Source organism: Cucurbita pepo, chromosome LG07, assembly GCF_002806865.2.
Source record: "Cucurbita pepo subsp. pepo cultivar mu-cu-16 chromosome LG07, ASM280686v2, whole genome shotgun sequence".
Lineage (NCBI taxonomy): Eukaryota > Viridiplantae > Streptophyta > Magnoliopsida > Cucurbitales > Cucurbitaceae > Cucurbita > Cucurbita pepo.
Genome location: NC_036644.1, coordinates 6,271,938 through 6,413,372, shown reverse-complemented (window position 1 = coordinate 6,413,372; position 141,435 = coordinate 6,271,938). Strand labels below are relative to the sequence as shown.

The 141,435-nt window shown below is 35.4% G+C and overlaps 9 protein-coding genes and 1 non-coding gene across 16 annotated transcripts; 5 read left to right on the top strand and 5 right to left on the bottom strand.

The window, feature by feature from the left end:
* Positions 1-22,261: 22,261 nt before the first annotated feature.
* LOC111798837 (lysine--tRNA ligase, cytoplasmic-like) lies at positions 22,262-34,625 on the bottom strand. 6 transcript variants are annotated; one of them, XM_023682180.1, is made up of 19 exons: positions 34,523-34,625; positions 32,436-32,535; positions 32,131-32,212; positions 31,814-31,870; positions 31,548-31,713; positions 31,365-31,458; positions 30,641-30,726; positions 29,770-29,888; positions 29,638-29,700; positions 28,939-29,064; positions 28,562-28,844; positions 28,234-28,330; positions 27,979-28,135; positions 27,672-27,815; positions 27,490-27,558; positions 27,231-27,374; positions 27,093-27,147; positions 26,693-26,737; positions 22,262-22,628 (listed from the first exon to the last, which is right to left on the bottom strand). In XM_023682180.1, the coding sequence occupies exons 2-18, from the start codon at positions 32,528-32,530 to the stop codon at positions 26,721-26,723; spliced, it is 1,854 nt and encodes a 617-aa protein (XP_023537948.1). In that variant the 5' UTR covers positions 32,531-32,535; positions 34,523-34,625; the 3' UTR covers positions 22,262-22,628; positions 26,693-26,720. The 6 variants fall into 6 exon arrangements, with proteins under 6 accessions (XP_023537948.1, XP_023537946.1, XP_023537947.1 ...); XM_023682178.1 differs by lacking the exon at positions 34,523-34,625 and adding an exon at positions 33,498-33,674; XM_023682179.1 differs by lacking the exons at positions 22,262-22,628; positions 34,523-34,625 and adding exons at positions 26,081-26,360; positions 33,498-33,674.
* A 1,348-nt stretch (positions 34,626-35,973) lies between these two features.
* Positions 35,974-51,091, bottom strand: LOC111798810 (homogentisate phytyltransferase 1, chloroplastic-like). The gene is made up of 13 exons (XM_023682144.1): positions 50,910-51,091; positions 50,576-50,629; positions 46,199-46,452; positions 46,010-46,093; positions 45,854-45,928; positions 45,324-45,407; positions 44,038-44,127; positions 41,849-41,950; positions 41,375-41,470; positions 41,071-41,142; positions 40,870-40,965; positions 38,060-38,164; positions 35,974-36,334 (listed from the first exon to the last, which is right to left on the bottom strand). Exons 1-13 carry the CDS (start codon positions 50,959-50,961, stop codon positions 36,293-36,295), a joined length of 1,206 nt encoding a protein of 401 aa, XP_023537912.1. The 5' UTR covers positions 50,962-51,091; the 3' UTR covers positions 35,974-36,292.
* Positions 51,092-57,834: 6,743 nt separating this feature from the next.
* On the top strand, positions 57,835-60,786 carry LOC111799257 (pentatricopeptide repeat-containing protein At2g18940, chloroplastic-like). Its single transcript, XM_023682730.1, has one exon. It carries the CDS (start codon positions 58,007-58,009, stop codon positions 60,515-60,517), a length of 2,511 nt encoding a protein of 836 aa, XP_023538498.1. The 5' UTR covers positions 57,835-58,006; the 3' UTR covers positions 60,518-60,786.
* Positions 60,787-63,567: 2,781 nt separating this feature from the next.
* On the top strand, positions 63,568-71,284 carry LOC111798513 (adagio protein 1). Its single transcript, XM_023681714.1, has 2 exons — positions 63,568-64,092; positions 69,012-71,284. Exons 1-2 carry the CDS (start codon positions 63,866-63,868, stop codon positions 70,618-70,620), a joined length of 1,836 nt encoding a protein of 611 aa, XP_023537482.1. The 5' UTR covers positions 63,568-63,865; the 3' UTR covers positions 70,621-71,284.
* Positions 71,285-72,731: 1,447 nt separating this feature from the next.
* LOC111799232 (40S ribosomal protein S8-like) lies at positions 72,732-75,589 on the bottom strand. The gene is made up of 6 exons (XM_023682692.1): positions 75,543-75,589; positions 74,530-74,590; positions 74,367-74,439; positions 73,454-73,784; positions 73,169-73,338; positions 72,732-73,040 (listed from the first exon to the last, which is right to left on the bottom strand). The coding sequence occupies exons 2-6, from the start codon at positions 74,531-74,533 to the stop codon at positions 72,959-72,961; spliced, it is 660 nt and encodes a 219-aa protein (XP_023538460.1). The 5' UTR covers positions 74,534-74,590; positions 75,543-75,589; the 3' UTR covers positions 72,732-72,958.
* Positions 75,590-76,485: 896 nt separating this feature from the next.
* TRNAA-CGC lies at positions 76,486-76,558 on the top strand. Its single transcript has one exon. It is a non-coding gene; the product is annotated as a tRNA-Ala (tRNA).
* Positions 76,559-77,747: 1,189 nt separating this feature from the next.
* LOC111799125 (transcription initiation factor TFIID subunit 4b-like) lies at positions 77,748-93,038 on the bottom strand. The gene is made up of 15 exons (XM_023682533.1): positions 92,967-93,038; positions 91,700-91,869; positions 91,492-91,600; positions 90,343-90,863; positions 89,869-89,964; positions 88,866-89,741; positions 88,352-88,473; positions 88,138-88,225; positions 87,922-88,054; positions 80,940-80,995; positions 80,808-80,864; positions 80,550-80,690; positions 80,057-80,122; positions 79,749-79,974; positions 77,748-78,103 (listed from the first exon to the last, which is right to left on the bottom strand). The coding sequence occupies exons 2-15, from the start codon at positions 91,736-91,738 to the stop codon at positions 77,931-77,933; spliced, it is 2,703 nt and encodes a 900-aa protein (XP_023538301.1). The 5' UTR covers positions 91,739-91,869; positions 92,967-93,038; the 3' UTR covers positions 77,748-77,930.
* A 3,924-nt stretch (positions 93,039-96,962) lies between these two features.
* On the bottom strand, positions 96,963-104,777 carry LOC111799132 (afadin- and alpha-actinin-binding protein). 2 transcript variants are annotated; one of them, XM_023682543.1, is made up of 17 exons: positions 104,566-104,777; positions 104,419-104,447; positions 104,138-104,249; positions 103,931-104,028; positions 103,254-103,350; positions 103,086-103,175; positions 102,928-102,990; positions 102,765-102,839; positions 102,621-102,686; positions 102,452-102,529; positions 101,366-101,476; positions 101,214-101,291; positions 101,016-101,135; positions 100,117-100,160; positions 99,987-100,044; positions 98,282-98,355; positions 96,963-97,209 (listed from the first exon to the last, which is right to left on the bottom strand). In XM_023682543.1, the coding sequence occupies exons 1-16, from the start codon at positions 104,596-104,598 to the stop codon at positions 98,323-98,325; spliced, it is 1,185 nt and encodes a 394-aa protein (XP_023538311.1). In that variant the 5' UTR covers positions 104,599-104,777; the 3' UTR covers positions 96,963-97,209; positions 98,282-98,322. The 2 variants fall into 2 exon arrangements, with proteins under 2 accessions (XP_023538311.1, XP_023538310.1); XM_023682542.1 differs by lacking the exon at positions 96,963-97,209 and having other exon boundaries at positions 98,042-98,355.
* Positions 104,778-110,425: 5,648 nt separating this feature from the next.
* Positions 110,426-118,281, top strand: LOC111799127 (NADPH--cytochrome P450 reductase-like). Its single transcript, XM_023682534.1, has 18 exons — positions 110,426-110,982; positions 111,104-111,163; positions 111,284-111,360; positions 111,474-111,531; positions 111,661-111,744; positions 111,830-111,866; positions 113,803-113,872; positions 113,984-114,178; positions 114,250-114,342; positions 114,516-114,741; positions 114,839-114,922; positions 115,011-115,162; positions 116,006-116,102; positions 116,371-116,520; positions 116,615-116,692; positions 116,807-116,929; positions 117,018-117,131; positions 118,121-118,281. The coding sequence occupies exons 1-18, from the start codon at positions 110,635-110,637 to the stop codon at positions 118,199-118,201; spliced, it is 2,127 nt and encodes a 708-aa protein (XP_023538302.1). The 5' UTR covers positions 110,426-110,634; the 3' UTR covers positions 118,202-118,281.
* A 9,564-nt stretch (positions 118,282-127,845) lies between these two features.
* LOC111799136 (auxin-responsive protein IAA33) lies at positions 127,846-129,784 on the top strand. Its single transcript, XM_023682550.1, has 2 exons — positions 127,846-128,269; positions 129,679-129,784. The coding sequence occupies exons 1-2, from the start codon at positions 127,863-127,865 to the stop codon at positions 129,755-129,757; spliced, it is 486 nt and encodes a 161-aa protein (XP_023538318.1). The 5' UTR covers positions 127,846-127,862; the 3' UTR covers positions 129,758-129,784.
* The last annotated feature ends 11,651 nt before the right edge of the window (positions 129,785-141,435 follow it).

The window sequence follows — 141,435 nt, the reverse complement described above, 5'->3', positions numbered from 1 at the left end:
ATTCATATTTTTATAATTAATTAATTAATTAATTAATTGTTTTAATTAGGTAACTTATGACATTATTGAGAAAGATAATTTTTATTTATTTATTTATTTATTTATTCCTTTAAAATTATTCTAAAAGGAATTAGTCTTAAGTTGGCTAAATGCAATTTAGGGTCTCCTTAATTAAACCTTATTTGTAACGTTTTCATGTTTCCATTAAAAAAAAAAAAAAAAACGTTTATTTTTTATATAAATATATATATATATTTGTCTTTTTCAAGAAATAATAATAATAATAATAATTTATTGGAAATATGGAAAAATATTTTTTTAAATTACTTTTTTTTTCCAACGGTAATAATTAAATTAATAGGTAAAGAATGAAGGGTAAGAGGGGAATTTTGATTTTGATTTTATTTTTTATTATTAAATTTTAAATTTTAACGTTGACTCTATTGTATTATAGTAACATATTATTTTAATTAAAAATTAAAACTATGAAAAATGTCGAGTTTGGAAACATGTTGTCACGGTTTATTTTTTAAAAAGAATGTGATGTAATATAAAGTTGACATTAATTATATATTAAAAAATTTCAAAATTTCAAAACTAACCCCAACAATTTGAAATTAATGTTGCTATATTTATATTATTATATGGTCGTTTTGATTAAATTATTATTTCATATTTTAAAGTTTTAAATGCTATAATAAGGTTTCCAAATATATTAATTTGACAGTGAAGCATATTCTTCTCTGCTGCATAATTTTGCATATAATATATGATAAATATAGTTATATTTGTTTGGTAATGTTAAGTGTACCTTGTAATTATTTCCTTTATTTTGAGTGTGACATTCAAAATAATGCCACTTTGGACTTGATTTAATGGTATGATATTAGCTTGGAGTAATTTTTTTATGATTTAATGGATTTTCCTTCTTTTTTTTTTTTTTTCTAAAATTAAATGAATATTTAATTGTTGATGGAACTGTAGTACGTTGTTATTTAAGTATATTAGGTCTCTAAATGTGACAGGTGATTGCCCGAACATTTTCGTGCAATGTTATCTATTTCTGTTGAAGTGGTTTCTAAGAGTGAAGACTATACCTACATGACCAACAGGGGTTGTAATAGCCCATGCACAATGCTAGAAATTTATTGTCTGTTTTGGTCTGTTACGTATCGTCGTCGGAATCATGGTTTTGAAATGTGTCTGTTAAGGAGAGGTTTCCATACCCTTTATAAGGAATGTTTTGTTTCCCTCTCCAACTAATGTGGGATCTCATAATCCACCTCCATTTGGGACATATTGTCCGCTTTGGTCTATTACGTATGACCGTCGGGCTCACGGTTTTAAAATGTGTCTCCTAGGGAGAGGTTTCCACACCCTTTATAAGAAATTTTTTGTTTCCCTCTCCGACTAATGTGGGATTTCACAATCCACCTCGATTCGGGCCCAGCGTCCTCACTAGCACACCGCCTAGTGTCTGACTCTGATATCATTTGAAACAGTTCAAGCCCACCAATAGCAAATACTGTCCGCTTTGGCCCGTTACATATCGTCGTCGATCTCACGGTTTTCAAACGTGTCTGCTAGGGAGAAGTTTTCACACCCTTGTAAGAAATATTTTGTTCTCCTCTCCAACCGATATGGGATGTCACCGAGTCTTATTTGAAAATGTCACTCAAATATGTTGGGATTTATATCCAAATAAAGAAGATTCTTATAATTATGGAAGTTGAAATTCCATTATGTAATGTTTGTAAATGCAATAACAAAGATTAAAGTTGTCTTGTAAAGGCTAATTAAGTATTAAAAAACTTCTATCAAAGTGTTTTTTATTTCTTTATTTATTAAATCATTTTGACACAAAAGTGTGCTTTGATTTCCATGCTTGGGAGGATGTTTATTATCATTATTGTTTTGTTATTTTTAAGGATGATGTTTTTTTTCATAATTTTTTTTTGGTCTTTTTTTCTTTTTTTCTTTTGTTGAGAAGAAAATCTCAAATAAATAGTTCGAGAAATCCTTTCGAGAGAACATGCCATGAACAAGGCGAAAAATGAAGGAGAGAGCGAAGAAAAATTTCTCTTCGTTAGCTAAACAGAATCCAGTATAGAAATTATATCCTCCGTCCCTATCGATGCCCCCGCTACTATATATATATATAACTTATTATATATTTATATTACGAGGGAGTAAAGAAAATTTTCTCCTCATTATCTTAACGGGATTAGGTACGATGGTTATATCTTCTGTCTCTATCCCTACTCACACAGCTATATATATAAAACAAAAAACAGTACGAACGAAGTTTTTTCGTCCCTGCCTTGTCCTATGGACGTAGAATTTATAACCAAACCACATTACTCTTCTAGAATGTTTTAAAAATCTAATAATAAAAGATAAACTTAAAAATCTAATCTATTAACTATTCTTGTTGAGCTTTGATCGATAAGTGTTTTCTTCCGTAATACTTAAAAATGAATTTCACGACCAATTTCTTATTACACCATTCTCGACCATAGAATTAGACTTGAGGGGTCAACTTGGTGGCTTCTATGAGGAAGGTGACGCAGATGAAGTATGAAGGCTCGTTAAGGAAGGCAATAATCGTTCATGTAGAGACATGTGAGTGGAGTGATAATAAGTTTGTACAAGACTCGACCACAAAATATATAATCTATTTTTATAAATCTATTACTTAATTTCTTAGAACGATCATATACGACATGATATTAATCTTGAGTGAGTTATGACTCCTACCCGTGAGTACTTGAACAAATATTTAAATTCCAACGTAAAAATATTCATAAAAAAGACCGTACCTTTAAGCAATACAACTATCATAATACATGAAGCAGTTGAACGAGCAATAGCTATTCGATCACTATATTCTTACGATAGCGAATGCATGGTTGAGACACTAAGAGAATGTCAATGCAAAGGTTCATATCGAAGATCTTCACGAGACGACGTATGAATCTCGTAAACTACAAAAGGTGGGATAATCGTCCACGTGTCTTATTATGAAATAAAAAAGCTACCCCGCCACAGCAAGCAGGTTGATTCGAATAGTTTTCACAAGCTTAATTTTCTAACGGGCAAACTTTCAGTTCAAATAAAACTTCACCAACCGAGCCAAGTACAGTTCGATCTTGTAGCGTGTTCGTCTGTAGTGAGTAGTACAACGGGTATCTTCGAAAATTTAAAACCCGAACAAAACAAATTATAAAGATAAATATATTGAGTTGAAAGTATGCATGTGGGATTGGTCAGCATATTCCCATGAAAAGTCTAAAAAACCCAACAATGATGTTTAACGACAATTAGGAAAAGGTTGAGATCTCAAAAAGCTTCACAAAAATTACTTCTTTTTTAATATTCAAAAATTACATTAAAAAATAAAATTAAAATTAAAAAAAATATATATATATAAATAAAAAGAGTAAAGACAAAATAGGTTAGGTATGGATAAAAAGAGAATAAAAAGAGGTAGGTAAGTCGTTGTGTTCAAAGTTTACACTGAAATTTAAAAAATAGGGGTATTTTCGTACTTAATAAGTACTCGTTTGTGTTCTTTCTCTTATCTTATATGAAAACGACGGGTTACCGAGCTGAAAAATGCCTGTTCTTTCGCTTGGTACATTTGGAGCGTTTTTCTAAATGTTAGATCGAAAGTACATACGTGTTTGCCGATAATTTGCTTCGTTATTCAGTTTTATATTTGGAGGTAGTATTTTTTTTTTTTTTTATATCTAATTTCATGTAACGATTTGTGCTCAAGATAGCATTCGTATCGAGATTTGAAACATATATTTGACACCTGATGACTCGTCATTCTCCTGCATCCTTAAAACATTGTCACGTAATTTACTCTTCACTTCTAATAAAGAATATTATCCCCCACGGACTAAAATGACGAAAATAAGATTCCCCACTGACCAACATAAGTACTTTCAGTGTGTTTTGTCTTCACTTACATACTCAAGAGGTCACCGAACATAGAATTACTCTAAACAGAGCATGACTTATTTTTGGTATAGATAGTAATTTTCAATTTTTGTAGTCATCTTTTACTCAGAATCGCTCTTATTAAAAAAAACGTTCTAAATACTTTGAACATGTTTTTCATTAAATAGTGCAAAACCGAGGTACAATCAATGTTTTTCAATTTTGGAGGGAAAATATATTAAAAACTGATGGGCTAGACGTATCTTTCCGTAAAAAAAAATTCGGAACATTCTTGAGTCAAATTCATTGAACTTCAATTTCCGTAATGGAAAATGATAAATTTTGACCGAAGTCAGTTTTGAACGTACGTGAGTCGAGGCAGGTCCTCGTGGACCCGTTATAAAAGAAAACGGTAAAAATTAATCTAGAAAGTAAAAAAAAAAAAAAAAAAAAAANGATGAAATCTTTTTGGCTTTGTACGAATTGTCCTTTGGAATTTGTTGTTGGTCAACTTAGTTGAACATTCAAAACGCCTAAATGGATCATCAATAGGACAACTAAGATTGCCTAGTAAATTGAGTCTTCTCTCTTGACTATAAAATTCAAACAAAAACACGAGCTTCATCGTCACAATTATTTATCGGTTTGAGTAGAAAAATTTTCCTTAAAGTTGAGATCGTTCCGTCCCACTTGTATTTTGAAAATGAAATCAGCGTTGCAGATCGAAAATGTGAAAGTATCGAACAATTTGGTTCTATAAACCAAATGGAAAACTTGTAAGTCAGTTCAATTTGAATTTATTTTTTCAGTTACCTATTTTGTTGACATTTGTTCGTCTCCAACGTTCTTGGCTTGATTTGTGATCAAATTTCTCTAAGATTTTGGCGAAAAGAAACAAATTTCTCAAAATCCACCCATCTCGGGAATCCAAGGTCTTCGATGACACATTGTCCAGTGTTTAGCTCTTATACCATTTGTAACAGTCAAAGCCCACCGCTAACACATATTGTTCCGTGTCTACTAGGGAGAGGTTTTCACACCCTTATAAATAATGTTTCGTTTCCCTCTCCGATTGACGTCGGGTCTCACAAAAATCCTATAAAAGTTGTGTCGATGTTTAACCTAAAAAATGTCAAAAAGTTTGAAAGGCAAAGCATATAAAAAGGTGAAAAAGGGAGTATTTTTTTCCACTTTATATCCAATATCTTTGATATTTTGGTTCCTTTCATATTCTTTTGAATAATATAGAAAATATTAAATTCTATCATTTTCCTTTTTACCTATTTAATGTTTTTTTTTTTTTTTTTTTTTTTTTTTTTTTTTTTTTTTTTTTTTTTTTTTTTNAAATTTAATATCGAGATACATCGAAAAAGTCGAACCTTTTAGGTGCGCGACATAAAAAGACTTTCTTTCTATTGGTTTCATGATCGAGGTATATTAGAGGTCGGCTATCTCTAACCAATTAGTTTCTTCCTTATTACATTTTTTTCGGTATAAATAAAAAGACTTTCTTGCACGTCATTGTTATTAATCATTACGAGGTTGATGACTATACGTAACAGGCCAAAACGAACAATATTGGCTAGTAGTGGACATGGACTATAACAAACGGTATTAGATCCCGTCACTAGGCAGTGTGCCAGTGAGAACGCTGGCTCCCAAAGGGGAGGAGGCGGATTGTGAGATCTCACATTGGTTGAAAAGGGGAATAAAGCATTCCTTATGAGACTGACGGCGATACGTAACGGGTCAAAGAAGACAATATCTGTTAGTGGTAGGCTTGGGCTATTACGAAACGTACGTATTGGGTCGAAGCTCTCCCCAATAGAAGCATTTTAAGACTATGAGGCTGACGACGACACGTAATGGGCCAAAGCGAACAATATCTGCTAGTGGCTGGCTTGGGCTGTTACAGATCGTACATATTGGGTCGGGTACTTGATGGTCCAGGCATCCGGGCATTTCCCTACAACCGTTACAACATGGTCACGTCATATCTGCTAGCGGTGGACTTAGGTTGTTATAAATCATATATATTGGGTCGAATACTTGATGGTTCTAACATTCCCCTACAATCGCTACGACATGGTCCGTCATTTACTTCTTGCTTCTAAGAGTGAAGATTATCCCTATAGACCAATAGGAATCCTTTCTGCATGTTTTGTTCTCAATCACATGCTTTATAGGAAAATTCTTCCGAGGTTACCCAACCTAGAATTGCTCCAAGCAAAACACATTAACTTTTAAGTTTCTACGATCGAGCCACTGAAAAAGAATGTGCACTTTATTGAGTCACGGCTCTCACTTCGTGAATTCATCTGATCATGAAAGTACACTACGTGAATTCATTTCATAACATCATATCATCGAAGAACAATGAGGACTACGTCACGACACTCACTTTCATTAATTAGTTGCATTTCAAACAATTTGACAACACGAACTCAATGTATCAAATGAGATTAACATTTGATATGTCAATGACAAATAACGAACAATTAGATGACGACAAACAAGTGGTACTAATAAGCCAAACATTTGTACAACCTTAACTTCTTCGAACAATTTGGCTTTTGCAATTTTATGTTTAATGCATAATAAATGAAAACTATTAATCGAGCTACAACAACAACTATTAATCGCTACGATATAGATCGGGGCAGTTTAAGAACTATTAGCAAAACCTTTGTTAAGGGAGATTCAATATCACTTTGAAAAATGATGCTATAACCTATGATAGGAACCACAAAATTCTAGGCATATTAATGATAATTAAGGTTACTTTTCTTGGTGTAAAGAAAAAAAAAAATCAATGCAAGCATGCTTGTTCATTAGCGATTAATCAATTACTATGTGACACTCGAGTAAAGGAAGGTACATGAATGAACTTTGAACACATCTAAATTAGAGCGATCTCGAGGATAGGATGACTCAAAAATAATTAAAAGAATTGAAAGCTATTACTGATACCAACAAGTTGCCTCGTGTTGGTCTGTGTGAATAGTCTATACTTCTAGAAGCGAAAAGTAAGTAATGTGATCATATTGTAGAGAAATGTCAGAATAGCGATCTATGCCCGATAGCCCCGGCATTCCCTATGGTATGGTCACGCTACCAACTCCTTTGTCATCACTTACATGCATCCTAGAAAAATTATAAGAGGTCACCTAACATAGAATTGTTCTAAGTAAAGCACGTTTAACCATAGAGTTCCTATGATTGAGTCATCGAAAAGAAAGGTGCACATTGTTAGTATAATAGTGACTTTCAATACTTTTAAACATTTCTTATTCATTCTATACTCAAATACTCTGATTCAAATGTAGCATCGATTTATTTATGTACCTCTTATTTATTCTCGTGTTACAGCTAGGACACACAGGTGCAGAATTTGAATTCCAAAATTTGGGAATGAAGCTATGAGATCTCACATCGGTTGGGGGAAGATAATGAAACACCCTTTATAAGGGTGTGGAAACTTCTCCCAAGCAAACGCGTTCTAAAAAGGGAATGCCCGAAAGAGGACAATATCTGCTAGCGGTGGGCTTGAGCTATTACAAATGGTATCAAAGCCAGACACCGGACGATGTGCCAGTAAGGACACTGGACCTCGAAGGGATGTGGATTTGGTGGGGGTCTCACATCGATTGGAGAAAGGAATGAGTGCCAGCGAGGACTCTAGGTTTCAAAGGGGGGCGGATTGTGAGATCCCACATCAGTTGTGAAGAAGAATGAAACACACCTTCTATAAGGATTTGGAAATCTCTCCCTAACATACCCGTTTTAAAACACACATTGATTTGGAAACCTCTCCCTAACATAACTGTTTTAAAACACACCCTATAAGGATTTGGACCCTAACAGACACTTCTTAAAAATCTTGAGGAAAAACCAATTAGAAGCCTCTTCCTAACAGACGCGCTTTAAAAACCTTGAGAAAAATAACGACAACATATGTTAAGCGGTGGGTCTGGGAACGATAATATCTGTTAAGCGATGGGTCTGGGAACGATAATATATGCTAAGCGGTGGGTTTGGAAACAACAATATCTGTTAAGCGATGGGTCTCGGATGCTACATAAGCGTTACATACGCTCTAAAAATTTATCATAATGAGATTAGGTCTTAGATTAGGATATTTTAAAGCTAATAATAAACCAAACAAAAACAATAATATCATTACTTAGAAATTAAACAATCCCTTGAAAAACCATATTTTATGAACATATTTTATATGTAATAATCATAAAAACATGAATCTCAAGAGTGCTTAAAATGGAAGGCAACAATAATAATAATAATAATAAATAAATAAATAATTAATTAAAGTAATTATTAAAATTTGACACATTTTCCAATATGGTAGGTTTTTTTGGTCAAACAAATGTAGCTTCTTGACTAACATGTGAAAAGGGGACAGTTTTTTCCTTATAAACTGCTAATCATAATTCCACATTTTGGGATTGCCTTTAAATAAATTATTACATAATTGAAATTTATTTATTTTTTTTCTATTTTATCTAGAAAGTTTCGAGTCGTTTACGTGCATACTCCGTCTAATTTCATGAAATATAATATTTTTACAAGATATACTCATAAAATTTTAATATTACAGGTAGTCACGGATGCGTTTTTCTAATTTTTATTTTGTTCGTTGATTTAGTTTCGATAATTATAATGACGGTGAAAGGGAAAATCAATTTTTTATTTTTGTTACAGGGTTTAACGTACTTTTTATAATTAATATTGCAGGGGGTACTTGAACGAACTGAAATTACGTCCGAATGAGAGCGACACCAACAATGCACACTTTCCTTTTCCGTGGTTCAACCATAGAAATTTCATAGTTAAACGTGTTTTACTTTGAATAAATTTACTTTGAACAAATATATGAATGAGGACAAAATATGTCGGAAGAGATCGAACGATATTACCTGAACGATATTAATAATTTATTTAAGAAGTAGCATGAACGATGACGATACGATATAATATATCATGAATAAATAAGAATAATAGGCCAAAAATTGATGAAAGCATGATATGTTTAAAGTAATATTTTTATTTTATCTAGTAGACTCTTATTATTATTATTATCATTATTGTCACGCTTGAGGAAAATAAAATTTAATGGTCAATTAACATGACATGTCAATATTTATATAACGTTACTAATTAAGCTGGTTGGATTATCGGGTCATATGAACACTCGTAACAAATTTAATATGACCCGATAATCCAACCAGCTTGATTTTTTTTTAAAAAAAAAAAATTGGGCAGAGTTTAGAAAGCCAAAAATTTTGGTCAGTTTTCTCGTTGACATTTTTTTTAGTTGGATGAATCCCACGGATCCGAAAATCAGGTTACAACTTAATCCAGACGTTTCCGTTAAAATTTACGTCCTTTAAACTTTATACGTCAACTATTATTTCAAGAATAAAATTAAGATTTTAAGATTTATTTAAAAATCATTTTCTTTCGAGGTTAGTCAGCTTAATAGACCTTTATATAATATAAATTAGAATATAATAACATGAATATAATGGGTTATTATAAACTTTTTCTTTTATTTTTTCGGAAAGTCAAATTTTAACCCGACAACATTTTTTTGAGCTAAGAATATAAAAATAAAATTTTGTTAGCATTCTACGTCATCTATACTTTAAAAATATAGTTAATTCGATCATCTTATACTTGTCTAGTATAGTGTTTATATTATGGTGGGTCGATGTTTACTGATAGAAGCAAGGACCTAAACTTTAACTCGTGTTTAATAAATTTTTAACTATTAGGTTTAAAAAAATTGAGTATCTACACAATATTTATAGTTTACGCTCTATTATACAATTTTTTTAAAACAAGACAGGTAAATATATTAAACATAAAATTTAAATTTTAAAAATTTATTAAACGTTTCAAAGTTTAAGATGTTTAATCATCAATCTTAGGCATAGTAATCCTTATCCATTTTGCTTTATTTAGACCGATATCTATTAAGCATAATATTTTTTGATTGAGTTTAATTGGAGGTCGGAAGATTTAAATATCTAATTGTTTTGTGAGATTCTACATCGATTGTAGAGGAGAATAATTCATTTTTTTTATAAAGGTGTGGAAACCTCTCTCTAGCAGACGTGTAATAGGGAATAATGATAGTATCTAGATGCGTACTGGTTCGGTTCCACTACGTAACTCTGAAAGACGCGTTTTAAAATCGTGGGGTTGACGACTGTGATGTCCTACATTGGTTGGGAAGGAGAACAAATCACCATTTATAAGGGGGTGGAAACCTTCCCCTAGCAGACGCGTTTTAAAGCCTTGAAGGGAAGTCCAAAGAGGACAATATCTGCTAGCGGTGGATCTGGGTCATTACAAATGGGTATCAGAGCCAGACACTGGAAGCCTTCTTGCTGTTCCCCGAAGGGGGTAGACACGAGATGGTGTGCCAGTAAGGACGCTGGGTCCTAAAGGGGGTGAATTTGGGGGCGGTCCCACATCGATTGGAGGAAGGAAAGAGTACCAGCAAGGACGCTGGCCGGCCCCGAAGGGGGGGGTATTGTGATGTCCCACGTTAGTTGAGGAGGAGAACAAACCACCATTTATAAAGGTGTGGAAATCAGGGAAAGCCCAAAGAGGACAATATCTGCTAGCGGTGGATCTGGGCCATTACAAATGGGTATCAGAGCCAGACACTGGAAGCCTTCTTGCTGTTCCCGAAGGGGGTAGACACGAGATGGTGTGCCAGTAAAGACGCTGGGTCCTAAAGGGGGTGAATTTGGGGGCGGTCCCACATCGATTGGAGGGAGGAAAGAGTACTAGCAAGGATGCTGGCCGGTCCCGAAGGGGGGTGTATTGTGATGTCCCACGTTAGTTGAGAAGGAGAACAAACCACCATTTATAAAGGTGTGAAAACCAGGAAAAGTCCAAAGAGGACAATATCTGCTAGCGGTGGATCTGGGCGGTTACAACGACCTTACATAACGGGTATAATAAAATTGTGTTGGGTATTAAAATGTTAAATTTTGATCATAGAGGCGCGTGCCAAGTGGATTGTCAGTGACAGAGCCACGCTAGGAATCCCTCATTAACCGGCCAAGGGACCCCTAATCTCCGTACCGTACACGCGTTTTTCAAACACACACCGCTCTTTCCTAACCTCCCTGTGACAGTTTCCAAATATCTTCCCCTAACCTTATCACATTCCGCCACGTGTCCTCTCTTACCACACAGTCGGTTCCTCTTGCCCTTCACGCTTCAATCCCCCATTTATTCTTTTAATAAAATAAAAAATCCATTTAATTTAATATTCTTTTTTACATTATTCTAATTCCTAATAAAAAGTCCACTCTCTCATCCCCAACTTGTAATTTTCATTTAATTAAAATATTTCCACTTTTAATTTTATTACTATTTAAATCCATTTTTTTAAGCTTTTAAACCAAATTAACTTCCAATAATTGCATAGATTAACGTAAATATATTATATATACATAAAATATTATTGCTTTAACCTATTTAAAAATTTAAATTAAATTATAATAAAAAATTGAAGTTAAATTAAATAAATAAATTTCAATTTTAAATTTTGTATATATATATATATAGGAGAGAATATATTATGCATAAGACCAAAGTAAAATTACCAAAAATATATTATAATAAAGAATAAAATAAACTTTTAGTGACCATATATATATATATATATATATGAAGAATAATACCTAATTTATTCTTTTTGTACTAAGCAAGAGAAAAATGAATAATATATTTATTTTGTTAATGATGATAATAATAATAATAATAATAATAATAAATAGATTTCTATATTTAAGCTTTTTTAATAAATATTCTTTCCATAAAAGCACAATAGAAAACCTAACAATTATGGACAATTTACCATCTAAACTAATGTTTTGCTTTTGAAATTTATGTTCAATTTTTATATGGTCAACCACTTAAATTAGTTTTAATGTTAAATTATAAGAGCGGGGTTTAATGGGTTCTTAAAAATTTGATTTTGTCGAGAACTTGATTTGAAATTCTTGGTTATCATTGAATCCTCAGCGACATGATCGTGTTACCCATTCTGTCTTGATATGCTTCTAACCGTGAAAAATATCACAATAGACTCGTATAGTGGTCATTTTAGCATATTTCTTAAGAAAATTCTCGAGCGGTTGCATAACACAAGATTTCTCCAAGCTAGTGCACATTGTTGGTATTTGTAGTAGCTATCCATCGTATAACCCTTCATTTAATCGGATGTTACAGTGATCTATCAGTTATTAAACTATACGATTAAAACCCATCTCCCATTATACACGTTATAATGGTTAAAGGACCTGTTCGATACAATTTTGAAAGTTTGAAGGGCTAAACTTGTAATTTGACCTAGTTTAAACTATATACTGCGCATACTCAGTTGTTGGATGACGACAACAATTCATAACTCGAGAATTACATACCTAAGTTGGATCGGGATGACCATACTAAGGGGTAAGAGGTAAGATATTGAAAGGAGGAGAGAAAGATAATGATATATGAGCCATCCAAATTGTCAATAGTGTAAAGGGTAAGGAAGGAGAGTGATAGTGAAATAGTTGATAAGGGTCATTTTCGTCATTGCAATTTGACCCTTCAAAACAAGCTTAAAGCCAATTTGCTAATGAACCCTTTAATTGTGGGCTTTTTGTCTTTCTATTTATTAATTATCTTTTTGTCTTCCAATCAGAATCTTTTTTCTTTCCTTTTTTATTAGTCTACTAATTTATTATTATTATTAAAAGAAAATAGATGAGAAAGTTAAAGATAAAAGTTGAAATTATTGTTCGTTTTGGCTCGTTACTGTAATATTCCACATTGGTTCGGGAGAAGAACGAAATACCCTTTATAAGGGTGTGGAAACATTTCCCTGGTAGACACATTTTAAAATCTTAAGGGGAAGCCCGAGTGGGAAAACCCAAAGAGAACAATATCTGCTAACGGTGGGTGTGGGCCGTTACAGTTACATATAGTCGTCAGCCTCACGGTTTTAAAACGAGTCTATTAGAAAGAGTTTTCACAACCTTATAAGGAATGCTTCGTGCCCCCTCCAACCGATGTAGGATCTCACATATATATTTTATAACAGCCCAAACCCACCACTAACAGATATTGTCCAATTTGTTCTGTTACGTATGACCGTCAGACTCACGGTTTTAAAACGTGTCTATTAGAAAGAGATTTCCACAACACTTTGTAAGGAATGCTTCGTTCTCCTCTCCAACCGATGTGAGATCTCACATACACACACACACATATATATATATATATATATAAAGATACTACGTGCAACCTTTTGTGTTGTCATAACCTAACTTTCTTCTTCTTTTTATTTCTTTTTTTTTCCTCCTTTTTAATTGGGATGATGACCGAGCAAAAACCAAATTGAGAGTATGAGTGAAGTCACCTCCTCTTTGTTCGTATAAACCATTAAAATATAGTCAACAGATTCTTCGTAATCAGTTCACCGATATCTTCATAAATGAATCGAAAAAATGTTTTGTTCTTACCTTTTTTTTAAAACCGATCATGATACTTTTGAACTATGTTCTTTATGAACGAGATTGGGATGTCCTTTTTGAACCGACTTCCTTACGTCGTGTATAAATAAGGGTACCCTTTAATCACGAAAGAGAAAAAGGAAAAAGATAGTGAGGTTAAAGTTGGAAGATTTTTATTTATTTTATTATTATTATTATTTTTGGAGGAAAGCCATTTTGATGGAAGCATATATATTATTTGAATAGCAACTTTCCTTTAATAATTTGGACATTGTCTTTATAGCTACCTTTATTAATATTTCTATAATTCTAGTGAAATTACCATTATACCCTTGCTTATTCTCTCACCTTCTCTCTCTCTTTCTACTTTATTTGAGTTAGAAAGAGAAAAAGAGGAACATTTTTTGGAGGGTAAAATTGAGAAGAATATTATTGAGAGATGTGGTTGAAATTGGCTTTAGAATATAGTCAATAGCCCATTTGTGGCCATCCAATAAAATTCTTGGTTTTATTTCAATGGCAACAAATTTTCCTTTTTTTTTTTTTTTTTTTTTTTTTTTTTTTNTTTTTTTTTTTTTTTTACTTTTTAAATCATATTTATTTATTTATTTATATAATTTTACTCTAAAAGAATATATTTTTCAATTAGAAAATAAAAGAACGGAGCTTTATGTCTATTTCAGCGTAAATTGACCATTCCAAAAACGTACAAATATATTCTCCATTCAAGCATGCATACAACTTCGCTAAAGTTCACGTTTGATTCCTCAGAAGAAAACTCCAATAAGAAAGTGTTTGGTTTATGAACGAGACGTTTATGGAATTTGGAACATAAAAGTCGAGTCGAGTCTAAATTTGTTAAGTATATGGATTTCTCGAATCTGTAAACGAAACAAAACCTATCAGCCCGAGTTGGAAATGAGAAAGCTCTCTCCTGAAATAACTAAACCCTAGACATTAAAGACATTTTTTAACGACTATCCAGAGCTCTCAGAATTTAGGGTTTTCACTGTTTTTACGTTAACTACAGATATTCAAATTTACAAACTTTGAACTTCTCGAACTTTTGGATCATAGCGTCAAAATTCGTGAGACGGGAGACGGGTCATCGTTCTTGAAATGGGGTTGGCTAAATAATGGTCCTAACTCTTTGTAGAAAGAGGAGAAGGCAAATCCAAACAAAACCTATCCACCCGAGTTGGATACGAAAAACCTATCATCCTAAATAACTAAACCCTAGACACTAAAAACATTATTTAACGACTATCCAAAGCTCCCAGAATTTAGGGTTTTCATTGTTTTTACGACAGAAATTCAAGTTTACAAACTTCAAACTTTTCGAACTTTTAGATCATAGTGTCAAAATTCGTGAGACGGGAGACGGGCCATTGTTTTCGAAATGGGGTTGGCTAAATAATGGTCCTAACTCTTTGTAGAAAGAGAAGGTAAATCCAAACAAAACCTATCAACCCGAGTTGGATACGAAAAACCTCTCATCCTAAATCACTAAACCCTAGACATTAGAAACATTCTGTAACGACCATCCAGAGCTCCCAACAAATAAGGGTTTTCATTGTTTTCGAAATGGGGTTGGCTAAATAATGGTCCTAACGCTTTGTAGAAAGAGGAGAAGGCAAATCGAACCTCTCATCCTAAATAACTAAACCCTAGACATTAAAAACATTATGTAACAACCATTCAGAGCTCCCAGAATTTAGGGTTTTCATTGTTTTTACGTTAACTATAGAAATTCAAGTTTACAAACTTCGAACTTCTTGAACTTTTGGATCATAGTGTCAAAATTCGTGAGACGAGAGACGGGAGACGAGCCATCGTTTTCGAAATGGAGTTGGCCCGAATAATGGTCCTAACTCTTTGTAAAAAGAGGTGAAGGCAAATCCAAGCAAATTGTACGTTGTCCTACAATCACAATCTTTCTTTTAGGTTATTGGACCATTGGAGCATCCACTATTGAGTACGTTTGCACTTGGAACCATCCATTTCATAATATGTTCCTTTGCCCTTTAATTTCTTCTCACTCTAAACCTAAACACTCTCTAAAAAACACAACAAAGCAAATTATTCCCACTAAAGAATCCAGCTTCTCCACCTCCTTTTGTCCACAATTTCCCTCTTTTGCTCCCCTAATAATGGAGATTCTTAGCTTTGATTGTTTGAAGATAATATGACACCCAAATCCAAAACCGACCCCGTAACTATCTCTTGCTCACACAAGAGTGTCGATATCATTTGTCGTAGAAGGAAAACCGTCCTTCTGAAACGAGCCACGAAAAAACACGATATCAATGAATTTGGTTTGAATTAAAATGAAAAAGTATGTGTAACAGCTCAAGCTCACTGTAGATATTGTCCTCTTTGAATTTTTTCTTTCTAGGCTTCCCCTCAATGTTTTAAAACACGTCGGGTAGAGAGAGAGATTTCCACACTCTTATAAAGAAAGCTCCGTTCTTCTCCCCAACCGATGTGGGATCTCACAATTAATGACGCTAGTTGTGAGATCTCATGGGGCCACTTACTAAGTATTCTTCGAAACACTCATGCCGTGTGCTACATCATTTTTCAGGTAAAGGCAAGGCGCACTTGTACGGAGGACAGCAACATCACGAGCAGAGACTGTGACACGTAGATTCATATTTAAATTTCTAGGTTATTAGAATAGGTTGTTATGTTTTTCATTGTTTTAAATTATTTTGTATTGCTTTTATTTTCTCTTTTAGTAATTTGTATTTAAACATGTAAGACCATAACTGTGTTTTCTAGAGAATAAATTCCTTTAAGCGTTTTTCGAAGTTTACGCTAGATGTTCATGTAAGAGTTATATTTCTGCATTATAGATGAGCACGAGACATTAGTAGCGACTCTAAGTACGTGGAAATCTAGAGTTGTTACAGTTGCTCAATTGTGAGATCCCACATTGGTTGGGGAAGAAAACGAACATTCTTTATAAGGGTATGGAAACCTCTCTCTAGTAAACGCGTTTTAAAAACCTTGAGGGAAGTCCGAAAAGGAAAGCCCAAAAAAGATAATATCTGCTAGCGATGAGCTTGAGCTGTTACAGTATGAAACTTGTTAAACTAGTCTCAAATCAACAGTGCTTACGTTCGTATTGTCAACATCTCTCATCAGTATTCATTACCGAACACTTTTGCAACATGAAATCAAAAAGATAATCGATGTTTGCCCAGAAAATCGTCATGTCGAACCGTGTAGGGTTAGCAATGTTAGCTTTGTTGGGTACTTTGGATGAGATGGAGAGGTTGAAGTGTAGAGGAATAATATGGAAGGTACATAAGTTCCACTAACAAAGGTTGGCCTTTCGGCTCTTTTGGTTTTTGCCTTTCTTTTTCACAAAAAGTCCTCTTGCGTGGCCACACAAAGTGAACCATGCACCAAGCTTTTCAATGGCCATCATCAATGGAGATTTTTATTTATTTATTTATTTTTGTTATTTAGTGTCTCAACATTTTTTGTAATTGCACTTTATTCTTTCTCCTAACCCATTTTGAATGTTCTTCAATTATTTGCCATGAATTTGGTTTTTAATTCTATTAGGTTGTTGTTTTGAAAGACGGATATCTAATTCTTGGAACATGTTTGTTGGACGGTTTTTAAGAATTGATTGTGAAAGCGACCCAATGAACAACGGATTAAAGCATCTCTAGTGACATGATCACATTGCTCACTTCTAACTTTTAAGAGTGAAGATTATCCCCACAGATCAACACGAGTCCTTTCTCGCTTCTAAGAGTGAAGATTATCCCCACTGATCAACACGAGTCCTTTCAGGATGCTTTCTCCTCACTCACATATATACTAGGAAAATTCCGAGGTTACTCAACATAAAATTACTCAAAGCAAACCACGTTTAACTGTAAAGTTTTTATGATTGAGTCACTGAAGAGAAATGTGTATCTTATTGGTATAGGTGGTGACTTTCAATTATTTTAAGCCTTTATTAGTCATCCTATCCTCGGAGCCGCTCTAGGTTCATTCATGTTTTTTACTCAAGTGCCGCACTTGGAACCCGAGTAATTTAATTTGTTAAGATATACGTATTTTAAAACTAATATTGAAATTTTGTAATAAGCACCGGCATGGGAATATTGACACAAAAGCATGTGAAGAAGTTTGTTCTTCATTTTGCATTGATTTCAAACACACCCAACACACTCCACCACTTTGAGTTGGCAATCTTCAATTATTAACACACTTTTTTTCTTTATTTTTAAATATAATAACTAAATGCTTCGCTCAATAATATGCCTACCCTTTTAATAAATAAATGCATCTTTGACTCAAAAAAAAAAAAAAAAAAAAAAAGTCTCGAGCCCGCTGCTAGCAGATATTGTCTTCTTTGGGCTTTCCCGAGCTTCTACTCAAGGTTTTTAAAACGAGCCTTCTAGAAAAAGGTTTCCACACCTTATAAAGGGTGTTTTGTTCTTCTCTCCAACCAATGTGAGATTCTCACAATCCACCTCGCTTCGAGACCCAACGTCCTCACTAGAACTCGTTACTTTCTTCTATCAATGTGGGTCCCCCACCCAATCTACCCCTTTCGGGACGTTACAAATTTAAACCTTAAACTTTCATAAGTATATAACTTTACATCTCTTGTTAGATTCTATTTGAAAAACGTTAATTTACAGGTATGTGAATAAACCGAACCCACATTCGAACAAGAGCAATCTTGAAGATAGGATGACTAAGAAAAGTTTAAAAGAATTGAAAGTCTCTACCTATACCAACAATGTGCACTTTCCTTTTCGATGACTCAATCATAAGAACTACATGGTTAAGCACGTTCTGCTTTGAGCAATTCTACATTGGGTGATAACAAAACATGTTGGAAGAACTCGTGTTGGTTTGTAGAGATAAAACTCTCACTCTTACAAACAAGAAGTAACGTAACTATGTCGCAGGAAATGTCACGAGAATGTCGGGAATATCAGGTGCCAAATCCTTATCCGTTCATCATTTATATATATATATAAAGAAATTGGGGCAATATTGACTAGGATGGTAGAGAGGATCATCATAATGATTATCAAAGGCATGTGATAAGATTTCCCACTTCACCACTTCCAGCTTGGAAGCATTCAATGGGATGTGCAAAAGTCATTACTACCCTTTCAAACATAAATTCACAATTTATTTTATTTTATTTATTTAATACAACAATTAATTAATTAATTACTCGTCATTTACAATATTTATTTTTATATTTATTTAATTACTTAAAATTGTCGGTGCTATAATTGAATATATAATTGACTGATGAAATAATTATTAATAATAAAAATTATAAATTCTTTTTAAACATAATTCTTTTATGATTTATCTAATTTATTTTTATCTTTACAATATTAAAAGGTAAGATAATTAAAAATAAGTTTTTACATATTTGCCCTTTTTTAAATATATACTAATAATAATAATTTATAAGTTTTTTTTTTTTTTTTTTCAAATGGGTGAAAAGTATTAATAAAACAAAATATAAAATCTTTACGAAATAAAGTATTAGAATTTAAAAAAACACGTGAAAACGAATCACGTTCCCTTTGTAACATAAACCCAGATCTATTTGATTTTCCACCTAACAGAAGCGAAAAAAGAAAACACGAGATGAAATTAGGTGCAAAAATTAGGTCGATTTTATTCATTAATAATTCGTATTTAAATATGAAGACACATCACGTATACTCGGGTAAAGGTCTAATTGAGGAAAACAACGAATTGAGAGATGATGCAATATAGGAAGTGAATAAAGCGTCTACGGCAAAGCCATGAGATTCATTTGGGCAAAAAAAACAAACATATGGTGACCTAATCAATACCTTAAATTCATTACTTTAATGATATAACAATTTGAATAAGGCAAAAAAAAAGGAGAGGAACATAAACAAATGCGACAATGTGCAAAGAAATTGATACCAAAAGGGTTGAAGATCGTCATGTTTGGAAGTCATTGGTGGAATTCAAGTTCGATTTTGATTTGCTTTTGATAAATGGGTAAGTGGGTTAACAAAATTGACTGATCCGTTACTCATCTAACAACTCAAACCTATCATTAAGAGATATTGTTCGTCTGGGCCTCTTTCGTATCACTGTCAATCTCACGATTTTAAAACGCGTATGTTAAGAAAAGATTCTACACTCTTATAAAAAAATGTTTCGTTTCCCTCTCCAACCAATGCGGGATCTCACAATCTGAATTCACCTTTCTTGGGAGCCAACGTCCTTGTTGGCACTACGTCCAGTGATCCTGTTAGATCCCACATTGGTTGGGGCATGGAAACATTTCCCTAGTAGACACGTTTTAACAACCTTGAGGGGAAGCCCGAAAGGGAAAGCCCAAAGAGGACAATATTTGCTAGCAGTGGGCCTGAGTCGTTACAAATGGTATTAGAGTCAAAACACCGGGTGATGTGACAGTGAGGAGGTTGTTCCCTGAAGGGGGTAGATATGAGGCGACATGCCAGTAAGGACGTTGGGCTCCGAAGGGAGGTGGAATTGGTAGGGGTCCCACATTGATTGGAGAAAGGAACGAGTGCTAAGAAAGATGCTAGGCCTTGAAGGGGGTGGATTGTTGAACACTCTTTACATGGGTGTGGAAATATTTCCCTAGTAGACGGGTTTTAAAAACCTTGAGGAGAAGCCTGAAACGGAAAGCCTAAAAAAGACAATATCTACAAGCGGTGGGTCGGAGCAGATCCAGATGTAAAGGAGCCATTCTTATAAGTTAATAACCTCATTTTTGCAATGGAGTAAAGTACCCACTTTCTCAACCTCAGACAATTTTTCTTTTCTTTTCTTTTTTAATTTGAAATTTACTTCCATTGAGAGTTGCTTTTGTTGAAATTTGAGTGTTATTTTGTCTTATGACTTAGCTCCTTTTGACCTTTGACTTTTGTTTTATGTTTTATGTTTTTTTTTTTTTTGGATAACATTAAAAAATGTGAAAAAAAAAAAAAAAATCATTTGTAGTGAAGTTTGCTCGTAAAAATTTTCATGCGTATATCTTTGCTCTCGTCTCATACGACCCAGTCCCGATATCCAAATTTCCTTTAATCAATAGGTCATCGAACATATCATATGGAACTAATATAGAAAAAAAAAAAGTAAAAAGAAAAGGGTACACCTTTATAAATGATACGAGCGTTTTGATATTAACGTAGACTATTATTAATTTAGAGTTCTATTTGTGATTGACTTCTTATCTTACTCGAACATTATTTTATAATTTTAATTATTATAACTAACCAAAAATAAAAAATAAAAAAAATTAATTGTAATTCCTCTCCTACTTGCACAAGAAAATAGAACAATGATTTATTAATTACCATATGAAAAATTGATAAATAATTAAGAAACATGGCGTCAACAGAAACCAAAATCAAATTGATTTCTTTCTTCTATTTTTTAAATAATTTTTTTAAAATCATTAAAATAAAATATGTTAGTTAAATAATAATATTATATTAATTAAAATAGATAAAAGAAAAAAAGAAAAAAGAAAAAAATGGTTTAACACGTGTGAGAGATTTGTTTTTATCTTTTAGAACATTTACCTTTCCTTTTCTAGCTTAAGATTCACGGGAACGAAAACCTTGTAGGTATTAATTGTAAACCATTCGAGCTTCTCATTTTTTTTTTCAAATTTGTATCTATTTAGTTCTCGAACTTTGAGGAGTCTAATAAGTTCTTAGGCGACTTTTTGTGTTCTAATAGCTCACTGTAAAAATATTTTTCGGACAGATTCTTGATATCGTGTCAAGTAGGTTGGTAATTTCGAAAAATGTTGAACGAGTCACTGGTAAAATTAAAAGTTTAGGGTCCGAACAAATAGTTTTGTGAATGGGAATCTAATTGAATTTGAGTGGGATTTTGACTTATATAATGTCATTATTCAAGATTCCTTGCTACATGTTTTGTAGGGTGGAAAAGCTCATTAGGGTGTAGTAGTGGGAAGGGCATCCAAAGAGGGTGGAGGGTCCCATTTGAGGTGGGAGATTCTATTTATGCCTATCAATCACACTATGACCTTCATATATACATAATTTGAAATTGAAATGAGGCCTTCTTACAAAATGGGTGTGCCCATTCCCTTTCAAAAATCAATGCTTTGTGGCTTACAATGGTTCTCTTCCCAATAAGTAAGATGAAAGGTTACTTTTAGAAACTCGTTCTCTAGCTTCTTCAGGTTCTGTAGTGAAAATGGGTCGATGATTTATATTTTGAAAGATAATCGGAGGAGAAACAACCACTTAATCATTTGTTCTCTCGTCTTTATCGATCTTCCTTTGACTTTGCTTATATAGCCTCTATTCTCGGTTCTTCTAAGTTTCCTTACCATTTCAGTTTTGCTAGAAGTTTGTTGAAATCTCTTGTTTTTTCTTCTCGTTAACTTTACCCTCATCTTAGGTCCCTTTAGGACTTGTTTCTATACTTCCTTTTATCTTCCAAATGGTTTTCTGTGATACCAGAGTAAAAGATGAGAATATAAATGAACTGAGACCACGTCCGTAAGAGAACGATCCTGAGAATATGATGGCTAAGAAATGCCTAAAACTATACTTTGCTTTTGGCAGTTCTATGTTGGGTGACCTCCTAAAAATTTTTGTACGATGCATGTGAGAGAGGACGAAACATGCTAGAAGAACTCGTGTTAGTCTATAGAGACAGTCTTCACTCTTAGAAGTGAGCAAGTAATGTGACAATCAAAAGGGATGCAAGAGAATGTTAGCGTCATCAAGTGTTGAATCCTGAGTAAGAGTCATTACATTTTCATTCCATCAACCCCACTTTACTCACATCACTTCCATTTACGAAAATCTCTCAAATAGTCAAATATTTCACATGGCATGTCTATCACGAGAGAACGAACACTATTGACATTACTTAAAGATTGTGTTCTATTGACAACACTATCCTGAGTAGCGTATGCAAGAGCATTTAAGAGAACTTGGTGCTAATGTGTTGAATGAAAAATTTCTCGTCTTTAACTCATTCTCTTATGGCTAGATATTTGATGTCCATATGCTTGCTTCAACTATCACTCTTATTATTCATGCTAACTTGGGCCTTGTGTACTAACCTTAGAGTCGAGCCATCTGAATGAGGCTGAAATAAGACACAAGAACGTGAGCTGTGAGGAACAATAGAGCAATAAAAAACGCGACCAAAACAAACTGGAATAGCCATGAGGAATGAATGAGCGACAAAGCTATAAGCCATGAAGATCAAACAGCAGCACAACAATGAGCCGAAAGAAATAGAAGTTTTATAAGAACAATACTATTTGGTTATAGAGATAGTGCATCTAAAAACTCAAATCTTATTTTGTCTATTTTGTTTTCAGATTTTACTTTAGTTGTTATATATGTGTCTTGTCAAATTAAAGGTTGGATTTTTTATTTTATTTAGTTTTATGTTTATACATCTTATCCAGGCCATTGCCCAAAGATATTGATATTGTTTTATTTGAGTTTTTCCTTTTGGGCTTCCCCTCAAGGTTTTAAAGCGTGTCTGCTAGTGAGAGATTTCCACACTTTTATAAGGTCGGTGTGGGATTTCACAATCCACCCCCTGGGAGCCAGCGTTCTTGCAAGCACACCATTCGGTGTTTGACTCTGATACCGTTTGTAATAGCTCAAGTCCACCGCTAGCAGATATTGTCCTCTTTGGGCTTTCCCTTTCGAGTTTTCCCTCAAGGTTTTTAAAACGTGTCTGCTAGTGAAAGGTTTTCACACATTTATAAGGCCGAAATGGGATCTTACAATCCACCCCTATTGGGTTTAAAATGTGTATGTTACGGAGAGGTTTCCACACCTTTATAATGAATACTTTCTTCCCCTCTCCAACCGAAGTGGGACTTTACGATCCACCCTCCTGGGGGCCAGCGTTCTCACTAGCACACCATTCGGTGTCTGGCTCTGATACCATTTGTAATAGTCCAAGCCCACGGCTAGCAGATATTGTCCTCTTTGGGCTTTCCCATTCAGGCTTCCCCTCAAGGTTTTTAAAACATGTTGACTAAAGAGAGGTTTTCCACACCCCTATAAGAAATATTTCGTTCCCCTTTCCAACCATTGTAAAATCTCACAGTAACTTTGTTTCGTTTATTTGAATTTCAAGATTAAATCTAAAATAAAAAAACTTCGTGAAAATTTCAAGCTAAGGTAAGAAATCTTAAAATATATATATATATATATATATATATAGATATATATAGTACTTTCATAGATAAGATATCAAACTAAGAAACTAACCTAAAAACTTGTAGAAATCAGCATGCGACCACGCAGTAGAGGGAGAGAAAGGCAGGGGAAGCGAGGTAGGCTTCCAAGGGCTAGGACAAACCCAACAGTCGAGGCTCCATCCCAGGATCAACCTGCTAGCCTGAATCCAAACCCAGCAGTGGGGGCTCCATCTTAGGAGCAGCCTGCCAAAATGAACCCAGACATCTCGAGGATGACGATTATAGAAGCTTTGCAATTTCTAGTGCATGTAGCTATTGTTGGGCTGGTAGCCTAAACCCAAGATACAGGGGCACAACTTAGGAGGGGAGGTAGCTGAGATACTTTAAGGGGTGTGACCTCAAACTGAAGGGTTATCTCGAGACTCGGTAGTAGTTTAATTATGGTTGTTTGCGACGTAGAAAAAATTCCGCCGTAAAGGACCATCAAGTAGGATGTGCAACCTTTATGTTACGTGAGGATGAACGACTTTGGTGGCAGTTTTGCTCAAGGTCTATTAATGTCTATAACGGGTCAATCACTTGGACATAGTTTAAGAAAACATTTCTCAAGAATACATTACACCGATGGCGTAGTTTATGAGACAGTTAAAGTTTCTGCAACTCCGACAGGAGAACAGGATTGTCAATGAGTACGAGAGAGTTTGTCTCAATTTAGCATAGAACTAGTAGATACAGTGGCAAAGAAAGTCAAACGATTTGTTATGGGCTTGAAAGCTGACATTCGAGGGTTTGTAGTAGCACATATGCCTAAGAGCAATGTCCTTTTCCTTTAGTTGGCAAAGTTGATCAATGATAGAGCACAAGAAGATTTGAGGGAGTTTGTGAATGGAGGTGATCCTTAGAGAGCGATATGTCAAGTTTAACACTAAGCTTGAGCTAGGGACAACCTATCTTTAGGGATCTATACAAGTGGTCTCAATAGAACTCAAAGAGTTGAAATTGCATATTCAAAAACTCTTACATAAGGGCTTCATACGCCCAAGTGTTCTATTTGTAAAGAGGAATGATGAGTCTATATGCCTGTGCATAGACTACCAGAAACAAAATACAATGACTATAGAAAACAAATACTCTTTGTTGCAAATTGATGACTTGTTTAATGAGGAAGTTATGTTCTAAGATCAACCTTCGGTTAGACTATTATTAATTGATGATAAGGGAGCGCAACATTCCTTAAAACAAATTTTTAAATTTGGGCATTACCAGTTTAGAGTAACATTTTTTGGACAGACTAATGCTTTAGTCTTTATGGATTTGATGAGTAAAGTGCTCAAAGAGTTCTAAAAACGTTTACAATTGTGTTCATCGACGATATTTTAGTTTACTCATGTATCTTAAGAAGGTTGTTGACAACTCTAAGAGCCAATAAGTTGTATGTTAAGTTCTTCAAATGTGAGTCCTGGCCACATTTGAAATGAGATAAGATCACAAAAAAGATATATATCTGGAAGTGAGATAAGATCACAAAAGAATTGAAATGAAAAAAGATAAATTCAAAATATGTGAACAAGATTCGAGGGTTGAAATTTAGGGTGTGGTTGAGGATTTCAGGGGTAAATATGGAAAAAATATAGGCAAAGCCACTCCTAATTTCATAGTGGCTAAATTTCAGATTTTCTCTTGACCATTTTTTTAGAATGGAATTTGTATTGCTATCTACACCATATTTGATGGACTAGTCTGGGCCAACTCAAATCTTGCATGAGCTTGATGATCCAAACTTTGATCCAATGGGCTTGACCTAAGCCCAAATAATATCTTGGGCATACTAGCTTGGGTCATGATCAAAACTCGACCTGTACTCTGAGGGCCGAAATGAGAGGGTAAAATGAGGGATGAGGGAGTGATGGGAGGGACATTAGATTGGTGAGCTATGAAGCTTGGACGCTGGATTCTGTTAGCTGTGAGGAACAATGAGCAACACGTATGACCAAGACAAACTACAATAGCCATGAGGAATGAAAAAGCGACGAAGTTTCTTAAGAGGGAGATGATGAGATGTCTAATCAGGGGAAGAAAGAAGTGGGCATTATTCCACCTACTCCATTCATTTTGTTGCCTGAGAAAGAATCGATGAACTTACTATTTCATCGATTTAAATCTAAAACTTGAAAAAGTATATCGAATTACACCCACAGTTAAGTTTATGTTGCAATCACCATGAGTAAGATATTCCACACGTGTCCAAGCCACGTGTTATTTCTCAATAAAGAAACAAACCGAGATGGTCAATGTTTCGGGAATAACCGAACCAACCCAGTTGATTCAGTTTGTTCCAACTCACCATTTTTTTAGAACCCTTAATTTCACCCTCTTTGAGATAGCAACCATTCTCCTTTCCATTCTTGTGAAATATTGAACTACAGAACTAGGAGATTTTCAGTGTTGTAGAATGACTGAACTGGACTAATTTACATGGTTAATATCTGGTGTTCATTAAATTTTTTATGACTACTTCTAAATAGAAAAACCACTCGGCCTTATCAGGGTGAATTCTGTCCATACATGAGTGAGTTATTACTGTGCATGCATGTTGAGAAGATCTTGGAGATAATGTTCAGTTCAGAGCCTTCCACCATGAGTTAAAGAGAATTCTGATCCAAATCGTATGAAAGAAGAATATAATCAGCCCAGATTTCTCAAATGAGTTCAGAAATTCAGCCCAATATCTCACTTCATTCGCAACGTTTCTACTTCCATTCTTCTAAGTTGGATTGCATAGTAAGAAAGCTAATAAGAGTAATGTACATAGATGAATATTTTGAAAGAACTTGGGACGTAAAATTAGACACTTATGCATTCACAATCAGTTTATAAAAGATAACCATATAAGCTCCAAAAAAAAAAATGCTTCGACACGGGGGAGCTGAAAAATGTGGACCAAAATTTTTAACATAATAAAATAAATGCATGATGGCAAACGCACCTCTTGGTTTTCCCTCATGTTGTAATCCCTATACTCCTGCAGATGCTGAAAAAGGGAGGAAAATAAATGGAAGGCATTACCATCAAAAGCTCTCGTAAGAAAGCGCAAAAAGAGGGATTAAGATCCTCTTCTTCAGGCTTTGGTGCAAATGCAGTCTAGTACTCGAAAAACAAACAATAAGTTCATTTTGAACAACTTTAGGATTAGCAAACCATCCATTTTCCCCCTGAAAATCTAAATAAAAGTTGCGCCTGAGCACTATGAAAATCAAGAAACAAAAATGGGGTGTTTTCGAAATAACAAAATTAAACAGGTTCTGTTTCTAAATAGGTAAGGCATTGTCAGTAATGACACCCAAAATAAGTTAATAGCTAGAGACAAGGAATTATATAGTATGCACCTTTGGGAGCTGGTGGTTCATCTTGAGGCTTCATGGCTGGGAAGAGAAGAACCTCCTGTTTTCACAAAAAGAACAGCATGAGAAAAAAAGATTTCACGAGTATGCATCACCAGAAGAAAACAGGGGTGAAACACAAACCTTGATGTTCTGCGAATCCGTTAACAACATAGCTAGCCGGTCAATGCCCATTCCCCAGCCACCAGTAGGAGGCAATCCATAATCAAGAGACGTACAAAATGTTTCATCCAAAGCCATTGCTTCATCATCACCCGACTGTCGATCCTGTTAAAGAAATCAAGTAATATAAAACCCAACAAATCATCAATCCATTCCACAAATCATCATTTATGTTTTAGGGTTTTAACTCTACTGTATTTGTGTATTTACTACAGGATACCTTGAGTTGTTCAGCAAACCGCTGACGTTGTACAACAGGATCATTCAATTCAGTGTACGCATTACATACCTGAATAGCCATTAAATGTTAACAGCAGAAGCACAAAGGCATGCACACATACAGACACATGTCTGATCAAGTAAGAACAGAAAACTAATTATTGTTGAGTTTTGGTAGCTTACTTCATGTTTGTTGATGAACAATTCAAAGCGTTCAGTTAGACTAGGTCTTGCTCTATGCCACTTTGCCAAAGGACTCATAATCTCGGGATGATTGATGATAAAAGCAGGATTCACGCACGTTTCTTCTAGGAAATGTCCCACAAGCTGCCAAAAAATTTACTTTAATACTGTTGTAAAAGATGTATTAGTGTAAATTTTCCAGAAGTAAGATTCTCTTCTCGTATATTTCCTGTTCCTCATGTCATATGATATCTTATCTAAACAAGATTAGTTTCTAAAGATAAGATAATATGATTAAGAGAATTACTTTATCCAGCAAGCGAGCAGTTGTTTCAGGTGGAGGACATTTGATTTCAAACTTCAGGCATGCCTCTCTAAGATATTTATTAGCTTCATCACTGGCCAAGTTCTTGGGTATATTAAGATTTGCCATTTTTTCTAATTCCTCTATCATGTCAATCCTCCTGCAGTACATTAAACATATTCAAGATAATCCCAAATAAGATTCTGGTCAGCACAGTTCAATTCATACATGGGCTAAACAAAATTATTGCAAACAGACCTGAAAGGGGGAGTGAAGTCAATCTCAATCGGATCATTGTCAAGCCCATTTGAATGATATTTTACTTTATAGCCACCTGTAAGCTCCTTCACCATTCCTATTTCAGTCGCAACCGTGTCAGAGTAGAGATACAAGTTGATAAAGATGGAAACTGGGAAAGGCGATGATGGAGAATTCAAAGGAGTTAACATGCAACATCCGTAGTTTTAACACTTCTTATGATACACCAACTTTCATTGAGAAGAAATGAAAAGATACAATTAAAAGAAACTCACAGCAGAGGAGTCAAACTACAAAAAGGGGCTCAAGTCCGAAGTTTTAGCATTACCACTTAGCATTTTCTCAGTGAGTTCCATCAAATCATAGTAGTCTGCAAATGCCATGTAGAACTCGCAGGTGGTGAACTCGGGATTATGAGTCAAATCGATACCCTCATTTCTAAATTGTTTCCCTATCTCATATACACGGTCCAATCCACCAACAACTAACTGCTTAAGATAAAGTTCAGGTGCAATGCGCATAAACAATTTCATGTTGAGATCATTGTGGAAGGTCACAAATGGACGGGCAGCTGCTCCTCCAGCAATCATGTTCATCATTGGTGTCTCAACCTAAGGGTTAAGACATTAAGAAAAAGATAGAGAAATAAATTACAGGTGCATTCCATCCAAAATCATAAATTGCAATGATCAATAGTATACATACCTCCAAGAAGTCAAGATCGTCAAGAAACTTCCTAACATATTGGATTACTTTAGCTCTGGTTTTGAATATTTGCCTCACTTCCAAATTTAACATCAAATCCAGATATCGTTGACGATAACGAGTTTCCTGGAATAAGGAAATTGAGCATATTATACCATAATATTTCCAAGAGTAAGTCTTGGAATGATAATCAGAGATGAAAATTCAACAAACCAAGGAACACAGATAGAGTCAAACAGCTATTGGTCTTAGTTCAGGAGATAATACATGAATCAGGAAGATCAAGATGTTCTTTGACTAATACAAGTTGAACACAAACAATGCATTTTAATGGAACCTCTTGAAGTAAGGGTATTTTGTTATTAACATATAAACTTGATTAACGATGTACAAAGAATATAGAAAAAAAGACACCATGTGCTAGACACACATCGCAAACAACCTAAAGCTCAAATTCCGCTTGTAGTTTACTCTATTTCTTAGAATGAAGTTTTCTATCTTTACTTCAACTGATATGCCAATATTTTTCTTTTGTCCATAGATACAGCAATTACTAGTGGGCATAATAACTAACCTAGCATGTGCATACTTTCTAGCAACCAATTGGTGAGGTTTTTTGTAGCCCTTTAGACAAGAAAGTGAAACAGATAATCCGGTGAGTATACAAAAGAAAGTGAGAGGCACAAAAGGAATAGATACCTGATCCTTTAAAATATAGGTTTCAGGATTCCTGGTACAACCTGGGGCCCATGCGTCATTTTTCTGCAGATATATGAGAACATAATGAGGGCTCATCTAAACAACCTTGATAGAGAAACTAGTTTTATTTACCTTCAAATTTGCATTCTCAGAACCAGAAGCCGCCTTCTGCTTTGGCATCATATGCAGACAGTGAGATAGGACAATGAATGATTTTGGAAAAATACTGAGTTCTCCCCTTTTTGTTTTTCCTGCAAAAATGGAACATGTTGATAAATGTCATGTAACAGAAACACAAAAGAGCTCAAGGAAGAAAATGCAAAGTCATGGGTTTTTCAGCGGCATTGAATTATAAAAGGCTTGCTATTAGGATTTCTCGCAGGGGATGTGACGGACAACAGTTTTAACATGCACACCCACTACAACTGAAACAATGTTAGATAAAAGCCTACAATTTTCCTTTATTTAGGTTATTCACATTTTCCTTAAAATTAGTTAGTTGATTCTTGTTTTTAGTCAATCTGAATTGACGCACACACGTACAATGGGATTGCATATTTTTAGCTGGCCATGTTTACAGGAAAGTGGCGCAGGTTTAGTTGGCCACTTGGGCCATTTTTAGCGTAGATTTGTTATTTAAATATGCCTCTAATGAGAAACCAATCCCCGGTCTTCAGTAGAATCTCAATACGTCTTCTCTCTCTTGTGTTTTTCTGTTATTTTCTTCTTCCAACATTTTTCTTCGGCTTTTTTCCTCCGTCAAGGATTTCCTCCAATTTGCTCGGTCAAAAGACATCAAACAAAACTGAATAAAAACTCAATGTTGCAAATTCCTCTCTCTTTCCTTAACTATGCAAGGAATATATCAAGCCATGATAACACACAGAAGGGACCAGAAAGGGAAAAGGACAATTGTGGAACAAACACCATAGACTAGACTTCTGAAAAATAAAGAGAAAATACTAGTAAATGGAAAGAGCCTAGGCAATTCTTGCAGCCCAACCTGGAAACCCAGTGACGCCAACAATATCCCCACGCTTCACACTGGCATGTAACCTTGCAAATTCAGCTTCATCGAGCTCTGAGACACTGCATCATTAAAATGGAAATGTTATAGCCTTTGCATAGAATTGAAAAACAAAATAGGAACCAAGTCTCAATGGAATAAAACACAAAATAAGACATGACAACAGCTTTGATGCATATGCACTTCAAGACACATAAATGATAGGGTATAATAGGTGGTTTTGCCAGGATCTACGTAATTCCAAATTCTCCAACAAAATTCTTATATGAGCCTTAAATCATTAATGCAAAAGCACGAGGTTATTACCATCTATGATTCTTATGGAGATTGATGGAAAATGAAAACAGAAGTGAGATAAATGAAGCAAAATTGTGCAGGTAAGAACTGACAGCATAAAAAAAATAACGTATACGTGAAAGTGGAAAAATGGAAATTCTCTCAGAGAAAGAAAAGTGAGACATGAAAAGACGCGTAGCTTATATGATGAAACAGTTTGTTTTTAAGAAAAAATAAAAGTTACTATGAAGTTCATTAAGAAAAAAGGATCAGAAATTAAAAAAGAACGTTGAAAATTTTCTTTTAACATAAATAAAAATGTAGCCATTAATTGGAGTTCAAGTACAGTGGCCAAAGTACCATAAAGTATAATATTCACAATTAGAACTAAAATAGTGCAGACAGATACAGAATAGTTCCATACCGTGCATCAGCCATAACTTGGATTTTAGCTCCAGAACCATGAAGATCATAAAATAACAACTTCGAGGAGGAGGATCGTTTGCTCATTATCCTCCCTTGAATGGGACAAAAAAAAAAAGATCAAAAAAAGATATTTGGAAATCAACAAAAAAAGAATCATGAAAATGGTTTTTGGTTCAAGTACCAGCAAGAGATTCCGAGACTTCCTCAAGGTGATCACCATTGTTTAAAATTCCATATTTCTCAATATACTCGAGGAGAGACATCGAAACCTGAAACTTGTGAGGATATGGATTTTTACCATCTGCCTTCTGAGATGCAAGATATTTCAGCCTATTTTCAAAATATTGCTGCGAAAAACAAGACAATTGAGGCAGATAAATCAGTTTCACAACCGTTCTTAAAGGTCTTAAACAGAACTTGTCAAAATAAAAAGCATTATAGTTGTACCGTGGGATCCATTTCTTCATCATCAACTGCTACAGATTTCTTACTCTGGGATGCTTCCTGGTACATCATAAGTACATTTCAGTCACAAATAACTTTCGGTCGTGGCAGTTAAAAATATAGCAAGATATCTAACCATCTCACAACTCATTTCTTTTCAGATAAACATTGTCGTTAAACAGATTGCCAACGGGAAATATCATATTTGGTTATCTCAATCGACATGGATTTCTATTTCCTGTGAATAATTATTTCACCATGCTCTGTTCTTAATTAATGCATTAAACACACGCTCAAATCTTTAGGTGGACATCTAGTACCTGTTTGGCTTTCTCCTTGAGTTCCTCCTTACGCCTCCTTTCCTCTTCCTTCTGCTTCAGCTTTAATTCCTTCTTGCGTGCACTGAAAACATTTCAAAGTTCAACCCCAAGACTCCAGAAGTCATCATTCCGACGAAAAACTATCCAACTAGCAATAGAATTTCAAACGAAAATAGAAAAACAATCAAATTGAACCCCAGAAAAACTCTACTTATTAAGACTAAACTTAGCCTTAAATAAGTTTACATCCATTTCCACACAAAAGCTTAAAACATAACAATGTAAAAAATTCACCGAATGCTTACTTCTTGCTAATAGTTTCTTCAGAACCTGGAGCAGAATCGGCTACTGCATCCACAGTTGCAGAAGCAGAACCCAACCCTTCAGTTGAACCCGCCATTCGACCTAAAGTGAAAGAGTAAACGTCAATTACAATTTTCAAACAATCAAAATCTCTAAAATCTCTAAAATGTATATGTCGTTACTACATGAATCTTTTTTGTTTTTAGTTCAACAATGTTGGAGATGGAGGATTCAAACCTCTGACCTTTTGTGGTACACGTCAATTAGCGTTGAGTTATACTCACTTTCAAAATTACTATTGAATCATATTGACGTTGGTAGTTTAAACCTCCACTTTCATCTAGTGTTACGTACATTATTGAATTTTTAAATATATATATATATATATATATATATATATATATATATATATATATATATATATNAAGACAAAAAAATAAAAATAAAATTTTTATTTCACAATTCATAAGGCTCCAAACTATAAGACTTCAAACTTTTGATTTTGAATCTAAAAAATCCTTCCTCTCGAGTGAATCTCTTGAATTTTGTCTATACTACACTCATGTTGGCCTATCTATAACTTTTAAATGAATAACATGAAATACAAAGCATATAAACCATTCTCATTTTTATAAATTCAATGTATCATTGGTTAAGGTTATTAAACTGATTAATTTGAAGGATAGAATTTCAGTTTTCAAAAAACTCATTGTCTTCTCCCATTTATAATCCACAAATATCCAATACAAATACGGTTCAATTTTCAATTCATGGTCGCAGAAACAGTGGAAACTTTCAGCAGAGACGAGACGAACAATAATGCAACAATTAAAAGAAAATGGCGGTACAGCCAACACAAACTGAGTCGCAATTTGCCAGCCGTTTCTTTTGTTATTATTATTGTATTTGCGTTGCATTTCAGCTGTTGTTATTCAGACGAACAAAAAAATCAAACAACGTATTCAATATACAAATCCTAATTTGTTTTTAAATGAGAAGAAAGCCACAGATGGAGATTGGTAGAACAATAGCAATACCGAGAGAGTAGAAAACCAGTGCAATACCGTTGGACGGAGGCCGCGGCGGCACGAGCGGAAGAAAGAAGACGGCGGCGGTAGCGCTGGACGGGAGAGATGAGGCGGGCACACTCAGCTGCTGAAACGGAGAACACGACGGCGCGAAGAAGAAAAAAAAGGTGGCGTTGCGCACGTGAGAGGGAAAGGAAAATGAAAGATCGTTAGGTTTTCCTCTTTATTTTATTTATTTCAATTTTATTTTGTTTTGTTTTGTTTTGTCTAAAAAAATATATCTTTAATTTAAAAAAAAAAATACTTTTAAATTTTAAAAGGTTCAAAAAAAAAATAGTAATGAAACCGATAATATTTGATTGGCTAAATTAATAAAAATATACCATTTAACTTTTTAAAAAAAATCTTTAAAAAATAGCTTTTATACTTTCAAAGAAGTTAAAATATATTTTACTATTGGAGAACTGTGAAACCGTCAATATTTTATTTTAAAAATATTTGAAAAGTACAGTTGAATTTGAAAAATTTCATTAATAATACTAATATTTTTACCGTAAATACCATGTTTCTTTACTCAAATTTTTCGAAAAAAAAAATTGAAAAAAGTTCAGTACAAGAATATTTAGCAAGTGAACTCGAATTGAAAAATGCATATACATGCAAACATGACTATCATGGCCTAAAACCTCGTTTTGGATTGCAATTCCTTTTTTATACCTGAGATATGTATCACTTTCATACAACATCGTTAGTACACATCATTTTCATACACACTGACCCTGTATGTATCACGTTCATGCATTTAGGACCCTTTAACGAGCATAAAATCAAAGAAAAAGCATATAGATGTTTCATGATTATAATGATCACACACATGCATGAAGTCCAACATCTCGAAAACATTAGTTCTTAAACATTATGCAACACAAAAAATTCATGTATAAAACGTTCTCATCAACAATCATATCATAGCTTATCGTTTCAGGAAAGCACATAATTTAACATGTATCAATCAATCATCTAAACTAACCTTAAAGCATTCAAACAATAAAATTACTTACCCTATATTTTCCCGTCTCTTCTTCTCTCCCTCTAATCTTCTCGCTTGCAACTTCTTTTAGCATTCAAAATCAAAAATTAAAATATATAAATAAAATAATTCACGTTTAAAAGAATAAGTTTAACTTTGGAGACATTATGATTGAGAAATATATATATATATATATATATATATATATATATATATATATATATATATATATTTTAATTATACTTTAGAATTTTTGTTTTGAAGAATATGGATATTATCTTTTTTTTAAAAGAAAAAGACAAAGGGAAAAGGAAAGGAAATACAATGTTTATGCTAAGCAAAAATGGGTTGAGTAAAGGTGCCTTTGGCATCTAGTTCCCAACATCTTTTTTCAAAAGTATTTTATTCAATTCTTTTCATTAAAGTTATTTTAATTTATATATTTTATGTACGTGTTCGGGTCAGCTTACACGTACCTCTACTTTTCAAATGAAACAACGGTATGACATTACTATATTTAGTTGCAAAATAACTAATAGAATATTAAATCTTAGGTATGTGACCCTCGTAACTTTAACTTACCCCTTTAAGCATTTTATTATTTACCTGACTCTTGTGGATAAGTACGTCAACCCATGGTAAGTGATTTTAACTTAAGGATGTGTATTTGGTTACATGTTTGTTAAAAATAGATCTATTATGTTTAACTTTTGAAGTATTTATGTTATAGTCGAATTGAAAAAGAAGAATCTTTAGTTAGCTTTCTCGGCTCGATTGGCTCAACTCGACATTTTTTAGCCATTTTGGAAGCATTTTTTTTACCCAATTTAGGCCCGAAAATGGTTAATATAGCAATTGTTTGGACAATTTAGAATGTTTCGTACAGTTTAAAATTGATTTTAAGTACAGTTTAAAATTGATTTTAAGATAATTAAGTGACGTGGGCTTAAAGATAGGCTCTAAGTTTAATTTTAGGAGTCCAAAGTTAAACCTAAAATTGCAAGTGAACTTAATGTTGGAATAACACTTAACATACCGTCTTTCTACGTGTTATTATTTATGACATGATATTCTAGTGAATTATTGTGATGGATGTACTTCCTATTTGTTGATCGGTACGTTAATACAATTACCTTATACCCCAAGAGACATTATGATGCACCATGCATGATAGATAAAAATGAATATCACAAATATATATGTACATCTCGTAGGAAATTGATGTCATGATAAGTAAGGAAGCATTACGTGCATCATTAAACCATGATTCTTAATATGAGACCTCATGCATCTTGAATGTAACACAGACATATATTACTTCTCCAATATGTTATATACAAACGTGTAGACCACAACATTATACATGCCCATGCCCATGCCCATGCCCATTTCTATTTCATGAGTTTTTGTGAGCATGCATTAGTCCATAATTAAGCCTAGAAGTATGTTAACGAGCCTGTCAAGTAGGTTCACGCATGCATGTGTGAATTGTGTGTAGAAAATATTATACATCAAACTCTACTCAAAAATGAAAAGTAGAGCTCAAACTATAGCCATGAAAAATGTCTCATTAGTCATGAAACATGTTGCATATGGTTGACTTTCTCGACCATATTAGTACGTCACTATCTATCATATTTCTAGGTAAAGCTAGCGCAAGCTAAAGTAAACAAAGGAAATGAATTTGAGAGAAGAATATTTCAGCACAAAACTAATAATACAAATCCATCTATAATTTTGTACAACGCTACTTCCATCATATACTCCGACTCTCTAACTAATCACATTTTTCTTCATCCACTCACCTCACAAACGGTATCAGCAAATACTCCGCATAAAACAGCTGCAAATCAGAACCAAATTATCCACAGTCAAAAAGAGGGAGATGTTTTAGATGTCCTTTAGAACAAAACTAAAAGAAAGGACTAAATTTGAAACACCTTCGACATAGATGCCCGAAGAGAGTCATCTTTTAAGACAAAGAACACTATAGTTAACTTGAGTATAGCTCAATTGACTAAGATATATACACTCGATCAAAATGTCAAAAATTCGAATCTACGCCTCTATACATTGTGGAACTAAAAAAAGAACCATAGCTTGCTACTAACTAAGTCATGAATTCACCATACAAATAAAATACCAAATTGGTGCTAATGATAAACTATGCCATATGTTCTATACTTTCTTAATCCACATTTTAATAGTTTGCTTTGGAGAATTGAAGATTAAATTCTATTGATTGTGTAGATTTCTTGGAGGATGAAAATCTAATTTCTACAATAATATTCTCTTCCCCCAACCCATAAAGGTCGGTTTGGAATAACTTTTTAAGTGCTTGAAAACACTCTTTTTAGACTTCAAAATTTTTCATGCACTTAAAATATCATTCCAACAAACTCTAACAAACTCTAAGTCACAATCGTGGCCCAAGTGAACCAAACTTCATCTAACTATGCCTGTTTCGACTATCCATCCAGTTTTATCTCATCCTAACAAGTGAAATGCTATAATATAAATACCTTAAAGATGATAATGGTACCTGAAGAATCGCTACGTGTAGGAAAGAAAGCTATTAGGTATAAATGAATGCTTTGACTGTTCTAATATTTTGTATCCTAATGCTATATTGTTGCTAAAAGGGTGGAATGGGGCAGCTTCTCATCTTACAAAAGAAGGAAAAAAAATAAATAAATAAACTTGCCCGGCAGGATTAAACATTGAAGTGTTTAAACTTAAAAAGTCTAAAAGGAACCTAAACTTTCAATTTTGCGAATAATAGGTTCTTAAACTGTAAAAATGTCTGATAGGTCCCCGAACTTTAAATTTTGTATCTAATCGATCCTTAACATCTTCTTAAACTGTAAAAAGTGTCTGACAGGTTCTCGAACTTTTAATTTTGTATCTAATCACCTAACATCTTTAAAAAATTTAAATACCTATTAGACACTTTTTAATATTTCCAATGTTCAAAAGTTTATGAGGTTGGGACCTAGTGTAAGGTTGTATTAAACACTTCCAAAAACTTACAAATTTAAAACACTAGTACACACTTTTTTAGATTTAAAGACAAATTAGACCTATGCCTAAAAGTTATTAAGAATTACACTTGCCCACTAACGATTTTCTTTATTTTGTTACCTACTTTCTATCCAGAAACTAAAAACTAGTCACCAAAAATTGTTTAGTGTTCTAAAACGGCCACAGTTTCAAAATCAATTTTGAAAGCTAAACAAAGAAGGTTCCTAATCACTGACAAAAAGTTAAAAATAGAAAACTAAAAATAAACAAGTACGCTTTTTTTTTTAAAGAATTTTGTATAGGTCAACTGGTAAAGGCACTGAATTCTAAGGGAAAGTCATGAGTTCATTAGAGACCCTGATTTTAAAATATTGTAAGCATCTGACATCTTTAATCTCAAACATGGAGGTTGACCAATTCATGGGACTCTCGGGTTAAAAGTGGACAACTATTAGAAATTAAACTTGAAATTAATAACATATTGAAATATTGAAAGTAAAGTTGCAACTATTTTATGGCAGCTTTACCATAAACTCCTAAAGCATACCTTCCATATAAACATGTAGAAGGATGTTATGGCAGCTTTGCTCTTCAGATCAACTGATTTGGCACGAATCCACAGAATTGAAGCCAAAATGACGTGTCCCAAAACCTAAAGAATGTATACAGATCATAGGTTAATTAATTTGATACTTCTTACTCTTTCTTTGACAGCAAACAAAAACTAAATTAATAGGAGACAGTTGAAGAAAGGTGGAAGATTAGAGATCACCAAATCTAAGCCAGGGTTAAGAAAATCCAATTAGTATCAGAAAAAATGGTTACAGGAGGAGAGTAATTAGTGAAACCATGAACTAGGGATGCGATGTCCCACATTGGTTGGGGAGGAGAACAAATCACCCTTTATAAGGGTGTGGAAACCTTCCCCTAGTAGACGCGTTTTAAAGCCTTGAGGGGAAGCCCGAAAGGGAAAGCCCAAAGAGGACAATATCTGCTAGCGGTGGATCTGGGTCGTTACAAATGGTATCAGAGCCAGTTACCGGACGATGTGCCGGCCTTCTCGCTCTTCCCCGAAGGGGGGTAGACACGAGGCGGTGTGCCAGTAAGGACGCTGGGCCCCGAAGGGGGGTGGATTGTGATGTCCCACATTGGTTGGGTAGGAGAACAAATCACCCTTTATAAGGGTGTGGAAACCTTCCCCTAGCAGACGCGTTTTAAAGCCTTGAAGGGAAGCCCGAAAGGGAAAGCCCAAAGAGGACAATATCTGCTAGCGGTGGATCTGGGTCGTTACAAGGGACTTCCAATTTGAAGCAACGAAAGTACATGGATCAATTAGCTCAACAATTTGCATATTCATGTCTTAAAAAATTAAATTCTTTATTCGATCCTTGGATTTGGAAGGAGTAACACTTCATAGAAAGCTCAATTCAAATATCCTTCATTGGTGCTTCGACCAAGCCCCTATGTGAGATCCCATATCGATTCGAGAGGAGAACGAAACACTTTTTATAAGGATGTGGAAACCTCTCCCTAGCAAACACGTTTAAGAACCTTGAAGGGAAGCCCAAAAATGAAAGCCCATTGAGGACAATATCTGCTAATGGTGAGCTTAGGCTGTTACAAATGGTATTAGTGGCAAACACCAGGCTATGTGCCAGTAAGGAGACTGAGCCCCAAGAGGGGTGGACACGAGACGGTGTACCAGCAAAGACGCTGGGCCCCGATGGGGGGTGGATTGAGGGGTCCCACATCGGTTGGAGAAGGGAACGAGTGCCTGGGAGGACGGTAGGCCCTGAAGGGGGGTGGATTGTGAGATCCCACATCGGTTGGAGAGGAAAACGAAGCACTCTTTATAAGGGTGTGGAAACCTCTCTCTAGCCGACGCGTTTTAAAAACCTTGAGGGGAAGCCCGAAAGGGAAAGCCCAAAGAGGACAATATCTGCTAGCGGTGCGCTTGGGCTTGGGCTTGGGCTGTTACACCCTATTTCCTATGCAAAAGCAACTCAATAATCAACAGACCACCTTTTCTTTTCCTATCCTTTAACTTAGGGACTGTGGAGGAAGCTTCTTTAGTAGTTAGGCTGGTACCTTGAGCTGCTTATCTTGTCAAAGGTTGTCTTGTCCTGTTTTTCTGTGGCTTAAGGGCAGAACCCTTTTGTGGAAAGTGTGAACAATATATGTCGATAGGGCATGGGACAAAATTGCCTTTACAAATTTGTTGGATTTCGATAATCAGCCAGGGAAATCCCTTCTTCTCGGTCAGAGGAAATCTTCGACAAGAGGTTGTTGGAAGAAAAATAAAATGCAAAAATAACAAAGAGAGAGAAAGGCTGAAATTTTGACTGCACTTAAAATCAGGTTGTTTGATATTCTAAACAGATTTCCTATTTAAATATAAATTATCCTAAGAATGGCTGGAGAGTGGCCAACTAAATCTGTGCCACTCCCTACAAAATTGCCGTCTAAAACTTTGGTGATCCATTCGTGTGTTTGTCAAATGGTCAAGTATTCTGAAAATCGTGTGAATCTAAATAAGGAGGTATTTCAGAATACCTCCGTTTGACCATTTGACAAACACGTCGAATGGATCACCAAAGTTTTAGACGGCAATTTTGTAGGGAGTGACACAGATTTAGTTGGCTACTCTCCCGCCATTTTTAGGATAATTTATATTTAAATAGGAAATCTGTTTAGAATATCAAACAACCCAGTCAAAGTTTCAATCTTTCTCTCTCTTGGTTATTTTTACTCATTTTATTTTTCTTCCAACAACCTCTTGTCGAAGATTTCCTCTCACCGAGAAGAAGGGATTTTCCCCCTGGCTGATTATCGAAATCCAACAAAATTTGGAGCTCCAAACGTAGTCCATTTAGCAACTTAGAGGGATTTTACTAACTGCTCTGGCTTTCGATAGTGTTCACTGTTCACCTAAATATTACATCCTTTCAATTAAACATCCTTTTTATTTAAGGAAAAAATTGAAGAGATTTATTTGGTGACTTGGATAGTTTATGAATTAGTTAACACCAACCGTGGCACGATATAAACGAACTACGTAATTTAAAAAAGATAACACACATTAACTAGGACTGTCTTGCGTTTTTTATACCTCAAGAAAAAGAAAATTTGACACTCTCCAACTTACACAGCATCAATGAACTAAAGCACTGCAATGTTTGTACTTATTAATATCTCTGATTTCCATTTTCCATTTCTAAGTATATCAAATTGAAAATAGCAGAAATTCAAGGTAGGTTTGGACTCATGCAGACTAGTTTTAAGAACTGTTTCCTTTTTCTTTTAATAGAACTATGATTATGCAGTCAGAGTATGCGTTTCAAGGAACCAAAGATTTACCGTTAGCAACTTGCTCCACGGGGAGGAAGATGCAACTCCCACCAAAACGGCAACACCATATGCTACTTCAAGCAATGAAATACAACCCCAGAACACCTGCAGAATTGTAATCCTCATGTTAGGGTATATGATTTATACACGTTTGTGTCAAAATGGAAGGTTCTTTACACAAAAAAATAAATTGAATTACTCAACACTAACCCGCTCTTGTCCTAGACGTACTGTAAAAGAACGGATGCCAAATATCTTATCTCCTTCAATATCTGGAATATCCTAGAAACTCAAGTAAATTAACAAGTTATAAAAACGAGCAAGATGCAGTGTAAAGATATTTTTTTGAGTTGAACAAAATGTAGGAATACAAATTTGAATCTCTAATTGTTTGATCGAGAATATGTCTTAATTGAATATGTCTTAACCAATTAAGTTCTATTCAGGTATGAATCGAGAACAAACAAACTTTTGAAAGTCACTACATATTTTGTAATGGAAAGCGAAATTTTACCTTAAATAATGCTATAACCACTGAGAAGAAACTCATAAATGCAGTTGCAAATATCAAGGATCGTGAAAATACGGGAGGTCTTTGGAATACGTGAGTCTGGAAAACATCGATACATATTAGTCAACCCTGAGCATGTTAGTGCACCAAACAAAGAATATATGGAACATCTTTCAACCCTAAGCATGTAAGTTCATCGCATGTAAGTGCACCAAACAAAAAATATATGGAACATCTTTTAGTCAACCCTGGTTTTTATCGAAGTGTGAACATGATTTTGTGTCTTCACTGTGTCCATCTTATTTATATATCTACATATGTATTCACCCACGTCTATGCCCTCATCAGTGGCCCAGTTTCCAATCTAGAAAAATCAATAATTGTTGCTGTGCAAAGAAACACACCTAACGAGTCACAACATGACTAGAGCATGGATTGTAGGATTCATTATTTACTTAAAACAAGAGATACTTTTACCTGCATGTGCAGAAAAAAAGCAAGTTGCACAATCACTGCTCGAACAGCTAGAATGCACATAGCAGCTACCACAGCAAATCTCTTCCATCTCAATAGTGGCAGCTGAAGTAACAGAAAAGTTAAAAACCATCAAGGGTTCAATCTCTTCACTAAAATCAAATTTTCATTCAATTATAAAGCTATGCACGCAATTATATTAGTTTTCATCAATATGAATCAATGGACAATTAAGGAGGAAGAAATTTTAGAATGATGAACAAGAAAAATATACTATTGCTTAAATTGAAAGAGCTCTAATAGATCCCTTTTTATCGAGAATCTGAAGGATCGTCCAGTTCAGATAATTAAGAAATGATTATCTTGTCATTTGAGGCCAACATGCAATGAACATTTTTTAAAAAGGGTTAGACTATAAATTTTGTCTCCAAATTTTCAAGTTTGTGTCTATTTAGTCCTCATACTTAAAGAAGTTCCAAATATGTCCTTTAACTTGTTAAGTAAAGCCTGTTTAGTCCTCATAATTTCAATAATTTCTAACAAATCCTCAAACTTTCAATTTTATGTAATTCTTTTAATACTTGCATAACTTGCTAATAGTTCAAGAATTATGTAGCAAAGTTTCTCCAAGCATAATTCTTCAATATGTTCTACATGCCACATAAGTTGAACTAAATGTTAATGGCCAAAGCGTATCAAACACAAAATTGAAAATTCAGAACCCTCATAAACTTCTAAAGCCTAAGTAAACACAACTACAAACTTTAGGCATCATTTGATAACCATTTTGTTTTTAAAAATTATGTCTGTGATGCTACAATTCTTTAGTAAGTTTTCACCTTCCTAGAAACATATTGAATTTTAAACCAAATTTAAAAAACAAAATCAAATTTTTAAAAACTACTTTCTTTTAGTTTTCAAAAGTTGACATAATTTCAGAAAACATTTCTAAAAATAGGTAACAAAGCAAGAAAACCATAAATGAAAGTAGTTTTTATAAGCTTAATTTTCAAAAATAAAAAACCAAAAACAAAGTGATTAACAAATGATGCCTTAGAGATCTATAACAAACTCTTTGAAACGAATGAAATCATGGACCAAACTTATTAACCAAAACAAATTTAATTGACCAACGAAATTTTAAAGGGAATGTTTATAAAAGTTGGTTTTGTAAGTCTTGGACGAGAGATTGGAAAAAAGTACTACGTAAATGCACTTTGGAAGTTGAAGGCCTTGATGAGGAGAAGTTCCATTGAATTGTGTGAAGAAGGATTTATTGCACTTTCCGAAAATGGTTTTTGGAGGTTATTTTCTTTCGGACAGCAGCTTGGTCAGCTTCGTGGGAGTAGTTTTTGATAGATTTTTCAAGGAGCATGGTATTCATCAACAATAGACTTCAAATGAATACTCGACAAAATAGTAGCTAAGAGAAAGAACAGAACAATCATGGAGATGACTAGATGTATGTTAAAAGCCAAAAAGATGCCAAATGAGTTTTGGGGAGAAGCTGTTGTTTCACCTATAAATTCATACCAGAAGGTGATGGTAGAAGGCATCACTTTTTTTTTAAACACAAACAAACTTTTCGTTGATAGATAAGATAGAAAATGTTTACAAACTCTCAAAGAGTGAAAAGAAAACTAAACAACAAAAGAAAAAGAGGATATGTTCAAATATTACAAGAGCCAAAAACAAAATATTGAAGAACAAAACTAATTCCCCGAAAAATTATTGAAGACGAACAAGAAGGGTAGGAAGATGGGACCTTGAGAAACCTTTTGAAGTATTTCACATAATAAATGATAATCCATTTGGGCTCTGGACGATAATTATTATTGTTTTCTCACAAGAAAATCTCTTTCAAATATAAGCTTAACATAATGCAACCAGGCTTATACCTGCATGTGAAGATTAGTTTACAAAAATGTTGAACTAAGCAAGAATGTATGTAAGCATAAAACTTCAGCCAAATGTGGCATAAGAGACACGAAGATGTATATGCAAAGTTGGAGGTTTACCTCTTTTCCTGGTTAAACTTTCCCATTAGGAGCATAAGATAATACATCAAATCAAGATTTCAGCAGGTAGAAACTATAGCCAGTTCAGACAAAATAAACATGCTTGATTTGGTTTTATTGTAGATAAGATTCAAAAAGCTGGAAATAACTAATAAGTTAAAGGAACCCACTCACATCAATGGAATAAGCAGTTCCAAGAATAAAGCTGACGAAAAGAGCCCAAAACAATGGCCATGAACGAACAACCCATCCCAGCCAAAAACTCTGTACAGAACAAAAGCATTGGAAGAGTAAAGTAGTTCAGAATGGAATCTTGGCGCCAATTAATTGTATTTCAAATACACAAAAGAAATTAACCATAAGAAGTATATTTACTACAAGCTTATAATAGAAGTTATGTGCATCTCAAGATATAATTTATATCATAATTAATGAGGTGAAAATTTTAAAAGTCTCCAGTCGTGTAAAGATATTTTGGATATTTAAGCATCACAGATGTGTATATGAAAAGACAAGATATAATACTATACGAAAGATGTGCAAACAAATTTATAAATTTTTTAGTTTAATTTTTAATGATAATTAGAACGAAATTTTAAATATAGCTAATGAAATGCAATTTTCAAATCCATTAAAAAAAATGTGAAGGTCACAAATGTTTGAAAGATGATAAAATTTATAGTTATACTAAAATTATATAATAATTCAAAACCATATCAATCATAACGAATGGTCTTTTAATTTAGCAATTAATAATTAGTTTAAGATTATAACTAAATTTTATTAAGATTACCGATGTGTATTAATTATACTTTCAAAATCTATTAAGACATAATATTACAATTAATGAATTACAATTCTCAAAGTAATATAGAAACCAGTAAGCAATTTCGAAATGTGTAAAAGATTTTATAGGTCTTTGCAAAGGCATAAATATAGTTATAAATAGTTAGTTTCAAATTGTAAATTAATTATAAATATTGAAAATTGAATTTTTAAAAAGTTCAAAACAATTGAAGAAAATCAACCTAAATTAATTATAAGAGTAAAACATACAAGACAAAATTCACAACTGAACTTTGACTGATTATTTAATGAAATTATTCTTTTATGTGATGTTATTAATAATCTAAATTTGAAATATACTCTTAGCGTTTCAGATTAATCATTTTATTATTTAATTCCTAATTCTAATAATTTATTATTAAAAAATAATTTCATCAAATAATAAAATATTTTATTTTTAAAAATTAAATTATTACCATTTTAAAAACATATTTACAATAATATTAGACCATGATTATTAAAAAAAAAAAAAAAAAGCACCCACTTGTTGTACTAAAAAAACCTAGTATATACATTTCTATTTATTAAAATGCTTCAAATAAAATCCAGAAATATATATAAAACAAAAATTCAACAGGGATCTTGCAAATGATGTGATACATAATAAGTAATACCAGAATGGAAAATGTGGAGACAATCGCAACGCCTGTGCCAAAAGAATATTCTCCTGACGCCAATGGAAGATATGGCTTGTTAATCTGCAATTAAGAAACATTCAGGAACGGTTAAGCTGGAAGTCTTCTTTGATGCCTATTAGGAAGAATATAGCGAGCTTCGCTTTTATTATTATTCAAACATTATCCAGTAAATATCATATGATAGCTTGGCCTGCACAGTCATGGCACTTCCACAGATACGTCAAGGATACATGTTAAAGAAAATATATCCTTGAAATGCTCACACTAGTAAATTAAAAGGATTATGGTAATGTGTCCAATAAGGAGATCACCACACAAAATCATATGGGCATTATACTCTACCAGAAGCATTTTCAATGTAAAAAAAGGTCCAAAACCTTGCCTGCGAATATGTTCTGATAGAAATTTACCCATAGGATACTCTCTCAAGTTCCTGGAGCTAAAAATAATAAAGCTTTGCGGACCTAGTTTACTAAAATATTATAAAATAAATACTTATGGAGTACCTTGTCTATTTCGATGTCAAATAATTGATTGAGACCTACAATGTAAATATTCATAAAGAGGGCAGCAACTATAGCCTGGAAAAAAGTTTGCAAATGTGTTAATAATATACAACTGCCCTCAAAATCTCAAATTAGAACGCTCGCTTGATACATTACCTCCAACACTCCAGTTAAAAATAATGGTGACAAGTCTGATAACTTCTCAACTGCTAGTAGAGAAACAGATACAATGCTCAACGCCTGCAAGCACAAAAGTAAAGTATAAGCTGAAGATGAATATCTCAGAAAGAATGGAAGGAAAGAATAAGTTATTGGCCTAAAAGGACATGAGTTTTAAAACGTAACTGTACCAATAACTGTGTGTGGCCGTGAGAACCTGTAGAAAGCATCCAAGAAACTCTTTACAGAGCCATCAAAGTTTTTGGAACTTAAAACTTCAGAATCAGATTCGAAAGGCTGATTAGAGGCTGCTTTTCTAACTTGAATTATGTTGTCTTTCTTCTGATAGAAGGTATGTCTTTGCCCTAGTTGATGTGATTCAGATTCAAATTTTGCGCAACAGTGCCATTTAAAATTCTTCAGTGCACCAGGCCTGGGACCTTCAATTGTGACATGGGAATTTATGAGCAAGCATTCTCTGCCTCTATCCTTTTAAACAATTATGCTATGTTTTCAGACCAGAAAGCATAAGAGCCATAATTGCAACCAAGAGATATACAATAATCTTTAGTGGTTTGAACACCACCAAGAACACTATCCTCTTCTACAAAAAGAATTCACCGAAGTCATCTTTGTTTTCAAAAATCCTCTTTCCTAATAAGTCAAAGAATAGCTCACACCGAGCAATTCTACTATTCTTTCTTTATTACTAAAATGTTGAGACCATCAAGAACTTTTTAGTAAAAGGGACCACCATGCAACCAAAAGGACATGATAGTGTCACCTCTAACCTGATTTCCAAGTGTTGAGATAAGAGCTGCTCCAAATGAGATACTCAATCCATGACTTGAAGAAGGAGACGAAGAAACAAAATTTCAATGATGGAATAAAATGATGCAAAAAGGAAAGGAAGGGCGGCCTGCCAACCACCCAAGGTGGATTACGAAAAACTTCTCTGCCTAGCAATGAGAATTGTGTACAAAGAACTTCACCCCAGACTATGAAACAGCTAGAACTACTAGGTTTTGGAAGCAATCCATCTTAACTTAGAATGCTCACCGAGAGACATAAATAGTTCCTTCAGTGAAGATGGGATGGGAAAATACTTTCTATTCATTTGATTGAGCTCATGAATACAGTGGTAAAACAACTAGTTAAAAAAATACAATTATACAGTCCAGTAGGAAGGGGAAAACCAGGAAGAAGAAAACATAAGAGGAAAGTTAGAAAAAATATAATAAGTAATAAATAATAAAAAATAAATAAACATATAAAAAAAGAGAGAGATGCAAATGCGCTGGAAAAAGAGAGGAAAAAACTATTTAAAGAATAAGCCAGCTAGCAAGGGATCATCCACAACGACACTCCACCTCAAGCTAGGATGCAAATATCAACGGTTTTCTTCATGACCTTTATTAAGGATAATTAGAAGGGTTTAAAAGAGGACTTGGAGCGGGTGTTTAAGGATTCTTTTGAAAGAAGTCTCTTGGGTAACTCCTTGAATGAAACCTTTGTTTGCCTCATCCCTAAAGAAGAAGGGTAAATAGGGTTAAGGATTTCAGACCCATTAGTCTGGTTACGAGTGTTATTAGATCATTGCCAAAGCTCTAGCTTTCTTCTACGATCTGTAAGGCCCAAGGTACTTTTATTGAGGTAAATCAAATTCTTGATTCGGCTCTCATTGCTAACGAGGTTAACGAGAAGTATCAAAGTTGTGGTCAAGTGGGAGTCATGTTCAATCGATTTTGAGAAGGTCTATGACCATGTGAACAGGAATTTTTTGAAAAGAAAAGTTTTGGGTGCAGATGCAGGACTCAAAACGGTTATATATTCTATTCTCATTAATGGTAGACCCAAGGAGAGGATTCATGTCGTGAGAGGCTTGAGACAGGATGATCCTCTTCCCCTTTTCTCTCCTTGCTTGTTGAGGATACTCTAAGCAAGATTGCCTGATGGGTTGCGAGATTGGCTTTTTCCCTTCATCTTACTTAGGACTCTCCTTGCCATAACAGAAATTCTCTTTCCTTTTGGGAACCTGTGGTGGAGAAGGGGAAGAAGATACTTGCTAATTCAAAGAGAAATGTTCTCTAGGGGGGTAGACTAAAGGTTGGTTTATGTTTGTGATATTTTCTTTAAGAAGTATTGGAAAAGGCTTTATGACTAAGTGGGTCTTTGCCAAGCAAGGTGGTGTGTGGCTGATGACTTCAATGTTGACTAGGGGGGTAGACTAAAGGTTGGTTTATGTTTGTGATATTTTCTTTAAGAAGTATTGGAAAAGGCTTTATGACTAAGTGGGTCTTTGCCAAGCAAGGTGGTGTGTGGCTGATGACTTCAATGTTGACTAGGGGGGTAGACTAAAGGTTGGTTTATGTTTGTGATATTTTCTTTAAGAAGTATTGGAAAAGGCTTTATGACTAAGTGGGTCTTTGCCAAGCAAGGTGGTGTGTGGCTGATGACTTCAATGTTGACTAGGGGGGTAGACTAAAGGTTGGTTTATGTTTGTGATATTTTCTTTAAGAAGTATTGGAAAAGGCTTTATGACTAAGTGGGTCTTTGCCAAGCAAGGTGGTGTGTGGCTGATGACTTCAATGTTGTCTGATGGATGGCTGAGAGACTTCACTAATAGAATTACAAAGAGTAGGAGAAAATTCAATCAATTGATCTTTGTCAACGACCCCATCATGGTGAATGGTAACTTCACTTGGCCTAAAATGGGTGAAAGAATGGCAGATTCAAGGACTAATAGATTCTTACTCTATTAAGTCAGAGTCTAGAAAAGAGTTGGAAAGATTAATTCTCAATAAATCCTTGGCATGCTACACTGCCCAAGCCACGTGGGCGTTAATTGGGAAGAAAACAAGCCCATTTGGAGTGCGCTTTACTCAAGTATGGGAGAATAATGTCTCAGATTCAGTGGCTACTACAAGAATCTGTTTGCAGATCCTGAAGGTCTCTGATCTCAGTATTTATAAAATCCACTCTGTAAACGTGAAGATATTTCCTTAAAATTGATTCGAATCTTCCCACTATTATGACACAGACTATATAAAATATACATACAGACATTACTCACGTGGGCATTCAATGATATATCATCTTTCCTATTTTTGTCTCTCACATCCTCCACTTTTCTCTAGTTTCATTTTCGGTAAGGGACTTGCAACAAAATTACGGCATGTCATGGGCCACCAGTCATTGACAAAAGGCCAACATCTCGCATCCAAGCACTCTTTTCAATGGCCCAACATGCAGACATACACTACCAAACGTGCCCTACTTGTGTCAATCACACCAGATAATGATATTTGGTAGTTCGGGTGCAACGTTCTCCAAAATTTGGAAGATCAAAGATAGAATTTCTTATTCAAGGACATTCGTAATGTTCAGTTATTCATATTTCCTCTTCAGAGCTACCAGTCAAATAAGGGTAAATATCTCATCTTCTAAGAAAAAGGTGAAAATCTACAATAACTAGAAGATCTAAGATTTTAAAATTTCTTTAATAACTGATATTAAAAGAAAAATAGTTAAGAGGTAAGATAACTCCAACCAAAGACAAAGAAGTTATAGAACGCCCCCCAACATAGATTAAAGAAGTACATAACCACACAATAAGGCTAACAAAAAGAAACGAATAAATAAATAAATTAGGAATTCTAATTGTTTTTTAGAAAATGAAACCTTGACTGGAGGAAGATTCAATGAGACTGCACAAGTACTAAGATAACAATTGATAGTTAATGAATATTCTACATCTATATTATCAAAAAAAAGTCCTGGGTTTCCAATGATATCAAATAACACTAGTAGCTGTGAAAAATATAATAAGAAGATTCTTATAAGTTAAATGATTCGTTCTTTCTATTATGTTCTTGAAGTGAACCTTTATTGCTAAGATTTGTCGAAATATGAGTAAAAATATATAAAATTATTCGTTAAGTTACATATTATTATCATATTTCGCATAGAAATATTCTCAACCTAGCAAAAAGAAAAGTAAAAAACCATAATAAACAAAAGCAGTAATTCCCAGAATTGAAATTTCAAATTTTCGTTTTAAAATGAATTTTCTGAGAGCAAAACGCATTTTCCAGAGATTTAATTGACACCGACGCTTATGCCGCCTTGAATAATTTCTCAGCCTTCAGACTTATAAGACCAATAGGCACTTTGCAGGTTATTTTATATAATAGTTTCCAAAGTAAATTTTATAAAATTACGACTCAGGATCTGGCTAAGACTGAAGTTGCTATACGATTGAAATTATTGTTCTTAACTTTTTTTCTTTTTTAAATCGTTGTTAAATTTAAAATTCAACTCTCAAATAGCCCCTTGGATGCCCGCCGCCCGGATAATCTCTTCCGCTGGTTCAATTCATCCAACTTGAACAATCAACAACAAAGTCTATTGTCAATTGCGCTACCAAACATGAAATCAGAAAAATCAAGCAAAAATGACAAGGAAGCTGCGTGTGGCACTGACGAATTAAAGGATAACAGAAAAGCCGAGAAACGAAAGCGATAAAAGCAAAGAAAATAATATTCAAAGACAAATTGGTCGTACTTGGAAGCGAAACATTGTTGACGTCACGATTCATCCAGCCGTTTCCAATTCCACCTATCGATCAGAACCAGCAAATCAAACAAAACAAACTCGAATCAGCTTCAATCAAGAAATACTAAGAGTATCGCGAGAACATCATCGAGTTTCTCTCCAAGCGCAAATGAAAACAAAGCATAAAAAATAAAAAACAGGCTCGATAACAAAAATGCACCAATCAACAAGCAGAAACAAGCTTAAAACAAGAAGCTAAACATCCAATGGAGAAATCTAAGGTTAAACTAAACTGAAACAGCCTCAAACCACTTGGATTTGAAGAGAAAAAAAAACGGCATACCTGTGGCAAGCGTAATATGACTTCGATAGGCTCTAACGAACACGGAATCCATTTCTGAGGCAGCTTCCTCCTCCAAGAAGGAGAACAAAAAATGGTGGAGATTCGAAGCTTTGAAGAATGAAGAAGCAAAACTCAACTCACTCTCGTCTTCTTCACCCAAGCTCTGAACTCTCAAGAGTCTACAGAACACTACTGTGGGCTTTTCTTTATATATATATATATATATATATTCGCTCTAAAATGCTCTTTTGTCGTTTTCCGTTCGGAAGTTGGGAAAATTTGGTAATTTATTAATTTTGTTACTTACAATTTTAATAATTTAAAATTTTGCTAAATTTATAAAAAAATATATATATATATATATTTTTTTTTTTTTTTAACTTTAATATTTTGTTAAATATTGTCTTTTTTTAACTAAAAATAATAATAAATTAAATTCACTTTACACGCTATAATTTAATTCTTTTGTTTTATTTCCCTTTTTTGGCACTTTTTAATGCTTCCTTTCTTACCATTTTCGGTTGGAAAATGTAAAAGGTTTTGTATTTATTTCTTTCAATTTTAGTCAACAATGGTTGGCTTTTCTTAATTAAAAATAAAAAAATATAATTATTCTTACAAATTTAATTAATAAAATTTTTTAATTTTTATATATATAAATATTTGAGTAAATATACCTTCCGATTATATTATAATAAAATTTAAATTTTTTTTTAGTGTTTAATAGAAATTATATTCGAAAAATAAAATTATTTATAAAGATGTGAAGTATTTTTGGAAATTATGTTTGAATTTTTTTTTTTTTTTTTTTTTTTTACTTCTTAATTTTATCAAGTTTATTAATTTTATTATTTTATTATTCGATCTACTATGGTTTAGATTTCGATTAATGGTAGTATAAGAGAATTGTAACTCTTGAAATTTTTTACATGATAGTCCCGGCATGATTTGACTAATCACTCTTCCTCGTATTAGAAGATTATTTCACTGTGTAGTCGATAGTCTATTCTCTTTAGTTGTAAATGTTCATTCAAACGAGCAAGGTTTTTCGAGCGAGATATATCTGCTCGACCTTTTTGGGAGATGCTACGCAAGGTGCAAGAACTATGATACATCTGCTCCGACCCTCTTGTTTATTCAACCGAAAGAAGTTTTTAGTACAATATATTATAGTTAAGATTTGGAACTCTTGCAACTATGATAGAAAATAATCCTATGTAAAAACAGAGAAATGTTATGTGAGAGTCTCACATTGGTTGAGGAGGAGAATGAAACACCCTTGCGTGGAAATATTTCCCTAGCAAACGCGTTTTAAAGCCTTGAGTGGAAGCTCGAAAGGGAAAGCCCAAAGAGAACAATATCAGCTATCGGTAGGGTTGGGTCATTACAAATGGTATCAGAGACAGACACTAGACCATGTGCCAGCGAGGAGGCTATTCCCGAAGGGGGTAGATACATGACACAAGGGGTAGACACGAGGCGGTATGTTAGTAAGGACGCTGGCCCCGAAGGGGGTGAATTGTGAGAGTCCAACATTGGTTAGGAAGGAAAACGAAACACCCTTGTGTGGAAATCTTTCCCTAGCAAACACGTTTTAAAGCCTTGGGGGGAAGCTCGAAAGGGAAAGCCCAAAGATGACAATATCTACTAACGATGGGCTTGGGTCATTACAAATGGTATCAGAGCCAGACACCGGACCATATGCCAGCAAGTAGGCTATTGCCCGAAGGGGGTAGGGGGTGAATTGTGAGAGTCTCACGTTAGTTAAGGAGGAGAACAAAAGACCGTTTTACCCTTTACAAGGGTGTGGAAACCTCATTGTTTTATAAGACGCTAACTTTTTCGTTCTATAATATTTTTTTTAATATTCAAGTAAAACAAAATTTTAATAAAAAAAATCTAAACAATTTAGTTGTTTATTCAATTGAAAATTAAGCATATATAGAACGGCGTAAACGTGCACGACTTTAGGTTGTTGTTCCGTTTCAAAGAATAACCTTTGTCGAAAATGACTATTAGACAATATTATCCTTTTTATTTCGTTTTGATTGGTCCTACAAAAACTCTATTGGATAATTATTTAATTTTGTTTATTATTTATTATTATTATTATTTTAATAAACATTCTCAAAAATCTAAAATTTAAAATTTAGTTAAAAATTATAAGAAAAGAAATATAAATTTTAGTAATAAATAATTAAAAAAGAAATATTTTCAATAAAATAATTGAAGGAGGTCACATGGTACGTAGGAACAGTTGAGCAAAAGGACGAGGAAATAAATAAATAAATATCCACAATTATTTCCAAAAAAGAAAAAAAGGAAATTACAAAAAAGTCCTCGCGTGTTATAAAATCTCCGTCCTTTTCTGTCTGCATCAACGTACCAATTAGAGATAATTAAAAATCCAATAAATTAAATCAAAATAATTAATTTTTAAAATAAATTTCCATTATTAATTTTTTTAATTTTTTTATTCTTCAAAAAATTTATACTAAAATGACGTTACAGCTAATATATAAAAATTTAAAATTTTGATTTTTGAATTATTATTAGTTAAATTAAGTAGATAGTTCTCTAAATATATAATTTTTTAAAAGTGAAATTATATTTTATTAATTAATTTTAAAAATAAATTAATTGTTATAATTGGATGAAATGTATATACTCTTAATATCTCGTGTAACATCGACTTTATTTTACTCTTAAAATGATTAAAGACAAAGTTGAAGTTAGGGATGTACATTCAATCCGGCAACCCGACAACCCGGACCAACCCAACCGAACTATAAGGGTTGGGTTGGGTTCATTTTTCTGAACCCGAACTGAATCGGTTCGATTTTGAGTTCATGGGCAAAACCTTCGGGTTGACCCGAGCCAAATTAAATTATATAAAATATATTAAGAATCTTTTTGTATTAGTGGGTTTGTCAGAATGGTATTGAAGAACATTTCACCCGAGTTTGACGTTAGCCAAATACATATATTTGTTTTTATTTTTAATTTCTTTGTTTCGTTTATATTATTTTATTATTTTTAACTAAACACTTTAATAAACTAACATATAACTAGTTTTATTAATATATTTATATTTAAGATATTTAGATCAAATCAATGTTCATAAATTATATGTATATATAATTTTAAAATATATTCTAAATTATAATATATTTATTATCTATTTATTGTAGTATTATTATATCATAATTTATATACATTTTTATTTTTCTAATAATTTAAAGTAGCTTATAAATAAGTATATTTCAATTAAAATATTTTTATATATTTTTTATTTTTGTTATATACCATACTCTTAAACTAATCGTTTTTATTGTTTATTTAATTTCATGATCTATTCTTGTATTTTTGTTATTTTAATTAATTCTAAAAAATGTCGATATTTAATTGTCTTTAATTTTATGACAATGTTGAATTATGTTAATATGTTACAATTTTCGCTCGTTATTTTTTATTGAATTTATTATTATTATTTGTCAATAATTTATCAATAATTATAGGTTAATTTGTGTTTGTGAACTTTTAATATATTTTATCTTCCGAATAATTATAAATTGTGTGTAAATAAAATTTTAAAAAAAATGACAACCCAACCCGAAAATAGAGGGTTGGGTTGGGTTGGGTTGGGTTGGGTTGGGTTGTGAAAAGTTTCGGGTTGGGTTGGGTTACCAATCCAACCAACCCGAACTTTTGGGTTGGGTCAAAAAAATCCCCCAACCCGGACCATGTACACCCCTAGTTGAAGTAGTCTGTATCTTTAGCTAATTGAATTGAATTATTGTGATGTTGTTGGAGGCGAGTTTTAGCTAATTGAATTGAATTATTGTGATGTGCGTATAACATAAATTTTTGAGACCCAAATTGTGATGTCCCACTTGGTTGGGGAGGAGAACAAAACACCTTCTATAAGGGTATAGAAACCTTTTCCTAGCAGACGCGTTTTAAAGCTTTGAGAGGAAGTCCGAAAGAGAAAGTTCAAAGAGGACAATATCTGCTAGCGGTGGATCTGGGCCATTACAAATGGTATCGGAGCTAGACACCGGACTATGTGCTAGCGATGAGGTTGTTCTCCGAATGGGGTAAACACGAGACGATGTGCTAGTAAGGACGCTGGGCCCAAAGGGGGTGGATTTGGCTGGATCCCACATCGATTGGAGAAAGGAAAGAGTGTCAGCGAGGACGCTGGGGCCCGAAGGGGGGTGGATTGTGATGTCCCACATTGGTTGGGTAGGAGAACAAAACACCCTTTATAAGGGTACGGAAACCTTTCCCTAGCAGAGTCGTTTTAAAGCCTTGTGGGAAGCTCAAAGAGGGGAAACATTCATGTATGATGGAAATGATTGATGAACATTTATGCTAGAATTAGAAACCTTAGAACCTACGTGGTCGTACCATACCGTAAAAGGCCGAGATTGAGAAGACCTAAAAGTACTCTAGGGATTAGACTTACGCTAATAGTTAAGAAACTCAAGGTGGTACTTACAAAACAAGCATGGGAATGACGCGGTGTTCGATCGAGAATAGTGAATATGAGGCTAACCTACCTTAAAGCCAGGCGTAAGCAACTTTTAAGGATAAAAGTTTTTAAGGAAGGGAGAATTTGTGACGCCCGAACCCTATTGAAAACTAATTTTCTTGAATTTTCCATTTAATGATCAAATTTCCAATATTTTATTGAAGACATTAGAGGTCGAGTTTGGGAATACGATAGAAGAAAGAAATGCTCGGAATGACCTCGAGAACCTAAAAAAATATAAAATAAAATCATAGAAAAACTAATACCTGTAGGACATGGTTCACCTCGGTGAGTAGCCACACAGACTCTAGGCAAGTAAATCCATAAAAATCGCTAGGAATGCTAGCATGCAAGCTTATCTTACATTAAGTGGTAAGGATATGCATGTTTAGAACTTAAATAAGCAAATTTGAATAGGTGTGCATGTATGTAAAGGAAAATTACGGAAATGCCCTTATATGAGAATAGATGACGCACGTCTATTAAATGTTTATGGAGGATGGTAATATTGTGATCTGCCATACGGGTGCTAGCAACAATCAGAGACCTATGTGTACCCTAAGATTTGGCTTAGCGACAAGGAGTTAACCCTGAGCGACCTGAAAACGTTTGTTGTGACCTAATCCGTCTAGACGCCTTAGAACCTAATATATCTCCACGATACCCAAGATGAACTACGAGAAGACATAAGATCGATGATAACGCGAATGGAACTATTTGGGGAGTCACTATGTGTGTAAGATATAACCCGCCCCGATGAGGGACAAGAGACTACATAAATAGCGACCCGAAGACCCGGTACTGCATGTAGAGTATAGCTCACCTTAATAGGTGTAGACGAACTATGCGAGTAGACAATATGATAAGCTACCACTGTATATATGATAACCTGCCTTGAGAGGGGACGATAAACTACATAAGTGGGCTACATGAGAAATTGCTACTGTATGTATGATAACCCACCTTGAGACGGGGACGAGGGACTACACAAGTAGTTGATTGAGGATATACTATTGTGTGTAAAACAAATCTGTCTAAGAGTGGACGATAGACTAAATATGTAGTATACTGAGGAGCTACTATTGTGTGTGGAGGAAACCCACTCTAGGAGGAGACGAGGGACTACACAAATAAATTAGCTCATGATAGATACCACTGTGGTGTGAGGTAACATTCAGAGGATACCTGAACTAGGCCGAATTTCTTAGCACCCTATGACAAGCTCGTGGAAACATATTAGGTTTAGGATGCGATGAGAGCCTACAGGTAGACGGCTTACTGAGTGTTTTATACTCACCCATTTTTTCTTTTCTTTTTTAAGTATCGATCAAGGTGGGGAGGTGTTCGAGAGTTGCACTGTCACAGGGGGATGTCGACCTAGGACGTCAATGTTATTTTCTACCTCTTTTAGGTTGTCGTTTGTACTGATTTTTTTCCCGCACCCTTTTTCCATTTGTAAATAACTAGAACAATACCAATTTTGTGTTCTCTTTTTCATCACGGTTTGATTTGTCAAAGTCTCGAAAATCTGATCGTGATAACCTAAATCAACTCAAAAAAACATGAAATGCTCAAACCTATAAGGAACGTGTGCAAAGTCAATTCCTCTCATAGGCAATCAAGGGGGAGCATGAGCCATGTGTCACAATCGCACTTTTGATGGCAGGGGACTTGCGATTGTGCGACACTCACTTTCCAACGACAAGTGAGCTAAGCCAATTCGTTCTTGCATCGCCTACGGCCAAACAACGTATGCTCGAGCCTCTAGCCTCGGTTTTAAGAGAAATTTTAGAAAATGAGGGCAGAAAGAGATTTTCGAAAGAGAGATTTTTGAAAGAGACATTATATAAGCAAGCAAGAGAGAAATAACAACGTCTCTATATAACCTTGGGTAGGGAGAAGTTGACAACTAGTCGTATCCGCCTATAGTACATTATGAGGCATTTCATGTCTGACAGGCCTAGACATGATATTTCTGAAACGTCATACTTCCTAAAAATACAAAAGTAAAACACTAATATGAGAAGACATAAAGGGTTGGGCTTGTCATGGGCATACGGCCATGGGCAACACGCCTTGGACGAGCATGACCGTGACACCATGCATGCCCCGAGTTAGTTGTCTTATGGTTGTGTTGGTCTGTGTGAATAATTTTTATTCTTAAGAAGCGAGAATGCTGAGACCATAAGGTGTCGAATCTGGATTCTGAATCCTAATCTGAATCTTGAGAACTAGTCGTTAAGTTGAAATTTTTAATTAATGGTTTTTTCTCGAGCAAAAAGAAATAAATTATTAAAAAAAAATAAAAAAAATAAAAAAATAAAAAACTCTAGCTCATCACTTTATCCAGTAAAAAGATCAAATAAGTTATATGTGGCTTGAAATGTCAATCTTCCCCTGAAATGGCTATATGCCATCTTCTTCAAATGAAGGCCAACCGTTCCTTCTTCAAATGGTTAGCTAAGCCTTTCACTCTGTGCAATTAGTCGCCTCGTTCTTCCTGTTCGTCAATAATCGAGCTCAATTTCGCCATTTTTATTGCTTTGAAGAGCTCGAACCTCAAATGGAAGGCGCTATCTTCCCCAACAAATCTCCACTTCCAGTGAGTAGACCCAATCAACCAGCTGAAACTTTGCGGTTCAATTCGACAACTCTTCCACCTCCTCCGCCTCCCTCGCTGCCCTCTTCCTCCCCTCCGATCGATACCCTTCTTCAGCATCTTCTTCAACTGTCCCTGCCGCCCAATGACAGTGCTCGCAAGCTCAAACCTGCAAATGTTGCGCAAAAGAATGTTCCCCATTTGCCTTCGCTTCGAATTTCCGTGGATTCGAACAAGAAACAGCGAGAACGGCCTCAGATGAAGAAACCCGTGTTGTACAATGACGAGGAAATTCGAGATGGGTCTCCTCAATTTCTCTACAAAAAGGGTATGTGGTTACTTAATTCAATCGTTGAACAGCCTTTTGATAGCTTGAATGATTTTTTTGATTCTGTCAAGTTTGAGTTGCTTGAAATTGATTTGGTGAGTCTGTTGAAAGCGCTAGATCATTCGGGTAATAGTGAGAGAGCTATTGTGTTGTTTGAATGGTTTGTGTCGAACTCTGGCTCTGTCGATGTGAAATTAGATAACAAAGCTTTTGAACTTATGATAAAAATTCTTGGAAGAGAATCGAAATATTCAACTGCACTCAAGGTGTTCGACGAAATTCCCATTGACAAATACTCGCTTGATGTTCGAGCTTGCACCTCGATTCTTCACGCTTATTCTCGCAGTGGTAAGTATAAGCATGCCATTGCCATGTTTGAGAGAATGAAGGACTGTGGGCTATCTCCAAGTTTGGTTACTTATAATGTCATGCTTGATGTTTATGGGAAAATGGGTCGCTCTTGGGATAAGATTTTAGGATTGTTGGATGAAATGAGAAGTGACGGCTTGGAATTTGATGAATTCACCTGTAGTACTGTGATATCTGCTTGTGGAAGAGAAGGTCTTCTAAATGAAGCCAAAGAGTTCTTTGTTGGATTGAAGTCAAGTGGTTATGAGCCAGGAACTGTCACTTACAATGCTCTACTTCAAGTGTTTGGAAAAGCAGGGATCTACTCAGAGGCTTTAAACATCTTGAAAGAAATGGAGGATAATAATTGCAACCCGGACTCTGTTACTTACAATGAGCTTGTAGCTGCTTATGTTCGGGCTGGATTCCACGAGGAAGGAGCTTCTGTCATTGAAACAATGACACGCAAGGGCGTGATGCCGAATGCTGTGACTTATACTACTGTCATTAATGCCTATGGTAGGGCAGGTAAGGAGATGAAGGCATTGCAGTTATTTGACCAGATGAAGCGATCGGGATGTGTTCCGAATGTGTGCACGTATAATTCTATTCTTGCATTGCTGGGAAAGAAGTCACGGTTGGAGGAAATGATAAAGATACTCGGTGATATGAGAATAAATGGATGTTCTCCAAACCGAATCACATGGAACACGATGCTTGCTGTGTGTGGTGATAAGGGGAAGCACAAGTTTGTGAACCATGTTCTTAGGGAGATGAAAAATTGTGGTTTCAACCCAGGTAGAGACACATTTAACACATTAATAAGTGCGTATGGCCGTTGTGGGTCGGAGATTGATGCAGCGAAGGTGTATGGTGAGATGATTAAAGCTGGATTCACACCATGTGTTACAACTTACAACGCGCTTCTGATCGCTTTGGCTCAACGAGGAGATTGGAAAGCAGCGGAATCTGTGTTTCTGGATATGAGGAAGAAGGGATTCAAACCGAATGAAACGTCATTCTCATCGATGCTCCATTGCTATGCAAAGGGGGGAAATGTGAGAGGATTAGAGAGGATTGAGAAAGACATTTATGATGGTCATATCTTCCCCAGCTGGGTTCTTTTGAGAACACTCATTCTTGCAAACTCCAAGTGCAGAGCTGTTAAAGGAATGGAAAGGGCATTTGAGGAGTTGATCAAGAATGGATACAAGCCTGATATGGTTATATTCAACTCCATGCTATCGATTTTCGCTAAAAATAACATGTACGAAAGGGCCCACGAGATGTTGCACTTGATTCGTGAAGCTGGACTGCAACCGGATCTCGTCACCTACAATAGCTTAATGAATATGTATGCAAGAAGAGGAGAATGCTGGAAAGCAGAAGAAATCCTCTCGGGACTTATAAAATCTGGCGAAAAACCCGATCTCGTGTCGTACAACACCGTAATCAAAGGCTTCTGTAGACAAGGACTCATGCAAGAAGCCATTAGAATTATGTCTGAGATGACAGCTCGAGGGATTCGTCCTTGCATATTCACCTACAACACTTTCGTGTCGGGCTATGCAGGACGGGGAATGTTTGCAGAGGTAGATGAAGTCATTAACTACATGATACAGAACAATTGCAGACCCAATGAACTTACCTACAAGATTGCAGTGGATGGTTATTGTAAAGCAAGAAAATACCAAGATGCTATGGATTTCGTGTCCCAGATCAAGAACATCGATGATTCGTTCGACCAACATTCCACTCGAAGGCTCGCTTCCCATATAAGGGAGCTGATGAACTCTTGATCTCTCCAGGTATTCCTACTGCTCAATTCTTTGTTCATTTATAGAGAAGTTCATGTAGATATATAACATTACAAAACATTAAACACCTTACCAGCTCATTCATAATTCATTTCTGATTAGTCTCTGGATGGTTCTGATAGGAGACTATATGAGTTATTATGGATTCATCTTTGTCAAGTTTTGCAGCAGTCTCAGTTTCTATGAACATAAATTATGGTTGTAGGCTGTAGCAATCTGCTGGTATATAATAAACTTATTTCTGGACCCTATATTCTTGTTGTTTTGATCTCTACTCTTTAAATATTTAACATTAGAAGGTGAGGAGCGATCCGAGGATCCATCGTGGACTCGTTCAAGTTCATTTTCAAATAAAAGTATAGAGACGTATGATAGGGATGTTTTTTTTGGGGAATGTACAATAGGGTAATGGCTCAAGCCCACCGCTAGCAGATATTGTCCTCCTTGGGCTTTCCCTTTCGGCCTCTCCCTTGAGGTTTTTAAAATGCATATACTAGAGAGAGTTTTCCACGCCCTTATTAACAATGTTTCATTCTCCTCCGCAACCGATGTGGAATCTCCCAATCCTGGCCCAGTGTCCTCGTTGACACTCGTTCCCTTCTATCCACCCTCTTTGGGGCCTAGCGTCCTTGCTGGCACATCGTCTCGTGTCCACTCCCCTTTGGGGCTTAGTCTTCTCGCTGGCACATCGCCCGATGTCTAGCTCTGATACCATTTGCAACGGCCCAAGTCTACCACTAGCAGATATTGTTCTATTTGGACTTTCCCTTTCAGGCTTTCCCTCAAGGTTTTTAAAACGTCTCTGCTAGAAAGAGATTTCCACACCCTTATAAAGAATATTTCGTTCTCCACCCCAACCAATGTGAGATTCGACTCTTCAGTAGCTTTAGTGGAAAATGTAACTTTAAGAGTCCGTCACTTCCTAACTTGAAACTTGGGTTTAAGTTTTAGTTATAATTACATACATTAATTTGTAGCGTATTGAATAAAACGATCTCTATGCAAAACGGAAAGTTGAAAGGTCTATTAGACACTAAAGTTTAGGGGCTTATTATAAATAAATTAAAGTTCGTGGGCCTGTTTGTTTAAGGGTTAAATTTAAATTTGTAATTTAGCCAATTTTCTAATACTTAAAATGCATCTTAATTTATATATTTTGTTTTTACTCCCCAAAAATGAAAAGCCATAAACGGGGCTTTCAAAATGGGCCAAACATGAGGTGGGCCTTGGATCTTGGGCCAGAATATACTACATTGATCTTTCCCCTCAAGTTGGGCTTCGCAACCCAAGCCCACTAACTGGGCTCGACTCACCTATATCCCCTGCGACATGGTCACGTTATCTACTTCTTAAGAAGGAGTGAAAATTATTTTCACATACAACACGAGTCCTTCCAACATGGTTTGTTTGCTCTAAGTAAAACATACTTAACCATGAAGTTCCTATGATTGAGGCACTGAAAAGAAATGTGCTATTTGTTCGTATAGGTAGTGATTTCAATTCTTTTAAGTCTTTCTTAATCATCTTATCCTTAGGATCGTTCTCACTCGGATGTGGTTTTGGTTCATTCATGCATCTTCCTTTACTCGAGTGTTACATGCAAAATCCAGATGAGGTAGAACCCAAGTGAAGAAACTATTTGGCCAAGATGCTTGAACGCAAGCCCACCTCGACCAATCGAATGAGCTGAGCTAAACCGAGCTTATGGGAGTGTGGGAATCAGATACGTTTTACTTGGGTTTTCTTTGACCTACAAGACAAAGAAAACCGAATTCATAAATTTCAACAAACGACAAAAGGAATATTTTATAACATATTTACAATCTTATAAAACCTTTTTTTGGGTTCTTTATGATTGATCATAATCATTATTAATGCGAGATAAACTTTATTTATTAGTACATGCCTAAATTAATTATTCAAAATTTGAATTTGAATTACATTTAAAAGAGTAAAAACATACCTATAGAATTGTATGTTATAACACACATAAAACATAACTATAGACACTCTCTCTTTATCTAAAGAACTATGTTTATGGATGTTAGTTTTATCATATTACATTACAATCGATCTGTAACACTATGTAAGAATAACATTATATATAGAGAGAGAGTCCTATCACATTCGAGTCGTAACGATGTACACTATATAGAGAGAGAGTTCCATCGAGCTGTAACACTATACATTATATATCGAGTTGGTAACACTATACACTATAGAGAGAGAGTTCCATCGGGCTGTAACACTGTACATTAATGTACAGTGTTACAGCCCGATGGAACTCTCTCTCTATATAGTGTATAGTATTACGACTTGAATGTGATAGTACTCTCTCAAAATATATCTATATTTATCTATCTATCTATCTATATATAAAGAGAGACTTATCATGTTCTAGCGGTAACACTATACATTATATATAGAGAGAGGTCCCATCAAGAGAGAGAGAGAGAGATTCCTATCACATTCTAGCTTAACACTATACACTATATATAAAGAGAGAGAATTCCATTAAGCTGTGACACTATACACTATATATACAGAGAAGAGAATACTATGACACTATACACTATATAGGGAGAGATAGTCCCGTTAAGCTGTGACACTATACACTATATAAAGAGAAAGTCACATTAAGCTTTGACACTATACACTGGGGAGAGTCATATAAAGTTTAAGTTGTAATATATATATATATATATATAGAAAGAGTACTGTCATATTCGAGCGGTAACACTGTACACTAGATATATATATATAGAAAGAGTTGAAGAGAAGAATATAGTGACAGAGGTAGGTGTTATTATTTAAGAGGGAGCTAAAGGTCTAATAATGGTTGGAAGAGCATAAGGGGACGTAGGGTAAGTATTTACACACAAAAAGAGTGGCAGTGGAAGAAGAGGACCACGAGGCTACCAAGAGTTGGAAAACGAAAGAAGCAACAGCACTTAGCGTACACCTAAAGCTCAATACGCCCAAACCCCGACTCACCCAAAGCCTAGCCAACAAGAGCCAACCCAACCCAACCCAACCCCACCTCCCACCTCCTCTACCTCCGCCTTAGCCTCCCCACTCCCTTACCCACAATCATCTCCCCATTCCTTTCCTTCAAGCCTTAACCACCCAGTTTTCTCCCCGCTATCCCCCCCNCCTCACAATACGAAACCAACCCAAAATCCCTGCTAAATTCGGTTTTCCGCCCTAATTCTTCCCTTCTCCTCCTCCTAAAACCCTGTTTTCCGCCCTCTCATCGCCCTGATTTCACCTGCCTGATTCCATATATCTACATGGGTTGAACACTGCTTCTGGGTTTTGGAACAAACCGAAATGGAGTGGGACAGCAATTCGGATCTGAGCGCCGACGACGACGACGAGGGCTTCCTTCTCAACGATGGCGGCCCTCTTCCTTTCCCTGTTGAGAACTTGTTCCAAACTGCCCCATGTGGCTTCGTCGTCACCGATTCTCTTGAACCTGACCATCCCATCATTTATGTCAACACCGTCTTCGAAATGGTTACTGGATATCGGGCCGAGGAAGTTCTCGGTCGCAATTGGTTAGTTTCTTCTCAATTTTTTATTCACTGCTGTTTTATGTTTTAATTTTGGGGATTATTTAGGGGTTCAATTACTTTATTTACGAAAACTTAGAGAAATTTATTCTTTAATTGCCTAGTTAGCTTGATGTTGGATGGAGTGGCAAGTTATTGGTCTGTGTTTATAGCTGATGAGCAGGTTGTTGGAATCCGTAGTATGTTCTCTGGTTAATATCTGGGCAACTTTCTGCACCTTTGCATCTAATTTCTAGGGATAATTTGTGTTAGGAGCCCACTTCTAAAGCCTTCTAAAACAAAAACATAGCTGTAACTCGACTGGGATCGCTACCTCGTGCATGCTAGGACGACCACGGTTGAATTAGTTAACAATAGAAGCTCTTTAAACAAAATGAGCTTAGGCCTCTCTTGGTATGTATCTTATCACTTTCATGTACGTAGAGCTCAGGGATATGCATCACCGTAGTCAAGTCTCATAGGGAAAAAAAAGGAATTGTTTCAATATTTCGTGACTTTTATGAGCACACATATGCGTGAAGGAAACGTACAAGAATCAGTGATGCAACGTATGTAAACTAGGAAGGTGTTATGAGTACACATATGCATGAAGTTCCACGTACAAGAATCAGTGATGTAACGTATGTATACTAGGAAGGTGTTATGAGTACACATATGCATGAAGTTCCACGTACAAGAATCAGTGATGCTACTTATGTAGACTAGGAAGGTGTTCCAACAGTAAGATCACTTACCTTGGGTTTTCAAATAATTAATAGCTTCTATTAAGAAGATTCTTGGCTGCCATTAGACCTCAAAATCATTTTTTTTCTTCAAATCTGTCTACCAATAAAATTCAAATAGAACTCGAACCTAAAACTTAATCGAACTCATATAGGCTTAGTGGTGTTCATAGACTACGAAAACCTGCCAACAAAGGCCAAAACTCTTGCTGTACTGTGTTTGAATTTGCGAACGTATTGCCAAAGTTGAGTGGATATTCTCTTTGTTGTCGCTGGAAATTCAATCGGAAGGGACTGCCAAAATGAACTGATTGACTCTGGAAGGAGCAATGAAATTAGTGCAAGTTTCTTAAGAAATCACCCCGTGCCTTTCCATCCATATTCTTCAATTTTTATTAAGTTGGTGTTTCATCATTTTCTATTTTCTGAGGTATAAAAGAATGACCTTGGTGTTCTTATATTTTCGTATTCGAATTTCCACTAAGAAATCTTGTCTAGTGTTTCTGGATTTCCTGTCGACTTAATGGAGAATGTGGAATATTGACACTTTTCAAAATGTTCTTGCTTATATGGTAAACCAAATGCCAAAGATTCGGTTTGCATCGACAGTAAGAAGCATATTACGTAGATCTTTTGCTGCAAAATTTTTTCAATTTCCTAAAATTTTGACGGTTGGGCGTTTCTTTTGAGGTATTAGGAAGCACCACCCACATGATTTTGTATTATGGCAGTATTCTTGGAAAAGGATTGGGCATATTGTTATAGTTGTGCTTGGGCAGCAATGTGGTACGTATTTTAACCGCTTTTGAGGCTGTAAAAGATGAATTCTTAGGATTCCTATGATTCTGAGAAGCTACCTTTAGTTGGAAAAGAAAAGGTTTTTTGAAGATCTAATGTATAGTGCCCTCTGAAGGATGGACTGTATTCGTCTCGCTTAGTCTAGGATCTTCAATACTTTGAAGTTTGTCGAGAGTTTTTTACTGGACAGATACGTTATGAATGGATTGTATAAAAGGCGGAAAAACCCCAAATCTAGGCGAAGGCAAAACAGTTATGAAGTGGTGATGTAATTGTAATTGATGCTAATGCAACAGGACATTGTACAAAGAGTTGAATAAAATGCATTAAATGGGTCTTCAATGATTGGATATTGAAATTCAAATAGTTTAGGGTTGACCCACTTGATTGACACAATCACCAACTTGTCATTCAAACCTCCCATTCTCTCAAAAGGGTAGATGGAGAAGGAACTTTTTGATCATCTCTTTGTAACCTATGTCTAGCAAACGGAAAGCCAAATGGCTCGGAGATGCAACACCAAATTGACCGAGAAAAGTCCTAGTTCCAAAGAATATTATCAAGGTCTTTGTCATCCCCGACAAATATTGCAACAAAACAACCTATCAAACTAGACAACTTTCTTGATAATTAATCAAAGGTGTTAACGCTTTCATGAATGAGATGTCATGGGAAGAATTTAACCTTCTTGAAAAATCCTTCTTCTTATTGGACACGTCAACGAGGAGCAGTTGGTGCCAGTAGTTCAGTACCTGAGCATCTAGCCTTAGACCCAAACAACCAAATCACCACTCATGGGCCATACGCTAGAACATTCTTGAAAATTTTTACCTTTCACAATGAGGTTAAGGCAAACACGCTAGAAGGAGAGAGATTCACCGAACGAGCATCTATACTCTCTCGACTAATCTCAAACTCCTCATTCAAGGATAAAAAAGCCACATAATATGGTAACCTAGCTAGTTGAATCTAAGAACCTCATAAACGCTTTGGATATGCAAACCCTTAGTTCACAAATGCTAAAACCCCCAAATCAAGTTGATTTCATTCCAAATGATTGCAAATCTTGGGAATTTGATTTAACAACTTTATTGAAAAATAAGACAGTTAGATCTAAATATATTTAAAAATCTCAAAATGATAAGGAATTACCCCAAGGGAAAGTAAGATTCATATTACCTTGTTGATTGAATATCTCAAGGCAAGAACACTTGTTTGAGATTTGAATCACTCCACAAACAAAATTGATCAAGTCAAACTTGAATGATTCTAAGCCTGCAACCTAGATTACATAGAATTGCAAAGAAACTTAGCCATTGGCTAAAACAAAGCACAAATGCTATTTTAACTACATTTTCCAAGTCTATCTTACAAAGATAACATACATGGCTTTATATAGCCTCAATATGAAACCCTTAACTTTCTATGAGGCATTTCAAGAGTTTGTAACCCTCATACTTTATAACCATAATTAGCCTCTAGGTAAATTTAACCTAAAAGTAAATAAAAAGTCTTAAAACTTAAGATACATTAATGAAATACCATAAATCTAGATTTACATAAAATCCCATTTGAAATATCTTGAAGCCTTTGTTGCATAAATGAAGCATAAGCTTGATTCTTCTTAATATGACATTAATTGGAACTTGGTTCAACTTTGATGAAACTTGGCCTTATCTTGTGGTAATTTAGACAATATTCTTCACAACTTCCTTGAAGTTCATGTTGTATGATTGAGATGCCTTGGTTCATATCACACAACATCCATCGTTTTCCTATCGGGAATAGATGAAGGAACTCCAATGACAAAGAATGAACTTCCAAAATGATTTCTCATCTGCAAACGAATAGTTTCTCATAGCGAAGAGATGATATAGAAGTAAGGAAACATAGAGCTAAGACATCAATCCTAAGCCCACTTATCCTCCATAAATAAGTACCCTTCTCATCACCTACAACCATTAGGTTATTTCTTTTCTCTTGTTTAATGACAAATCATTTCTTATCTGAAAAAGGGAAGCTCATTGGAAACATCTTTCCAAGGATTTCTATAAGTGTCTTTAACCCCACTTGACATGCACTCAAAAGGGTGAGGATCATCTTTGCTCGTGATAATTTGTACAACTAGGTGTTAGACTCATAGGGGTGGCATCACAACCATTTAGCCAACGAGGCCTTGTTTTGTGCTCTTAAGTGGAACTCTAGCCCCAAAGTTCCACGGGCTTTGCCACCACCTCCCACCTCATAAGGTGAGACCCTTTCCCTTCTTCGACCCCTCCCACAAAAGACCCATTATAAGCTTTTTTTAAAGTCTTAGTAACAGTACTAGGGACTCTAAACATGGACAAAAAGTAGATCGATATGTCAATCAAGATAGATCGAATAAGAGTCATTCTACCACCGGGATCATAAATCAAAACCAAAATTTGACACTTACCACTGTTGATCTTAAGCCTAGACATAGCTTCAGAAAATGATGAAATGTGATTTAGATTGAGGAACGATTCTTCCTTTCCCAAGTAGAAAAAAGATAGTATTATTGGCAATCTGAAGATGAGATAAAGACACCTTACCCTTTACAATCTCAAAACTCTCGAGGATACAACCATCAAGCCTCCCCCCCCTGGAAATTATCCTACCAAGAATGTCCACTTTGATCTGGAAGAGTAAAGGAGAAAGATGACATCCCTGCCTAAGAGTTCTCAAGGCTCTCAAATTCTCAATAACCTCATTAGAACTAAGGGCTTGGTCTAGAATTTTCTACCCGCAATAAGTTTATTCAAGATCATTACAAATGGCTTGGTTTTATCTTTTTTCTTTGGCTTAGGTGTGAAGTTTTTTTTTTTTTTTTTTTTATTTTTNGATGACATTCTTGTTACCATTCTTAGATCTTGTTGTTGGAGAAGCCCTGGGTTTGATGGCTCTTGGAATTGGTTTTTTCAAAACACTTGTAATATACTTTGATTCTACCTCTTGGAAGGACCCTTGGTATAGTTTCAAGACTTCTTCCATAACGTTTCTATTAATTGCAAATACAAAAAAAAAAAAAAAAAAAAAAAAAAAAAAAAAAAAAAAANGTTGGTTGATGAGTGGAAGAAGAAAAAAGGAAGGGCGGGTAGTCTTCAAGTTGAACCTAAGTGTGCTTTGTGATGGTGATAGTGTTTTCTTTGATGCCATCCTCCTAAGGATGTGATGGAAGGTGGAGAAAGTGGATTCAAGGATATCTTGTGTGGACAAATTTTTCATTTTTGTTAGTAGGAAGCCCAGAGGAAAAATTTCTCCGTCCGCCTGTATTTTATCGTTACTAACCATGGTGATCTTTTCTATTCATACATATTATACACTAGATACTTGATTATTAACACATTTGGGACGTTCTTGCAGTCGATTCTTGCAATGTAGAGGTCCATTTGCAAAAAGAAGGCATCCACTGGTCGACTCTTCCGTGGTTTCAGAAATCAGAAGATGTCTAGAGGATGGTACTGAATTTCAAGGAGAGTTGTTGAACTTTAGGAAAGATGGAACCCCATTGATGAATAAATTGAGGTTAACACCTATCTATGGAGATGATGAAACAGTAACTCATGTTATTGGTATCCAATTCTTCACTGAAGCAGATATTGATCTGGGACCTGTGACCAGTTCTACAACAAAGGAATTAGCGAAGTCATCTGATAGGTTTCGTTCTGGCCTTTCATCTTTTCGCGTTACATCTGTTGGCGACCGAAATATTTGTCGTGGTGTATGTGGTATTTTTCAAATAAGTGATGAGGTGATATCCTTGAAAATACTTTCACGGTTGACACCCAGAGATATTGCGTCGGTGGGATCTGTTTGTAGGCGGTTTTATGAGCTGACAAAGAATGAGGATCTCTGGAGAATGGTCTGCCAAAATGCCTGGGGTAGTGAAACAACACGTGTTCTAGAGACAGTGCCTGGTGCGAAAACTCTTGGCTGGGGCCGGTTAGCGAGAGAATTGACAACTCTTGAAGCTGCTGCCTGGAGGAAGCTGACCGTTGGGGGATCTGTCGAACCCTCACGATGCAACTTTAGTGCGTGTGCAGTTGGTAATAGAGTTGTACTATTCGGTGGGGAGGGTGTTAATATGCAACCGATGAACGATACCTTTGTACTCGATTTAAATTCTAGTAAACCAGAATGGCAGCATGTTCAAGTTAGTTCTCCACCTCCTGGTAGATGGGGTCATACTCTTTCTTGTGTAAATGGTTCTCATTTAGTCGTCTTTGGAGGTTGTGGAAGACAGGGCTTGCTTAATGATGTTTTCTTGTTGGATTTGGACGCAAATCCTCCTGCCTGGCGTGAAATATCTGGATTGGCTCCTCCGCTTCCGAGATCATGGCATAGCTCCTGCACTCTCGATGGCACGAAACTGATAGTCTCCGGTGGATGTGCAGATTCAGGAGTACTCCTTAGTGATACCTTTCTGCTTGACCTCTCAATGGAGAAACCCATATGGAGGGAGATACCTGTATCTTGGACTCCTCCCTCTCGGTTGGGGCACACGTTATCTGTGTATGGTGGGCGGAAGATTTTGATGTTTGGGGGTTTAGCAAAAAGTGGACCTCTTCGGTTTCGATCAAGCGACGTCTTCACAATGGACTTAAGTGAGGAGGAACCATGTTGGAGATGCGTAACTGGAAGCGGAGTACCGGGTGCTGGAAACCCAGGAGGGGTAGCACCTCCGCCTAGACTGGACCATGTTGCTGTGAGCCTCCCAGGTGGAAGAATACTGATCTTTGGCGGGTCAGTTGCGGGTCTTCACTCAGCATCACAGCTTTATCTGCTGGACCCAACAGAAGAGAAACCAACATGGAGGATATTGAAAGTACCTGGACGGCCTCCGAGGTTCGCATGGGGACACAGCACATGCGTCGTAGGGGGATCAAGAGCCATAGTCCTGGGAGGTCAAACTGGAGAGGAGTGGATGCTAAGTGAGCTTCATGAGCTATCATTGGCAAGTTCTGTGATCTGAACTGATGAATGAAAGAGAGATGAATTGAGAGATTGGCAGAAATGTTGTTGGTCTGGTCAGGACTCTGTATTAAAAATGTATGTTCCAAAAGTGCTGCATCATATTCTTGTAAGGAAGGAATATTCTTGTAAGGAAGGAATTGTTCTGACTCAGAATAAAACTTTAAATTCAGGTTGAAACGAGCGAGTGGATAGCGGTTCGTGTGATCTGTGTATGAAGTATATTCTTGTTCTTCTTCCATAGTAAGTAGTAGGGGGTTAGAAGATAGGTTTCAATGATCATATTCTTATTGTTATAAGAAGAATGTTTTGGTCCAATTCAGATTCAATAGGGATTTGGAAGAAAGAGGGATTGAGTGAGTGAGTGAGTGAGTGAGTGAGTCCATGTCGATCATGTCTTGTATGTAATAACTTTGTGCTCAGGTTGGCCATCTTCTTCTTATTCATGACCTCAACAAAGAAGATCTGTAATAACTTTTCTGCTTTGCTGGTAGACAGAGCCATTGAAGGAAGAAGGAAGAAGCTGTAAAAGTAAAGTAACAACAACAACAACAACACTCTGCTTATCTTATTTATATATCTTGCTTTTTAGCGCAGGGCCTGTAATCGACCTTTTATCTACCTTTTCTCTATATACAACTCACAATCATCAGCCCTCTTCTAAACTTTCTAACCAAAACTTCATTTTTAATCTTTTTTTCATATTGACCAGCTTACACGCAACTCAACTCATATCACCGAACATTGTCTGATCTTATTACGATTATTTTATATGGAAATTTGTAGAAAATTAAATCTTATGTAGGTGACTACTTTGAATCCATATTTTCTCTAATTTTTTTAAGAGTAGATTTTCTTTAATATGATCATTGAAGCTGGGAGTTCGGATAATATATTGTCCATGAGGACGGTGGATCAGTTAGGGCAGCTGCCCTTTTAAGTTAGGGGGCTTTGACTCTGGAAGAGCCCTATCGAATTAGACCAAAAAGAGCATAAGCTGTGGCAGCTACCCTTTTAAAGCTTTTAAGTCTAAGCTGTGGCTGGCTCTGCAAGAGCCCTATCGAATCAGACCAAAAAGGGTATAAGTTGTGGGCTTTTTTATAGATGTTGAGGAGGTGAGTCAAGGGTGAGAAGGTGAGTCAGGGCTTTTTTATAGAGGTGACAAGGTGCCCCTTGAAGATGGGGAAGTAAAAGTCGGACTCTTGTGTGACGTCGTCGGATGTATTACATATCCTACTCAGAAGACCATTGTTATACAAGTAGTGTGTTACCTGTATAGGGAGAAGACCGATTGACTTTTAATGGCAAACGCGGTTATTTCTATCATCAGACTTTGGTTGTTTAAGGAAAAAACATGTTAGGCATACCATTTTTGGATGTGGTGAAAGAGTCCATAGAATGCTATGTTTTGATAGCAAAGACCACTAGCAAAGAGAGACGATGCAAGGATCGATGGGATACTGTAGCTTTAAGAGAGAGGAACAGAGTCTAAACTACCACACCACAAGAACTCCACCATAAGTGTATTGAGACTTTGATATCAATCATATATAATTGACATGTTGGGTAACTATCCACCATAAGTGTATTGAGACTTTGATATCAATCATATATAATTGACATGTTGGGTAACTATTTTTCTGTATATTGTTTCATGAAATTTCAAAATCATAAAGCAATCAAGCGATCATGTGACACTAGTGCTCGTGTAAATCACACAACTCAAACTCAAACCATTAGTGACACAAAAAACTCCCTTAAAAAACATTTTTTAGAAAACTGGGTTAGAAAAAGTTCTGAAAAAAAATGTTTTGGAAAACATTATGAGAAGGTAAATGTCATACGCAAATATAATAATAAATTATGAGCCAAATTGTATTTGGAAAGTATAAAATCAAAAGTGGCTAGTAGTCTTGCACCAACAAATATATAAAGAAACAGAATAAGAGAGGTGCAACCACAAGTTATAGGGCTTATATCATACATTCACTTTTGAATTAAAAACAAATTAGTCATAAATTCTTTCTTTATGCACAATTTCCAAGTCCATGCATACAATTGAAACCGAATAAAAAACTACTGTGATCATCAATTGAAAAGCGTCGAAAGGAATGGAAGGGAATTGGAGAGACGATAGACTGGGAAACAATTAAACTTTAAAGCTTTTAAAGCTAATAAACAAACTGTTGTTAACATGAAAATCGCTAGGTATTGTAATTAAACTATTACCAGCAAAACTGAAGTTCCAAAATAGCAGTTTCATCTCAGCTGCAATCATTGGCGTCCTACGAAGAATTAGGAACAAGAAACTCGAGCCGAAAAGAACTCGACAACAAAATCTATGAAGCACCAGCTCCTTTACCCTTCTTCCTTTGGAGCTTCTTCATGTAAAATTCAAGTTCCTTGCCTTCCAAAATATATCTGTCAAAAATTTGCAAGGCCTCAGGCAACATAAACCAAAAACTCTTCTCCACGTTCAATGATTTTGCTCAACGTGTTTGAAAGAACACAAGAGAATCAAGAATCGTTATGAGATTCATAATGCTTACCCATCTGCTCGGCCACATTGACCAGGTCTTGATGAGATACACGCCATCAAACGACCACTGCTGAATTGTTCTTCGATGTGTGGGTCAAGCTTACGGTCCTGCTGACGTTTCTCTATTTTGCGCTGCACGTGGTTACTCTTCTTTACCTCCTCAGTGGCAGCATCAGCTTCCTATAAACCATTAAAATTAAGTTGTATTTTGGAACAAGTTTTGTATCATAAATATTAAGAATGTCATAATTATCCATCAAAATTAGGTTGTATTTTGGATCAAGTGTTGCTCTACCTCTTCCTTCTTAGAAGATGCTGTGGTCTTCTTCTTACGTCCAATATCCACTCCATAATGCTGAAGATACCACTGTTTAAATGGTGCTGCATCAACTTGAACGATGGCACTCTTCACCAAAGTTTGAGTACGAACAAGCTCATTATTAGATGCATTGTAGACCACATCAAGAATACGGGACTTTCTAGTCACAGCCTCACTACCCCAAGAGTAGTTTCCAGTATCAAGCCTAAAAGCTCGCCACTTCACATTTCCCCCACGAACTCTAATCCTCCGGATTGATTTATCACTGGATATCTTGGTGTTGGCAGGTTGCCTGCCGAGCTCATACCTTTACAAACAAAGGGAAAGATGCAATATCAAAAGGACTGCAAACATGAAGAGAAAATGAAAGTTGTACCTTGAATCGACATAAATTTTTCTGTGATGGTTGAACTTTCAGTACCAAAGCATAATAAATATAACTTACAGAAGGAAACATTTCAACTTTTACATTGTAAAACATCAAACTGTAACACAGCACAAATATTCAAAGAAACTAGGTTTCTACATCAATAGGAGAAATTATGCTGTTCATTAAACAAATGTGAAAATGTAACATGGGACGAGCAATTTATTTAGAACAGAAATATACAAAAATCAACCAGAGGAGATTAGATAAATAATGCAGATTAATCGAGATTATTGAAATATATATTGAAAAAGATAACAAACAACAAACTCTTGCCACCACTTACTTCACCAGTTATCCACAATAATAATAATAATAAATATCTCAGCTAAACCTACAAATCACCGCAAAAACCAAGAATAGAAAGAAAAGTACAAAATTTTTGTTGATCAGTTGGCAAAAAATGCAATGAAAGCAAAAACTGATACAAATTGCACTCAGCTGAATAGAAGTAGTAATTACTTTCTCTTCTTCCTCCAGGCTTTCTTCTTGCCTCCTGTGGCACGCCTCTTGTGCATAGAATCACGAGAAATACCTAACAACAAAAAGTCCTCCAAGATTAATAAAAAGAAACAACGAAAAATTGAGATATGTAGAACAATGAGGAAAGTTGTGTTTAACATACCCATCTTGGCAAATCTATATGAGATGAGTTCAGATTTGAGGACAAAAGCTGTCTAGGGTTCCTGAAACAAACATCAAATAGCTCTCAAACCCTAAAACCCCACACTTCCAAGGAAAACAAGAAAGATATAAAGAGCGGGGAAAATCTATATGAGATGAGTTCAGATTTGAGGACAAAAGTAGATTTCCTGAAGAGGCTATAGACCTCCATATATTTTTCATTTCATAATCTATATTCTTAGATTGGCCAAATATTTTGTCGGGTTTAGTTCTACAGTATAAGAGGTCTTTGTTACATTGGGGCAAGAATGCTTTCATTGATTACTAAGGCTTTACACAGGTTAGATTAGATTCGTCTGGGAATATAAACATGATCGAACCGTTTATAGCAAACCGATGTCCCAACCCAACCCAACCCAAAATCAAACCCACACATGACAGTAAACCTTCTCTTAAAGCTCCAAATATCAGAAACACCAGAGGTCACTAATAACTATTACCAAACTTAAAAAGTTCCAAACTTCATTAAGACCATCAAATTAGTAGTTACCTCGGAAGTTATAAAAGTTCTTACATCTTCAGAATAATAACCTCCGATAATATAACCAAACGAACAAAAGCTAAGGAGAAACTAATCAGATCTCTGGAAAGTTGATAATCCTAGAACCAGTCTAAAGCTGGAAATCAATAAGGAAAATGAACAATTGCAAAGAGTATCCAGAATGTCAAAAACAGAAGAATTAAACCAGGCATTCGCCAAAACCACCATTCTCAGTCTGGACAAAGTACTAAACACCAAATTACCTAAAATCGCATCGGTATTAAAACGAAGCAGCGATAATAACCATCAAATGACACCGATTACTAATAAATCTCCAATATTTAACATTGAAACAACATTCTAAAACAGTGAGAATGAGAGACGGAGCAAAACAAACATCCAATTGTGATTGCAACAACAGAAATCCAATAAAAAACTTGAAAAGAACAAAAGGCATTCAATCACGAACAAACCTTGAGCGACCGAGAGAAGCCGAGAGAGAGAGAGACGGAAGAGAGATTGAGAGGGGTTTTGATGCGGCGTGGGTTAGGTTTAATTAGCCTTCGGTTTGGGTTCACTCTGTTCTTTTCTGAATGGGCTGGGCTTTCCGTCTATCTACGCTTTCGGGCCTTTCAAAGTCAAAGTCAAAGTCAAAGTCAAATCTTGATAGAGATGTTCATTTACTCCACGGCCCGGTCTCGGTCTTGGTCTCGAGTAGAGAATTTCCATTTAAATGGGCAACGAGTAAAGGAATAGGGAGCGATTTCTCTTCGTTAGACAAACTGGGTTAGGGATGAAGATTGTATTCTTCGTCCCGTCCACCTTTTTTTTCCTATACAAATAATTGTATATTTATTTATTATAAATTATAATAAATCAATTTTTTTATATTTTCTTGATATTACGGTTTATTATACTTTATTTTGGCTAATAAATTTAAATTTAAAGTTTGTGAAATTTGGGTTAAAACCATGAATCGTGTGAGTTTCTTATAAAATATTATTACATCTATCGTTTTAAGACTATGATTGAAATTGTGTGCAAAACTATATTGTAATACTAAAAATTGATAATATATTATGTTACATTTTCTTTATATTATAAAATAGAAATTATGAACAACTTTTTTTTATAATATATATATAATTATCTGTGAGAACTTGATTGAACAAAAATAAATAGAGAATTTTACGAGAATATTTATTCATTTCTACTTAATATTTTTTAAATTTTTTAAAAAAGATTAAAGATATTAATTAAACGTTGAAATGTTTAAAGTATTTTTATTAAATTAGCATATATTTTATTCGACTAAACATTAAATCATATATTTATTTAACTTCCATGGATTGGAAATATTGCCATTCAAAATTTACTATATTATAAAAATATATAAATTTAATAAAATGAACAAAAGGGGGTGTAGCTCATATGGTAGAGCGCTCGCTTCGCATGCGAGAGGCACGGGGTTCGATTCCCCGCACCTCCACAATTTTTACTTTTTATTTTCACATTTTTCTTGTACTAATTTAATTAATGCGGCGTGTCGCGCACGTGCAGCGAAACATACAAGACGTTAATTAATTAATTTATTCATTCTTTTTTTTTTTCTTTTAAAATATCAATTTCAGTGCAAGGAGACGTTAATAACTTGAATAAAAAAATAAATAAATTATAAAACGTTATTAGAGGAAGATCCTTTTTTTTTTTTTGGTTTAATTTTGTTTTAGAAATAAAAGTTTAATTTCTCAATTTTCATTTTTTTTTTTTTTAGGGTTGTCAAATAAATATTTAATTTTCAATTGTGTCTATATGTTATTAACCCATTCAACTAATTTTATTAAACATAAAATTCAATTTTACATCTTACCTATCAATTAATCTAAGTTTGACAAAGTTATAAATCGGAAAAAAAAAAATTAGTTATTTCAATTTTTACACTAGATTAAGACTTCATAATAATATAATACAAATGTTTTGTTTATGTTTATTACTATTATTATTATTTTTATTACAAATTTTATAACACAAAAATAAGACTTAATAATAATATAATACAAAGGAACAAAAGTATTATTTTTGTTACAAATTTTAGTTCATAAGATAAATTTAACTTTTTTGAAACGTGACGGAAGGATTTTTCAATGCATTTTGCAAATAATAACCAAAATAAATATATTTTAACAAATACAAACAAGTTAAATATACAATCATCAAAATAATATCTAAAATAATAATACAAATAAAGTTATGATCTCCAAATTCATAATTTTTATTTTTTTTAATTAGGAAAACTAAGGAAAAAACTGCATCACCCAACAGAAAAAAAAGTCAAAATTCTAAGTAGATTACTTCGGTTATTGCTAACTATGTTTACAATATATATATATATATAGTGAAATTGTAAAGGAGTACGGGTAAAAAATGGAGTGATAGAGAACCCCGAGAGAAAGAATACATGTCAATTACAATTGAACCATTTTAGTCGTATTAGTAGACTATTATAATAGCTCGGGAGGTGCTAAAAGGTTTACAAAGAATACTTCATTTGAAACCTAACCTAATCATTCTTTCCCGAAAAATAACAACTATCCCAGAAAACTCTTCTTTTTTTTTTTTTTTTTTTTTTTTTCTTTTTCTTCTTAATAGAGTGTTCCCAAACTCCACTTTTTATTGATTCAAAGGAACTTTTTTCCCCTTTCCTTTGAAAGATCTGCACAAACTCTGAACAAGAGTCTCTTTAATCTGCACAAGATCTTGAGAAAGTCCTTTTCTGATTGTTATAGCAGCAGTTACCAAGTTTATCATTATATGAGTACCTCAATTCTGCAAGGATGCTAGTTTCCTCATTGTAGTCGATTCTATTCGTCGGTTGCTTCAGCACGAACTCTGTTGTATGAACGATACATTGTGGTGGATCTACACATCTGGGGTTCTCTTTGTAGAACAGCAATGAGATCTTTGACAGAAATACTACGAGCCACCCTAGTTTGAGTTTCATTGATTTGGGTGCTACCAAAGCTTCTGCTAGTTCCTGAGCAAAATCAAGATGGATGGAGTTAGAAAACTACATTGGTCCCCTCTAACGGGGATGGATGAAATTTAGAAACATTCTCCCGCATTGATGGAACCTAGCCACATTCAAGGCAATAGGTGATTGCTTTGGGGGGTTTTGTGGACTATGCACATCAAAACTCTTCCCTTATTGTATGCTTAGAAGTTGCAATTAAAGTGCGTTAGAGATTTTGAGAACTTGGGAGAATGAACCAGAGGGAGTAGGGGGAAGTTTGTGAAGACAAACAAGATATTGAGGTTATCTCATGAGGATAGTCTCATGGAACGTTAGAGATCTTAGTGCTCCCTTCAAAGAGCACTTGTTAAGGAGTTCTTAATTAAAGTTAAACCCCGGATGTTGTGATCTTTCAAGAAACCAAACGAAGGGAGGTTGATAGGAGGCTAGTGAAATCAGAGTGGTCTTCTAGAAGAATTGATGGGGTTGTCCTAGATGCAATTCGCTCTTCAGGGTATCTTAATCATGTGAAAAGAGGATTTGCTATAGTTGAAGGATGTTGTCCTAGATAGAGTAACAAGAGGAATGAGGTTCAATGATTTCATTCATAGCCTTAAGTTGTTTGATTTTCTTGGTCCAGACAAGGGGCTAGGCCCCTCGAGCTACAGAAAATATTGATTCCTAGACGTGGTTGGGTTGGCTTAAGCTGTTGGCTTTTCTTGATTTGCACACTTGCCTTCCCAATAAGGTGGATGATTGGTTGTTGAAATCTTTGGATGGCTGGAGGCTAAAAGACAAAGCTGGGATCCTTTGGAGATTCGCTTCTAGAGCTCTTTTGTGGAGTTTGTGGCTGGAGAGAAATAGAAGACTTTTGAAGATAAGTCTTCGTCTTTTGAGTTTTTTGGGATTGTGTACAGTTAAATACCTCTTGGAGGTTTCATAGCTATAGCAAATTCTTTTGTAATATCCCTCTCTCCATTCTTTGGATTGGCAAGCTAATTGTATGTAGTTCCTTGGGTGGGGGCTTCCTCATCCAAATGGGATTTCATGATTGTCGTCTCTAAAAACAAACCTAGTTATAACGGTTGGATAATGAAAGTCCCATATCGGCTAATTTAGGGAATGATCATGGGTTTATAATCAAAGAATACTCTCTCCATGGGTATGAGGCCATTTGGGGAAGCCCAAAGCAAAGCCATGAGAGCTTATGCTCAAAGTGGACAATATCATACCATTGTGGAGAGTAGTGTTTATCTAACATGGTATCAGAGTCATGCCTTAAACTTAGTCGTGCCAATAGATTGGTAAATCCTCAAAAGTCGAACAAAGAACTCCAAAAGAAAAAAGAGTCGAGCCTCGATTAAGGGGAGGCGTACTTTATTCGAGGGGAAGTGTTGGATGATGAAAGTCCCATATCGGCTAATTTAGGGAATGATCATAGGCTTATAATCAAAGATCTCTTCATTGGTATGAGGTCGCCATGAGAGCTTATGCTCAAAGTGGACAATATCATACCATTGTGGAGAGTAGTGTTCATCTAACAATAACTTCCACGTCGTCCCATGGGATAACTGTGGTCCTTTCTTTTTTTTCTTTTTCTTTTTTGGATTAGATGGGTGGCAAAGTGGACTATATAAGCATGTGACTTTAAGGTGTGACCTTTTCTCACCTTCTTGGTTGTCCTTCCTACGTCTTCCTGCCGCTGATGAAAACTTACGGACAGCATCATTCCCTGACTGAGAACCAGAAGCTGAATTCATTCTACCTTCACGTTTCTGTCGTGCCTGCTCAGCCATAAGTTGCCATTTTGATAGCATGTCATCTCCTCCAAAAGCAGCACGGGCAGCAACATTTGCTGCTGTTGTCCGCATTTTATCGTCCTCCTCTTTGTTTGCCTAAACCACAAAAGAAATCAACACAAGATTCCTAATCAATCAAAAGGTCATAGTTTAGTCTCAAGTGGTAAACTCTCAATACCTTAACTGATTTCATTCGACCTTCATCTTTCTCCTTATCACCAGCAACCCTCTGATCATCCTCAGGCTGCATCAGAAAAGAAAAAAAGTTACAATCTTGCATCTGAAAAAGAAGTAGAAGAAGAAGAACACATCCCGAGGTAGAAAGGGAAAGAAAACTCTTTTCAACCACACTTGCTGGAAATTATGCTTGGTACAATTATTATATTGTGTTTTGACATACCACATCCCATAAATATTTGACAAACGAGCTTCGCTTTGCAAAACTATAGGCAATATTTTTTTCAATAAAAAAAATAGAGAAATGATTTTTGAAAAAAAATGAAGATAGAGAATTAAAAACCTACATCTAACAAATAGAGACAGGCTCATCAAATGTACTGCAGTTTTTCCTAAATCCTACGTTTGATAGCTATACCACGTTCTTCACATGAAGGATGCAACTGTACAGCCCTGGTTAGACTGTAAGCAGGGAAAGCAAAAGAAATGCTAACATCATTAAGCCTTCGGAGTTCTTCTCCTTCACCCCGTTTCTTCTCCCATTCTTCTCTGGCCTTTTGGTTAGCTAACGTGATTTGTTGTCGAACATCTGAAGTAACAAGTGTTCGGTGCCTTGGTTTCTCGGCGTCCACTCGCTAGAGAGATCAATAAAAAGTATGAACATGCAATAACATACAGCTTCCGGTAATATAGTACAAAACTGAGGGAAGCACAAGAAAAATAGAGTTGGAAATGAAAGAAAACACACCAACCTGCTTAGACAGCCTGATTAGATTACTAATAATCCCACGTAATCTTTCCTCCACACACTGAAGATACAGTTGCCGTCTTTAAGGCTGTTAATACTTCACCTGAAAAAATGATCAGAGCGACTAGCATCTTACCAATGAGAGACATCTCTCAACCTCATTGTTCATGCCCTTCAAACCGCATTTAGCAACTGCCACATACAAACACACCAATTAGCATTTAATCAACCACTGTAAGAATGATGTTCATTCTTCTCAGTTAATGCAAATAATATATATGAGACAATTTGACTGATGTTTGAAATTTACAAAAGAAAAGTGTTATCTATGATGCTGATAAAAGATCTTCCCAATTAACAATGAGGGAGGTGTACTTATACACCAAGATATAGCATGGTAAACAATGTTGTCGAAGAGCCAGGTATGAGTTTGTGTCTTTTCCGTGAAAACTTTGATTTCACTCCTTCCAAAGATTTCAAAAGAAAGCCATAATGCGGTTGGACTATAACATAGTCTTTGCATTTTTAAAAGGATGGTACATTAGGACCATGTTGAGTAAATCTTTGACCTCCCTAGAAAAAGTAAGGTGTCTTTGAGAATATTTAACCAAAAGTTTAAGCATAAGTACATTGCATAAACAGATAATTTTGTGATTCAATGTCTCGCTTGAATAAAGGGCACCAATTGGGAAATAGAGTCAGGGCATTCTTTTTTTCTTTTTTTTGTAGGTTTTCATTTATTCCTAATGGCTTTGTGTACAATTTTCCGTTGGGAAAACTTCATCTTTTTTCGTTGATTTCATTTCAATATTGTCTTGCTAGTGTGGGGTTTATGAAATTTGACTTTTCCTCCATATCCATCATCAAGAGTCCAGAGTCAGTCAGCACTAAGAAGTCATTTCGATGAGTCTACTTCTTGGGATAGCACTATTGGGGCAAGGTCAAGGCTTAATTCAACTCACTCTAATGCTTCGTTGTCTTTTAGAATCCTACCAAGTTGTAGGTCTCAAAATTTGTTGTCAGCTTTCCATAGTTCTTTAATTGTAACCACCTTGCAATGTGAGAATCTGTACAAAAGAGGATACCGCAATGATAGCGTGGTGTTGTCGATTCAAGGGTTAGTCCAAAAATATGTATTTCCTTCATCTCCCACCCTATGGCGAATCCAGTTGGTGATGAATTTTTGGTGCTTTCTTATAAACTTCCATTGTTCTTTTGCCGAAGGAAGGGGATCAATTTGTACACGAAGTAGGAGAATATTCCGTTGTTATAAGAACAAGGTGGTGCCTTCATGGAAATACATCCATATCCATTTGGTGAGGAGGCCTCTATTTTTCTCCTTCATCGAATATAGACCAAAACCTCCCTTGTCTGGCAAGGGATTGATGATAATGAAGTAGTTTGTGGAAGAAATGAAGCCTTTTATCCACCCCTTCCATTTTGAACCAAAACCTTTTGTTACAAGAATGTTTCAAGAAAAACCAAAAAGCTCATTTGTCGAAGGCTTTTTCTATGTCAAGTTGAATGATTGTACCTTTTTGTTTCTCATTTTCCATTCATTGATAAGCTCATTTGCCAGAAGGGATGCATCTAGGATCTGACGTCCCTCTACAAAAATGGTTTGTTGTCTAGTGATCATGTAGGGAAGATCCTTTAGAGGCGTTCTGAAAGCACCCTTGCTATAATTTTGTAAAGGCCGGTCGTAAAACTTATGGGCAAAAATCAGCAACAGAACCGACATCTATTTTCTTCAAGATCAAACATATATATATATATATATATATATATATATATATATATATATATATTGAAAAATCCATTATGAAGAAAAAAAAAATCCTAAAACACTCTCATGATATCGACTATTAGAACGTTCCAACATTTTTTAAATAATTATGAGGTAAAACCATCCGGGAGTTATGTCAGTGTCCAACAACTTTACTGCCTTCCAAACCTCTTCTTCAGTGAATGCAACCACAAGGGAAGCTGATTGGCGGTAATCGATTGGGCTCCAATCAAGATCGTGGGAAAATTCAGTGAGGGAATCGACTTTTGAATGTAAGGAATTATAAAAGAACACAAACTTTGAGACAATCTCATCCTCGTTAACTAAGCTTTTGCCACATATCAAAAGAATTTACATAATAGTACTCTTTTGTTTGTTTTCTGCCATGAAGTGATGGAAAAATCCGTAGTTTATATCACCCTCCCCAAGCCATCTTTGTTCACATTTTTGTCTGCAAGATTGTTCTTCCTTTTCTGCCAATGGTATGAGTTCGACTTTCATGAGCTTCTTGTGTGTGTATTGAGCTAGTGTAATAGGGTCGGTTTCCTCCATTTGGTCAAGAAGAGCTTTTTGTAAGGATCTGGTTTCTTTTTCTAGAAATACAATGAAGACCTTATTGTTTCATTTCTCGATGAATTCTTTGAGCCCTTCGAGTTTGTTAAAGAATTTGTGCTCCATACACAAACGAAGGGGCGTGTTCTTCCACCAGTATTCAACCATGGGCAAAAAATCAGTCTGCTCTAACCACATATCAAAATGGAAGGGCGAAGGGCCTCATTTGAATCAACCCATAGAAAGCACAATGGAAAAATGATCTAATGTCGGTCTGTTAAGTCATTGGACTCCTACATTACTAAACTTTCCTAGGAGACCTAACCAAAAACTTGTCAATGAGTGCCAGGGTGGACAGGGATCTGTTATCCAGCCAAGAATAAAGACCATACTAAGTGGAAGATAAATGAGATCAGCTTCTCTTATGAAATTATTGAAAAGTCTCAATCCCCTTATAACTTTTCCACTAAATTTTTCATGTGCCCATCGATAGGTATTGAAGTCACTGGCCAACATTCAACTTTTGGGCAAAAGCAAGAAAGGTCCTACAATTCCTACCAAAAGACAGGTGCTTCTTGGTATCTGCAGGGTTCATAGATCCTACGGCCCCTGTTAGTGAAAGAGGGATTGATTGAATAATTGATGAGAAGATTAAATTATGAAGAGCAAGAATGCTCCATATTTATACAGAGAATACAAAAGATATTCAGAAAATCTACCTAAAAATCGGGAGAAAATCTGGTAACAAACCAGTAAACAAATCAAAATAAAATCTAATCAAATCCAAACTAAATCAAATAAAAAACTAGATCTAACTCCTAACTGAGATTTAATTAGATACTAACTGACAGCAATCTAAACAAATACATGATCTTTAACACTCCTCCTTGTTTAGATGCTGTGAACTCCAAGCTTTTTTTGAACACTGCTCAAATTATTTTTCTGTTTAGAGGTCGATCAACCAACTTCCAGATTTTGTTTTTCTCGATCACTGAAAGCTCCTCCTCGGACAGGTGCAGCATCAACCAAAGCATCTTGTCGTTCATCTTTAGACTCTTCTAACATGCTACCAAAGATTAAATTGTTTGGTGCATTAGAAATCAGATTCACCTTCGTCAGTTCTTCCCAATTCCATTGCTCATTTCCAGCAAAATGAACATCTTGGCTCACAATAACACAACTAATGTGTGGTTCAAAAACTCTGTAAGCTTTGGATATAGTGCTATACCCAACAAAGATGCTAACTTCTGACTTTTTGTCAAGCTTATCACGCTCGACCTGTGGAATGTAAGTGAAGCAAAGACACCCAAATACTCTAAGGAACTTTAAAGAAAGTTTATAACCATACCAAACCTCAAATGGTGTCAAGTCCTTCACAGCTTTTGTTGAAATTAGATTTTGCAAACACATAATAGTGTTTCCTGCTTTTTCCCAAAAACGTTTTGGAAGATCCTTCTCATGAAGCATGCATCTCGTTATCTCCATTATGAATCTATTCCTCCTTTCATTGACGTCATTCTGTTGAGGAGTGTATGGTGCTGTCAATTGATGTTCAATTCCAGCCTCTTCCCAAAACCTGCTAAAAGTTTCTAAAGTGTACTCCTTGCTATTATCTGATCTTATAGTCTGAATCAAGCATGCACTTTCATTCTTAACTTTGGCTTTGAATTTCCAAAATACACCCGCAACTTCTGATTTTTGCTTCAGCAAGAATATCCAACACATTCTCGTTAGATCATTAATAAAAGCAATGTAATAAAGATTACCATTTAATGATGGTGTTCGCTGAGGACCACAAAGATCAATATGAACCAGCTGCAGTTTTTTCGAGACTCTCCATGCCTGTTTAGGAAAGGGTTGCCTATGTTGCTTCCCAAAAATACAAGCACGGTAAGGAGGCATGTCATCATCAATGTCAGTGAGTTCTTCTACCAACTTCTTTGACTGCATCTGAAGCAAACCTCGATGATGAAAGTGTCTAAGTCTTTTGTGCCAAATCTCAGTGGCACTAACTCTGGATATAAAGGCCGTCGAATTTAGAGCAAAACTTTTTCCTTCCATTTTGACATTGAACAAGTCTTTGCCACTAGCATCTTTGATCAAGCACTGCTTATTCTCAAACAACACTTTATAGCCTTTATCAAGTAACTGACCAACACTTAAGATATTTTGATCAATTTTAGGCACAAATAAAACATCTGGAATAAATTTTGTACCTTCATAACTTGTTATAGCTACTGTGCCTTTACCCTTGACTTCCAAGTGTTCACCATTGCCAATCCTCACTCTCTTATCTTCTTCGGTGTCTCTTAATTCCTCAAAAGACTCCTTGTCATATGTCATGTGATTTGTGCACCCACTGTCAATCAACCAGCTCTCGCTTGATTCTTTGCTTGAGGAAGAAGTGACCATACACAATTGATCTTCTTCTTCTTCTTCTTCTTGATCAACTACCTGTGCATCTACTTCTTTCACCAGATCTTTGGCTTTGCAGATCACAGCTTCATGTCCAAGTTGATTGCATTTGGAGCAGAAGGCGTCAGGTCTTCTCCAACACTTGTATGGTGGATGACCTTTCTTCTCACAATGGCGGCAAGGTGGATAGGATTTTTTGAAACCTCCTTCTTTTGTCTTCTGATAATTGGCAGATGAATCTCCATACGTCAATTGATTTTTGAAATTTTTATTGTTTTTATACCTGCTGCTGTCTTGATGCTTAACACGTAAGGCACCTTCAATCACTCCTTCTTGCCTCATAGACCTCCTTTGCTCTTGTGCTTGTAAAGCATTCAAGAGCTCTGTAAGAGAAATCTTTGACAAGTCTTTGGTGTTCTCCAGAGTAGTAATGGTGGCTTCAAACTTCTCTGGAACAGTGACTAGCAGCTTCTCAACGATCCTTGAATCATTTAAAACAGAACCAAGCAATCTCACCTTGTTGGCAATACTGAGAAGTCTGTCAGAGTACTCTTTCACCGACTCTGACTCCTTCATCTTCTGCAACTCGAAATCCCTAATCAAATTTAGGGCTTTCATTCCACGAATCCTCTCATCTCCTTCATATTCGGCCTTGAGATAATCCCAGATTTCCTTTGCTGTTTTGAGGGACATTATTCGCATGAAGATCATTTGTGATACAGCGGCAAATAGGCAAGCTTTCGCCTTTGATTTCCTTGTCTTCTTTTCCTTCTGTAATTTGATTTGTGCTACAGTAGGATTTGCTGGAAGCGGAGGAACATCGTAATCCTCTTCTATTACTTCCCAAAGATCCAAGGCCTCCAAATAAGTCTCCATACGAACTGCCCACATTTGATAATTGTCTCCATCGAAAATTGGTGGTGCAACAGCGGAAAAACTGGATTCTCCTCCCATTTTGATCTCACAGATCCCTTAAGAAGATAGCTCTGATACCAATTGTTAGTGAAAGAGGGATTGATTGAATAATTGATGAGAAGATTAAATTATGAAGAGCAAGAATGCTCCATATTTATACAGAGAATACAAAAGATATTCAGAAATCTACATAAAAATCTGGAGAAAATCTGGTAACAAACCAGTAAACAAATCAAAATAAAATCTAATCAAATCAAAACTAAATCAAATAAAAAACTAGATCTAACTCCTAACTGAGATTTAATTAGATACTAACTGACAGCAATCTAAACAAATACATGATCTTTAACAGCCCCTGAGTTCATAACTGTAACCGTCAGCCAAAGAAACATGTGTGGTTAGAGTGTACAGACATTTGGCGACTTTGGAGATGATCAAAGTTGGATTATTCCACATCATTAAGATCCCCTTGATGTTTGGAAGTATCCAAAGATGTCCTACCTATATGTCTAGCACACCAAAGGAATTTAACAATCCAACGTTTGACAAAATTCAATTTTGTTTCTTGAAGAATGTCATTGTAGGGTTGAATTTGAGGAGGGCCTTGATTGTTAGACGAACACGACTCTCCACAATGGTATGATATTGTCCACTTTGAGCATAAGCTCTCATGGCTTTGCTTTGGGCTTCCCAAATGGAGAGAATATTCTTTATTTATAAACCCATGATCATTCCTTAAATTAGTCGATGTGAAACTTTCATCATGCTGGGATAAGGACTCTCCTGCCGGTCTCCCAAGCCTTTAACATTTCAAGAGATGATAATAAAAAAAATAGTCTGGGTCACTCGATTGAGTCATGTTGGATTTATCATAATTGACGTTCGAGAGGAGGCCCACAATCTCTATAGTCAATTTGGCTCTGTTTCTTGACTGTAGTGGGCCTTTTCTTTGTAGATGGAATGGCCATTAAGCTCATGCCGTGTTCTTTTAGGCATGGTGCCAGAATTTAGATGGTTGCTATTGTTGTGAGTTTCACTGACATCAGAGGACTTCTTATGCCTCTGTTTCGCTCTATTTTTCTAGAAGAACAGTGTCAAGCTCTGTATTTAAGAGGATAATCTCTGGCGGTGGGAGAGAATGATTGGATAATCCCGCAAAATGAGATGGAGGGGAGTGGAATGGGGAAGAGGACTAGAGGCGTACTCCTCGTTGGAGTCTAGGTGAGGCCAAGGGTGGAAAATTTTGTTCCTCAAACTAGGAAAGTTTTTTGGTTTTTAATGGTGCTGATGTCACAACTTGTGGATTGGGAAAGAAAGAGGTAATAAATCGTATGTTAAGATGGGTGGTTGTGAAGATCGAATAGTGAGGTGGGGAACGGTGGCCTTTGGGTTGGGTGGGGGAGGTGAACAGAACAACAACTGAATATTAATTAAAGAATTGGACACTCACCGATTTCCACCAGCATTTTCTGCAATGGGCCTTTCTGAAATAGTAGTCTCTCTTCTTCTTGTACAACCTTTCGTGATGCTTCAAAAGCTCGACTATTTTCCTTTGCACTAGAAAATAGTTGTTGTTCTTCTTCCTGGTCAAAACCAGACATTTTTTAAGGATTCATGTTTTTTAGTACCAACTGCAACTAACCATTCATGAAATATGAGATTGTACCTCAATATTAACTCCACTGACTACAGTGACATCGTTAAGTTGTTCGATGCTTTGATCCGAAAATGCCCCAGATAGTTTTTGCTTCTTACTGTTGGGTACACGTCAATTGTATTTGAAAAGATTGATGTTAATTGCGAATAATGACCCATTTATTTTTAAATATTCCAAAACAATTTTCACTTCCTGGATTTAAGACGAGAAAAAGTAGATTCACCTTGGTAGGGGTGGTGAAGAGCCAAGTGTTTCAAGAGGCTTCTTCTGGCCAACGACTGCTTTTATTTGAGGTGCCCTATTTTGCATTCCAGGAGTTGCTGCAGAAGGCACCTGAGAGCTTAACTGCAAAATAAAATAATAATAATAATAATAATAATAAAAGATTTAATTAGTCTACAAACAGCTGATACATCATAAGAGCAAGCCAGGAGCATAAGATTGAGCGATGTACATTCTTCACGAAGATATATAAAGACAAAGCAGATCAGGTACATATTCAACCATTTAATACATATATTCACTTAAATAATTTATTGCAACAGAGAAGATTATGCTAGGAAATGGATGAACCAGGTAAAGAAAGTTATAACATGGAAAATGAAATATTAGGACAGAGATTCAAAAAGGGATAAGATTACTGCCTGACATAAGAAATATACAGTCGAACATAAGCATGCAATTTTGACTTTTACATAACTAAATGTAGGACCAACGTACAATCTAGCAATGCATACCACAGCATTAGAGTCATGTAGAGAACTGGCATCAGAAGAAATGAAATTTGCCGCGCTGGAAGATGTTAGAGGCATAACATTGTTTATAGGAAAACCCATTTTAGAAGTTTGTTTGTCAAGAGCGTCCTTCCCAATTCCAGGGGTTGTTTTAACGTGTTCAGCCTGCATGCTAGAAACAGAAGACAATCCCTGCAAATTTGAAAGTTGGGGTTTGTTCTGCTCAGAAACCTGACCAGAAGATTGTTGTTTAATGTAACTCATCGATGACAAAGGGCCTGTATTCTGCTCTTTACTTATTGAGGATTTCCAAGAAACTGAATTTTGCTGTGCAGTTAAGTTGTTGGGCAAGTGTGGAACATTTCCACCCTGCACTCGCTTGGAATCATTTATGGTAACTTGCCTGCCAAGATTAGGAGCCTGCTGGGGAATTTGCTTCACGTGACCCTCATGAGTTTGGGGTTTAGAAGACAATGAAGAGGCATTTATGCTAGACCCAGTATACGGGTGGTAATTACCACTGTTTCCATACATGGAAAACGATTTCTGTTGTAAGTGTAGCTTCTGCTTCTCGAGTCCTGAAACAGGAACTGAGGAGCGTTTCCTTTCCTGAATGGTGCCTGAACTAGATGAAGTCCATTGATTTACACCATCAGGTCGCTGTTCGACTTCTCGTAAAGATTTTATATTCTTGTCTATGGCAGGGTTCCATGAACTACTCTGCCCTTGGGATGCTGAAGAAGGTATGTACGATTGAACTGCAGGAGAATTCATGCCTTTCTGATGAAGTCGTGCAAATGGTCGTGAATCAGAGAAATTTGGTGCACCGGGACCCATAGATGGCATTCTAGGAGAAGGTTGCCTTACTGAAGGTGGAGGCTGTAAATGAAAAGGTTTAAGACAGGAACCTGAGGAAGGTAACAAAACTTACGGACAGACTCTGATTTAAAGTAATCAATATATACATAATAAAACCCTCATGACAATAAATCAAGTTAGTGCTGACCTGAGATTGTACTTGACTAACTGCTAATCTAAGCATCTGATTGCCCACAACACTCCTGATGCACCGGACAAAATCATCTTTGTTCATTTCATTCCTCTAAAATACAAGTTACAATTATATGAGACAGCCTATACAACAAAGAATTATCCAACCATTTTTTAAGATATGTCAGAATTTAAAAAGATAGAAAAGAGAAAGGCACCATCACACGAACAAGACCCCAAGTATAGAGTATATTCTGAGGGTACGTACCAATAGACTCACATATTGAACGATGCATTTATAAAGAGTTGACTCAAAACCTGCATACTACGAAGGAATATGAAATGACACAGATCAATGTGGTAAATAACAACCCTACTACTTCTCCAGTTAGTCCTTCGCTTAGGGCGGATTCTTAACATCTAACTTAAATTTTACATGTGATGTGACAGTTATAAGCAATAACAGAATGTCCTCTACTCGTGTACTTACTTTCAATTTGTTGAATAAACTCTGAAGTTGCATGCCTCTGTCTTTATCAAGCTGAGGCATCAATACAGGCATCAGCGAGGCAAAAGGTACCTGTTTGCTACGACTTAATGAGTTATTTGCCTGTTCCGAGACCATTGCGTCCTGATTACTCATCTTTTGTAACTTCAAGTATTGAGATTCATTGTCCGGGTACTGCATTCTGTTTGAGTTATTCATGAGGATTGGAACTTGTTCAGAAACTTGCAGTTCTTCTGTTTGAGAAAAGTGAGCAAAAACTTGTTCTGCCTCCACTTGTTCACGATCTGCATGGGGTTGGTTCTTTGAAGCTCGGAGGGGGGCAGCATTGTGTTGCTGCTGATTATCAGGTACTGATGTACATCGCTCTGGTTCCATCAGAGATGAATGTTGTTCTTGCTTCAAACGAAAATTTTGATCTAGTTGGACATGAGATTCAGTATTTTTATTTTGACTAGAAGCTTGTAGCAAGAGGCCAGAAGAACCATTGTTCCCTCCAGAGAAGGCTACATATTTAGTCACAGATATCAGATCAATTTCAATATGAACACCCAAAGCCACTCAATGGAAAGTTTTATGCTTGGGTTCAAGCACATTTTTTTATTACAGTTAGTGCAAATTTTCATCATTTACTGGGAAAAAGAAGTGCAGTTTGAGCAAATATATGACAGCCAGTATAAGATTGGAGGAATTGAAAAGCCAGAAGAAAGCTCATTATAAGAAAATGCGTGAAAAAAAGTGGGAACCTAAAATTGCAACATTTCAAAATCAATGGTAACTGTGAAATCTTCCCAAAAGTTTCCACCAAAACAATACTAAAGCGGCCATTTTCTCGCTGATTTGATATCCAACTCATTGGAACCAAGACATGAATCATTTTAACTTGAGAAATAGCAATTTATATACCACAGGAAAGGCATTATACGTGTATTTAACAAGAAACAATTGGATATCCAGGTAAAACAAAATTTGAACCTCCAAATAATTAAAATCATAGAAAATTTCTTTCATAGACAGCACATTTCCGCAAATGCACATTTTGATATGATCTCTACGAGTCTTAGCCTCTCTTGTTATTTATTCTGACCAAGATATGTACAAAAGTTCAACTTCTAAGTTTATGCTGAAGTATACCTGTATCTGATGCATTAGTCTGGGAAACGGTCGGAACATCACCTTCTATCTCTCTATTCGAGGCAGCCTGAAAAGCCGCCACAGCTGCACCTGAATGCATTGTTTCATCCTGTTCATAGCCAAATGTCCAATATGATAAAGATTTACAAATGATATCCCCTCAATCCTAGGATAAACATTTACACACAAGCAATAAAAGATACAAAACCTCGTCATCTTCCAGAAGCTTCATAATATAGGGGTCCATAACAAGCTATATGTGCAATCAACCGGGGTCACTTTACCTTGCTAGCAGGAAATCCAACAATATAACTTCTAAAAATTGCTTAGAAGATACTGCTTTGAAAAGTGCCTTACACAACAACAAACCTACTTTCTCTGAGGAAGAAAGACAAGATTAAACAAATTAGGATGATACTAAAAACAAAACCTAGTTATTTCTATTCATCCCATTGCCATTAGATAGAAAACCAAGTTAGCTAGCTTGATCTGGTTTATATAATTACAATTGAATTTCCAGTTGATTAGCAACATTTGCAGTTTAACATAATACAAGTTTAGATACCCTGAGTTTATACCATCACAAGAAGAGTGCTCAATTTAATCCCGTGATGCCAAAAGAAGAAAATTGCTAGGAATCTTAGTAGGGTAATATTAGGAACATCAAAAAGCCAAGTCATTAGTTAAGGAGTTTGTCAATAGAATGATAAATAGAGTATGTTAGAGGCTTTCGGCAAGCAAATTTGAACGGAGAGAATTCAACCACTTGAATGCTTGGCCCTTATATTATTCTTCGGATTCTTGGTATGCTATTTCTTCCATGAAGCAATAATATATTTCCAATTCCTCTCCAACTTTTTTGTGTTATCATTTCCAATTCAGGTTATTACTATCAAATTGGTAATAAAGCGTGCCAGTCCTTGAGAATGGATTCAGAATCTAGAAACACATCGCTGGAATAGTGCAATATGCGAAGGAATTCTTCAGATATTTAACATCAATCAAGTTGAATAAAACAGAAGCAATGACAGCTTCACAAAAGATTGAAAGCAGCTAAGAAGAAACCTGTATTCTTCAAGAAAAGAAACTCCAATTGGAGAAGTGAAGTGTAATCACTACTCTTCAAGAAGACAACCAAATCAGCGAAGTGAAACACAGATGAGATAGAAGGACGAAGGTGAAAGAGAACAAAGTGATTCACAATGGTAAAAAGAAGAAACACGCTGAAGAACAACAGAAAGATTTGAAGGAAAACAAGCGAAAAGGAGAAATAATCAATCGATGATCAAACAACTAAACGCAAAGAAGAAGAAAAAGAACCAGAATTCCGCATAGGAAAATTCAAAACCAGCCATAATCTAGAGCGAGTCCAGAGAAAACAAGCAATAGGAGCACATGGCTGACATGAATATTAAGAATCAAAATCGAACGGCCTGGAAGAAAAAGAGTTGAATCTTCAGAAGAACTGGAGATACCAGCGGCGCAGGGAGAGAAAGATCCGAGACGCTTCCCCGTGTTTGCAGAAATGGAACCACCATTGCAGTTTGCAGAAGAAGAAGAAGAGCTTCTCGCGCCAAATTTCTCCACTATTAAAAAATGACATCTTAATAAATTTAATAATATTTTTTTAAAAAATATATAATATAATATTTAACTTAATTTCTAAATATTTAAAGATTAATTAATAAAAAAAAATTGTATTTTATAATACCTTTAAATTTTCAAAAAAAAATAATAATAATAATAATATCTATACATTTGATTTTAGAAAACTATTAAATTTGTTTCAAAATACTCTTTAGTCCAAGAGCTTTAATTTTGTTAAAAAATTAAAAAAAAAAAATACTTTTATGGTCAGTACTGTTCAAAAAATACTCGTGAAAATTTAAAAGTAAAAAAAAAAAATTATTATCGTCGATGTGCTGCCAATGGTTAAAGAGGAGAACAAAACATCATTTATAAGAGTGTGAAACCTTCTCTTGCCATATGCGTTTTAAAACCTTGAGAAGAAGCTTGAGAGGGAAAGCCAAAAGATGACAATATCTGCTAGCGGTGAATCTAGGCTGTTATAAATGGTATCAGAGCCAGACACTGGACGATGTATCAGCCTTCTCGCTACTCCCTGAAAGGGGGTAGACACGAGGCGGTGTGCAGTAAGGACGCTGGACCTCGAAGGGGGTGAATTTGGTGGCAGTCCCACATTGATTGGAGCAAGGAAAGAGTGTCAGACGCTGGGCCCCGAATGGGGTGGATTGTGACATCCCAGGTTGGTTAGGGATTGTGATATCTCACGTTGGTTGGAGAGAAGAACAAAACATCATTTACAAGTGTGTGTGGAAACATTCCCCTAGCAGACGCGTTTTAAAGCAAGCCTTGAGTGGAAGCCCGAAAGGGAAAGTCCAAAGAGAACAATATCTGCTAACGGTGGATCGTTACAATTACGGATAGAATTGATATTAACTTCAAAAAAAAATTATTATTGCTACTATTTTCATTAACATATTCGGTTTTCTCAATATTCATACCAAGATCTACGAGTTCAAGATATTTTTCTTACTATATCTGTAAGTGAAACATGAGTATAATTCAACTAGCTAAGATATATATCTTCGAACCAAAATGTCCAATAAAAGTGTGGATTTTTATGGCAACATCAAGCCAATAGACAAGAATTTTATTGATTGATATTCTAAATGTTTCCTAGCAATGATAACAAACTAGAATTCGGTTAATTTGCCAACCATTACAAATCAGACGTCGACGTACAGTCAACGACTCGAGGAACGACGATGGTGATGAAGAAGAAGACAAAGACAACGACGGCGAGGACAACATAGAATCCCGAGACGACGTCATGAACTCACAATCAGAGCTAAGAAACGAAAACGCCTCCAACTTATTAGGGTGACCAAAACGATCTTCATTACTATAGTCAATAGTTCTTGTTCAGGCACCTCTCCTTTATTGATTGATATTCTAAATGTTTTCTAGCAAGGTAACAAGCTAGAATCCGGTTAATTTGCCAAGCATTACAACTCAGACGTCGACGTATAGTTAACGACGATGGTGATGAAGAAGAAGACAAAGACAACGACGGCGAGGACGACATAGAATCCCGAGACGACGTCATGAACTCACAATCAGAGCTAAGAAACGAAAACGCCTCCAACTTATTAGGGTGACCAAAACGATCTTCATTACTATAGTCAATAGTTCTTGTTCAGGCACCTCTCCTTTATTGATTGATATTCTAAATGTTTTCTAGCAATGGTAACACGCTAGAATCCGGTTAATTTGCCAAGCATTACAACTCAGACGTCGACGTATAGTTAACGACTCGAAGAACGACGATGGTGATGAAGAAGAAGACAAAGACAACGACGGCGAAGACAACATAGAATCCCGAGACGACGTCATGAACTCACAATCAGAGCTAAGAAACGAAAACGCCTCCAACTTATCAGAGTGACCAAAATGATCTTCATTACTATAGTCAATAGTTCTAGCTCGGGCATCTCTCCTACCATTCTTCTTGCTTCTCCTCCAAAACCGAAGCCTTATCAGGGGTCGAGGTCGGGTTTTCGGTTGTTCGATGCACGGTTTCGGTAACCCGAGACTGAGAACCGCCGGGGGAGGGGTGAGGGGCGGAAGCATGTCTTGAGGGGGTGGATGTTTGGGAGTTCCTGGCTGTGTTTCCCATTTGAAAGGGACACCTTCAGGTGTTCCACAATAGTAAATGCTGCGAGATGAACAACCAATTGAAGATGTTCTTGATATCACTTTGTTCTTCACATCCCAATGAAAAGTTGTATCCATTTTCTCTTCTTTTCCCAAGAAAATGAACAGAATTTGATTGAATTTGTGTGGGGATTTGGTTTGTTTTATGGGAATTTGAGTTGTTTTTGAAATTTTTTGTGAGATCAAGGGACTGTTCTTGGTGTTCTTTATATAGAGAAATGTGGATTCAATTGGAAGGGGCTAATTTTAAGGATTTTGGTGAAGTTTCGAGGCACATGATCATGTTCTTATGAGGATTAATTTGTAAGTTATAACATGTGTAAAGTTTAGTTTCTTCGGAATTTTTTCTCTTTTCGGAATTTTAATTTCGACCCTAAAAATAAAATTTGACGTTTGACTTTTGTGATCACGTTTCTCGATAAATCAATCATCTAAGGCTATAATTTTATATCATTTAAAAAAATATTATAATCAATTTTTAGTCTAGAACTTAAGTGTATCAATTTATACCCTTCATTGAATTTCGTCGAAAAAACGTTAGCTCACACGTGAAAATTTATAACGTTATCAACGGAACCCATAAACTGTCATGAGTCAATAAATTTAGGCTCTCAATTTGAGAATCGTTCATGCATTAATTATCATGCTCGACCCTGGAGGGGCATAGGGAATGCATAGAGAATTTTTGGTGGAGCAGTGAAATGCGTAGAGATCGAAAAAAACACCAACGACGAAAGCACTCTGCTGAGCCGACACTGAGAGACGAAAGCTAAGGGAGTGAATGGAATTAGATACCCCAGTAGTCCTAGTAAACGATAGATACTAGGCACTGCGTGTGTAAACTTCTTAAAAAATCTAGAACCTAAATTTGAAAATCGTCTAAAATACCTTCAACTTTAAATAAATAAATAAATAAATAATTGTTAAAAAATCTAGAACCTAAATTTGTAAACTTCTTAAAATATCTTTTGAACTTTCAAGTGTTTAAAAAAAACACCCATAGTTTCAAAAATATCTTTAGGCGTTGTACCATATTTGTAAAATAGATATAAAATTTTAATAGTATTAACAATTTTACCTTTATAAAAAGTTCAAAAAAAATTTCATTACGGACAAAAACCGTTTAATGACACCTCATATTATATCTAAACTTTTTAATGTTACTTTTGAAAATTAATAAGTATTTTCGAAAGATAGTATTGATAGTAAAAATAGTTATGAATTAAAAAAAAATAAAAATTGAGGGTATTTTAGAAGATTTTAAAGAATATATTTAATGATATTAATGAAACTTTTAAAAACTAAAAAATAAAACGCTCAACTTTTTAACACAAAATGTTAACTGTTTCCCTCCAAAAGTAACGGTAATAATATTTTTGAAATTTTTTTAAGTTTAAGAAAGTTTAAAGATATTTTTATTAATTTAACCTTTAAAACTTGTCCCAAAACGACCCTACTTATATTAAATTCCTGAATAATATTAGCTCGCAATTACTCAAATACTTCACACCTAAAATTGGATATTAATTAACTTAGCAATCAAAGGTTGAAAATTTGAACCTTAACTAGTGTTAGCATTTCCTAAGTATCTTATTAAAAACAAAATAACCTTAATTTGTAATATAAAAATCTAGATTTCATAAGCATAAACTTAACTTATAAACCAAATACTACCTATATATATTAACGTTTTTCCTTACGCAAAGGCTCAAAATAAGGTCGAGTCGGTCACCGAAGAGGAAATTTTTAATGGTTGACCTTCATGGGTTGACTTTCAAATGTTTGAAAGTTGATTAGGTTAGATGTAAGAATCAAGAATTTAAAAAGGCCAAAAGGAAAGTGAAGAAGAAATGACCTAAAACCAAAGCAACCCTTACTTGCTTTTTTATATTATATTGGGGACCCTTCTTCTTCTGGTTAAACCATAAAGCTTCAAATGTCTGTCTAAATGCATCCGTTTTCCATTTCCTTCACGAAGGCCTTGAAGAAAATCAATATGCATTAAAATCAAATACATAAAGTACAAAATTTCACACAAATAGTGCATTCCAAATCAATATTTATGTTTATTAAAAAAAAAAAAATTGTGATGTTTTTTAATTTTTATATTTAGAAAAGGAAATAAAAGTATATTAATTACTTGGGTTTAATTTTTTTTTTTTTTTTTTATCTAGATTTTTAGGAACTTTATCAAACTCTAAATTTCTGTACCTTAAATATTCTATTTCTAATTTAATGATATTCTGTGATGTCCCACATTGGTTGGGGAGGAGAACAAACCACCATTTATAAGGGTGTGAAAACCTTTCCCTAGCCGACGCGTTTTAAAGCCTTGAGGGGAAGCCCGAAAGGAAAAGCCAAAAAAAGACAATATTCAAAACCCAAAATTTTATCCATTTAATACGGATAGGCCGGCATCTACCCATAAGGTAGATGAAAAAATAAAAAAAAAAAAAAAAAAAAAAAAAACCATTTTTAAAAATTAAGCTTATAAGCGAATTTCTTTGTTCTCTTATTTATTTTCAAAGTGTTTTAAAATTCAAACAAAGTTTTGAAATTTTAAAAAATTGTTTAGAATTTGAAATTCAAATATTTTGTTCATAGAGATAAAAACCAATGTAAAGAGATAGGTGAAAAAAAAAGCGCAAATTTTAAAAATAAAAAATCAAATGATCATCGAACCGAACTTAAACAATAGAACAAAATGAACTCAAATCAGAGAACGGGACTATAAACCGAGAAACCAAGCCACCGATGGTTATGTTAGTTGTTCATCCCCATTTCTAAGCATCCTATACAAGTAACAAGGCTCTTCTAAAAGGCTTACTTTCATGGTTTGTCCTATAAAATTTAGGAAATGGATCAAACAAAAACGAAAAAAATAATTTAGATGAAAATCGTGAGGAAGTCGGGAGCATTAATAATTTAAAAAGGGAAGCTACATACTAATTACACTAGTAATTAAGGTTAGAGCTATATATGACTTTACTGTGTGTATCAATCAAACAAGTAGAACAGGTTAAGAATCGTTATTCAGTAAGATAGCTCTTACTCGTTTGCTTGTCCCTGCGGCCACTCAACTCTACAAATACTCTATAGCCGCTGAGCTTGTTTGTTTCCTACTCCCTGCACGTGTGACCACAAAGAAAGAGACCAGTTATGCAAGCAAAAACCAAAGCTAAAGAATGTGAGAGGTTTAAAGGGCCAACAGAAATACAAACGAGCGCTAATTACAAATCAGTGATTTCGATTCTCTATAAAGGACCAGAAAAGATACACTAGAAATACTAGAAATACAAATGAGTGGGGAGAAGACATCGTCTATAAGATAACTAGAAATACAAACGAGTGCGGAGAAGATATCGTCTATAAGATATACTAGAAATACAAACGAGTGAGGAGAAGACGTCGTCTATAAGATATACTACAAATACAAACGAGTGCAGAAAAGACATCATCTATAAGATGTACTAGTAAACGGTTGAAACGATGAGAACTATGGCATCAACTATGTTCGGGGAATTATAATCTCATCAGGTAATAGGCATTCCCACATCTTGTAATAACTATACGACGTTATTGATATCGAAATAATTTCAGTTCATTCACAAAGCCCATTTGCTAACTATGCATAGACACGTAACTTGTCGCTGTAGCTAAATCATCTATCATCTCAATTATTCTCATGGAATGATATTACCACGATGTTACCACGTTTGGTTGCCAAAAAACTGGCAAGATATTAAAATCTAGGTAGAGATCCACCATGGATTGATCTCGTTCTCTCTCAGTCTTTTATTGATCTCATAGCTCTTATTGACAACTAAGTCAAAGTTTGGTTTCTTCCAAAAAAAAAAAAAAAAAATCTACACTTCAAAGAAATCTACTCCATCTTGAGCCCCAAAATCAATTCTCGTCCACTTGGAGAAAGGATTAGTGATGACACATGAACCGAACTTAGAATTACCAAACTACGTGCTTGTTTGGAATGACTTTCTAACTGCACTGATCCTTTTCTTTTCACTTGAAACACCTTTTTAAGCACTTAAAAAGTCCTTCCAAACAGACTTTATTATCTCAAATATCACTAACTGAAGATGGCGCCAATGCACGTATAGTCGTGGAACTCAATGTAAATCTAGAAGATGAGGGGTCAAGAGGTTTCCATTCCAGGGTAACATGTTCCCTTTAATACTGACTGCTGAGGCAATCAATGCCGTGTATGGGTTTGAAGATTATGTGGATAAATGCTCAAGGTAGGGTTCATTTCACACCTTTTTCTGTCGTGCAGCTTTGCCATAAGACTTCCCAAAACTTGTATTCCATTTTCGTATGGGAAATGGCAAGGGCGAAACAGATGGTAGATTTATTGATGTTTGTAACTAATAAACATACTTCTAGAAATAAGGCAATGGTAAAGTATTACCATAAAATATATGTTAAGAGAGAAATAATAGAATTAACAAATGGGATGATAGATGATTTAAGATTTTGTGGGAGATCAGTTTGCTATACTTCTTGGAACCCCATACAAGTGTTCTTTTATAACTATAATCTCTTATCTATTAGTACCAAATGAAGGCATCTATTGAAACTCTTTTGGCCTTTTGCATGAACAGCTCATTTGATAAATGAAATGGTACCCCGTTTTCTTAAAAATTATATATGCACACTATAAAATCAAATACTAGTTGCGATTTAAATTTGAAGAAAGAACCACGAAAATTTTGTTTGGTTGACAAGATTCTGAATGATACCTCAGTGGGGGATGAAATGAGGGATTCTCTGCCAGAATCAAAAGGGCCATTGAGACTCCTGCAAAAGTGTTGGTGGTACATCAATTTAAGTCCAAACTACATTAAGATGTATGAGAAAATATATGAATACCTTGGCCTCTCAGACTTGGCAAGATGTTTAGACATAATTGATGCCTGAAATAAAAGCCAATTTGTACAGCTAGTGAGTACTAAAAATTTTAGCTTCTCCAAAAAGGATATGAATATTTTGGTTTGATAAGATGGATAAAGGAAAAGTATATGGCATAGCAGAAATTAGGCAGAACAAAGAAAGTCCAAACATTATCTTTATGACCTAAATATTCAGAGAAAATTGCAGTCTAAATGCTAGTGTAAAAGAATCTCTTCTATTTCCAGACAAGCAGCAGCTTTACCAGCACACCAAATGCAGAGCAACAACAAATTGCACTGATTTGGATAATGTGAATGCTTTTCACGCTACACGAACAGTAAACAATAAAGAGGCAAGGCCTCAAAATATTCAAATCGCAAAATCTTATTATCATTCAATATTTCCTTTTTTAGAGGATAAATTACCACATTTAAATTATGTTTCAGAGTATTGTAATTGGAATAGTCTTAGTACTTCAAAAAAATTGATTTCTTTTTTTTCAAAAAGAAATCAAAGATTAGTCTTGTTCCTATACAATTCTTATGTATGTGAATACGAATCCATTTTCCTTTTTCTACGTAACCAATCTTCTCATATACGATTAACTTCTTATAGGGGCCTTTTTGAACGAATATATTTCTATGGAAAAATCGAACATCTTGTCAAAGTGTTTGCTAATTATTTTTCGGCTATCTTACGGGTCTTCAAGNTTAACTTCTTATAGGGGCCTTTTGAATGAATATATTTCTATAATGTCATTAAAACATTAACAGATATACAAAGTCTAAAAATCCTTTTTTTTCTCTCTCTCTCTCTTGAGAAACATACAAGTTAGGCGCGTACAAATTCTAATTTGCTGAGAAATAAAAATAGAGTACCTGCTCCTGGATTATGCTCCTTGCCTCTACAAGTTGTGCTTCTAACTCAAGTTCCCTCTCGGTAGCTTCAGAAGTAACTTCAGATTCTTTCTGAGCATCATGCAGTTGACCCATCCGCTCCTTTAAATTTCAAAATACTATTACTAACAAGCATTCATCTGTCTAGAAGAAAGTGATGTAGAATGAAAAACAAATCACCTTTATAGAAGCCATCTTATTTCGAAGGTTCTCTTCAATTTTATCTCTTGCCATATGAAAGGGAAGGTCAAATACATCCTGCAATAAAACAATACAAGTGTTATTACCAATGCACCAATCAAGTGAGCACATGAGCATAGTTCAGCCCATACCGTCCTCCCACCAAATGGAGACTGTGCACCTTCACTTTCAACTCTTTCATTAACTGTAAGGGGCTGCTTAGGTAGTCCATTTGGAGCATTTAGGAAATCCCGCATATCGACCTGCAAATCAATGCACAAGATAAACTGAACTCCCATTGGCTTATATGTCAAAAATACATATGGAAGACACAAAAGCATAACTCAAAAACATACCCAAAAAAGAAAAAAAAAACAGAATATATGAGTGTAACCAACTAAAAAGAAGTATGTTACGAATTCAGAAAATAAGGAACATGGAATTATCAATAGAAGGGAGAAATAAAACGAACTAGTAGAAGTATTTTAGAAATCAACTAAAATAAGTGGTGTACACACACAAACTACCATCATTTATAATTTTTCTTCTTTCTATTTTGAAGAGATGCCAAGTTTTCATTTTAAATGAAAGAATACAAAAAACAGAAGATTCATGAGCATACAAAATACAGACTACACCAAAGGAGCCAAGAAACTAGCCATACAAAAAAGGAATCCAATCCCAAATAATAAGACCAAACAAGTAATTACAAAAATCCTCGGAGACTTGCACCCAAACAGAAGGGTTAAGCCTCACTAGCGACACCTCCCAAGCCAAAGACCCCAAAGGGTAGCAAAGAAACCAGTCTGCCACAAACCCAACCTATAGCATGAAATGGTGATGTAAGAGAGGGACTCCATCATAAAACTGCACTCCCTGCTTCTGACAATGCTAACATCAAAAAGCTGGAAAAGACTATCCTAGCACCACTCTCGGTCCACCACTGCAGATCCAAAAAGGTCCACCACTCTTCTTGTCTCACACAAACTACTATCATAGTGATCCAAAAAGGTCAGATGTCCTGTATATACCAATGAGGTTCAAAAGTACTAGACCAGCCATACACTTATATAAAAGATCAAAAGAACGACTGACAACCTCAGTATTATAAAAAACAGCATAACAAATTGTAGACGTATTTTGTGCCCTTATCTTATTGCATGCGCACCCTTTCAAAATTTATCGGATAAGAATTTCAGTAAACTAATAGTACAAATAGTTATGAAATGGCTGCAAACCTGCATTGAACGCAACAATGCCTTTAAATCAGCATTCTCTGACATCAGTTCTTGATTTTTTACTTCATAAGCATCCACCTGAACGAGAAATATTTGTAAGAATATTAAAATCACTAAAATTCAAATCAAGCTCTTGTCCAAATCTTTTAAAAAGAAGAAGTTCACATACTATCTTTTTATAGAAATCATTATCAGTCTTCTTTCCATTCCATGTTCCTCGTTGTCGTCCTTCTTTCTGCTCATATCATAAAAGCCATTGAGTGACTGAAATGATCCATTATCTCTACATCATTAATAAATAATTAAAATATACCTGTAGCAAATTCATTATCTCCATTCCTGATCTAGATTCTTTCTTTTTCTCCATTAAAACTTGGTTTAGCCTTTCCTGCAGACATACAACAGCTTCTCTTTGTAAATATTAATCTTCTCCAACAAAAATCAAGGACTGAAAAACACCATAGAGCCTATCCCACCTGCAATTTGATATACTCTTTTTCTTTCTTCTTCATCTCATGTACTTGTTGAGTCCTTACTTGCTTTGGCCATATAAACAGAAAGTATATTTCCTCATCAATACTTACATTATCACATAAAAACCAGTATCTATCTCACAGTATCCAACTACCCTAACCTGATTGCCAATAACCATTCTTTGAAACTCATCCTTTTCCTGCTGTAGCTTTTCGATTTGGGCTTTAAAAGCAGCCTTCGCTTTGGCTTCCTAATGAGAAAGAATTTCCTTGTAAAATAAGAATAAGAGAGAGAAATGATATAATTCAAAGAAGTTCTGAGATTGTACTGTTCGCGTGATTGTGGAAATCTCCCTATCTTTAGCTTGTATTACTGAATCCAGCCTCTCAACTTTAGTCTCCAATCTTGATATGTCTGAAAGTAGTCTGTCACAAGAGATATAAACAAATAGAAAGATAAGCTGATAACAGTATTTCAAGGGGTCATGAAGTGAATTAGAATAAGATATTCCATTTCATATAATGGACATAAAAAGTCGTCAAAATTTAGAATGAAGACAAGATAAAGATTAGATGCAGAGATGTGGATATCCTCTGGGTGAAAATATTGAATAATAAGGAGCTAACCACTTCAAATGATTTATAACTACATAAACAGAAAGATTTCTAGACCATTTCAAATGACTTGATGAAGTAAGGAATGTGTTGACTATATGAGATTATTGTCTTTTTATTTTCTCTTCTAGGGTTTTGGTATGTAAATCTTTCAGTAATTGTGAGCTATCTCTGAAATGTACCAATTGGAGGAATCTTTTGTTAACTCTTTTGGTTTCGTAAGTTGATACTAGTTCCATTTCATTTATCAATTAAAATGTTTCCTATTAAAGCAAAAGTACTACCAAACAGAGCATCTTTTGATGAATTTCACAGAGACATATCAATATATTCATTAATTGAAGCGCTTGGCGATGTCAGACGCTATACCGAATCCGCAAAATGCCATTACCTTTGTCTCTGTTCATTAGCAGATTCCCTAAACTCAATGTCACGCTGCCTCTGCTGAAGCAAGAAATATATACAATTGCACGTCCTCGCAATCGACACCTACAGATTTCAGTACACATATTAACCGCAAGACAATAGCGCTAAACAAGCCAAAAAAAACTGGAAAAACAACGAAACCAGCTTATTGACTAAAAGGTCCAAAACAAACCGGATCATTCGAGAACAGATCGAGTGAAGCCGGAAATCCAAATGTGATAAGCGTCTGGTTCAAATACTTTGAACAATGGTCCAAGTTAGTCACATCCGCAAACGTATGATCACTAAAGCACACACAAAACCAAACATCAACAAATTCCGCCAAAACACTAGTCACATCAGCAAAAATCGTGAATTAGACAAAAAATAAACAACACCGAGAACAATATGCACATATAAACAAGTTCCGCAACAAAAACGAAGTAAAAGCCCTAAAATGCAGAGGAAACTCACCCGACCGAGTAGATAGACTGCGGAGATTGCTGTAAAAGAAGAAGAAAAACACATAAAAAGCCAGAAACAGAGTTACAAAAAACAAAGAAAAAAAAAAGGAAAATACAACTGGTGTATCGCAATGTGAGAGTTTGCGGAGGATCTTACTCTGAGATCGAAGTCTGTTTCGGTCGCTGCCATTGTTGAGAGCTTCTAGCGAGAGAGAGAGAGAGAGAGAGAGAATTATTGGACTCGTCGGAACATGGAAGGAGGAGGAGGAAGATGGGATCAGGTGGATAGATCCATGGCGGGGCAGTGGAGGAATTTTAAAGAGAGAAACATGAATTATGGAGTTTGAAATGAAATGAGGGGCTGGTAAAATTTTCCGTTAACGGACATCGTTTCCTTTTCTAGTTGTACTACACCGTGGGTATGGGGTTTCAAATAATCATGTGCGGTCACATTCACTGTCTTATCCTACACCTCATTGCTTCATCTTCATTTCGCAAGTTGGGGCTAAAAATAACAGTCAGTTGAAGTCGAAGATAGAAACAAAATATTTTTTATAACGGTAAGGTAACATCTTTCTAACGTATCTTTATAGTGATATGTAACGGGTCAGAGCAGATAATATCTGCTAGCAGTGAGCTTTAATTATTACAAATGGTATCAGAGCTAGCCCCCGAATGGTGTGTTAGCGAGGACGTTGAGATCCAAAGATGGTGGATTGTGAGATCCCACATTGGTACAAGGGTGTGGAAACTTCTCCGTAGCAAACGCATTTTAAAATTGTCAGATTGACGGCGATATATAACCGGGTCAAAGCGGACAATATCTGCTAGCGGTGGACTTTGGTTATTACAGATGGTATTAGAGTTAGCCCCCGAGAGGTGTGTTAGAGAGGACATTGAGCTCCGAAGAGGGTGGATTGTAAGATCTCACATTTATTGGAGAGAGAAATGAGTCATAGTGAGGGAGATGGGCCTCGAAAGGGACAGTGGATTGTGAGATCCCACATCGGTACAAGGGTGTGGAAACTTCTCCGTAGCATACGCGTTTTAAAATTGTGGGGTTAACGACGATATGTAACGAGCAGAAGTGGACAATATTTACTAGCGATGGGCTTGGGTTATTACAAATGGTATCAAAGTTAGCCCTCGAGCGGTGTGCCAACGAGAACATTGAGCTCCGAAGAGGATGGATTGTGAGATCTCACATTGATTGAAAAGGGAAACGAGTCATAGTGAGGGCGATGGGCCCCGAAGGGGGGAGTGGATTGTGAGATCCCACATCGGTACAAGGGTGTAGAAACCTCTCCGTAGCAGACGCGTTTTAAAATTGTGGGGTTAACAACGATATATAACGAGTCAAAACTGACAATATTTGCTAGCGGTGAGCTTGGGTTGTTACAGCTTGTGAGATTTTTTTTTAAGAAACATGAGAGTGAGGACAAAGTATTAAGAACTCGCATCGGTTCGTGGGGATAGTTTTCACTTTTATATATATAACATAAAATAATTATTGTAATAATTTGGTTTAATTAAAGAATAATTTTAATAATGTTGTTATTATTAATTTAACTATACTATTTCTTTAATGAGATTAAACCATATTAAAATTAATTAAAATCATGTTCATTTAATATGAAGAAATTTATTGGAGGATGAAAGTGAAATCAATATTAAATATTAAACTTTGTGCGGGAATTAAATTATAAAAATTATTACGAATTTGACACTTGATGACCCTAACATCCTCCTACAACATCATGATTAAAAATTTCAAGAAATCACCCAATATAAAATTACTTCAATTAAAGCACGTTTAACTATAAAGTTTTTATGATTGAACGGTCGAAAAAGGAAGGTAATTTTGTTGATATTGATATTAACTTTTTCGTTCTTCTAAGTTTTTTTTAGTCATCTTATCCTCAAGATCACTCTCGTTTAGATGTGATATTCATTTAATCATATATCCCTCATTTACTCGGTACCACAATAAAAAATTTATTTTTAAAATATAGAAACTAAATTCTTTTTTTTATATTAAATTTATAATTTAACATTAAAAAATGTTTATAATATGGATTAGAGTTAATTAGCCATATATATTTTTAAAATGATTGGTAGATGGAGAGGCAACAATGAATGCAGCCCACGTGGAAGAATAAGTTTGTGTGTATATATATATATATATATATATATATATATATATATATATATATGTATATATAGATGTATATATATTTGGAAAAAAAAAAACAATTTTGTACATCGAACTTTTTTTTATTAGTCTAATTAATTTAGATCGAACAAATTTTTGTCTTCAATTTAAACTTAGGACGCAAGTAAAACATTTGAATGAATGAGAGGTATGTAATTAATCGAAATCACATCTGAATAAGAGCAGTCTTGAGGATAAGACGATTAAAAAATACTTAAAATAATTGAAAGTTACTATCTATCCCAATAAAAAGCCCATTATTTTTTGATAACCCAAACTATAGGAACTACATGGTTAAACGTGTTTTACTTTGAGCAATTTTACGTTGAATGACCTCCTAAATGACTCGTGTTGTTATGTTGGGATAATCTTCACTCTCAATAAGTGAAGAGTAGGTAACGTAACCATATCGTAGAGGATACAAGAGAATGCTAGGCCATCAAGTGGAATGTCGGGACATCAGGTGACAACTTTAATCCCAAATATCGGGGTCATCAAATAGAATGTCAGGACCAGTGACAACTTCAAATCCCAAATACTGATCTAAATGCTGTCTGGTTAGTTAAAAAAAAAAAATTAATAATAATAATAATAATAATAAAAGCACCTATCCACCACGTGTTGTTACAATTAATAATAATAATAATAATAATAATAATAATAATAATAATAATTAAAGATTAATTATTAAAGCAGCCATAATACGGTGGGAGGGAATTTCAACGGGGTAGTAGTGCGTTATAAACCATAATTCAACCCTTCCTTCAAAGTAATGTTCCGCATATCTCATTATTAAATTTAAAATATTTCCAAACTATAAATTAAAACAAAAGCAATCATAAAAAATAAATAATTAATACAGAAGGTTAAGTTTTATTAATTACAATGTTACAAATTAAATAAAATTATATATTAAAGTTAAATACTCAAACTATCACTATACAGATCTTTTTAACATGTTTTGTTTTCACTCACTGTATTTTTTATAAATTTTTTTAAGAGGTCGGGTAACATAGGATTATTGTAAATGTAACAGTCCAAGCTCACTGTTAGCAGACATTGTCCGCTTTTACCCGTTACGTATTGCCATCAGTCTCACGGTTTTAAAACGTGTCTACTCGGGAGAGATTTCCACAACCTTATAAGGAATGTTCTGCTCTTCTCTCAAATTGATGTGAGATCTCACAATTCACAATCCACCTCTCTTAAGGGTCCATCATCCTCACTGGCACACCGCTCGGTGTTTGACTCTGATATCATTTGTAAAAACTCAAGCTCACTACTAACAAATATTGTCTATTTTGGCCCGTTACGTATCGCCGTCAGCCTCAAGATTTTAAAATGTGTGTACTATGAAGCGGTTTTCACACCCTTATAAGAAATATTTCACCGAACATAGATTAATTTACTCTATTTTAGAAATATCATAAGAAATGAGAGAAGAATATTAAAAAAAAAATGATATTTGATAGGATTGGTAAATGGCGCCAAAAAAACACGTAAAAAGAAGCGAAGAATAGGGTTAATTTTTTTTTAAAGGAGTTACCAGACCCGCTTTTCCGGTAAACGAGGCACCAAAAAAGCCCAAATTTCTTTTTTAAAAGTCATCTCCACGTCTTTTTCTTTATTCTTCTTTTCCACTCGTTTACCGGCTACCGGTTATTTATCCTGTTTTGTTTTCGATCCAATTTCTGCCCATCCATATGGTTAAATTATGGTCTCCTTTCGGTAAATATCTTTTTTAACGTAAGGTTAAAAAAAATATACTTTGAATGAAAAACTTGGATTAATATTGTAACAATAATTTAAAAAAAATATTAGAAAAATCTTTTGAACCAACCTTTTATTTTTAGGTTGGGTTGGGTGGTCGGGTTGTTTTTTTAATTATTTAAAATTTATTAATTATCTACCGTGCATATTACATCAATAACTAAAATCTAAATATGAGATAATACTATCGTTAACATTAATTACAAATATTAAATATTTTTAATTTTTATAACAATTTTAAAAGTAAACTTGGGTTAACCCGACCAAAAAAGTGTGAATAAGTATAAGTATACTGATCGACACAGAAAAAATAATTATTAATGAATCTTAAATTCTCATATTTACTTATTTTAAAAAATTATATCGATTCTTTTTAGAAAATTGAATCGATAAATAATTCTTAAATGTTGATTGAGCTTTACTTTATCCTAAATGTTGACCGAGCTTACCATGGTCGAAAAATAATATGATTTTTGTGTACCTAGTATAATATGAGTCTTTGTAATGAATGAGTTTATAAGTAAACATTAATTAACTTAGGTTAAAAATAATGATTTGTTGTATAATTAAAATGTGTTTGTAAGGGTTTGAAATAAGAGCCTAAATGATTTGATGTTAACGTGAGCATAACTCAATTCTAATTTAGATGTATTATTTCTTTTGAAATTGAAAGTTTAAATCCACCATAATTGTATAAAAAAAAGTTGTATCCATTTATAGAGGAATTTTTTTTTTTTTACTCTAATTTTGTCTTGGTTTCAATTTTGAGTATTAAGGTTAGACTTAGTTTTAATTTAATCTCGCTAATTTAAAATTTTGATTAAGTTCTTTTTGTAATGGCGCAGCACACCGCTAGCAGATATTGTTCTATTTGGGCTTTCCCTTGAGGGCTTCCCCTCAAGGCTTTAAAACGTACACAAAGGTTTCTATACCTTTGGGTGTTTCATTGTCCTCCCTAACCAATGTGAGATTATCACAATATGCCCAAAGAGGACAATATCGGCTAGTGGTGGGCTTGAGCCGTTACAAATGGTATCAAAGCCAGACACGGGATGATGTGCCAACGAGGAGGCTGTTCCTCGAAGGGGATAGACACGAGGTGGTGTGCCAGTAAGGATGCTGGGTTCCGAAGGGGGAGTGGATTTGGTGAGGGTCCCACATGAATTGGAGAAATAAACAAGTGTCTGGGGACGCTGGTCCCAAAGGGGTAGATTGTGAGAATCCCACATTGGTTGGGGAGGGGGAATGAAACACCGTTTAGAAGGGTGTGGAAACTTTTCCCTAGCAGACTCGTTTTAAAGCCTTGAGGGGAAGCCCGAAAGGAAAAACCCAAAAATGACAATATTTGTTAGCGGCGGGGCTGAGGCGTTACAAATGGTATCAGAGCTAGCAAGGAGACTCTTTCCCAAAGGGAGATAGACATAAGGTAGTGTGTCATTAAGGACGCTGGCCCGAAAAGGGTGGACCCAAAGGAGGTAGACACGAGACAGTGTGCCATTAAGGACGCTGGCCCACTCTTTCCCAAAGGAAGTAGACATGAGATAGTGTGCCATTAAGGACGCTGGCCCCAAAGGGGATGGGGACCCAAAGAGAGGTAGACACCACCAAACAGACATGCGAGTAAAGACGTTGGCCCCAAAGGAGGTGGGGACCACGTAGACAGACAATGTGACAGTAAATAAGCTGGACCAAACTTTCTAAACTTATTGCTATTTTTAAAACAAAATATTAACCAATTTCCTTCCCAAGTGAGAGAGTATATTTAAATGTTTTTGAATAATGTTTAAAATTTTATTATATTTGTGGGTGGAAATTCATAATTATCAAATCATTTTCTTGATCGGAATGGACGGATCTCGGTCGGTCGGATTGCGATTGGCCCATTCCTTGGAGTTTACCGATAGTGGTTGGGTCGGTTTGACTCTTCCGGTTTGGTAAGCGCTTCTTAATTCGGTTCACGAGCGCGATCCTAATAAACCCATCATTCTCTCTCTCTCTCTCTCTCTCTCTCTCTCTCTCTACGTACAGCCAACGACCGGGGGAGAGAAGAAGAGAAAGGAAGTTTCATCGTTCTTCCTCTGTTTCTCCGGCCACTGTTTTGCCCTCAGTTTGTAGCTCTTTTTCAGTTTCTCGTTGGAATCCGGTGCTATTATCTTCTCGTCTACCGGATTCCGCAGGTTTTTTTTGTTTTTTTTTGTTTTTGATTTTCTTCGTTTCGTCTATTTCCGCTGTTGTTTTGGCTGTATGCAGTCGGAATCCAGGTCGATGAAAGTCTCTACGTTGGAGCTTATATCGGCAATAATCAGGAAGGCGATGGATCCGTCGCAGGATTCGTCTGAATCGGTTAAGGAAGTAGCTACTCTAATGATGGAGAACAGAGAGTTCGTCATGATCGTGACTACCTCGATTGCTGTTTTGATCGGCTGCGTTGTGGTTCTTGTTTGGAAGAGATCCAGTAGTCAGAAGGTTAAATCGTTCGAGCCGCCTAAGCAGTTGATAGTCAAAGAGCCTGAGCCTGAAGTTGAGGATGGCAAGAAGAAGGTCACTGTCTTTTTTGGCACACAGACTGGCACTGCTGAAGGCTTTGCAAAGGTGTGCCGGTAGAAACACGTGTTTGTACACCGAATATGGATTTTGTTCTTTTGGGGATTTGGATTGAATTGTTAGGTTATGCTTAGCTGATGGTTGATTTTGATCTGATTTTGGTAATTAGGCTCTTGCTGAAGAAGCGAAAGCTCGATATGAGAAGGCGACTTTTAGAGTTGTTGATTTGGTATGCATGACCTGTTTTTTTTTTTTTTTCGTTTTCTGTCAGTCTTCGACTGACATTTTCTAGATTCTGATTAGCTCAAATTTACACGTTGCTCATTTTGGAGCTGAACTTTTTTCTCAGGATGACTATGCAGCCGATGATGATGAGTACGAAGAAAAGTTGAGAAAAGAGACTATAACTATTTTCTTCTTGGCGACGTGAGTTTCAACTTTCAACAGCACTTTCCTGTCGTTTGTGTTTCTTTTCCTTCTTTTTGAATCTTCCGTTGGGCTTTTTAATTTCCTTTCCTTATAGTTATCTGCGCCTGCAGATATGGGGATGGGGAGCCAACGGATAATGCAGCAAGGTTCTATAAATGGTTCTCTGAGGTATATTCTTTTCTTTCCCTTAACTTTTTGTTTGTTTGGTTGATTTTGCATTATTCTACTCTTCAAAGTTTGATTCAATCGTTTGTGTGTGTCTTCTAGAGCTACTGTTGATTTTACTTTATGTATCAGGGGAAGGAGAAGGGAGAATGGATTTCAAATCTTCAATATGCAGTATTTGGCCTTGGTAACCGGCAATATGAGCATTTCAATAAGGTTCACTAGCATGAAAATGTTCAATTTTGGTACCTTTGTTTAATGAATTTGGAGGCTCTCCCTTGATTCGTTTCGGTTGAAACAGATTGCATTAGTGGTGGATGAACAGCTTGCCGAGCAGGGTAAATTACCATTTCCTTTTAACTCCCTTTAGTCAAATACATGTGTTAATAAAGTACAGGAAGCATCTTTCTGTCAGAAATAAAAGGCAGAGAAATCTTAGTCTTATGTAATGGAAAATAGACATCAATGTGTTACTCAAATTATCTTGTGGTTGAGAGGGTTTGTGTTGCTCTTTCATGTAAAAATTGTTTTCAAATCCACCACTATTGTTTAACCAACAAAACATCAATGTACCTTCTCTAAATAAAAGGTCACCATCTCAGCTAATTCATCGAAGAACACCAAGGTAGAAGTGAAGCTCACCAATGTCTTGAGGCTATAATTCACCAGTAGCAAAGCAAGTGCGAACACCTGACACCTATCACTATAATGTTGGCAATGTAAATAGAATATAAAGTTCAGGAAGTTGATGATACCCTCTAAATATAAATGGCGCCTCTCAAGCTAGGCATTTGGTGGCTATCTAAGTCCAAATGAATCAATTTGATTGTTTTGAAGGTCATGCCATACATTCATTTGGGCCTTATCATAGTATAGCTACACACCCATTCTACTTTTGACTTAAAGAGGACTCGTTTCCTAGAGTGGAAATTGTGGTCAAACTAGACGATACCATTCCTTTTAGAAATTTTGCTAAATAGATCAACTTAAATGTGAGCCTATTAGAACAGTGATACCATATTAGAGAATGAATAATCTGTCTTAGTGAGTACTGCAGATATAATCAATCCATGTGCTATTTATGAAATAAATAAAACGTACAAGAGAAACTATGAGAGAAAGGCAGCCCAACAGCTAATGGTGGTTACAAGAAATCCCTCCAATTTGGCCAAAATATCAGTTGACATCAGTTGAAGAGTAGTTACATAAAGATCTACTTAGCATACCCAAAAAGTTGTTAAAAAGAGGATGCTGTTCCGAAAAGAAGAAAAATATCTCTTTTTAGAGAAAAAAAATCTGCCATTCTTTTGGATTCAAGTGCTCTAGAGGAAGCTTACAATAAAATCGAGCCAGAAGGCTTTGGCTTTCTTCTTAAATTGATGATTTAGACAATGAGAGGCAAGTTAGGCATTCCTTGAAATCCAATACACCAAACCAGCCAATAGAAAACAACAAATTCCAGAACTTTGTGTCTTGATCACAGTGAACCAGGAGATGATTTTGAGATTCCTCATCTTTCGTACTGATGAAATATGGAGGGATGGTGAGGTCAGTTTTATCCTTTGTAATTTATCACAAGGCTTCATACTTTCAAGTAGAATTTCCCAGATTAAGAATTTCACCTTTTTGGGTAGTTACTGTTCCAAATGATAGAGCATAAAGGGGTATCTAACACTCTTTTGGAAGAGTTAAGATCTTGGAGGAGGGAATTAATTTTTCGATTCTTAAGCTCCAGATCTGCAATGTCCACCTACAGCACATCTATTGAACTGCTTAGTACATAACTGCCGTAGATAGGATAGTTATTGATTAACATAATATGTAAGTGTAACTACACCACCATGGATTGATTTAATAATCAAAGAGCTGTAGCTTGAATGTCTTTATGAAGTAGTAGTAAACTCATATCCCTTTGGGGTCGTTGGATTCATAGTTTGTCAGTTGCCTACTTTGGATATGAACCATATATGAGTTTCTTGATGGTACATGGAAGATGATCAATCGTTTGAAAAATTTTCAAAAAATGAGTCAGGTTTAGAGGCTTATGATTGGAGGAAAAGTAAAAGAATGTCTAATTATAACTAGTCTAATCAAACTTGCAGTATCATATAAGCATGCGTCCACAGCCTATCAAACTTACAAACCAATGAAAGTTGAACTGAAAAAATAGTCTTGAAATTTGATGGCTGTCTAATTTCACGATGTATTACATATTTTGGAGCTCTTTGGCACTTTCTGCATGAGAAGCGTGATATATTTTGTGTGTATTTGCAGGTGGAAAGCGTCTTGTTCCAGTGGGTCTAGGAGATGACGATCAGTGCATTGAGGATGATTTCACTGCTTGGTAGTAGAAAACACCAATAATTGATTATTACCTCATAGCAGTTGACATTCCTCTTTATTCTGTTTTCATGTATTGGAAAATGACCCAGTTCACTGATTCCTGTTCTCTTAGGCGTGAAGCATTATGGCCTGAGCTGGATAAGTTACTTCGAGACGAGGATGACTCTACAACTGCTTCTACCCCATATACTGCTGCTGTATTGGAGTACAGGGTTGTATTCTATGATGCTGCAGATGTACCTGGAGGGGACAAGAGATGGTCTTTGGCAAATGGTCACTCTGTTTATGATGCTCAACATCCATGCAGGTACGTTATAAGTGAATACTTTGGATTTGTTTTTGCGACTATCATCTTACTTACGGTATTACCATCTGCAGGTCTAATGTGGCCGTGAGAAAGGAGCTTCATACTCCTGCATCAGACAGGTCTTGCACCCATCTGGAGTTTGATATTTCTGGCACTGGATTGACGTAAGTTATCTTGCTTGATATATATTTAAATATGTATTTCTATTATTTGCCTAAAACCAATGCTGATTGTTCTGATTTATTGGGAGCTAACATAAAAGAAGAAAATTAGTTGTAGTACGAGATATTACATTGTCATATATTGACTCTATTGTGATGTTTTTTTTCTTCATCAGATATGAAACTGGAGATCATGTGGGCGTTTTTTGTGAGAATTTGGATGAAGTTGTGGAAGAGGCTCTTCGTTTACTTGGTCTTTCACCTGAAACATACTTCTCTATCCATGCTGATAAGGAAGATGGCACACCGTTAACTGGAAGTTCGTTGCCGCCACTATTTGCACCCTGCACTTTAAGGACTGCATTGACTCAATATGCAGACCTCTTGAGTTCACCCAAAAAGGTTTTGATTTGGAGCTCTTGCTTTATGATTTCTAATTGTTACTTTTTCTTCTTTATTTTCTTTTCTTACTTCTTTTTTTTTTTCTCTCTTTTTGCAGTCTGCCTTGGTTGCTCTAGCTGCTCATGCTTCTGACCCAGCTGAAGCTGATCGATTAAGGCATCTTTCATCACCTGCTGGAAAAGTACCCTACAAGTAGTTTGATTGTGTTGGAATCTTCTCTAGTACTATTCATTCATAGGTGTGTTACCTTTTCTTTTCAACTTTAATAGGATGAGTATTCTCAATGGATAATCGCGAGTCAGAGAAGTCTACTTGAAGTTATGGCTGAATTTCCATCTGCGAGGCCACCACTTGGTGTCTTTTTTGCTGCAGTTGCCCCACGCTTGCAGCCTCGATATTACTCTATATCTTCTTCTCCAAGGTACAAATTTTAAGGCTGAAAGATCTTATTACTGCTTCATTTAATGATAAAAGGCAGAAAGTAGCTCTAACTCGAAATGGATAAAAGGTGAAATATGTTTTTGTGAAGTACGCCATGTTCCATTCTAGTCATTAGGTTGTGGTAATTATTTTGTAGGTGAACCTAGCTCGGTTCTTTATATTTTCATTGTTAAAATTCGAGAAAAAGAGGACAAAGAACTTGATAAGCATGAATGGTGTTTGAAGCTGTGTATAAAACATTTAATATTACTCAAGGGGGCAGAGCTTGGAATCTTCACAAAATTTTGGTTGTGTTATGTGTGTATACTGCTATGCATGAAAGATCGTAATAAGCAAATGAAAATTTTTATGCTTACATAAGATAAGCTATTTGAATTATTGAGATGATAATTGAAATAAGTGGTATTTATTGCTTCTCTTACTACATAGAAAAAACTGCTGCCTTGCATGTCCCTAAAACCATTGAAATTATAGTTATGGACAAGAGGTTGTTTATTTCGAAGTGTTGTCTCGACTACTCCATATCATCAATCTACAATAAGTAGTGATACCTGCTTGGGGGCCTTTTCACTTTCAGTTACTACATTGCGGAAAATGGGTCCGTAGACATTGGAAGCACCTCTAGAGCAGGAATAATTCGTAGAAATTAGATTCATACTTCTACATAAAAATGCTTCGAAACTTACTCATGATAAAAAGAAACTTATCAAGCTTTGTTTACTCAAGATATTAGCAAGTTGGGAACTATTTTTCCATTTTATATTAGTATTTCTTTCCTTTACCGTGCATTTTTTAATTGAACGTTCTGTAAATATATTCACAGGATGGCGCCATCTAGAATTAATGTAACTTGTGCATTGGTCTATGACAAAACACCAACAGGACGAATTCACAAAGGTGTTTGCTCGACTTGGATGAAGGTACTTCAATTGATTTTTTTAAAAAATTATTATTAGTATTTTGTTGAGATGAAGATAAGAAAGAAACAGGCTAACTGCAGGGGAAGAGAAAACACCTATCCCTGGGGAAAAAAGTCCTTACAATCACGAACAATCATGCAGAATAAATTATAATAAAAACTTTTACTATTTCTTTAATGTGGATATGAATTTTAAGTGAAGAAAAACCACTGCTTATGTTTAGCATACATTGGGGAAGGGATATATTTCTGACAATATTTCTACGCAGAGTGCTGTTTCACTAGAGGAGAGCCAAGCATGCAGTTGGGCGCCCATTTATGTTAGGCAATCGAACTTCAAGCTTCCCACAGATTCTAAATTGCCCATTATCATGATTGGTCCTGGAACGGGGTTGGCCCCTTTCAGGGGGTTCTTGCAGGTTTCCATTATTGCACTTGTTTTTACTTACTGAATTGATCTTCATTCTATACGCTGTTAGTTTGTATGAACCTATTATCACAATTCGCTTGCAGGAAAGGTTAGCTCTTAAAGAAGCTGGTGTAGAATTAGCACACTCCATATTGTTCTTTGGATGCAGGAACAGAAACATGGCAAGTGATGCTCTAATTGATTTTATGACAGCTCCACCATTGTATTGGGTTCACTATTCTCTTAAGGATTGCATCTATGAGTACAAGCTGATATAAACTGACTGTTCTCTCTAGGATTACATCTATGAATACGAGCTGAACAACTTTGTTGAAACTGGTGCACTTTCTGAGCTGATTGTTGCCTTCTCACGTGAGGGACCCTCTAAGGAATATGTGCAGCATAAAATGGTTGAAAAGGTGAACTTCAAAACCCCTTTCTACCTTATTCAAGAGTACTGAGTATGCTGTTAGAGCTACATGCTAAACCTCCTCGTTTCTTCTTCAGGCGTCGGAAATCTGGAATCTATTATCTCAGGGGGCTTACATTTATGTTTGTGGTGATGCGAAGGGCATGGCTAGAGACGTCCACCGAACGCTTCATAACATTGTGCAAGAACAGGTTTCTTCATTACACTCCCTTATTTATTCTGTTTACTGTTTTGATCAAAACATATGATGAAAATTGAGCTACTACTAATATGAATATGACCTCCAACTTTATTTGTTCCGCTTTTGCACACTTGTTTGGCCATAATAAGAGCTCAACTGCTCAAGTAGTTACATTTCTATAGCCTTGACTAGTTCCTCATCTTGTCTATATCAATGAAATCTTTTGTTTCTTATTAAATAAAAAATTACCTGCATATATTTTGAAAGATCAGTCCAGTTAGGATCTTACTATTAAGAAGCTTGATCTTGTTATTTTGAAGTTATTCTTTCTCGATATCCTTTGTCCGAAGATTAAAGAAGTGATTGTTAGGAACCACGACCTCCACAATGATATGATATTATCCCCACTTTGAGCATAAACTCTCATGGTTTTGCTTTTGGTTTTTCCATAGGGCCTCATTTCAATGGAGATAGTATTCTTACTTATAAACCCATGATATTCCCCCTTTAATTAGCCAACGTGGGACGACTTCTCTCAATAATCTTCAACACTGATGGGATAGGATGCAGACTGAGATCGACTAGTCCACGAATTTTCGTTGAGTCAGGAGAGGGTGCAGGAAATAGAAAATGGCCAATGCTTTTCCCCTCGGAGCCAAAATCTTTCTTTCTTTCCCGTAGCAAAGGTCTTTCGTACAAATTACCCAAAAGTTCGTTATAATCCAATCCAACAACAGGGATTCGTAGTAAAACTAGAGATCCTCTAGAGATGTAAAAAGATGCAAGACTCTATGCCGCTATTTGGCTTTTTCAATCATGATGTGAAAGTTAAACTCGCCCTGTGGTCCTTCATTTTCTAAGGATCTCTCTCAATCACAATTTTCTGCCTTCCTCGTTCCCCTGGACCTAATCCAATCGACATCGGGATATTCATGATTTTACTTTGTAGATTTGTGTTTTTAACTCTTTCTAATCAAATTTACTTGTACAATCTTCCAGGGATCTCTTGACAGCTCCAAGGCAGAGAGCATGGTTAAAAATCTTCAGATGAGTGGCAGGTATCTCCGTGATGTGTGGTAAAAAAACTTTCAATTCGTGTAAGCTTTGGATGGATGTGAAAAGTATGGAAATTAAACAAAAAAAAAAAAAAAAAAAAAAAAGAAGCTTGAAAACCCCAATATCTTAGCAGAATAGAGAATNAAAAGGAAAAGACTATTATCTGTGTCAAGTAAACGAGTTCTTGGAACAAAAATAAAAAATAAAACAAGAAAAGAAAAGAAAAAAGAAGGTGCCTTCCCGTGCTTATTGAAGGGCGCAATTAAGGTAAAGCCTTAAGAAGCTGCTCATGATCATGGCAGATATGTCTGATTCATTTTTTTTTCTTCCCTTTTGTTAACTCTTCTCTCCTTAGGATTCTTTTGTTCTTGTAATTTATAGACATAATAAGAGTATTATGAGTAGTAATAGTCCATGAACTCCTGATTTTCCATGTGAGAACCAACTAAGATGGTTCTCAAATGACACATACATATCTATTAAGCTCAAATTTTGCCAGTACTTATTATTTCTTTGAAGTTCTCGTGTTACAAAATAATGCTGCTTGTTGTGTTGTTCATCAGTACTCAATAATAATTGGCATATACTTGTTTTTTTGAAGTTGTCGTGTTAAAAAATAGTGCTACTTGTAGTGTTGTTCAGCAGGGCTCAACAATAATTGACATGTACTTATTTCTTTGAAGTTAGAGGTATATTCCATATTTGTCGTGTTAAAAAAAAGTGTTGCTTATCAATGTCTCCTTAAGAACATTAAGATCTCGTCTCTACATTGTCTTTGTTTTGATCAGAAAATATGTTGGTTTTCGATTCTGTGTTTTTTTTTTTCGATAGTTTGTCAGCCATCTTATATTATTTCTTGCATACTTTTAAGTAAGTTAATGGGGGGCATTTACTTGATCCGACCGTAGACGCTTCACTCTACAACATTTGATATTGGAATTCTTTGTAGAAATTTAATATCTAAATTTTTGGATTAAATTAGAGATAGAATTTATATTCATTCCACTGTTTTTGGTTTCTGTTTTTCATTAAAAAAAAGGAAAAAAAAAGAAAAAAGAAAAGAAGAAATAGACATGTTTTATATATATTCAATTTTGGATGCTCATGTAAATTCCAAGATTTTACAGTGAAATATTTACCTTATAAATTGTTGAATTTTTAGTGAAATAATTTGGTTGTAAAGTTCGTCATGTAAGAGACGTCAAACACAGAAGCCAACACGTGAAGTCTTAATTAGCATCACATTGACAAACCTCCAAACTCTTGACATTGACAACCCCACTGTGTCATCATTTTTAAATAGAAAATACGAGGTGTTCATTCGATAAAGCTGTCGACAATAATACTCTAATTAGAGCGTATTAAAGCATTGTAGTTTATGAGGTTGTTTAACGTTAAACTCGAGCAATACAATCATATTTTTATATGAATTGAAGAGTAAGACAAAACATAATTTTAGTCCTAAGAGGTTCTTGTCAATTTAATTCATGTATTAAAAAAATCGTAATAATTTAATCATTTCTCATGAAAAATAACATCAAAATTAAGTGTTAGTTCGTGAATAGGTAAAAAATTCCGCCCTTTATGGTTTATAAACACATATTTTTGTCTATAATCAATTTATTAATCTAAATTTACATACGAAAAATAAAAAATTAATTTATTATAGAGTTGAAATGTCCATAACTTTCTAAAAAAAATATTCTTAAATTCTTAAGAGTTTGGTGGAGAGAATTGAAAAGAAAGAAAGATATTGGGATGGATAATATGGGTGAAGATAACAAAACAAAGAGTGATGAACTAGCTGGAGGCCTAGTTGATAGGTGTCTAGTGCAATAAATAAATCACAGAGGGAGTAAAGTGCAATAAAGGAACCACACAGGGAGTAAAGTGCAATTAGGGTTGGGACTGTTTTAATTAAGAGAATAGAGGCCACACCCATGTGGCCCTTTTCTCAACCCGAACACGTTTCCTCACAACATAAATCAAAGTCGTTACTATATGCATATTAAAAGCAATCATTAGACGTTATACGGTGAAAATGTGTTGTTAAATCTAAAATAAGGTTTAATATGGACTCGCAGTTAGCTGCTTTCGATGATTATCTGATTAGCTAGTGCACTTTATTATATTCTTTAACTTTTCGATGCGCTCTGCTCTATATCAAAGTTCTTCGACCGGCTACTACTTCATGTCAGTATTTTTGTTGATAGGTTTTTTCGTGATATAAGCAGATTGCGTTAGTGATTGGAACGTTGCTTTGGTGCATGGAGTCCATTCGTTTAGCAAACTTTAATTCTTTCAACTTGGTCAAGGTCATCCTATATAGAACCTTATAAATGGACGTTGTTATTGGCTCGAACTTAATACTAAAATCAAATTCTCATCTGGGTAATCTTGAAAATTCCTTAGGGAACACATCTAGTGCCGGTGATACTAGCCAACAACCTCCGAACACCTTGATAGATCAACGTCCTTGTTTTTAGTGTAGAAACCATCTTAATAACAACTTCAGCCCTCGTCCCTTAAACTTGAAGCCCGGTAGGGTCGGTGATGTCCCACATTTGGTTGGGGAGGAGAACAAACCACCATTCATAAGGGTGTGGAAACCTTTCCCTAATAGACGCATTTTAAAGCCTTGAGGGGAAGCCCGAAAGGGAAAGCCCAAAGAGGACAATATCTGCTAGCGGTGAATCTGAGTTGTTACAGGGTCGTTCCTGAATAACGATAGTTTAAACGCCACCCTTTTATAATAATAATCGATGTTGGTCTAGTTCTCAGCCAATCAATCAATTTCTAAGATTACGACGAAATCGCTTGTATCGAAGACTAACGATGTCACATTGAGTTCTCAACCTATCGACATGTGGTGGAAAAAACACTCTTCCTTGTTGATTTTGTGTTAATCTAGATGTCTGAGTGGGACTGGTACCACCCATTGAACTCATAGGTCAACAATCAATAGTTAAGTGGCCTTCCATTCCACATGGATAACATACCATGCTTTCAAACATACAGTGTCTTAAATGGCGTCTCTGACACGATCTACCATACTGACTGCCCTATTGATAGTACTACACCTATCTTTATGCTGTGAGTTCGAAGCTACTTGATCAAACGTTCTTTTCTACCCAAATGAGAAGCTGTTCTAGAGGAGGACGCCTTAGCAGCTCCCTCGACTCTAACTCAGTTCGTGTGGCTTCCTTCTGCTTGACGTGGCTAAATAACTCCGAATGGAGTTATAGACACTATTCTACCATTTTGAACCGTTATAGAACCATTTTTGACAAATTTGGAAGCATTTGAGGTCAAGACGGCTAACAAATTTTGTACAAACGTATACACCATGATGTGACACACGTTCCTTTCTTTTCATTGGTTTATGAGCGTATGGGCATGCACTAGCCGTAGCTCGTAGTTCAATAACAACTCATTTATCTAAGTGTAAAATAACAGATTGTTACAATAAACTGAAAAACTCGAATTTGTGAATAAGATTTTTAAATATTATTTTGAATTAACACGTAAAAAAAGGACATTGATAATAATATCATATTGAAGTACAGTAACGACTCTTATTAAAATTCAGTTCATTTAATAACGTTTCTATCATTTCATGCATTATTATTGTCATCTTATAAAATTAGAATATAGCCCAAATCATATAAAATACATATATTTTGTATTGATTACTTCATATTATATTTAATATAATTTTTATTTATGTATTTATATATGTAATTAATTCTTTGTTTTTTTTAAGTAGCAAAATGAGACAAATCCACCAAATATGGTGATTGCCCAAAGCAAAAGGCAATTCAAACTCAAAACAAAAATAGGTTCCTACATTACATGTGTATCTTTTTGTATTTACGTGCCTTATATTATTAACCGAGCATAATTCAATTGCTTAACATATATACCATTGACTAAGAGGATCAGATGTTCGTTTACAAGCCTTTTCTTTTATAATACTTAAAATAGGGATGTTTAAAAAATTCGATTATGTGAAAAACTCGATCAACCTAAACTCATATTGTGATGTCCCAGAGTGGTTGGGGAGGAGAACAAAACACCCTTTATAACGGTGTGGAAACCTTCCCCTAGCAGACGCATTTTAAAACCTCGAGGGGAAGGTCGAAAGGGAAAAGCCCAAAAAGGACAATACCTACTAGCAAGCAGTGGACCTGGGTCGTTACAAATGGTATCAGAGCCAGACACCGGACCATGTGCCAGTAAGGACGTTGGGCCCCAAAGGGAGTGGATTTGGAGAAAGAAACGAACGCCCACGAGGACGCCAGGCTCCTAAGGGGGTGGATTCCCTTAGCAGACGCGTTTTAAAGCCTTGAGTGGAAGTCCAAAAAGATAAGCCCAATGGACCTGAATCGTTACACATATATTTGAGTTAGATTATAAACTTATAAGTTACATGGTAAAATATATATTTATACGTATATTTATTTTACTTTTATTTAATTTCATAATAATTTTTTTTTATTATTTGTTCTCTAACCATTTTTAAAAACAATTTTTTACCTATAAAAAAAAAAAATAGTTTTTCAAAATATATACGGAAATTAAGCTACAAATTTTAATTAAATATTTGAAAATAAAATAAATAAATATATTTTTAGGAACCAACTGTTCACTTTCTTAAAAAAAAAAAATTGAATAAATGACTAAAACCTATATTTGGTGCACAGGAACGAGTCTTGTCAATTACCGGCTTAGGCTTTTTCGAGAACACCAGTAGGCACGCCTAAGTGGGTTCTCCCATATTTTCGGGCGACTAAACTTTGGTAGGTCTAAACACGAGAAACAACATGCAACAGACCATTAAGTGGAGCCTTGTCGGAACATCGGGTTGGATGAAATACCATATAGATGAAGACTAGAAATTGCCGAACCAAATGCTCCTCCAAAATGACCAGTAAAACTCGAACCAACACAACCCAAAAAACTTATGATTGAGTTGAGTTGAATTTAATACTCAATAAAAATTATTTGAAATGAGAAATTTACCAGTCGAACAATTAGGATGAGTTTCAAAAATATATGAACCCAACTCGACCCAACCCACAAACACCCTTATTACTCGTAGATTAAATTAAAATTATAAAAATTATAAAAATTAAAAAAATTAAAAATATATATATAAAAAATCAAAATTAAAAAAATAAAATTAAAAAATTGGATTCCATCCCCGACCGTGTATTGTAAAGGTCAAAGTACGAACCGTTCGGCGACCGCAACGGAGCTATCTCATCATCTCCTCTCATGCATTTCTATTTTATTAATTAATTAATTTATTTATTTTATATATTATTAATTAATATTTTCATTAATTACTTTTGCTTTTCCTTCACGCACTTTGCTACAAATCCCATAATAATATATATATTTTTTTATTAATTATAATAATATTTTTCAAATTAATAACAGATTCGCCGTACACAATTTCATTTAAAATAACAAATCCACTTATTATTTAATTAATTTTATCTACAAATTAATAATAATAATAATAATAAAAAAATAAAAAAAAAAACAAAAGAGATCAATTCGTGTCTAATCTAGACAACCATTGGTGACTCTATGATGGAGTACATAAATATGAGACAATATAATAAAATAATAATAATAATTAATGTGTGTTATTATATAACCTGGGTGAACTTTCCGTTCGATCCGTAACGTATTCACCATTCCCAAAAAGTTTCATGTTTCATATGATATAATTATTGATTTGTTATGCAAGCTAGCTCTTTGAAATTTTTCGAAGGACACCGAGAAGATAATGTGTATTGAAATCTAGAGCTCCATAATCTTGTATCATGAGCTCGAGACATAGGTTCGGTTGACTGTGTTGGGTTGGGTTGGGTTGGGTTGAGTTGTGAACCTATTTGGGTTTTTTGGATTTAGGGTTGGGTTGGGTTGGGTTGGGTCGGTCGGGTTGTATAATATATGTTACATTAATAACTAAAATTTTATAAAACTCAAATATCAAACATTCGTGAGTCACAACATATAAGTGAAACCTGTTAAACGTCAAATATTTTTAATCTGCATGACAATCTTAAAAGTAGGGTAGATTATGTTGAACTGTAAACCCTTCAACTCGACCAAAATAGTTCCAAGAACCAATTCAAATTTTTTATTTATAATATATTCAACTCAACTTAAACCGAAAAATATATATATATATAACCCAACCCTTATAGTTTAGGTTGAGTAGTTTGAATTGTTCAGATCATCCTATCCCCCTACCTGATAGTTATATGTTGTAAGCCGTTGTTGTTGCCTTTTTGCTTGCATTACATATAACACCAATTTCAATCTCTCAAATCTTGCTTTCAAAACTCTCTTTCGAAATCTCTCTACCCCGTTTTCTAATACTTTCTTCTTGAATCAGGGCCAGAGGCTCGAGTATACGTCGCTTGGCCATAGGCGCTTAACTCACTTGTTTTTGGGAAGTGAGTGCCACACAATCGCAAATTCGCTGTTATCAAAAGTATGATTGTATAGTCATATGAACATTTCTACTTTTTGGACTATATTTGTACGACTTAATTTGGTTGCATCCAAACTTATGTCGTATAAATTGAGTTATGTTCATACTGACATTTTCTGCTCATCTTAATTAGATTTAAGTGAAGTGAAGTATTATTTTAATATATGGTTGGTTAGAGATTTTAGGTAATATATTATTTTATTTTTGGACAACCTTTTTAATTAGTTGTTAATTAATTTTAGTATTAAATTAATTAAAAAACAGCCTCTTTTGCATTCACAAGCAAACATACTTTCATCCACCTTCTTTTTGTATAATATTATATGATATATAATATGATATAATATGACTACTTAGCTGTCACATGTTCAAGATTTTTTTAAAATTTTTTTTATTTATTTACTTTCCCCATGATTTTTAAATATTATAATAGTAATAAATAAGTATAGAGTTATGATGGAGTTCAAATAATTTATTAGTTTATTAAAATAAATAAACATGATATGCAATTTTACTCCACGTTGTTCTCTATCAAAATTTAGAATCTAGATTCGGTACCTAATTGTTAAGAGTGAAGAATATCCACATGTTCATGCACCTGATTCTCAAGCTTGCTCTCATTCGGATGTGGTATCGGTTCATTCATGTTCATTTGTTACTCAGGTGTCACATTTATGTTGGAATTTTGAAATTAGAACCATCCAACACCTCTCCTCGAACAAAGTACGCCTCCTATTTCTTTTGGATTCTATTGACATGGCTAAGTTTAGGGAATGACTCTGATACCATGTTAGATGAACACGACTCTTCACAATGGTATGATTATTGCCTACTTTGAGCATAAGCTCTCATGGCTTTGCTTTGAGCTTCCCCAAAAGGTCTCGTACCAATGGAGAGACTATTATTTGATTATAAACCCATGATCATTCCCTAAATTAGCTGATGTGAGACTTTCATCAAACAGATATAAATATGGTGACCTTATTGGTTTTATTAGAGCCCTAATCTCTGAAAGCCCTAATTTATGACTGAACCACATATGTATCTTAATTGGATCAAGCACGAGATTGCTCTCCCATGTTTATGATTATATATGTGTCTCGCCACATAATCAAGTTTTTACGATGGGGCTTTAGAGGGTCTCTAAGTAACTTCTATTAACAGTGAGTTTATTATGATTGACTCACATATGTATCTTAGTTGGTTCAGGCACGAGGTCGTTTCCCTCATGTTTGTGATGTTATGAAGTTAGTGTAACGAGGTTACTAAAGGGTTGACAACTAACCATTAGGGTGAGGAGTCTATTATGACTACCCTATATTACGTGTTTTAGTTGGTTAAATAGTAAACTAGCTAATTGTACATCGAGATCAGTTAAGCCTATATAAGTAGCTTTTATGTTTCATGATAAGTATGAATGGACGCTTTAAGACCCGTAATAAAAGGCAACAATGTTATTTTTAAGTAATTGTGACCATTGAGTATGGCATGTGACAAAGGTGATGGGTCATTGGGGACACCGATAGACTAGTGGTTCGTGCTAGGTTATTGGTATTTATCTATGTTTTTCTATTTTACTTACTTTTTCATTTTATAAATATAATGATGTAAAATCTTATATAAATGATCACCTAAGGTTTTAGTTGTTTTAACGATATCCTAAACTTTTAAATGTGATGATAATCCGAGTCATATAATGAGAGGTAATGTGACCATGTCGTAGGAGAATGTCGAGGCTATCAGGTGTCAAATCCATCATTTTCACTCTTAAGAAGTAGGAAGTAAATAACGTGACCATGTCGCAAAGGAATGTCGAGACTTCGCAGGGGAATGCTGGGGTCATCAGGTGCCCTTCACTCTTACGAAGTAAGGAGTAAGTAATGTGATCATGTTGTAGGGAAATGTCGGGGCCTCACAAGGAAACGCCGGGGCCATCAGATGCCAAATCCATAGTCTTCACTCTTAAGAAGCAAAGAGTAGGTAACATGACCATGTCGCAGGGAAATGTCAGGGTCATCAGGTGCCAAATTCAAATTCTTCGTTCTATTTTTTTTTTAACACACTTTATGATGTATTATGTTCGAGAGGAGGACGGTTGAGGATTGTTGGGAGAAGAGTCCCACATTGACTAATTAAGGAGGAGATTATAGGTTTACAAGTAAAGAATACTATCTCCATTAGTACGAGGTTTTTTAGGAAAACCAAAAGCAAAATAATGAGACTTTATGCTCAAAGTAGACAATATCATACCATTCTTCTCGATTGATTTACATAATTTCAAAATCCTTCTCATTCAACCCATATGGTTCGATTAGATCATGAACTTATTTTGTGTTGGGTTGAATTCAAATAAATGAAACCTTATGGATTGAATTGAACTAAACCAACCCAAATTTATTGTTAATTTTAAAATATTTTTTTTTTTCAAATCACCGTTGTATCCAACCTCGGTCTTTTTTGCACAACACAAAAGAGTTAATTGAACCGCTTTGCCATGACGTACGCATGGGAAGGTTAGCAAGGAAAGGAGAAGACGAGGGATGTTTAGTATTATGGTCTAATGGAGAACTCAGACCAGAACATTGGAGGAACAAAACTCAATATCTCGTTACACTTCAATGAGAGAAAAATGGCTGGCAAGGTCACTTTCTTATCCGAAAACGAACGCCACTAGTTCTACTACGAGCTTGCGTCTTACACCAAGAAGAATGTCGTTTACACGCTAAACTTGCATTGACAACGTCATATCGAACTAAGAAAAGGAATGCCACTAGTCAACCAATCTTAGTTGCGATAAATGCTCTCTTGCACCTATCTTTATTTCTACTTTTAACTCTTTTATACATACACATACCCGAAACTATTCTATATACGTATATTTATTTAATTTTATAATTATTTATTTTTCCTCTAGTAAATTTTAATTAAATATTTAAAAATAAATAAATAATTAAAGGTTGAGAATTACTTGGGGAGGTTTGAAAAATTGGGTCGGTTTCCGACACCTGCCTGACTCCTTCCCGACATTTGTGCTCTCTCTCTCTCTAAAAACCCCATTTTGCCCTTTCTCTCTCTTGTGAAAACCCCTTTTTGCCCTTACTCTCTCTATAAAAACCCTTTTTTGCCCTTCACTAAACGAACCCATTTCTTCATTTTCTCTCACAAACTAAACCCATGAACACCTTCCACTCTCACACACAATCCCCAGCCGCCGCCGCCGCCGCCGCCGAGTATTTCAAGATGAGGCGGTGGCCGGAGACCCAACTGGGTCCTCCTCCGCTGCAGCAGCAGCAGATGGAGGAGGAGGAGGAGGAGGAGGAGGATTTCGCGGCGGTGATTCCGCCCGTGACGGTGGTTCTTGAAGGGAGAGCGATCTGCCAGCGGATCAGCCTCCACAAACATGCAAGCTATGAGAGCCTTGCTAAGGCTCTTAGAAGGATGTTCGTTGACGACGATGACGGTGGCGGTGGCGAACCCTCCGGTGAACGGCAGCTGGACTTGGCTAACGCGGTTCCCGGTCATCTTGTTGCTTATGAAGATATTGAAAATGATCTTCTTCTTGCCGGTGATCTGAATTGGAAGTCAGTACTCTCAATTTCTCTGAATTTATTTATTTATTTATTATTTAAGAAAAAAAAATGGGATTTTTAGAATTAAAAATTTTATATAATACATTAACAAATTTTTATTTTAAAAAATTCTTAATTTTAACAAATTTGCTCTATTTATAGATGTGCTTTAAATTAGGGTAATCTAAGGAATTATTTGATAAAGGATTTAATTTTTTATTTTTAAAAACTCAGATGTTTGTTATAAAATTTCTTAATTCTTTTAGATTATTATTGAAATTTAATTTAAAATTTTAAAATACCTATAAAAACTAATAGAAACTACTCCAAATTCTAATTTTCACCTATATTATTCATAAAATAGTCTTATGGTTAGAAATTAGTAAGAGATTGAGGCCGTGAAACAAAGTCCAAAAAAGACCATATCTCCCCGTGGAGGGTCTTGTTACAAATGGTATCAGAGCATTGAGGAGGCTGTTTTCCAAAGGGTAGACACGAGGCAGTGTGCTAGGAAGGACACTGTCTCCAAAAGGGTGGATTTAGTACACGAGACAGTGTGCCAATAAGGACACTGTACCCTCGATTTAGTACACGAGGCAGTGTGCCAGTAAGGACACTGTCCCCCAAGGGGGTGGATTTAGTACACGAGGCAGCGTGCCATGTCCCGTGCCAGTAAGGACACTGGCCCCAAAGGGGATGGATTTAATGGGGTCTCACATCGATTGGAGAAAGAAACGAGTGCTAGCGAGGGGTGAGCTCTGAAGAGGGTGGATTGTAATGTCGCACATTGGTTGGGGAGGAGAATAAAACATCCTCTATAGGGGTGTGAAAATCTTTCCTAGCAAATCCAAAGACAACAATATCTGCGAGTACCTTTCCTAGCCAATCCAAAGACAACAATATCTGCGAGTGGTGGGCCTGGGTCGTTATTAGAGCATCGAGTAGGCTGTTCCCCAAAGAGGGTAGACACGAGGCAGTGTACAAGTAAAGACGCTGGTCCCAAAAGGGGTGAAATTTGGTGGGAGTCCCACATCGATTGGAGAAAAGAGTGCGAGCGAGGACGCTGAGCCCCGAAAGGGTGGATTGTGATGTCTCACATTTATAAGAGTGTGAAAACCTTCCCCTACCCAACCGTTTTAAAGCGTTCTCGAAAGGGAAAGCCAAAAAGTACAATATCTCCTAGCAGTGGACCTAAGCCGTTACAATATCAATAATGTCGTTTTTTTGTGTTTAAACGACTATGTGAATGAAGTACGGGTTGAAAATTGGCTAATTAATGCAACTTCTTCGTCTTAATCTACAAAATCTCGACCCTTTTATCGACACATGGATAGCTAATTATCACATAAATTGATTAATTTAAAAATAATGTAAATAAAGAGAATAATTAATAACATGAAATTTATGTGTGTGTGTGACAGTGATTTCGTGCGGGTGGCGAAGAGAATTCGAATACTTCCAATAAAAGCAAATTCAAGGAGGGGAAGAGGAAATAATTAAATTATATATTTTATGACAAACCCATCTCTATTATTTAAATATTATCTTATATAATTATCATTTCTTTCATAAAATATGAAAGAAAATAATAATATCTTTTTTTTTTCTTTAATTTTAAAGTAAAAATGTTATTGAATGCTTCCTTGTAACCAATCTCTGAGCATAATATATTATAATATATAATTTTATATTTTTGTATTTTAGTTTTTTTAATGGTTTAAGTGTATATATAGATTATTTTTCTTAATTTATTTTATTTTTTTAAATTAGGATAATGACGTAATAAATATTTCTGAATTTGGATAAAGGGTTTGAAATCTTTTCTCGAGAAAATTAATAGAACTGTTCTAGGTAAAACAAACTTAATTGGAAATAACGATGTATTTTGTTGATATAGATAGTAACTTTTCATTCTTTTTAAGCTTTTATTAGTCATTTTATCGTTAGGATCGCTCTCGATGTGGTTCTAGTTCATTCATGTAAACCTCCTTCACGGGTCACGTCGTTTTTTTTATTTGAAAGTTAATAGGTTGGTCTATAACATTTAATGAACTGAACATAAAGAAGGCCACCCTAAGTAATTCTACGGAGTCTAATAATTAAATTTGAAATGTACATATATTTAATTATATGTACATATATGTTTTTAGGTAAGCATTTTAAAAATCTTGAACGGAAGCTTGAAAGAGAAAGTCTAAAGAGGACAACATCTGCCGGCGGTGGATTTGGGCCGTTACAACCATACTTGTAATTGTAATATATGTCATCCACGCTCAAGCATGAGATTTCGTACTTGATTTTTTGTGCGAACAATAATGCATGCACTAACAATTCTATACACATACAATATACATCAGTCGTCACGTAATATGAATCAAATCTATCCTATCTGGTCTTAACGTCGTCCATTAGAAGAGCTACTTACATTTAAAAACGACCACAAAATAAAATTGGATCGTGCACTAGGTTCTTGCACAGAAAGTGATTACTATCGAATGATGTCATACCCCATGATGCACAAAAAGTGATTACTATCGAATGGTGTCATAGCTTTGTTGGCCAAGAGGATTAATCAATAGTTAGTTCCACTCTTTATGCACACGTTTGAACCTTAGTAGGTACGGAGGGAGATGCCAAGTTAACTCCGTAAATTGTGAAAATGACCAAAATGCCCCTCATAGATGACTCTTACTTTTTTTTTTTTTTTTTCACTATTTTGTTATTTTTTTAAAAAAAATCTAAAAAACAAAGATCGAAAACTATTTTTGAGTACAATTTATGAATCAATGAACAGAAAAAAGTGATAATTTGGTTAGAAAAAAACAAAATTTGAGACTCCCAAACAGAGAATAAGGATAAGCATAGCATGTGCTTTAAATATATATACTGTGGATTTGTACGTATATAAACAGCCTTTTAATTCTCAACTTATAAATGTTTGCTTCCCATTTCCATCTAATTATTTATTTCATTAATTGTTTGTCTGTGGATCTTATAGCCTCCTTTTTCTTTTCATCCCAAATGCTATTATTGCAAAATAATACATAAAAATGCTCCCAACCTTAAACAACCAACATGAGTATAGCTCATCAGTGATTATGCATTAATTCTTTGACACTCGAGTAAATGAGGGATATATGAATGAATCGAAGACCGCATCCGAATGAGGGCAGTTTTGAGAATATGATGACTAAGAAGAACTTGAAAGAATTGAAATAAGTTACATCTTCATATTTAAGTATGCTTAGCTCGGAGCAATTTTATGTTAGGTGACCGTCTATGAGAGTAATCTTCACTCTTAGAAGCGAGAGTAACGTGACCATGTCTCAGGTCAATGCTAGGGCCAATAGGTGTCAAACCTGAATTCTGAATCCCGAGCATGAGTCGTTACAAATTCATTTCAACGTCATTGAATTGGAGAAAGTCTTTCTTTAATCAATCAAACCTAACTAGTAAAAAACGATAAATTGTTGTGCTAAAAACATGAAAGAAAACTCCTTTTTCACTGTTAGAAGCAGGAGTACGTAATGAGACCATGCCTCAGGAAAATGTTAGGGCCAGCCATCCGGTGTCAAATCTGAATTCCGAATCCTGAGCGTAGGCCCTTACAAATTTATTTCACTGTCATTGAATTATGGAAATTATTTCTTTAATCAATCGAACCTAGCTAGTAAATAAACAATAAGTTGTACTAAAAACATGAAAGAAAAGTCATTTTATACTCGTAGAAGCGAGGAGTAAGTAACGTGACTATATCTCAGAGAAATAGTGGGTCGTGAGATGTCAAATCAATTATTGCATACTAAACTATTATTTAAATTATTATAAAATTGAAAGTAAAAGAAGGACTAATTAGCAAAGTATTTCAAATTCCAAGGAACACAAAAGATGGTTCCAATAATATAATATAAAAAGAGGGAGAAGAGGTACCTAAATTTGTATGCCCAAGAGATAATTAAAGTTGTGGTCCTTCTAAAGTTATTAATTCAACTTTTCCCCATTATTATTTTTAATACATTACAAAAGACAAATGGCTGTTCATTTTGTGGTGGAGGTTCTTTTGGGTGGCCATTTTTCATCCATACGTAAACTATTTCGAGGGGTAAAATAGTCTTTTTCTCAAATCACAAATCACCGTCCTTCGGGTCCTAGCGTTCTTATTGGCACACCGCCTCATGTCTACCCCCTTCAAGGAACAACGAGAAGGTTGACACATCGTTCGGTGTCTAGCTTTGATACCATTTGTAATGACCCAAGCCCACCACTAGTAGATACTGTCCTCTTTGGAGTTTCCCTTTCGGGGTTCTCCTCAAGGCTTTAAAACATGTCTGCTTGGGGGAAGGTTTCCACACCGTTATAAAGGGTGTTTTGCTCTCCCCCAACTAATGTGGGACATCACACTAAAACTCTATCGTGACTATTCTATGGCCTCCATAGCAAATATTGTCAATCCTTGAATTTACATGACTACGGTGGGATCTAAAACCTAAAATTGGATTCATTTTTTTCGATGTGCATCACTTCAATACACATAGTTTTATGTACATCACTTTCAAGCACACATAAACCTACTACACAAGCATCCCTTTCATAACTCCTTAAGCCTCACTGGGTAATGTCACTTTACAATCAAACTTATCAAAACTTGATTGAATGGCTTGGATGCAATCTACAACAAGAATTGCTTGAAAACTAAGAAATGACAAAGATAATGCTCAAATTTCTAAGGGGGTAAGGGTGAAAGTCTCAATTTGAGAGTTTAAAAAATCTATTTTTACGTACTAATTTGTCGGTATTTATAGTCTCTCTATAAAATAAACCTCCAACTCTTCAAATGTCCATTAAAAGAATTTAGTATGAATTACTCTATTATATGTAAAAGGAGAACAATAGTGGGTACTATGAGTGGTACTAGTAGGTGGATTAAATCCATAAATAACTTAAAAACGAAAACCATGAGTAGTACTATGAATTGTTCTATTATATGCAAAGTCTACCAATGACGAATATTTGTCCCAAGACTAATATTCTTATACATAATAGCCCTAAGCAATGCTACCAATATTCTATTAACCACCTCGCCCCATCAATTTGAGGATCGGTTTGCCCTATTAATTTGAGGATGACATGTAGTTGAAAACAACAATCTCGTACCCAAAAGTGGCTTAAAATTTTAAATCTTACTGCTTTCCTCAAGAATAAGCTAACAACATATTTCCTATCATTGGTTTTGTTACCGCAATAAAACAAGTCATTTTACTAAATTTGTCTACAACAACAAGAATACTCTTTACACATAGGATGTCGCAAACCAATTCATAGATATATTAGTCCAAGATTTATTAGGTACAGTATACAATTCATTTGGTTGTGATCTAAACTTAGCTTTTTTACATTTAAAACATTGACTAAAAAACTTATGAACATCGTGCTTCATTTCCGGCCACAAGTAGTGTTCATGCAGTATATTATAAGTTTTATTAATTCTAAAAAGTCCCGTTAAGTCACCTCCATATGCTTTTTTTACAAACAAATCTCCTATAGAGCATTCAGAAATATAAAACTTACTTTTCTTAAATAAACACATAGCAATCATTCACCGCTTTTTTGGCGAGACAAGTTGCATAAATAGTTCCAAAGTCTTGGTCATCTCTGTATAACTCTTTAATATACTAAAATCCAATAATTTTTGCACTCAAAGAAGTAAAGAGATTGTACATTATAGCTACCATATTATCTTTACCTTCCTTATATTTGATGACATACAAAAATGTATCAATAAACTTCATCAACTTTGCATGCCTACGATTTAGTTTGCTTTGACCCCTAAGTTACTTCAAGCATTCATGATTAGAATAGGTCACAAACTCTCTCGGCCACAAGTATTGCCACACCTGAATGTACGAACGGAAGCAAACAAATTTTTATCATAGGTATGGTAGTTCATGTTGCTCCATTTAATTTTTTACTAAAATACATTAAGGGCTTTCCATCTTGCATCAAAACAACACCTATGCCGTCGCACTCGATTTCAAAAGTTTTATTAAAGTTAGGCAAGACCAAGCAATGGTGCATTGATTAATTTCTTCTTAAGCTTATTGAATGCATTCTCTTGCATTTTCCCTCATTTAAAAACAACATTCTTTTTCAGTAAATCATTCAATGGTGCAACTATGATGCCCAAATCTTTTATAAATCTCTTAGAGAAGCTAACTAAACCATGAAAATTCTGAACTTTACTTACATTTTTTGATGTTGGTCAATCCCTAATTGCTTTAACTTTCTCTATTTTTACTTCTACTCCATTTTTACCAACTATGAAACCAAGAACATTAATTTTTTGCATGATTAAAATTAGCATAAAGTTTCTATTTTCTAAGTATATGAAAACTGACTTAACATGCTCCATGTCACAATCGCCCTTTCTTGGCAGCGGATTTGGCGATTGTGCGGCACTCACCCTCAACACAGAGTGAGTCAAGCCAACTTCAGACCACGTTGCCTACAGTTGGACAACGCGCGTTTAAACCTTGGGTCCCGTTTTGAAGAGAAGATTTTAGAAAACGAGTGAGAGAGGTTTAGGAAAAATAGTTTTGACAGCAAAAATGCAACAACAACGGCTTAAACAGTATATAACTTTTCTAGTAGGAAGAATTTGACAACTAGTCGTGTCCCCCTATAGTACATTTTGAGGCATTTCATGTCTATCAGGCGTAGCCATGATTTCACCGAAACGTCATACTCTTAAAGAAAACAAGAAAGAAATAATACAACATGAAAACGGTAAAAGAAAGTAGTAAATTAGTACAAGGCAAGGGTTTCGGCGTGTCATGGGCATGCGGCCATGGGCGACTTGGCTTGGTTGTCTACCACATACTATTTCAAAATGGATTTTTTCTGTCAACGAGCTTTGTTGGCAATTGAAGCTAAACTGAGCAACATCAAGCATCTGTACTCAATTCTTCTGTCGCGCATCGATGAAATGACGTAGGAACTTCTCAAGCATACTGTTGAACCTTTCAGTTTGTCTGTCAGTTTGGGGGTGATAACTCGAAGAGACATTTAGGCTCGACCCCAATAGCTTGAACAACTTGCTCCAAAAGGTCCCTGTGAATCACGGATCGCGATCGTTAACAATGCTGGTGGGAATGCCCCACAACTTGACTACGTGTCGAAAGAATAGTTGTGTGGTCGTTTCAGCCGAGCATGACTTAGGGGTTGTTCATTATAAACTTGGTTTATTTATTTTGCTCCATAAGTTTTTTTTGTTAAAAATAGCTGTTAGTATTTATTTTATTTTTGTGGTTTATTTCTGCATAAAAAAGGCTGTAAATATCGTGACACCAAGAGTGGTGGAAGACTGGAATTAGTTTTTAGGGGGTGGAATTAGTTAAAGAGTGGTTGCTGATTTGTAGTAAGAAATGTGTTATTTTTTATATAAGAAAAATGGTGTCAAGTTAGTAAAACACCACAAAAAGTAGATAAAATTAATTTGTGTGTGTTTGCTATTTCTCTCCTTCTGTTATTTTCTTTCATTTGGTATCAGAGCTACAAGCCTGTTTTGTCAAGGACGGAGAGAGATAAAAAAATGAGACAGGAATCGAGTGACAGGAGCCAAAGCACCGGTGCGATAGAAGATGATGCCTCAAACGAAGTGAGTGTACGGATTAAAAGAAAGGAGGGATTTGTCACACTCAAATACCTGATGTTGAGCGATTAAGATGGAAGTATTTATGACGACACAAGGTGTTTGGGAGGCAATTGAATCACCTGAAACAATAGATAACCACAAAGATAAGTGGCTTTAGCAGCTATTTATCAAAGTATTGGAGAAGATACGTTGCTAGAGTTAGGTGCTAAGAAAATAGCCAAAGAAGCCTGGATCATGTTGAAAAATATGAATCTAGGTGCAGAAAGAGTGAGAGAAGTTAGAACGCAGACTCTCTGGCGGGAGTTTGAAGTGTTGAAGATGGGTGATTCAGAAAGTATTGATGAGTATTCTGGAAAACTCACCATTATTGTCAACAAATTGAGAGGCCTCGGCAATGCTGTGGATGATATCCAAATAGTTCAGAAACTTCTATGATCCACCTCTGGAAAGTTTCTTCAAATCACTTCAATGATTGAGGAGTTTAGTGATCTCAAAGCGAAATCCGTTGATGAGATTATTGAATCACTCAAGACACATGAAGAAAGGTTGCAAGGTTGCAAGGGTTTGGAGAAAAAGATGAAACAGTTCTCACTCGTGCATAAAGAAAGGGATGAGAGAATGCAAAATCCTCCAAGAAAGAATGGAAGGATCAAGGCAGTTCCAGAGGAGGCAGGGGACGAGGTCGTGGAAGATGGAGAGGTCGTGGGAGAAGTGACTGGCATCAAGGACATGAAGGAGAGTCACAAACTCAAAAGAAGAAATTTGAAAAAAGTAAAATTAAATGTTACACGTGTCAGCAGATGGGACACTTTGCATCAGAGTGTTCCACAAAAGACGAACAACTCAACTTGATAGAGATGCAAAAGGATGAGCAGTCTTCATTGCTGATGATAGAGGCGTGTGAAATTAGAACCACACATGACAAAGAACCTGATTTTGTGATGTTGAATGAAACTATAGTGCCGCCACCAGCCAATATTGGAGCTGAAAATTCCTGGTACCTAGATACTGGAGCAAGCAACCACATGTCAGGAGAAAAGAGGGTGTTTCGTGAGCTCGCACATCTGTTGTTGGAAAGGTACGTTTCAGTGATAACTCTGTAATAGACATTTGTGGTCGAGGAATAGTGCTCTTCAAATGCAAAACCGATGAGTACTTGATCTTATCGCAAGTCTATTACATACCTGTTTTCAAAAGCAATATAATAAGTTACGGACAACTGGACGAGAGTGGAAATAAAATTGTCATAGAGGACAATGTGATGAAGATATATGACAAGGCCAAGAGCTTGATTATTATGGTGACAGAAAATCCACAGATTGTATGAAGCAAAACTGAAGCTTGCGGATTAGGTGTGTTTAATGGCAAATATCAGTAACGGTGGTTGGCTCTGGCATGCGAGGTATGGACACCTGAATTTTCACTCTTTAAAGCAATTAAATGACAAAAGAATGGTTGACGGGTTGCCGAAAATCACCCAGGTCAATCAATTCTGTGATGGGTGTTTAATTGGAAAGCAGCATGCAACTCCTTTTCCGCGAACAACATATCGTGTGAAGGAGTCATTGGATCTTATCCATGGAGATCTATGTGGACCTATTTTTCTAATGACTTATGGAGGTAACAGATATTTTATGTTACTGGTGGATGATTTTTCACGATTTATGTGGGTGTTTTTGTTGAAAAACAAGAATGAAACACTGGTGATATTTAAAAAGTTCAAGATTAGTGTGGAGGTAGAGAAAGGCAAGAAGATTAAGAGCTTTAGAACGGACCGTGGAGGAGAGTTCGTATCTACTGCTTTTAAAGACTATTGCGAGAATGAAGGCATGAAGAGATTTCTTACTGCCCCATTTTCACCACAGCAAAATGGCATAGTAGAAAGGCGTAATCGAACGGTTGTAGAGATGACCAGATGTATGTTAAAGAGCAAAGAAATGTCTACAAAATTTTGGGAAGAAGCTGTCAAAACTGCCGTGTATATTCTAAATAGATCTCCAACAAAAGGAGTTGTAGATGGTACACCGTATCAAGCTTGGTTTGACAAGACACCAAAGGTTTATCACTTTAAAATCTTCGGGTGTCTTTCTCATGCCAATAATGCATATTCACACCTTCCTAAACTTGCTAATAGGAGTGTGAAGACAATTATGTTGGGATTTGAAGATGGAACCAAAGCTTACAAACTATTGGATCCACAAAAGAACAGAATTATGGTGAGCAGGGATGTGTTGTACGAAGAGGAGAAAAGTGGTGTTGGGAAGAAATCACAAATGGTGATGATGAACAAAGAGAAACTTTCACCGTTCAAATTTCAGAAAAACAGAGGAGAACAGAGGAGAGGAATATTGAACAAATCGAAGTTGATCTAGATGAAAGGCAAAGGAAAAATTCATCCTGAACTTTATCAACGCTAGACAGTACCTCAAATGCATCATCATCAAGCTCATCGACGCTGAAAAAGTTCAGGTCAGTTCAGGTCTCTAGGATGGAGTGGGCCTTTGCTTTCTTTCTATAGAGGAACCAACCTCATATGAGGAAGATGCTAAGAATGAAAACTGGAGGAATGCCATGAAGTTGGAAATTCTCTCCATTGAAAAGAACAGAACATGGGAACTCACATATTTTTCGAAGAATCATAAAGCAATCGGCATCGAATGGATTTTCAAATTAAAGAACAATCCAGATGGAGAAATCATGAAACATAAGACGAGACTCGTGGCAAAGGGATATGCAAGCAGTTTGGTGTAGATTACAGTGAAGTATTCGCACCAGTGGCCAGGTTAGAAACAGTGAGATTAATTCTTGACTTTGCAGCTGTTATTTTCCGATAATCGCCGAGGGAAATCCTTTTCTTTTCGGTGAGAGGAAGTCGTTGATGGGAAGTTGTTGTAAGAAAATAAAACGCGTAAAATAACAAAGATAACAAAGAGAGAGAATTGCTGAAATTTTGATTGTGCTTAAAATCAGGTGGTGAAATCTTGATTTACCTATTTAAATATAACTTATCCTAAAAATGGCTGGAGAGTGGCAACTAAATCTATGCCACTTCCTACAAAATTGCCATCTAAAACTTTGGTAATCCATTCGACGTGTTTGTCAAATGTTCATAGGAGGTATTCAATCAACTAATGAAATCGTGTGAATCTAAATAAGGAAAAACTCAGGTTTTATCTAACAGCAGCCAAGCACAATAGCATCTCCACCATCTTGCACAGCCAGAGCACAGATCCAAACCAACTGACTTGATGATTATTTGGAATATACTTCCCTCCCATCGATCTCTTGGGAAATTGATGTCGCCGGAACAGTCAGGAAAGACTAAAGATTCATGAGAGTGAACTGTCAGTCAGTCCTCAACATTCTTTCTCGTGAACTGGAAGTCAAGACTATCTGATTGATTGAATTATAGATTCTACTTGAAAGCCTAGAACGGGGAAATACATCACATGGATGTGAAGATAGCTGTTCTGAATGGCGAGTTAGAAGAGGAGGTGTATGTTGGTCAACCAGAAGGGTTCGTTGACAAGGAAAATCCAAACATGGTATTAAAACTACATAAAGCCTTGTATGGATTAAAACACGCTCCGAGGGCTTGGAATTTTGAACTTGAGCAATGTTTGCAGTAACTTGGTTTTGTTAGATGTCCACAGGAATATGCTCTCTACAAGAAAATTAATGAAGTTGAAGCAATGATAATCGGCACATATGTGGATGACTTAATCATAGCCGGCTCAAACAAACAAGTTATAACTCAGTTCAAAGAAGAGATGCAGCAGAAATTTGAGATGAACGATCTTAGACTTTTGAGCTTTTACTTGGGTATTGAGGTACGACAAAGTAGTGAATCAATCACTTTATGTTAGGCTGGATATGTAATAAAGATCCTAGAGAAGCTAGGAATGGGGGAGTGCAATCCTTGTTCGATTCCCATGGAACCAAGAATGATGATGAGCAAACATGGGAATGGAGAACTTGCGGTTGACAAAACACTTTACAGAAGTGTTATTGGAAGCTTACGCTATCTGGTTAATACCCGGCCCGACATAGCCTACTCAGTTGGTGTGATGAGGAGATACATGCAGGCACCAACAACTTCACATCTCACAGCAATAAAACAAATATTGAGGTATGTGAAATGTACTCTAAGTTTTGGTTGTGCTTATAAGAAGCTATCGAATGTGGAGCTGGTAGGATTTAGCGACAGTGATATGGCTGGGGATATTGATGATAGGAAGAGTACAACTGGAGTGTTGTATTATTTGAGAGTAAATCCAATCACCTGGGTATCACAGAAGCAGAAGGTGGTGGCTTTGTCGCCATGCGAGGTTGAGTATATAGCCGCAACTGCTGGAACGTGTCAAGGAGTATGGTTGGGCAGGATTTTGAGTTACATCAGTCAACTGCAAGTAAAACCCAAGCTTAATGTTGACAACAAGTCAGCTATAGCGTTGGCAAAAAATTCTGTTTACCATGATCGAAGTAAACACATTGATACCAGGTTCCATTTTATTCGTCAATGTGTGCAAACTAAAGCTATTGAACTGGAATATGTAACACAATGAACAGTTGGTGGATATTCTGACAAAGTCGTTAGCAAGACAACGGTTCCTGGAGTTAAGAGAGAAGATTGGCGTGAAGAAAGTCGATTCAGCATAGTTAAACAAGTTTAGAGGAGTGATTGTTGGTTATAAACTTGTTTTTTTTTTATAATTTATTTTGCTTCATAGTTTTTGGTTAAAAATAGCTGTTAGTATTTATTTTATTTTTGTTGTTTATTTCTCCATAAAAAAGGCTGGAGATATCGTGACGGGAAGAGTAGAAGCAGTGGAAGAGTGGAACTAGTTTTTAGGGAGTGGAATTAGTTAAAGGAGTGGTTGCGGATTTTTTTATATAAGGAAAATGGTGTCAAGTTAGTAAAACACCACAAAAAGAATATAAAATTAATTTGTGTGCCTTTGCTCCTTCTCTCCTTCTGATATTTTCTTTCAAGGGTTGGGATAAATGTGTCATATTTGGAGAATTTGTCAATGATGACCAAGATGGACTCCATTTCTCCTACCTTGGGGAGGTGTGTGATAGAACCTAGAGAAATATTTTCCAACGATTGGGACAGGACCGGTAGAGGTTCCAGCAGTTCCGCAATTTTGTTTCGTTCAACATTGTCTTGTTGGCAGATAAGACAGGTCTTTGTGAACTGTGTCGCATTGTCGCGGAGGTTCGACCAATAGTACCCTTTTTTAGGAGGACATAGGTTCTCTGCCACCCATTGTGGCCCGTCCACAGTGTGTTGTGGCATTCTTTAAGTAGGAGTCTCCTCAAGTTCCTCGGACGAGGACGTAAAGACGATTTCCTTTGGTGAAAAGTAAATTGTCTTCGACCCAAAACTGGCGAGTCTTCCCCTCTCTGGCTAGCTGCATGATGGCCTAGGCGGCCGTGTCTTTGGCTAGGTGTTCTTCGATACTTTCTCGTATCATTTCACTCAGCTTACTTGCTTTTAGATGATCAAACATGCACAGGACCGCAT

Excerpts from the sequence above, each read along its gene's own strand:
- LOC111799125 (XM_023682533.1), bottom strand. The coding sequence starts at position 91,738 with ATGGACCCCTATATTATGAAGCTTCTGGAAGATGACGAG. Across the intron at positions 91,601-91,699 it reads AGCTTCTGGAAGATGACGAG|GATGAAACAATGCATTCAGG; the intron begins GTTTTGTATCTT and ends GGCTATGAACAG. Across the intron at positions 88,055-88,137 it reads TCAGTGGAGTTAATATTGAG|GAAGAAGAACAACAACTATT; the intron begins GTACAATCTCAT and ends GGTTTTGACCAG.
- LOC111799257 (XM_023682730.1), top strand. The coding sequence starts at position 58,007 with ATGGAAGGCGCTATCTTCCCCAACAAATCTCCACTTCCAGTGAGTAGA.
- LOC111799132 (XM_023682543.1), bottom strand. The coding sequence starts at position 104,598 with ATGGCAGCGACCGAAACAGACTTCGATCTCAGA. Across the intron at positions 101,136-101,213 it reads ATAAGATGGCTTCTATAAAG|GAGCGGATGGGTCAACTGCA; the intron begins GTGATTTGTTTT and ends TGAAATTTAAAG. Across the intron at positions 100,161-101,015 it reads GGAGCATAATCCAGGAGCAG|GCATCAATTATGTCTAAACA; the intron begins GTACTCTATTTT and ends CTTTTATTTCAG.
- LOC111799232 (XM_023682692.1), bottom strand. Across the intron at positions 73,785-74,366 it reads GCCTGGAGGAAGAAGAGAAA|GTATGAGCTCGGCAGGCAAC; the intron begins GTAATTACTACT and ends TTGTTTGTAAAG. Across the intron at positions 73,339-73,453 it reads CATCTTCTAAGAAGGAAGAG|GAAGCTGATGCTGCCACTGA; the intron begins GTAGAGCAACAC and ends AATGGTTTATAG.
- LOC111798513 (XM_023681714.1), top strand. The coding sequence starts at position 63,866 with ATGGAGTGGGACAGCAATTCGGATCTGAGCGCCGACGACGACGACGAG. Across the intron at positions 64,093-69,011 it reads GAAGTTCTCGGTCGCAATTG|TCGATTCTTGCAATGTAGAG; the intron begins GTTAGTTTCTTC and ends ACGTTCTTGCAG.
- LOC111798810 (XM_023682144.1), bottom strand. The coding sequence starts at position 50,961 with ATGGATTCCGTGTTCGTTAGAGCCTATCGAAGTCATATTACGCTTGCC. Across the intron at positions 50,630-50,909 it reads TCATATTACGCTTGCCACAG|GTGGAATTGGAAACGGCTGG; the intron begins GTATGCCGTTTT and ends TCTGATCGATAG. Across the intron at positions 46,453-50,575 it reads CAACAATGTTTCGCTTCCAA|GTCCCAGGCCTGGTGCACTG; the intron begins GTACGACCAATT and ends TCACAATTGAAG.
- LOC111799136 (XM_023682550.1), top strand. The coding sequence starts at position 127,863 with ATGAACACCTTCCACTCTCACACACAATCCCCAGCCGCCGCCGCCGCC. Across the intron at positions 128,270-129,678 it reads GCCGGTGATCTGAATTGGAA|TGATTTCGTGCGGGTGGCGA; the intron begins GTCAGTACTCTC and ends TGTGTGTGACAG.
- LOC111798837 (XM_023682180.1), bottom strand. The coding sequence starts at position 32,530 with ATGGCGGGTTCAACTGAAGGGTTGGGTTCTGCTTCTGCAACTGTGGAT. Across the intron at positions 30,727-31,364 it reads CAAGTTATGGCTGATGCACG|TGTCTCAGAGCTCGATGAAG; the intron begins GTATGGAACTAT and ends TTAATGATGCAG. Across the intron at positions 27,559-27,671 it reads TGTTCATCAACAAACATGAA|GTATGTAATGCGTACACTGA; the intron begins GTAAGCTACCAA and ends ATGGCTATTCAG.
- LOC111799127 (XM_023682534.1), top strand. The coding sequence starts at position 110,635 with ATGCAGTCGGAATCCAGGTCGATGAAAGTCTCTACGTTGGAGCTTATA. Across the intron at positions 114,179-114,249 it reads GATGCTCAACATCCATGCAG|GTCTAATGTGGCCGTGAGAA; the intron begins GTACGTTATAAG and ends TACCATCTGCAG. Across the intron at positions 116,930-117,017 it reads AGCATAAAATGGTTGAAAAG|GCGTCGGAAATCTGGAATCT; the intron begins GTGAACTTCAAA and ends TTTCTTCTTCAG.